Below are 144,179 nucleotides of genomic sequence, written 5' to 3' on the forward strand. Positions count from 1 at the left end.
TCTCATGGCTAAAAAAGTTATTCTACTTTTTAAAAAAAGATTTTATTTTTAAGTAACCTCTACCCCTAACCTGGGGCTCAAACTCACAGCCAACTCCAAGATCAAGAGTCCCACACTCTTCTGACTGACCATCCAGGCTAAAAAAATTGAAACAATAGCTTTAAGGTTACCATTTGTGTTTTATTGTTGTTGTTCATAGGTGTTATACACGTGTGGTATTTACTAACCTCTGGGTATGGCCAAATTTAATTTATAAAAGAGCTCTGTTTAATTGGCTTAAAGAAAATTAGTGCTTATATAAAGTAAGTTCTCAGAGATGTAATAGAAATGAACCCAAATATGTTTCCAATTCATGTGATCTAAGATTAATCCTTAATATATAAAAGCTAATTGAAATTGGTTGGTTTAATTAAAACAGGTATGTTTTTAGAGTTGCCAGCATTAAATATAAACCTTTTATTCTACCTAGGTTTGCCAAAAGTCAAATTAGCTCATATTATCTCTGTTACAGAATTTATGAGCAAGGAATATAACTTAAAAGGTGATGGCTAGCTGTTTGGTGCCTTGTGAAATTTTCATGACTAATCTAAACATAATTATTAAGAACAAGTGAATTAAATAGATGTATAGATATTATGCTTAACTATGAATCATTGAACACTACGTCAAGAACTAATTATGTACTATACAGTGGCTAGCTGAACATAATAAAAATATTGAAATAAATAGATGTAAGTAAGATAAAAGTTTGTAAATGAGCTTTTCAGCAATATTTATGTCTACTTAAATAGTTTTTCCAAATCCTTTTTGGTAACTTAAAACCTTAGAGTTTTGTTAAGTTAAATTACATGATAGATAGTCTATATCATTTCCAAATCAGATAAAATAGTGAAACATTAATTGCTAAAACATAAGCTTATTTATTTTGACTGAGAGAAACTAAAGATACTTAGGTCTATTGGTAAATATGTTTTGTGCTATACTGAGAAATTTACTCTAGGAAGGCATATGTTTTAAAAAATTATGAAATGTATTCATAAATTTGCCAGTCTAAAGAATGCTGGTATAGGGGCGCCTGGCTGGCCCAGTCAGTATGCAATTCTTGATCTCAGGGTTTTGAGTTCAAGCCTCATGCTGGGTGTAGAGATTGCTTAACAATAAAAATCCTAAAATAAAAGATGGGGACCTGGCTGGATCGATTGGTAGAGCATTTGACTCTTACTCTCAGGGTCATGGGTTCGAGCCCCACATTGGGAATAGAGGTTGTGTTTAAAAATAAAAAAAATAAATAAATAAAATCTTAAAAGAAAAAGTATGCTAGTATCACAGTTCACAATTGCTTACTTCTTAGTTTTCATTAGAAATTAAGGTTTCCAGGGTCACCTACGTGGCTCAGTTATCTGTCTGACTCTTGATTTCGGCTCAGGTCATTATCTCAGAGTTGAGAGATAGATCCGCATGTCCAGTTCTGCACTAGGTGTAGAAGCTACTCAAGATTCTCTCTGTCTGGGTGGCTCAGTTGTTAAGTGGCTGCTTTTGGCTCAGGTCATTATCCCAGGGTCCTGGGACTGAGACCAGCACTGGGCTCCCTGCTCCGTGGGGAGCCTGCCTCTCCCTCTCCCACGCCCTCTGCTTGTGTTCCCTCTTGCTGTGTCTCTATTAAATAAATAAATAAAATATTTTTAAAAAATCTTAAAAAAAAGGATTCTCTCTCCTCTCCCTCTTCCCTTCACCCCCTGCCCACCCCTCACTTGCACTCTCTCTAAAAAAAAGGAAGAAAAGAAATTAAAGTTTCCTGGAGTGCCTGGATGGCTCAGTTCATAGAGCATGTACCTCTTGATCTCAGGATCATTTGTTTGAGAACCATGTTGGGAGTAGAGATCACTTTAAAAAGAAAAACAAGGTTTCTAAAAGTTAAGAATTCTAATAAATATAATTTAGCCTAGTAGAAATAATAAGGAAATATTTTCATATGCCAAGAAAGTAGGATGTTATGTGTTACATAAGGGAAGATAAGAGAAAGGGAGTGTGTTTTTTGTTGAGGGAAAAGAAAGTTTTTTGCTAAAGCAAGAGTGATTATTTAAAGAGGGAACACAGAGACAAAATCTGAATGTAAGAATGAACATTGTAGAAAGTTTGTGAAAAGGGAATCTTTGAAAAAAAATTATGCATGATCAGGACAACAATTGAAATGAATGAGTTTTTTTCAAGACCCAAAGAAAGTCGCATGCTCTACAGTCAGGTACCCCTGGAATGAATGAGTTTTAATGTCAAAGGTACACTGGTACAAGATTAGAATTGATTTCCTCTCACTGTTAAAACAACAAAGTTTTCTTGGATTATTGGTCCACTCCCAATAAGAAAGTATAAACAAAGGTTTTTGTCTTTGACTTACTCCAGGTAAAAAAGTACTCTAGGTAAGAAAACTGAATTTTTGAGGTGCTTTGTCTTTATCTGGTCTTCGATTACTTAAGGAAACTGATCTTCTCAATATTAAAAGAGCTAAGTTTTGTTAACAACTATGTAACCTTCTCTATTTGCTTTTAGAATCTTTTATTGTCACCTTGGATAATAATTAAAAGAGTATTAAAAGAGTATTAAGTTTTATAATTAGCTGTGATCCTATTTAGGCAGATGTCTTAAAAACTTGTGTTATTTTTAACAAACTTCCCCCAATTAAAATTCTAAATGAAGTCTTTTTTGAATAAATTGTCAAATTGCCAAAGCACAGTCAGGTAAGTGATGATAAATCTTGGGTTATATTGTATGGGTGAATTGCTATTACTATAACTGCTCTAGAAATAATAGTAAATTCCTAAAGTTTTAATATGTCCTGGTACAATGTTTCACTTGTAATTCAAATGATTAAAGTGTTGTGTGTCGCAGAAATAACCACATTTCTTTGTCAGCTGCATTGTAATGAACTCTCATGGAACTCTCACTGGATCTTGAACCATGGCCATTCTGAATCTTTTGTCATTTACAGTTCTTGTTTTATACTTGATGCTCTTGCAAATGTGTTTCAGCTTCAAGGAGATTCATGGAAAGGACCTTTGATAAATACAGGTTTCCGATAGCAAGATGGAACAGGATACAAATTTCTGTAACTAGTGTGAAATGTGGATTCAAACAAGAAGAATTAATAACATGCGCCGGAATAAACTGAGGAAGATGATCACAGTTTTTATGAGTCTTGTTTGAAATGTTGCTGGTTTTCTAATGTTTGCTCTTCCAGCTTTAAGGAAACTTTCCCTCTTAAGCTATCTATGAACAGGAATTTGATTAAATATTCCTTTGTGAACAAATATGAAATATTTGTGTTTTTCTCCCTACCTGACCCCTCCAGAGTTTAAAAACTCAGTGAATATTTCTGTTTTCATGGCAATTATAGTTATTGGCAGAATTTACTAAGAATCTGCTCTCCATGTAACAGAACACCATTGTAAACAATGGTTATGTTACCAAGGCTTTGACTGGAATGTTGTATTTGAGAGAGAAGTGCATAGACTCAGATATGACCAAATAGCTTTAGGGAACTAAGGCTGACTTTATGGAGCCAATGAAGCCCCTTGGAACAATAAGCCTGATACCTTGCTTACAGGGTTCCCTGCAGCCTTACAAGATGAGTAAGGAAGGTCACTCCCTGGCAGGTGCAAGAACCTCAGGATATTTGGGGGACCTCAAAAAGGGAGGATTCACCCAAATCGATAGCTATTAATGATACAAAAGTCTAATGGCAAGTTATTGGCATTGGCTTCTTAGCTTGAGGAAGCTGCTGAAAAGTCAATCTAAAATTGCTTATGAAAAGTTTCAGCAAAGCAGATTTAAAACAAGCTATAGAATCCATCACTATTCTTGCTACACTTCAGAAAAGAATCAGGCCAAGGTGTTGAAATTGGACTTATTTTACAAATTAGTATTCATTTGGCTGTCTTTGGTGGAAATGAGGGTGATTTTAGAGACTGTTAAGAAACAAAACCCAACTGAATAAATCTAAAGATCTAATTGGTTTTATTAAATAATTCATGAATCTAGCAAATAGAGGGAAGCTTTGAGAAATTGTACAAAATGGAGGGAAAGAAGGTGGGGCCTGAACCTTATTAGTAAAAGAAAAGGATTGTTCTAAGGCAGGGTCACTTTCCCTTGGGGGAAGAAGCAGGAGGTCTTATCATGCAGATTACTTCTTCTTCCTTTGGGTGGGGGGAATGGAGAGGCCCCACAGGACAGACTCCTTGGCATTGAGGAAGAAAATTCCAGACTGACCCGAATGAACTAGAGGGTATTTTGCTAAGCAAAGTCAGTCAGTTAGAGAGAAAAAATTATCATATGATCTTACTCATATGTGGAATTTAAGAACAAAACAGAGGATCATAGGGAAAGAGAGGGAGACAAATGGTTAAGAGGCTCTTTAATCATAGGAAACAACCTGAGGGTTTTTGGAGGGAAGGGGGGAAGCAGGATGAGGGTAACTGGGTGATGGGGACTAAGAGAAGGTGATACAGTGAGCACTGGGCATCGTATAAGATGGATGAATCACTGACCCCTACCTCTGAAACTAATAATATATGTTAATTAATTGCATTTAAATTTTAAAAATTACATTTCTGGGGGAGATTGAAACTGAAATTACATTAGTTATCAGGTTCCAGTTTGGGAACTTGGCATAAGTCACACCATTTTGGGCCTGTGGTTTTCTTCTTAAAGAGGGAAAAAAAAAAAACTGCAGTAACAAACATATTCAGATACTAGATTCTCGTTCTGATTGAGAGTTGTTGTTTCCCCATAAAACTGTACTGGATCCTGAATTCTTGTGTCCTTAAATATCTGGCTGTGATTCTCCAACTAAGGTTTCTAGTTTTCCTTCCTTCTTTTGACTTGGAATCACTGAGAACTAAAATTGCTGTTTTGGTAATACCTGAGTGGCTCAGTAGCTTGAGAGCGACTGCCTTTGGCTTTGGGTCCTGGGATCCAGACCTGCATTGGGATCCCGCTCAGCAGGAAGTCTGCTTCTCCCTCTGCCCCTCCCCCTTTTGCTTTCTCTGTCTAATAAATATTTAAAATCTTAAAAAAAAAAGTTGCCGTTCCTGAAGCCCTGCAAACTGGAGCTAGACAACTTGAGATAAACTTCAGAGAAACTGTCACAACAGCCCATGTTTAGATGGTCTTCATGCCTTTTGCTGTATGGGCCATTCAGAAAGATCACCAGAGATACTCAGACTGCAAGCTAGGAAAATTTATCATTGTGCCACCGCCCGCTCTCTCTCCCTCTGAAGATGGTATGAACTTGACATCTAGAAATCTCACTGGCAGCACTCAGGACCACAATGGTTTCATAATTTGCTCCAACCAGTAACATTTTTTCCTTTGTTTTTCTTTTGTTTCCATAAAGAGGCTTTTAAAAAAATTACCTGATTGCTTGCACAGTATGGGCCTAACTTTGGGAACCCCCTTTCAAGACCACCTCCCTAAATGAGACACAACTGTTTAACTTAATATACCTATTTTCAAAAGACTAGTTCCTGAGATACAGAGCAGACCTCTTAAGGTCCAGAACAGAATATTTAAACTCCAGTTAATGGGGAATAATATTGATCTCTGATATTTTTCCAGAAAAAAAAAATCTTGATCAAAATGCTCCATTTTTCTTTCCACCTCGTGAACTCTTGAAGTAGGCCAGGAGCAGCAACTGTTTTACATACAGTTAGTTGGTCATAAAGTTTAAACACAGGAACTGGCATTCAGATCCTAGGAACCCAGTCAAGTGAATTAATACATACCAGAGACAGTTTTATTTGATGACACCAATAAAACAATACGATAGTAATCAGAAGTGCCTCCACTGGTTAGCACCAAAGTATTAGGTTTTTTTCACTTCCTTATCTAAATCATACAATCACCCCTTCCTTCTTGCTCATAAAAACCCCTTGCTTTCCTTTCATGACCAAGACCCTTTTTTGATTTCTCCAGAATCTGTGCACCTGAACTGCAATTCTGAGCCCCCAAATAAAGGCCTTTGTTGTTTTCAATTTTGCCTCCTTTACTCTGCTGATAAAATGATATGCAATAGAATAAGACAATGCAGAATGCATAACATGGAAAGATAAATTGTTTTAGAAACATTTCTCAATAACGTAAATATGCATAAAATATATTTATGTATAAATACATGTATTAAATATAAAATGTATGCGGACATGCGCGCGGACACACACACACACACACACACCTGGAGTTGTCAACTATTTCTCACAGCGGGTTTTGATTCAAAGTTTGAAAAGCCCCTGAAACAGAAGACTCAAAAGGATCCTGGCAAGGTAAATTCAAGGTCAAATGAGAGAGCCCCTTTCCTCGCCCTTTGCAATGTAGAGCAGTTAATGCAGGGAGAGGAAATTGCGTGGGAGGGAGGGGACACCCGAGCGAGGTCAAGTGAGGAGCAAGGGCGCATCAGGACAGGGAGGTACTGGATTCCCGACTGTCAGCTCAAGTAACCAGGAGGTTGATGCTACAGGCTTCCCTTAAATGCTAAACTGAAAGAACTTCCGCGTTCCTTGTCCCTGAAAAGCGTACAAAGAATGGGGATTCGCTGTGCTCCGGGAGGCCACACTACATGGGGCCAGTTCCCGCACAGGGAATTATTATCCAGGGCAAGGAGAGGGGAGGTGGGCGGGGCGTGGGAAGAGCGGGAAGGCCTGACCAGTTCAGTCGAGAAGAACGACTCACGTCGTGCTCTGCACAGCCCACCAGAGGGACCAGCAGTTCTGCACTCTGGGACCCATTCGCGGAAGGAAGCCCCAGGGGGCGGGTTGGGAGTTGTGCCCTTTTCCAAGAGCCAGCGGCGCTCCCAGCCAAAGGGCAGCACCCGCCTCCGCCCCCGGCCCTGCAACAGAATGGCTGGGCCGCTGGGTCGCAGGAACCCACGTGACCTGCTGCGCGGGCCACCGCCTCCGCCGCGCCCAGGCCCCGCCCCCGTGACGTCTCACCGCCCTCTGATTGTCGGAGCGTTCCGACTCTTTCCGCGTTCGCTAATTGGCTCGCCCGGCAGGCAGCGCTCCCCCCGCCCTGCCACGCCCCCGGAGTCGTGGAGAACGCGTTTGGGGGCGGGGTCTGGGTCGGAGGGGCGGGGTGATAGGGTTCCGCGCGGGTAAAGGGGCTGCCTGGAGCACTGTCCGAGCGTTCTGTCGTGCACGCCGCCTCGCTTTCCCGGCTCGCCGTCTGCCCCTCCCCCGCCCGCCGCCGTCACCGGGGAAACGGGCCGCGATAGCCCGCTGACCCGAAGCTGGTTTCATGGCAGCCGCGAAGAAAGCAGTTTTGGGGCCACTGGTGGGGGCAGTGGACCAGGGCACCAGCTCAACGCGCTTTTTGGTGAGCCTAGGGTGACATTTGAGGAGGCGCTGAGCCGAGGCGGGAGCCCAGGGACCTCGGGGCTGGTATTCTAGTCCCCATCCCGCGCCTTCCCCGACCCCGGGCCCGGTCGCTAGGCACAGGGTGGAGGCCAAGGCCCCCAGACCGGGACCTGCCACGCTGGAGCTACCCTGCGTGGGCCTGGGGGATCTCGGCCTCTCGCAACCCCCGCGGTCGAGTTGAGCAGCTCTGGCCTTGGTGGTGGAGCCGGGTCACCTACTAATAGGGGACTCCACCCCCAAAGGGAGCTATGACTCGCCGAGCATCCGTGCAGAGCGGCCCGCCTGCAGCCAGGGACAGGTGGCCACATTGACCGCTAGTGCGGGCTTCCCCAGGAGCATTTGGCCTGCGGGACGCAGGACGTCCTTGGATGGGGCGAAAGCTGTGTCACGGCTTTGGTAGACTAACACGGCGTCCTTTGGAGCAGTAGAACGAATATAGTATTGGCGTGGGGATGCGTTGTCATCCTCTCCCACAGAAATTGCAGAAGGTGGAATGACGACGTGGGGGGGTGGTGGGGGGCGCAGAACACCTTAGGAAAAAGTCACACTACACTGCTTTTACCGGCATCTTTACTTAATTTTGGAGACTGGAAAATTTCAATGTTTGATACTTTGCCAGTTACAGATGGTTTACTCCGTGCTTCACAGCGTAAAATGACGGGAGAATTCTGTTTCCCTTTTTATTTACCATGTATGACAGCAGTTTTATCACACGGAGTGCTAGTTAAGGGACTCTGCTTATTAATATGTTTTGTGCAATTAGGAAACTTGTTCTTAAAGTGATGTAAGACTGAGTTTAGTAAGATAAAAGTAATTGAAATAAGTGGTGGTTAAGAACTCAAGCTTTCAATGGACATTGGACTCATTTGACAGGTTGATGTAAATATTCAATGATTATTTAGCTCTGTCTTTACTTCAAATCATTTTTATGCGTTATTTTGTATGTGTGTATACTGTGTATATATGTAGACATTATATATGAAGTTTATATGTTTCTTCCAAGTTCTGTTGAGCTGACCACTTGACTAAAACCTGCATTTGTGCCTTCATTTTGATACTTGTCTCTCTTGTCTAAAGTGAAAAGCTTTCAGTACTATTTTAGTTTGAGTCTCCCTTATTGACTTACCCTGGTTTGAGTTACCAAGATGTAGTTCTGCTGTCTCTTATATTGCTTATCTTTTGATCACCCAGGGCAGGTTTCACTTTGTCTTATTTTCATATCTTATTTTCACTTTATCTTATTTTCATATAAATGTAAAGTAATCCTGAATCATAAGTAAAATAATCTGTCTAACTGGATTTGACTAATATATAAAATACACAATCATCATTACCATCTCCCCAATTTTAGAAAGATCATTAAGACATGTGTGTTGGGGTGCCTGGGTGGCTCAGTTGGTTAGGAGTCTGTCTTTGGCTCAGGTCATGATCCCAGAGTCCTGGGATTAAGCCCCACAGGGAGCCTGCTTCTCCCTCTCCCATTGCTTGTGTTCCTTCTCTTCCTGTGTCTCTCTCTGTCAAATAAAATCTTTTAAAAAAAAGACATGTTGTTAACTGTGGGTTAATTTTTGAAATTATATTTAAGAATTACCCACACAATGCCTGCAGGGGCCAGCCAGGTAGAAGAGAGCAGACTCAGGCCAAAGGGGATAGCCTACAGCTGCCAACCAGGAACACCAGGCAATGTTGCCAGAGCTTCAGATTTTTTAAGAAAAGCTGATAGTCTAGAATTCTCAGTGAAATCTTTCTCTTAAATGTTGGCAACTAGTTCATAAAGCCCAGTCGGGGCCAGACTCAACATGGTGATTATTCTCAAGTTTATACAGCTTTTTCCCTCTGTGAATATGGGTAAAGAATTTCATAACTTTGTAGGCTTCCTTTTTAGCAGCCAGCCTTACTGTGCTTGTCTTCCTTTTGACTCTTTTGACTCTTCACTGTTGACATCGATGTAGCTCAGCAGTCTTACCTATTGTAGGTCATTCCTCAGATTCTGCTGCCCAAGAGGCATTTTTCTGCATTGGTGGGGAAAGAATTCATCAACTTCAAGTTATCACAATAATTTGTTCAGTGTGTGATATGAACAACCTAAGCCCCTGGAAGCTGGGTTCTCTCTACGGGGCTCTGTATGGCATGATCTCATTGAGTAAGCTAAGGTGCAAATTCAGATTCCCATCCTGCTTCTAGAATGATACATAAAAGTTGATCAGTTAAGTTTTCTGCTTCTTGAGAAACAAATATGAAGGCATGCCTCACAGGTACATAAAAGATTTAGATATCATGTGTGAAGTCGAACAGAACTTAGGAACGGTTTAGCGAAGTGTTTTCTTCTTTGGTTATAAGGAAAGTGGTTGTTAAACCACTCCCTGCAAAATACAGATAATAGATTTGCTGAATAAGTGCTTCCATCCTAAGGTGATTCCCAGGAGTTGTTCCAGTCGTTTTGTTCCTTGTTGTAATTATGACTCAGAACTCATTGCTTAGCTTATCAGGAAAGAATCCAGTGGATGTGAACTGTCATAAGGAACCTTACAAAGTTAAAGGTGTTTGAACAACTTCCTGACCATTATTCATCAGATTTGCATACCTCATTCCACTTTTATAAGACCCAGAACCTCTGCAAGCTTTCTTCTTCCTTTTTCTGTAATAGGAATGTTAGCTTTCTCCAATGATGGACACAAGATTTCTTTATTCATGCTCTTTCATCCGAGCAAATTGCCTACTCCCCTGTTCCTCATATCTGCTGCCTGAAATTCCAGTCTGCTTCCAAATGGTGCCTTAACTGCCATCTCCTAGCAGGTCTTCCTCAAACCTTTGGAATTTCTATCCCTTCCTATACTACTTTTCTTAAACCTCTCTTCCTAGCTCCTATCACCTGCTCTGTATTAAAATCATATACCTGCTCTGCTTCGGAGCAGGGACCTCTTTTGAAGTCTTGTTGGTCTCTGTGTTCCTTAAAACATCTTGGTCAACACCGCAAGTGAACGTGTGTTTTGTCTACAGGGAGCACTTGCTACATATTTATTGAAGAGATGTTTATTTCTCTTTAATAGGTAAACTGAAATTTGATTCCAGTTTTGTTGTCTTTTTTTTTTTTTTACCTTGTCAAAAAAATCTTAAAACTTCTTGACTTGGGTATGTTTATTTAATTTCTTCTATTTTAATAGTAGACCTGCCTTTTTAGAACATGCTCACTTCTAGTTGTCAGAGTCCCCCCTGCGACCCTATGCATAGACCTTGTGCTAAAGGAAGAATTTCATACTTGTCTGATAGGAAAGTGAACTGAGGTTGGCACATAATTACTCAGATTACAGAATAGGAACTTCTTGGAAAGAGAATCAGTGTAACAGGTTTTAAGGAGGGGCCATTTCTTTAGAAGACTATAAAGTTTCAGCTGAAACAGTCAACTTCCTTCTTTAATTTGGTAACTTTGTTTTTCCCCCGATTAAGTTGGATGTTACAAAAAGCAAAGACTTGGAATGTGTTGTGACTTGAAATGGTGTTAGATGCAGCAATTGAGGATTTTTCCAGCATTATCTCATTTAATCCTCCTAACAACCATGGTGTAGGTAGTATTATTAGGCTCCTTTCCTGTGCCCAAGGTCACAGAGTAACCTGTGGAACTAGGTAGGATTCAAGGCCAGCTCTGTCGCACTCAGAAGCCTGTCCTCCTAATTCCTGCCTTAGGCTTCCCCGCTGCCTGGAGCGCTGTGAAGGGGACATGAGAGCCTGGGGAAGCCCACTTACCCAGCTTTCAGGTGTCCATTCAGAGTACAATCACAGATGAGTCTTCACCAAGAAAAATATATGTACACATTTGTTTCGCAGTATGTAAAAACAAGACAAAACAAAACAAAAAACAAAGTTGCCTTTGAATAAGTCTTTCTGGTTTTGATCATCCGGTGACTCAGATTCAGTGGGTCCTGGGCAGGGCTCAGGTGTAGTCACCCTGCATAAGGGTTGCACAACCATTTTGTTCCAGTAGCCCGTATGTCCGAAACATGGCTAGATCTATACTTCGTGCTTGTTTTGGCATGAACCATTGCCTTGGCCCCGGTTGTTCCATCAGACTTTGAGATCTCCTAAGGCTTAGGGACCTATTTCTACATTCCTTCTTTCATTCGACATATTTAATAAGCACCCATAAGGGGCTGGGAACTCATGAAATTTGGTAAAAACTAATCTGCTCCTAGGTAGGATGAGGCCACTGTTGTGGTAAGTTATGTTTCTTTTGTGTTTTCTTTTTTCCACCAGGTTGGCTTATTTTCTGGCCTATCACCTTACACAAATGGCAAAAACAGGGTCTCATCACAGAGCTGCCACCCTCTTGTTCTCTTATCTCCCATAAGCATTGCATGTTAAGAGCTTTCAATTTTGAGCTCCTTAAAGGGCAGGATAGTATCTGTTTTTTTCCTCCCCAAAGCCCGACACAGCACTTCACATGTATGTAGTGGGTGCTCCTTACATGATGACATCTGAGCCCTTCAGATGTGTTGACTAGATTTCTAGGATTGGAAGACTAGGAAGGATAAAATTTGTAGAGTCTTGGAAAAAGTCTAATTTGGCAGCTATAGCTATGTTAGATATAGTATATGATATTTAATATGGTTTCATTTTAAAGAAAAACATAATGTCATTTGCCGTCTTTTCCTTACTTCTGTGGCTTGTTGGAAGATGCCAGGATGCCTTTTGTGGTCAAGTTGGCTATGTGATAGGTTTGTAGCCAGTATTTTTATTTCAGGTCTTTCAAATTTATGTAGTATCACAGAGTTCTAGAGGGGGAGTTTACATTCCTGAAAAATGTTTTATCACATAGTGAAGCTGAGTGTGGTGTAAAAGTGTAGTCTAGTGGGGAAATCATGTGAGGAGGGAAATGAATGTGCATGTTTATGATGGCTTAGTTAGTCATAGGATGAGTGAGCAAGAGTAAGTGAATTCATCTTAGGACCTCAAGGGACAGTTGCTTTGTAAGGACAGCGTGTTGTCTCTTCACCGCTGTCCTTCTAGGATGAGGAATGCCTGCATTGTTTCAGAAAGTCCTTCCTAGATAGTTTTTCATAAAAGTAATTGTCCTTGTGTCTTTACTTTTTAAGCTCGCTCTCTCTCCTGCAAAGCTAGAATTGAGTCATGATTTATGCTTAGTGTTGACTAGAGCTGGTAACTTCTAATTCTACCAGTTGAAGGCAATAGTATCAGTAGCCCTAATAATAATAATAATAAGCATTAGTAGTAGCCGCAGCAGTAGTGGTGACATTCTGGGTGTGTATGCTATGTGCCTGCACTGCTAAATTTCTACATTCACTTCTTTCTTCAAATTTTTTTTTAATTTTTGAGATTTTTATGTCTTGAGAGAGAGAGCATACACACAGAGAGAGCATACACACAGACACACGCATGTGTGTGCACACAGGAATGGGGGAGGAGCAAGGGGGAGGGAGAAGGGGGTGGAAAAAATCTCAAGCAGGCTCCCAAGAGAAGCAGGGAGCTCCATCCCAGCACCCTGAGATCATGACTTGAGCTGAAGACTCCAGTGCTCAACTGACTGAGCCACCCAGGCATCCCTTAGTATCTTTCAGGACTTAAATGGTCAGTATTCCTTTTATTTTTTTTAAACCTCTCTTCAGTTTGTAATTGCGCTCCCCATAAAACAGAATCTGGAACTGGCAAGTGATTTGGGCTTAGAGATGCGTACGGTGGCTTTGAGTCCTCACCTCCACCGGTCAGTGCCGGCTGGTTGGCAGTAGTAGCTGCAGTAATAGTAATGAAAATAGTCATGGCAGTACCAGCGGAGGTCTCGCCATTTGGATGCGGAGGATGTGCCTGCCCTGTGTGAGATAATTTCCATAAATTCTTCCATTTAATCCTTTGATGGATGGAAAAGTCAAGGTTCAGAAAAAGTTAAAGTCAAACCACTGACGTGGGCAGAATTGGTGATTGACCCTGTACCCCCAGCTGTGTGTACTTCCCGGGCCAGTGCTCTTTGCCTCTGTGTTACACCAAGCATGAAGTTCTCATCCGCCTCTCTGACCAACCCAAAATTCTGAGAACAGATCCACCTCTTTCTCTCTCTCTCTTTCTAAATTAATATATAACCGACATGTAACCTAGTATCAGTGTAATGTGTACAGGTGTTGTTTGATCCATTTATGTATCATAATACAATGACCATGATAGCATTAGTACCTCTGTCATGCCACAGAATTATCATTTCTTTTTTTGTGGCGGGGACAATTAAGATCTAGTCTCCTGGCATCTTTGAAGCTTTTAATGCAACACTGTTGGCTCTAATCACTGTGGTGTGTGTTAGAGCTCCAGGACTTACCTATCTATTAGTTCCAGGTTTGTAACCAGGTTTGTAATTCTTCAAGTTTACCACCTAAAATAGAAGCAGCTGCCCACTGGGCATATCTCTGTCTATGCCCAAATAACACCCCAGACAGCACATGATCCAAAATGAACTCTGCAATCTCGTTAACCCCTTTGTGTGCCACAATGACCCTTCCTACCCTATCCTGTGTCTTGTAAACATTGCCAAGGCTAACCTGTCCCATCATCCATGAGTTTCCCCATTTCCTTTACTCCTCCCCCTGCAAACCCTTGATGCATCTAATTGCTTGTATCGTAAATTAAATCTCTCTCAGCAATGCCCTTCAGTTTCTTTCAATCCTCACTGCTGCTCCCCCTCTGACAGGAGCCCTCCGCTGTCTCACCTGGATCCCCACGGACACATGGTAGCTGCTTTCCCCCGCCAGGTCTAGCCTCCTATCCCTTCCTAGGCCTACACGTACTCCCTTCCAGTCCACCTTAAGTCCTAGCCTTGAAGTCACTTCTTTTAATAGCCCCTCTCTCTGACCCCTATGGGTCTGAGTGAGGTGTCCTTTCTCCTTTTATGTCCTAAAACTTGGTGTTTGCTGACACTTAATGGAGGACAAAAGGGTCGTAATTCATATTAGCATGATTTTGTACTGGAAAAGCACTGAATTGGCATTTAGAAAACTCAGAGTTTAGTCCTGTTGGTGATTATTATCCAATCTTCTGGAGCTTACTTTGTAAGTACATATTAGGGCCATGGGGTTCAGTTTGTGTCATACATTTGTTTTTTGCCTTAGAACTTCATTGTTAAGCTTTTTTCTTTTTCTTTTTTTTTTTTAAAGATTTTATTTATTTATTTGACAGACAGAGATCACAAGTAGGCAGAGAGGCAGGCAGAGAGACAGGGGAAAGCAGGCTCCCCACTGAGCAGAGATCCTAATGCGGGGCTCGATCCCAGGACCCTGGGATCATGACCTGAGCTGAAGGCAGAGGCTTTAACCCACTGAGCCACCCAGGTGCCCCTCTTTTTCTTTTTTTTTTTTAAGGTTTTTATTTATTTATGTGACAGAGATCACAAGTAGGCAGAGAGGCAGGCGGAGGCGTTGGGTGGGGGTGGTGGGGGTGGTGGGGGAAGCAGGCTCCCTGCTGAGCAGAGAGCCTGATATGGGGCTCAATTTCAGGACCCTGGGATCATGACCCGAATTGAAGGCAGAGGCCTTAACCCACTGAGCCACCCAGGCGCCCCGTTAAGCTTTTTTCTGAGAGGGCCTAAATCTGGAAGCTAATGTCGATAAAATGTGAAATCCGAGGTATGGCATGGCCCAGAGGCTCAGCTGGAGCTCCCTGTCCCTTCTTTTGAGCATCTGAAGGGTCCTAGAGATGTAAGCGGCATATTTTGAAAATATGGGCTCACAGGATCTCAGCGATGTGTTCCAGGAAGTACAGATTCCTTGTGCCTTCAAATGTTCCTTTTAATTAATTTTCTTTTTTTTTAAGATTTAATTTATTTATTGTTAGAGAGAGAGAGTTCAAGAGAGAGAGCACACACAAGCAGGCAGAGTGTCTGGCAGAGGCAGCGAGAGAAGTGGGCTCCCTGCCGAGCAAGGAGCCCGATGTGGGACTCGATCCCAGGACCCTGGGACCATGACCTGAGCCGAAGGCAGCAGCTCAAACAACTGAGCCACCCAGGCATCCCAATTTTCTTAAAGAAAGCCTACGACTCTGTGCTGTTGTGCATCTGAAGTTTTTTTTTTTTTTAAGATTTTATTTATTTATTTGGCAGAGACAGAGCACAAGTAGGCAGAGAGCTGGATGTGGAGCTTTAATCCCAGGATGCTGAGATATGACCTGAGCTGAAGGCAGAGGCTTAACCCACTGAGCCACCCAGGAGCCCCTGCATCTGAAGTTTTAACTGACTTTTAAATTCGGTGAATTTCAAATCTGAAAAGGGAGAAAAAAGTGAGGAATATCTGCAATTTTGAGGTTTTTCTCCTTTGCCACCTAATGAGTTTTAAACAATGACTATGCTAGAACTTTTATAAAACAAGCTATATAGCCACTGCCATCTTTGGTTGACAGTAGCTTTTGGAATCTGCTGGAAAACATCAGACTAGCATTCTTGATACTGGGCATTGTGTTCTCATAGAGTTCATAACCCTCCAGGCAGAAAGTATTGTGAAACATCATTAGCCTTCTTCGTACTTTTGTCTATCTGCAGACAAACGGACAGTCATTAAACGTCTTCACGTGAACCTAGATGTATGAGAAAAATAGTACTGCAGAATTTCACCATCCTGTATAATAGCCACTAGCCACATGTGGCTATTGCCCACATCCGATGTGGTGAGTCCAAATTGAGACGGACCATAAGCATAAAATATATACTAGATTTCAAAGACTTGGCTTCTAAAAAAGGTAGCAGGTCTCATTAATAGTTTTTGCTGTTGATCACTTGTCAGAATGATAATTTTTTAGCTCTAGTGACCTAAATAAAACATTAGTTAATTTTACCTGCCTCTTTTTACTGTTTTTTTTTTAATGAAAAAACTTAAAATTACGTAAGTGTTTGCATTGTATTTCTCTTGGACAATGCTGTAGTAAGCAAGTTGATGATTCTAAAAATAGGAAACCTAGAAAGTGTCCCACAAATATGGAAGTGTTGCACAGGGTCAGCTCCTAAACCTCTACAGATGGTACCTCTATATTCTGCACAGTTTCAGAACTCTGAAAGAGTAAGGCGGTCCAGGCTCCATCCTGTTACATCCAGATGGTTTGTGATTACCAGCATCGTGGTCTAATAAGCTGGATGGAATGTCCCCAAATCCTTCCTTTTTCTCTGCCTATTCCAAAGGCCTACAAATCCATTCGTGTGAGGGTCCTGAAGTTAGCCTAGTAAAAACTACTAGATGATGGAACAGGTATCCTACTCCATTCAGAGCCCCACAGGTCTGCTGTTGCGGTCTTTGTGAATCCAGCCAACCAGAAGGGACACCTTGTCTCCTAACCCAGAGTCCTTTGGGGATTTGTGAGTAGATCCTGGGAGTCATAGTAGTATGGATAAAAATAATACAGCTGTGGTTCCCTATTAGAGATTTCCTACCACATAACCATTTCTTATTTGATTTGGTAATTTTGTTCCAATAAGTACTGGGTAGACCATATTTTTTCAGGCATTCAACAAATGTTTATTGTAAGCCCTATGCCAGGTACTACTTAGGCCCTAGAGATAATTCCAAATAAAACAGAACAAATGGAGTGAACATCCTAGAGATACACGCTAATGCTAAGTTGTAAATTAGAAGGATATTATTTGGGATTCTGTCAAGTGCCTTTTATTTATGACATGTCAAGTTAACCTTTGACTTGTAGGATATTTTATCTCTTCCAAGGACTTGAGAATTTACCTTCTTGCTTTCGTTGCATTTATCATGCCCTCCCAAAAGGAAGATAGTGCGCTGGGGAGGGAGGGCCGCAGCTGCTCACGGTGTGTCTTCTCCTCTTACTTTCCCTTTCATAGACTGCATTGAGCAGGTAGTTTTCTCCCACAGGAAACCTAGGCATGGAAACGCTTTCTTAACTAATTGGATGTAACTTCTCCACTGTAATTACAGTGATTTCGGAAGTTGAGTTTAATTAAAATAGGAATCCCGACTCTGAAAGCCTAAGGACTCTGGTACTCAAGTATAGGTTCAGGCACGTGAAAAAGAGTGTATAAGAGAAAAGGTGGCGGAGTTTTTTTCTTTTAAAGATTTTATTTATTCATGAGAGACAGGGGTTAGGCTGAGGCAGAGGGAGAAGCAGGCTCCCTGCTAAGCAGAGAGTCCGACTTGGGGCTCGATCCCAGGACCCCGGGATCATGACCTGAGCCAAAGGCAGAGAAGTTTAACCGAGTGAGCCACGTAGGCACCCTAAGTTTTTTTTTTTTTCCCCTGAGTATTGTTTTAGCAGTAGTAAAATTGAGGAGGATTGTACAGCACTTCTTTGGTAGCTTTCATCCATTGGTTTAAATGATTTGTACCAAGGGGCGCCTGGGTGGCTCAGTGGGTTAAGCCTCTGCCTTTGGCTCAGTTTGTGATCTCAGGGTCCTGGGATCGAGTCCCACATCGTGCTCTCTGCTCGGCGGGGAGCCTGCTTCCCCCTCTCTCTCTGCCTGCTGCTCTGCCTACTTGGGATCTCTGTCAAATAAATAAAATCTTAAAAAGAAATTTAAATGTTTTTACCAAAGGTCAAAAACTCATGACAGGTATGTCACACGGAGCACTTTGCCAGATAGGCCAGGAAACACTTTTGCCCTGTTGATAGGGCTCTGCTTTTACCTTTATGAGGGCTAGATGCATTGCTGTGCTTCCCTTTGAAGGAATCTGCGCAGTGCCCTTCTCTGCGTGGGCATCAATGACTCTCTGTCTCTGTATCCAAGATGGAAGCAGGATAGAACCTTACAACGTCATCATCAGCATTTTATCGCCTCTCTCTTATTCTTGGTTTTCCTACTCTCTCTTGAGATCCATGCTCATTAATTGGTTGATGTATTCAGTTTCCTACATCTGGAGTGAATTTTGTTTTGTTTTAAGAGTAAGGAATTGTCCCTTTAGCTTCATGTCCAATCGATTTCTCTTTATCATGACTCTATCTGAAGAGAAGGTAGAACATCCTGTGTGGCCTTAAAACTGATGAGACTGAGGCACTGGGTGGCTCAGTGGGTTAAAGCTTCTGCCTTTGGCTCAGGTCATGATCCTGAGGTCCTGGGATTGAGCCCCGCATCAGGCTCTCTGCTAGGCAGGAAGCCTACTTCCTCCTGTCTCTCTGCCTACTTGTGATCTTTGTCTATCAAATAAATAAACAAAATCTTAAAAAAAAACTGAGCAGACTTTTTCTGTCAGTGACTGAGAACTTCTTGCTGAAAAGCTCTGAACACCTTTGCTCTCTACGTGCATTTTTACCCTAACATTGTAATATGTTTTTCAGGTTTTCAATTCAAAAACAGCTGAACTACTAAGTCATCATCAAGTGGAAATAAAACAAGAGTTTCCAAGAGAAGGGTATGTTTCCTGCTTTAATACGTAAAGATACCTCATGTCTATTAATCCATCTCGCCTTCTAAACCTTCTGGCCTTGTTAAAACAAACTTGACCAAACCCCTCCTGGGAAGACTTGAGAGAGAGGTTTTAGTCAAGGAAAGAAGTAATACCTTGGTGGCCCAGCAATGATAGTGATTGATGACTTGGGAATTCATTGACAGGAAAGGAAGGGATAATAAAGTAAAGGAGTATTAAATATCGGAAATTCCGCACTGACTTTGAAAGCATTTAGTTCTCCGTCCATCCTTGGCGAAACACTGCTTTGCTGATTGCAGTGTAAGCATTCGTATCTCTTACCATCTAATGGTAAAGTCCTCCTTCTTGGGAATAATGTGCGTATGCAGTAGTTGTGATTAAATAGAATGTTAAGTGTATTATTTAGAATTTAATGATGTTTATGATGTACCCACTTGGAAAAACTGTGGCAGTTTCTTATGAAATCAGCCATATATCTGCAGATTCTGCTCTTAGGAATTTATCCAAGAGAAATGAAAGCAGAAAGCATATGGCTATAGAAAGGCATACATGAATGTTTATAGCAGCTTTATTCATAATACCCCAAGCTGGAAACAACCCAAATGTCTGTCATCTGTGGAATGAATAACAGTGAAATACCGTGAGGCAAATTTTAAAACACGAACTGATGCATGCAACAACATGGTTGATTTGTATTAATATCATGAAACATGAAAAAGGCTGAAGGCAAAGGAGTATGTACTACATGCCTGTATCTGAGATACAAGAAGAGACTAATGTAAGATGATAGAAACCCAGAAACTGGTTGTCTATGGAGTATGTGATTGACTTGAAGGAGGCATGAAAGAACTTTCAGGAGTGACAGGAATAATTCTAGATCTTGACTGACCTGGGGTATTTGTTAGATGGATACATACATTTGTTAAAATTCAAGAAATTGTGAACTTTCTATCTATTTTACTTTAAAATTTAATGGATTTAAGTAAAAAAACTTGATGCCCTACCAAATTTTGGTATTTCCTTTCCATGAAAAATGTTCTTCCTTCATTTTAGAAAATTACTTTAATAGTAAAAGCTATTGATACGGTACCAACATTAGAATGGCTATCCACAAGCCTAATTCCAGTGCAGTTTGAAGAGAGAGCATCTGGGTCTTAAAGAAACAGAAGTTAGAAATATGTGGAAGGAAGTTAGGTTTTTAGAAAAAGAATTTAGAGAATTCAAAGCTCAGGAAAGCATGGCAAGCTCAAGGAAGACCAAGAAAAAAGGCACTTGAAATTCCCTTGTACTTGCAGATTGTAGGGTAGGATTTTTAAAATTTGGGGTCCTTTTTACTTGTGGTTTTCCTTGTCATTTGTTTTTTCCACATTTCTCTCCTGTGTCATTTATTATGAGACTTTTATCTTTCCCAAGTCCTCGTACCTTACCAAAATGGTACTGGCATTGGGCCTGAAAACTGAAAGCAATCCCTTGTCTACATGAGATAATTACTGGAAGAAATTGAAATTTTTTCCCTAAATTCTCACAAAATAACTTGGGAGAAAAATGGCAAAAGAGATTAGTATACTTTTCCTTTTGCTTCATGAATAAATAAATAAGTACATACCCAAATAAATAAGTAGATCAATCAATCCATCCATCCCAAGACGCATACATATATTTCACTCTACTTAGAAATAGCTAGTAACTAGTGAAAACATGTAGATGGTTTATTAAAATTCATCAGAGCCACAGGATATAAAGAATTGGGGAACTAATTTCTTACTGGATTTGAAAAAGTTATTTAAAGTAGGTAGAGTGTCTGCTATTTGTGGTCATTACTTGCCGTCTTTCAGATGATTAATTACTATTTGAAGAATAAGGAAAACACAAGGGAATAGACTGGTGTTTACAATCATTTGTTTAGAATATTGGTGATGCTTTCCTTTCCTAATGTAATTTTTGTTGATTTATGCACCAGTCACACCCTCATATGTGCACAATTCTAGAGAAATAAATGACACATGTATAGCTTTCTTGTGGACTAACCAAATACATTCTTTTGTTCAAAGATGGGTGGAGCAAGATCCTAAGGAAATTCTGCAATCTGTCTATGAGTGTATAGAGAAAACATGTGAGAAACTTGGACAGCTCAATATTGATATTTCCAACATAAAAGGTATTTGAATAGAATATTTTTCTCCATGTATTATTATCTCAATCAAATTTGTACATTGCTTTATTCAGCACATAACCGAGTGCCTGTGCAGTGGCAAGCATCTCTGTGTGAACCCAGCATGCGACAATAAATGAGAAGATGAGGTCCCTGTTCTCATGAAGCTTGTATTCCAGTGGGTGTGAGCCCAACAATAAGAGCAGACAACTACAAGCTGATCTCAGATACTAAGAAGTCCCATGCAGAAGCTCAAACTGGGTGATACAGTGGTGTGTGCCTGGAAAGGCTTACTTTAGTTTGGGTGGCTAGAGAAGACCTTTTTGAGGAGGGGACACATTTGCTAAGGTCTCAAAAGCCAAAACGGGCCAACCATGCAAATAGCTGGGAGAAAAAAGTTTGAGGAAAAGGAAGCAGCACGTGCTGCAGTGGTCCTGAGGTGGGAATAAGCTTAGTGTATTTCTGGGTCAGAAAAAGGCCAGTGTGTCAAAAGTGGAGTAAAAGAAGGATGAGGGCAGAGGTGCACCCAGGGTTTCAGTAGGAGCAGAAATTGGGGAAACAGATAGGGCCTTGTCAGTCATGGTTAGGAGTTTGGGTGTTACTCTTAGTATTATAGGGAGCTGGCCATGAGAAAGTTTTAAGCAAGGTGACAGAATGGCAGTTTGCAGACAGCTTCCTCACTACAATGTTGAGCTTTGTGGTTAAGTCGTGAAGGTCTGAGTATGGACACAGGGAGACCAGTGTAGGGGGTGCTGTGGAAGTGCTGAGAAAAGAGGATAGTGACTTGACTGACAGTGGTGGCAGGGGAGGCCGAGAGAGGGGGCAGAACTTGACAGTGTATTGGAAGTTAGGGTAATAGAGTAGTGCTGTGGAGGGAAATGATGGGTCAAAGATGATGCTTGGGGTTTTTGCTGGAGCCCCCAGATAGATTGGGGGACAGCTGGCGGTGGGGGATTGGAATCAAAACATTTTAAGAGACTCTCCCTGAAATAATTGAGAATATTAGATCACTACAGATCTCTATTAATTCCAAGTAGTTATATTGTTTTTAAAGATTTATTTATTTGAGAGAGAGAGCACACACAGCCAGGGGGAAGGGCAGAGGGAGAGGGAGAATCTCAAGCAGACTCCGCCCATTGAGCCGTCCATTCACCCCCTTAGCTAGTTGGACCTTATGTAAGTAAGGGCAGCCATCAGTTTGGAGTAATGGTGCCTTGATTCACATCACATTGGCTCTGAGATTTACTAACACTCCTGAGTCAAAACTTCAATTACTTACTTATTTTGGTAGAGATGCTGAGGAGAACCTTTGAATTTTTTTTTCATACTTTCATCTATTTGTATAAATAAAACTTACTTTAAAAAGACTGGACGGGACGCCTGGGTGGCACAGTCGTTTAAGCATCCAGCTCTTGGTTTCAGCTTGGGTCGTGGTCTCAGGGTGGTAGGATCAAGCTCTGCTTTGGGCTCTGTGCTCAGTGGGGAGTCTGCTTCAGATTCTCCCTCTGCCCCTCCTGCTGGTGCTCTCTCTCTAAAATAAATGGATGCGTCTTAAAAAAAAAAGACTAAATGTTATCAAAACCATTTATTGAGCAGACTCATGCACTGGGTATGCTAGGGAAACAGTGGAGCACAAATGTCTTGTAGCTAAGATCCAAGTGAGGGAGACACATATTAATGCAATCACAAATTAATGGAATATCCGACCCTTGGTTGTCCCTACATCTGTGTGGAAGTGCTTTAGAATTCCTTTAGAGTTACATTCACCAACCTGTAGATGAGCTGTGCATCAAAGCAGTAGCTGGTTGTATCCTTGTTCTCACAGCTTTTACAACCTAAATGACGTAAACATACAGGAGGCATTCAGTAGCACACTCTATTGTCAAAATATCCACACCAAAGACAGGAAGAATCTAGGTGACTTCTAAAGCCACGTTCAGGATGTGGATTCCAGGATGATCAGCCTTGGTTTTGATGTCATTCTACCTTTCTCATAGGTAGGATCGGCTGCAACAGGGTGGCCTTCTAGACCTCGAGGCTCGGGTACCATTCCTTTTCGTCCTCTTTTTTTTTTTTTTTTAAAGATTTTATTTATTTATTTATTTGACAGAGATCACAAGTAGGCAGAGAGGCATGCAGAGAGATAGAGGGGAAGCAGGCTCCCCGGTGAGCAGAGAGCCTGATGCGGGGCTCCATCCCAGGACCCTGAGATCATGACCCAAGCTGAAGGCAGAGGCTTAACCCACTGAGCCATCCAGGTGCCCCTTTCTCTTGTTTTTGTGATATTTTTGAAGGTGAGGCATACCTCCTATTAAGTGCCTTGCCTTCCCCTTGAGCTAATTACACTCTCTGTGTCTGGCCCTTGTGAAACCCATACCTGAGCCAAAGTGACCCAGCATTTCCTTCTCAACGAATACCAGAGGGTGGCCAAGATAGAGACTGTTCCACACCCCCCCATTCCAGGTCAGTTGTGCTAAATTTTATTTTAAGTTAGTTCATTGAATTGGCACTGCCAAGGGCCAGACTTTCTCTTGCCTACAAAGAAGTCTAGCTCGCGGAACACTGATGCTCTGAAAGATTTTCTGTCACCGAAACCTAGCTGCAAATGAGGGAAAAGAACTTTTTGGAGGTCATGTAGCTATTGATTAGTGTTAATATTAAAGCACAACTCCCCTGTCTTATGAGCCAGTGCTCATTTTCCTGAGCCATACTGCTAACTTCACAAACCACTTTTCTTTGTTTTTTAAACCACTTCACTTTTTAGTTCCCATGTAGCAAATAAATAGCTGAAGACCAATTTATTGATAGTCTTAGCTTTAATGTTAAGAGTTTAGGGGCGCTTGGGTGGTTCAGTCAGTTGAGTGTCTGCCTTTAGCTCAGGTCATGATCCCAGGGTCCTGGGGTTGAGCCCCCATATTGGGCTTCCTGCTGAGCATCTCCCTCTGCCTCTCTCCCTTGCTAGTGCTCTCTCTCTCTCTCTCCCACCCTCCCTCCAACAAATAAAAATCTTCTTAAAAAATCATTAAGCATTTATCATAGCTGGTTATATTTCTTTTTTTTAAAAGATTTTACTTATTTTTTAAAGATTTTATTTTTAAGCAATCTTTACATCCCTCTGCACCCAGCATGGGGCTCCAACTCACAACCCTGAGATCAAGAGTCGCATGCTCCCTGATCGAGCCAGCCAGGTGGCCCTAGCTGGTTGTATTTCTTTTGAAAATTCTCACTTGATTGGTGTCAGTTGTCCTCCACCAGAAACCTGGTGGATTTCAAGTCTGGATGAACAGTGTCTCCAAAATTAAAGTTCCCTCTCCAGCTCAACAGCACGCAGGAGTCCAAGACAAGTAAATAGGCTGCTTCTTGAGGAGTTGGGAAGCTCTGTTTGCCTGTAACTAGACTGAAGGAGCTACAGAGTATATAAAGAATTCAAATATCAGATACTCTTCATTCATCTTCCTGTGATAGAAGCAAAACATAACATATACCGCTTTAGCCCTGAGAACGTAGGGGTACCTGGCTGTTCTGGCTGGTAGAGCATACAGGTCTTGATCTTGGGGTCCTGAGTTTGAGCCTTAGCTTGAGTATGGAGATTACTTTAAAAAATAAATTTAGGGGCGCCTGGGTGGCTCGGTGGGTTAAAGCCTCTGCCTTCAGCTCAGGTCATGATCTCAGGGTTCTGGGATCAAGCCCCGCATCAGGCTCTCTGCTCAGCGGGGAGCCTGCTTCCCCCCTCCACCCCCCACCCCGCACCTGTCTCTCTGCCTCCTTGTAATCTCTGTCAAATAAATACATAAAAATCTTTTAAAAAATTTCAAAAAATAAAAAAATCCGAGAGCATACAATTTTCAGTGATTAAATTCTCTTCTATCGTATGTAGTTACCATATTGTTAGAGGAAAGAGAAACCCCCCACATCTGCTGCCCAGCCCTGCTGAACGTATCCACACTCACTTCTGTCTTCTCTCTACTCCGGGCGGGGACAGCGTCTTAGAACATCTAAGGTGTCTTAGAAAGGCACCTTGTTCTCCAAAATAGCTTCCCAGCTGTGGCTGCATCTCATTTCCAAATGTTAAAATGTGCGTTAAGCACACATTTTTCAGAGGCTGTTTTTCTTACAAAGCTTTAGACCTTTTCCCACACAGCACTTTTTAGTGGCCCCAAAGCCTTCCTCCAGGGCTCTTACTATTTCACTTCTGGTCGTTTTTGTTTTGTTTTTTTCTTTCTTTTCCTAAAAATGTGTTCCAATTATAAATTAGGATTTTATTTTTAATAATTTTTAAGTGGGCTCTAGGGCCAGCATGGGGCTTGAACTGATGACCCTGATATCAAAGAGTTGCATGCTCTACCAACTGAGCCAGGCAGGTGCTCCTGATTTTATTTTATTTTATTTTTTTATTTTTTATACATTTTTAAAAAGATTTTATTTATTTGACAGACAGAGATCACAAGTAGGCAGAAAGTCAGGCGGGGTTGGGGGGGGCAGGGTCCCTGCTGAGCAGAGAGCCGGATATGGGGCTCCATCCCAGGACCCTGAGATCATGACCTAAGCCAAAGGCGGAGGTTTTAACCCACTGAGCCACTCAGGTGCCCCTTTTTTATACATTTTTAAAAATATTTTTTATTATTCATTTGAGAGAGATAACAAGAGCACAAGCATGAACAGGGGGAGAGGCAGAGGGAGTGGCAGAGGAAGAGGGAGAAGGAAACTCCCTGCTGAGCAGGGAGCCTGATGTGGGACTCAATCCAAGGACCCCAGGATCATGACCTGAGCAAAAGGCCAACTGAGTGAGCCACCCAGGTGCCCCCTGGTTTTATTTTTTTTTTAATTTTTTTTTTAAAGATTTTATTTATTTGACAGAGAGAGATCACAAGTAGGCAGAGAGGCAGGCAGAGAGAGGGAAAGAGAGGAGGAGGAAGCAGGCTCCCTGCCTACAGAGAGCCTGATGCAGGACTCGATCCCAGGACCCTGAGATCATGACTTGAGCCGAAGGCAGAGGCTTAACCCACTGAGCCACCCAGGCAGCTCCCCCTGGTTTTATTTTTAAATAAGGGTGCCTATGGTCCATAATTCTCCCAACAGTTGTAACAACCAGCTGTATTTACAAAGGCTTTTTCTAAGTATATTTTCTTAACTGTCATAACTTTTCACAGACAATGTCAAGCAAAACTGAACCAGAGATTGTGAAGTTAGCATTTAACTAGTAATTTTACTTGCGGCACTCATTGTTGAGAAAAATATCTACCAGGAAAGAATATACAGGTGAAGCATGAACCTCCTAGATACAGTGTACTACATTGCGTTTTATATATGCCATTGATGATAGTACTTGTAATTAAAAGACTGTGGGGCCAGGAAATTACATATATCTTATACATGTAACTGTCATATGCCCCTAAATGGGAGATAAACCCTCTCTACCCTAGGCAGGGTAGAGAACTACAGAACCTGAATGTGTAATTCTGAGAAAAACAGAATTAAAATTAGGCACTTTTTAAAAAATTTTTAACAATTTTATTTATTGTCGGGGGGAGAGAGAGGGAAAGAGCATACAAGCGGGAGCGGCAGGCAGAGGGAGAAACAGGCTCCCTACTGAGCAAGGAGCTGGATTCTGACTGCTAGTTCTAGCACACACACTTCTTAATAGTGCCTAATTTTATGGGATGCCTGGGTGGCTCAGTTGGTTGGGCGTCTGCCTTCGGCTCAGGTCATATCTCAAGGTCCTGGGATTGAGCCCTACATTGGGTTCCCTGCCAAGTGGGGAGCCTGCTTCTCCCTCTGGCTCTGCCACACTGCCCCTGCCTATGCTTATGCTCTCTCTTCTCTGTCAAATAAATAAAAATTTAAAAACCTTTAAAGTTTATATTTATTTATTTTAGGGAGGGAGAGTGAGCATGCACAAGCACAGGTAGGGGAAGGGGCAGAGGGAGAGAAGCAGACTCCCCGCTGAGCAGGGAGCCCAACATGGGGCTTGATCTCAGAACCTTGAGATCATGAGCTCAGTGGAAATCATGAGTCTGGTGCCAAATCAACTGAGCCACCCAGGTGCCCCAGAAAATTTCCTTTAAAACAAAACAAAACAAAACAAAATAACAGGGGTGCCTGGCTGGCACAGTAGGTAGAGCATGTGACTCTTGATCTCAGAGTACAAAGACAAACACTGTAGGACTTAAAGTACAGAGGATTTTAGGGTAAAGTGACAGGAAGTTAGAACACTGAAAAAGTTCAGAGGTACTGCAGAAGGCCTGTGTGCCCTGAGTAGAAATCAGTAATGGAGATGTATTTATGGCTGTAGGAGAATTCCTGAGAAGCTTTTGCTGGACTTTGACTGTCTGCAAGAAAAGCAGTAGTTACTTGGCACAAAGGAATCAAGTTAAGATAGAAGGGAAAGAAGGAATGGTCAGGGAGGAACCTGTGACCAATGAGTCAGATAGAATATAGCCCTAGATTGCATTCTGAATGTAAGTTAAGAGTGGGCCAATAAAGAAGGGTAGTCTAAAGGGCAGAGAATAGTGACTCAGAGACTGTAGCTAAGTGAACAAGAATTAACCTAGTGGGGAGGAACAGGAGATTTTACTGGACCATGAATTCATTGTGACCCCACAGTGTAAAGTTGTCACTAAAACTATCATGTTCACAGTATTCCATTGCTGAGGTCCCACTGAGTTCTCTGGCCTCTGTTTTGTCCTCAGTACTCCTGGGCAATTCCTTTATGGGTCCTGCTCTACAACTATTAGTCCACTCTTTTCCTCAATAATATCGATGACAATGAGGGGCACTTGGGTGGTGCAGTCGATTAAGTGACCAAATCTTAGACGGCTCAGATGGGATCGACCCCTAAGTCAGGCTCCATGCTCAGTCTGGAGTCTGCCTGAGAGTCTCTCTCTCTCTCTGCCCCTCCTGCTTGTGCTTTCTCTATCTCTAAGATAAATTAATTACTTAAAAATAATAATATTGATGACAATGGAAGCAGTAAGGAGCATTTATTAAGCAGTTACTATGTGCTGGGCACTATTGTAATAAGCATTAACCTAGGGGTTCCTCACTGTAACCCTGTTAGGTGAGAACTATTACCTCCATTTTGCAGAAGATGAAACAGATTGAGATCCAGGGTCATGCTGCTAGGAAACAGGAATTCGAATTTGAACCCCAGCAGTCTGGTTTCAGAGTCTGAGCTCTAATTAAATAGTGCCAGAAACCCTATGATCTTATTTTGCTTGAGCTCATTTGAGCAGATAACCTTGTGTTCTACTTCACAGAGAACATTGAGGCTGTGGGGGCTTAATTCCTCATTTCCTATTCCTGTACAGAACCTAGAGCTCTTACCCACTTGCCCACATCCCAAGGAAAGCAACAGCCTTTTGTCTTCTTGAGGCTCCTCCCTCCACCTGTGCATTCATCTCATCCCCTCCTGTCACGACAAGAATCAAGACCATGTCCAAATGGTTTCTAGCTCCCCTTCTCCCCCACCACATTCTCCTTTGTCTTCCATCTTTATTCCTACAAACATTAGTGTCTTCTGATACTAAGGAAATGCCCCCCAGATCTCTTTCTTTTACCCTATGCCTTGAAGTTTCTTGAAGTAAAGACTGTCAGTCATCTGTGCCTTTAGAAAAGTTGTTCTGGTAAGTAAATTTGCTTTGGATATAGGTTATTTATATAAACTATTAGCTAGACTCTCTAAGAAAAAAAGGAAAGGGCTCAAATAAATAAGAAATAAAAGGGAGGAAGTTACAGCTGATACCAAAAAAACACAGCATCGTAAGAGAATGCTGTGAACAATTATAGGTCGGTAAGTTGGACAACCTAGAAGAAATTGATACATTCCTGGAAACCTACGGTCTTCCCAGACTGAATCATGAAGAAATAGAAAACCTGAATAGGCCAAACGAAAGCAAAGAACTTGAATCAGTAACCAAAAACTAAACAAAAAGGCTTCTGCCCAGCAAAGGAAACCATCAACAAAATAGGCACTCTACTAAATGGGAAAATGTATTCGCAAATCATATTATCTGATAAGGGGTTAATATCCAGAATTACAAAGAATTACAACTCAGTAATAGCAAACAAACAGTCTGATTAAAAAATGATCATGGGACCGAAATGTCATTTTTCCAGAGAAGTCCTACAGATGGCCCACAGCATCTGAAAAGATGCTCATCATCACTCATTATTGGAAAGTACAGATCAAAACCACAGTGAAATATCCCATCACACCTATCAGAATGGCTGTTGTCAAAAACACCATGACAGCCCTTAGGGAGCATGTGGAAGGGGAACCATCGTGCTCTGTTGATGAGACTGCAAACTGGTACAGCCACTGTGGAAAACAGTATTCAGGTTCCTCAAAAAAGTAAAAAACAGAGCTACCATATAATCCAGCAATTCCACTTCTGGGTATTTACCCAAAGGAAATGAAAACACTAATTCGAAAAGATAAACATACCCCTTTGGTCATTGCAGTTATTCACAATAGCCAAGACAGGAGCGCCCACAGTGTCCATTGATGGATGAATGGAATATCCAGTGGAATATTAATCATCTATGAAAAATGAACTCTTGTCATTTGTGACCACATGGATGGACCTTAAGCGTATGCTAAGTGAAATAATTCAGAGAAAGACAAACACTGTAGGACTTTACTTTTTTTTTTTTAAGATTTTATTTATTTACTTGAGAGAGAGACAGTGAGAGAGAGCATGAGCGAGGAGAAGGTCAGAGGGAGAAGCAGACTCCCCATGGAGCTGGGAGCCCGATGCGGGACTCGATCCCGGGACTCCAGGATCATGACCTGAGCCGAAGGCAGTTGTCCAACCAACTGAGCCACCCAGGCGTCCCTGTAGGACTTTACTTTTATGTGGAATTCAAAAAACAACACAAAACTCATAGAGGCAGAGAACAGATCGGTGGTTGCTGGTGAAGGGGGCAAAATGGGAGATGGGAGATGAAATACAAACTCTAGTCATAAAATTGGTAAGTCATGGGGATATATTGTACAGCATGGTGACTATAGTTAGTAGTATTGTATTGCATATTATGTAACTTTGTATGCTGACAGGATACTAGATTTATTGTGATCTCTTCGCAATACATACACCTACCCAATTCTGTTGTATACCTGAAACTGTGTTCTGTGTCAGTTACAGACCTCAGTAAAGTACATACATTTTCATTTTACATATGCCAGTTTTCATTGCTGTTACAAAATCTCCTTAAAGTAAAATCTAAGTAATTACTTTTTAATTTAGATTTTAGTGTATTGTTTTAAAGATAAATAGCTGTTTTGAGCTTTAAAAAGAAGATTATTTAACACAAGGGAACTATTGGTCCTCCTCAGGTCTCTGCTGGTCAGAACATTCCTATTGTGTTTTATTCTGGGTGTACAATTTAAACAGTACAGACAGCAAGTTGCATGTTCCTAGGGGTGGTGGCGAAGGGATTTTAAATGACGCCACATGGAAGGGTGCCCAGCTGGCTCTGTCAGGAGAGCATCTGACTCTTGATCTTGGGGTTGTGAGCTTGAGCCCCATGCTGGGCATAGGGATTACTTAAAATAAAAATAAATAAACCATGCCATATGGTGGGAGCAGTGGAAGGAAATTAGACTGTTTAGCTTACACAGGGAAAGGGAAGACCTGGGGTGGGGGGCAATATAGCTGCCTCAAGTTTGTGAAAAACTTGCACGTAGGAGAAGTATTAACCTTCTACCATATATCCCCAAAGCCTGTAGCAGAGATCTGTAGGTGAAAACTACAAGGAAGAGGATTTTTTTTAAATAACAAAGTTGAGAATAAAGACTGGTCTGCCTCGAGAGAGGTAGTATTTTATCACTAGAAGGGCTGTCGGAATGGTCACAGGATGAATGGTTTTCAGGGAAATTTAAAAGGAAGACCTGTTATTGATTATAGAGCCTTTAAAGTCAGTTCTCACCTTACACTCTAGAGAGTTCGATCCTTCAGCCTGATGTGTTCAACCCAGGCTGTGTGGTAGAATCGCTTGGAGAGTTGTAAAGGAGAAATACTGATGTTCAGATCCTATCTCAGTCTGTTAAATTGGAATGTTTGGGTCATGGCCTGGGCACTGATATTTTTTTTTTAAAAAGCTCTCTGGTTGGTTCTGATGTACAGCCGAGTCTGAGAACCTCTGCTACAGCTGAATCAAGCTGAATTGAATAAAATGGCATGGGTTAGTATTTTTACCTAGAATAACTACGACTACAGTGTTTGAGTTGTGCGAAGGTCAGTGTAATGTAAATGCCATCACATATTGTTGTATTTATGCCTTATTCAAATTCATATGTCTTAGAACATATTCCATTACAGAAACAAAACAATTTCTGAAGAACCACAGTAGGAGGTTGCCCAGTGTGAAGGATTTTAGCTGTAGCTGTTCTCTTAAATTGTAGGCGTGTGCGTGCCCCCAGAGAGAAATTGCCTATAGCAGTTCATCAATAAATGGATGAGGTGATTATTGGTCTCCATAGAATAACGAATTGGGTATTATAAATCTGAAATTAGTGCATTCCCTTTTTTATAAGTTCACCTGGGAGCCTTTCGTTTGGATACAGACCTGGGTCCGTGTTGTCGTGTGCTCGTGAAGTGGGGAGCAGTCTTGCAGAAATACAGAGAAGCACTTGACAGTGGGTGTTTACTTCTCCCAGAGCTGCTCACAGACAGTATGTTCATTGCCACTACAGAAGTGCCAAGTGTTTTTTCAAATCATTAAGTTTTGTTATGCTTGTTAAAAAAAAAACACACATGAGAACTATTCTCCTGAAGTAGTTTTCTGCTTGTTTAATTTATATTCCCTTCTGTTTAATCTTCTCTTTGAAGCTATTGGTGTCAGTAACCAGAGGGAAACCACTGTAGTCTGGGACAAGTTAACCGGAGAGCCTCTCTACAATGCTGTGGGTAAGCTGTTGTTCATGGATGTCAAATGCAAGGCCTTTCTCCACTTGTAAGCACTGTTCCCCTGAAATGTGTGGCTGAGAAAGCATGCAGCCGTGTTTCCTATAGTCGGATAGGATGACCAGAATAGTCCTCTAAGAAATGAGTTGTTCTCTTATTTGCCACTGTCAGGTATTTATTGACATCTTGAATCACATCTTTCTCCTTTTCCTGATTGTTCGTATTATACAAATGGTTCAGCATTGCCACAAATGTTTTATAGTCCCTGCTGTTTCTGACGCCTAAAAGAGATCATGCCTCCTCCCCTGAAAATCAAAATTACACATGTTCACAGTCATCTCTCTGTGAGGTACTTGTGTACCTGTTCTTCCCGTCTAGTAATTGGAATTGACTCATCTGAGGTTATGAAAATAAAATGTCTACATTTTAGCTCCTTCTGCTACACATCAGGCTATTTCAGCAGGGGTTCAAGAACTCAAAATTGCAAATAACACCAACATTAGGTATCATATCTTACTTAAATGTGAATGACCATGAGTATAATGTAGCATACTCTTGCATGTGACATTTGGGTGGTAAATGACACTGTCAGTTGCTAAAAGGAGAAGTTTGTTGTAAATATACTGTCACTGAAATGGATCATTCTGTTCACAAATAGCAAAACAAAAGTTTTTGTCAATAAAATACCAGGTTGTGAGGTAGGTAATGGAAGCAGAAGCAGAGATGGGATGATTTCTAGAGTGACCTGTTTTTACTTGATAGTTATCTGAGTAGTATAGTTACTTTAGTATTGATTGGGAGAAAGTGATATTCAAGCAGAAAATACACTAAAATGGTGCCTTGTAAGAACAGCATGAAACCTTTAGAAAAAACCTTTATAAAAAATTAAGGTATTTAATGTTACTGTGTTATCAGAGACCATTTAGTTTGTCTTCTCTACTTGGTATAAAAAAATTAGAGGCTCAGAAATGTCAAAGAATTGCAACCATAGGTCTGTTACACAAAAGTACATGTTTTAAATCTTTATTTTGTTTTCATTCTCATGAGCAAATCATGTTGAATACAAGCAAAGCAGGACATGACAATTTTCATGACTGATACCCAGGGGGTACCCTTTCACGGATCACTATTTGCCAACTTCTTGAACTAGTTAGGGTTTTACTCCCCCCCCCCCTTAGAGAAAAGGAAGGACCTTCTCAAAGGAACCAGAAAGTTCCTGTTAAACTCTAACTTTGAATTGTAAAAATGCAACTTTGGACTTTGAGTTGTCATTTTAAAATAATGCAACTAGGTTAGTTGAAGTTATACTTAAAAGATTTAAGTAAAACTTTTATCAGAAATACTTTCTTTTCTGATGTGCTTCTGTACTCGTTTCCTTTTCTTCTACCATTGTCCCTTTGTGCCCCATCCTATGTGCTTTTCAGTACTAATTCCTACTGCATCTGTAGAATGTGAAGAACCTTTTTTCAATTTTGAGCCAGGCTCTTGTCTGAGAACTTAGGTGTTTGGTGCTATACTGGGTGTGTTATAGAGGGTATGAGTTATTGGCCGGTTTTATAAACATTTTGTAACCTAGTTTTGGTAAGAGACTAACACAAAATTAGGGAATCATTGATAAACTATGCTGCTAAAATGAATAGGAATTAGAAGAAGTGCATGTTAGTATGGATTTTGAATTTGGACATACCGTTGGGGGAGCTTGAACTCCGTCCTAGACCTTGAAGAATGTGTTGGATTACATTAGGAAAAATGAAAAATGAAAGCTAGCATGAACAAGTTATGAAAGTGAAAACATCTAAACATACCTCACCAGAGTCAAGAGACTGATCTGATTTGCAGATAGGATGACTTATTTATTAGTTTTAATAGAACTAACGGTGATGATAATGCTCAGTAAGTCCTAACATTACTGTGTACTACACATTGTGCTAAACACTTTGCCCATATTATTTAATCTCAGTGATCCCAAAGCAGGTTTTACATGCCTTTTCTTACAAATGAATTATGGGGGAAACAGCTACATAACTTGTCCATTGCCATATAGCTGTAAGTAGAGGTAAAGCCACAGTTTGAACATAACTCTCCAACCCTCAAGCCTGTGTTCTCATTTGGTTAGAAAGGGGTTGGTGAGGATATGGAGGGCACTGAAAACCATACACTGGGTAACATGGGACAAAATGAGTAATAAAGGAAAGTTACCTTCTCATATGGTGGAATGGGCTATTTCAAATGCTCCTCTCGAGAACAGCTCGAGAAGTTGTACAAAACAAAATAAAACTGTCTGAGGGACTGGAAGGCTCCCAAGGCAGTGAGGAATTATGGGACCAAAGTCCAGGAGAGAGGGAAAGCCCAGAGAGATAAGCCTGGCATTTGTTGCTGCTTATTCCTTAGAAATACTTGTAGATTCTTAGAGCGGTATCTGAGGCTAAGTAGCGTTTTCATAGGTTCATGGAAATAGGGAGGCAAAAGGTAGGCTGGCAGGAATAGAGATAAATGTGGGCAAAATCTTGCAACTGTGAAGGGCCACCCCTTGAAGTAAGTAAAGTAGGAATATACTACCCATCACAGTACTTAGAGCCCAGATTCAAGTAAGTTAAAGCACTGAGTGGATTATGGTGATCTAAGATTGCTAATGGGCTTAGCCTAACTTCCTTTCAGAAACAAAAATGAACCCTTCCTGGAGGAAAATTATCTCTCCAATTTTTCATATATGATTTCTAGTTTTCTATAAAAAATAATTAAGCATACAAAACAAGACACGGCTAAAAACCAACAGAAACAAATAACCTTAGAAACCAACCCATAAGAAATCCTGATATTAGAGTTACCAGTCTTTAATCATAATCAACATGTTCAAGGAATCCCTTGACAGGATTGATGATCTTAGCCAAGAGATGGAAAATTAAAAACAAATTCTGGAACTGTATTAAAACTCAGTTGATGAGTTTTACATCAGATTAGACACAGTTGAAGATGAATTAATTGACTTGGAAGAGAGATCAGAAGTAAATATCCAGACTAGAGCACAGGGAGACAAAGGTTTAGAAAACCGAAAAGAATCTGGGAGAAAGATGGGGTAAGGTGAGGCGGTCTAACATACTTGTAATTGGAGTCCCAAGAGAAGAGGAGAGAGAAACGGTAAGGTTTTTCAAAACTGATGAAAGAAACAGATTCAGGAAGCACTGTGATTCCCAGGCAAGATAAATAACACAGAAAGTTATATGTAAACATATGCGGAGACCTGAAGATAAAAAGAAAAACTATGTAGCCAGAGGTTATGACCTTCAGGAGAACCCACTTTCAGGAGAATCGACTTTCAGTTGATTTTTCAATGGTAGCCAAGTAAGTCTGAATACCGTAGAATGAAATCTCTAAAGTGCTAAATGAACATAACTTCATCTAGGATTTTGTACCCATGAAAATTAAGGTGAAATACAAAAGCAAAGACAAAAACTGCTAATTTGGTGGCATAAAACAGTAACATCTTAGGAGGCTCAAAATTTATTAAGAATTAAAAGACATGGCAACAGTTGTACATGAAAGGAACTTGGGGTAGATGAGTCTATAAACTGTTTTTGAGGTCCTTGTATTGTCAAGGATGCATGTTGTAATCTCCAGGGTAAGCAATGAAGAGTAAAATAATGTATAATTAGCAAGTTGATAGCGGAGGAATATTGAATGATTTTTTTAAAAAAGGCAGGAAAGGAAAGAAAAAGGAATGTGAAACAGGAAGGAAGGAAGGAAAAATAGAAGGCATTTAAATCCAAATAAGTAAGTAAGTACATTAAAAAGGACTAGATTCGTTTCTCGTAAAAATCTGGCAAAAGCGTTGGGACTGGTAATCAGTGGATGGGATTAGTGCCAAGACAGTAGAGAGAAGGCAAACTGGAAATACCTTTCTGAGGGAAGTCACAACCTGTATGTTAGTAAATCAGACGGGGCATAAAGATAAGGGGTGGCGAGGGGTGGTGGGGGGCAGGGCTGCAAGATTTTTAGCCTCAGAGAGCAGACGGAAATTAAGATTTAATGGCTGTCAGCCTGGGAGAAAACTGGCTGGCTTCTTTGAACAAGGTGAATATTAGACTTGTAATCAAAGCTCATTACTGAGAAATTAGGTTGGTGGCTCTTGGATAAGAGATTGTTCAAATGTAGATGGAGACTTAAAGTCATTACCAGAGAGGTGAAAGTCTCATTTTATTACAGATGACATCACTGTAGGAATGAAGGTAAATGACTCAACAAAAGTTCAAGTGCCCTTCTGTGTACATAAAGGTTCTGTGATAAGCCCTACTAGGCAGCTGGTGATGAACTGGGCAGTCACCATGCTTGCCTTTGAGACTCATGGCTCAGGAGAGGAATCTAGAAGTGAGAAGGGAAAGCGAATAGAAAAGGAGCAGAAGGAAGGAGTAATGAGCTGAGAAGGGGAGCCACTAAATTATGACAAGGATAGATTCTGCCTCCCATTTCATGTCACCCAGGGAAACGCTCTGGTGTAATATCTCCATGCAAGTCTCAGTTGAGAATATCAACATTAAATCTACAGCAGCTTTCTCTTAACACAGGGTGGGATTGGTAGAAACAGAATCAGATTGTCACCTATCTTTGTCTTTGAGCTTCGTCTTTGTTTATACCACAGTCTGTGGGTTTGATTCTCTCTCTCTCTCTCTCTCTCTCTCTCTCCCCCCCCCTCCCCTATACCTTTCTCTTATAAATCTTTCACTCTAGGCCTGTCCTCTTCATCTCTCTTTACTTAATTATGTAACCTACGAGCAGTGTTTGTTATAGACAAGCCAACAAGAGAAGCAGTCTACACTTCTTTTTCTTAAAAATTGCATTTTTTATGTGGCCTGGTTTATGGTCCAGAGGTCCTTAATAAGCCATCGGCTTACTCACCCCCCAGTACCTGTCCTATCAGTGGACCTGAAATACATTTGATGAAGAAGCTGAAAGCTGAGAAAGGCTGTGTTTTTCTTGTTTGCAATAAAGGTGTATGTGTTTACTGATGTCTTTTGTAACAGATACAGTGACAGGCACAGAAAAAAAGCTTAAAAAATCAGTCCATGGAGGCACAGATGGCCTGTTTCATACAGTTTGAGAATGTATGTGTTAATTGTGAGGTAGACATTGGTGTCGTACCTGAAATGAGCAGTGTCACTGGGCATCACTGCTTTGCAGTTGCTGGGCCATGATGTAGCCATTGACTCCAATGGGCCGCCCGGCTGGATTGCAGGACCATTGTGGCCCTTGTGTCCTTCGGCTTCTCTCCTCTGTCTTCACTCATCCTTGCCCCTGTGGTGCTTTTCTCTCTCCCTCTTAGTGTTCCCTTCATCAGTATTCTTTTCCAAGGACTACCCTCTACCCCAACCCCTGCCATTTTTCCAAGCCTTTTTCTTCCAAAACCAACTTAAAAAAAAAAGATTTTATTTATTTATTTGACAGAGGGAGACACAGTGAGAGAGGGAACACAAAGAAGGGGAGTAGGGGAGAGAGAAGCAGGCTTCCCACTAGGCAGGGACCCCAATGTGGGGCTCAGTCCCAGGACCCAGGGATCATGACCTGAGCCCAGGGCAGACACTTAATGACTGGGCCAGCCAGACACCCCCAAAACCAGCTTTTATTAGTGGTCTGCATACCTTGCTGGGTTTACAAATACACTGCAAATGAAATTGAGCACAACTACAATGGCACAGCCAAGCCCAGAACCACTGAAGTGGGGGGAATGGCTTGAATCAGTGACGTTTAATATCTTCTTGTGCATATTTCACTGATGCTACCAGTGAAATATTCTGCCCTAATGAGAATGGCACAACTGTTTCCCTCCTCCTTGGACAGATGTTGTCATTCTCTGTTACAGTGGATAGGTGTGCATGGCACCATCCAGTAGCTTTCTATAGAGCACAGCTCATACTTTAATATCAAAGTATTATTCATATTAAAGACTTACATCCAGGGAGGCAAGAGCCACTGATTTAAGACCTTTAGTATATGAAAGAAAATCACTGACAAAAATCATTGGTCTCCGATCCATTTTTCTTTAGTTAAATGGTACGGCAAACATTTCTTTCCTAAGATGTTGGATTTAAAGTCTCCTGTGGCTCAGCCGGTGAACATGTGACTCTTTATCTTGGGATTGTAATTTTGAGCCCCACATTGGGTATAGAGATTACTTCAAATAAAATCTTCAAAAAAATAAAAATAGGGGTGGCTGCATGGGCCCATTTTGTTGAGCATCAGACTCTTGATTTCGACTCATTTCATGATCTCAGGATCATGGGATCAAGCCCCATGTTGGGCTCTGCACTCAGCACAGCCCCGCTTGTCCCCGCCCCTCCAATAAATAAATAAAATCTTTAAAAAAAAAATCAAGTTCCTTATGACATACAACTGTTCATGCAGTTATAAACATGGATCATCCTCTTTGCCTTTGTTACTTTTTATGTACTGGTTCACCCTGGGCCAGTGATTAAACCTGTGTAATCATTTGTCAAGCACTGAAGGACCTTGAGCTCAATTTTTTTAACCTTTTCTGGGATTGGTTTATATTTCAGAGGATCAGCATGAAAGAAAACCCTAAATGACAAGCTACCTAAAACTTGGAAGCACACTTGTTTTAAACAACAAAAGCGTAGTTTTGTTTTTATTATTTTGCTTTGGAAAGGAGCAGATGTTTTTATTTTTGTAAGATCTAGAATATTCAGCTTGGTCAAGATATACTTAATTTCTCCTTATTTCAAGTTGTTTATTACCAGTCTTTGAATGTCTTACATTTCCTTCAGTCTGCGGTTAAAAAGAAATCTGTGTATTTTGCAATTAATGAATTCTTCAACTCTGGCCAATTTAAAAAGAAACTGGATTTGGTTTCAACTCAGAGGTTTCCAATCTTTGCTATTTCTTTATATTCCATTTAAGACTTTGAATTCATTCTGGCTTACCTGCATGGTAGGGGTTTCATGCTGGATTCAGACTCTGGGTTCAAATCCTGGCTTTTCCACTTACTACCATTCTGTGCCTGTTCCCTCGACAGTTAAAATGGAGACAATTTAACAATTTAAGTGTGGACCTCTTAGACATGAATTAAAAATGAGTGAGTTACTACATGTAGAGTATTTACAGTGCCTAGCAGATGAGAAGGTTTCAGTAAGTGGTAGCCATGGCTACTGTTCTGAATTGGCTGCTGGTCTTTTTAATCCAGAAATGCCAAATGGAATCATTGACTTACCCATGACAGGTGTTCTTGGGAAAAATGCAGAGTTTACCTGGGTCGCACACACTTGAGTGAGTCATTGGTATGTTGCCATATATACACCTAAGAGCTGAAATAGTTTTTAGTCCCCCCCTTGTGGCGAATATATGTTTTAAATCACCTCCCTTCCTTACACTCCATTTTTCTTTTGGCCACTTGAGATTTCTGAAGATGTCATCAGGAGAGGGACAGTCATCAATTATAGTCTCTTGTCCTTTGCAAGTGATCTCTTACCCAGCTTAATTAATAGTTTAACTTTTGGCAAGTGATAACACAAAGCAGTTAAATCTGGTTGACTATTATGCTGTCTCTGAGGGGAAAGCGAGCTGATAACACGTGGTGGAACTGTCAGCAGTTCTTGCTTAGGGTGTGCCCCTTAACCTGGGGCCTCAGGGCAACTCCCTCCTCGTCCTCCCTGTAGCTCCTCCTCACAGGCAGTCCTCCAGAGGAGATTTCGCTATTTGCCCTCGCTTCCAGTCCATTGAAAATAATTCTGATTATTTCTGGTCGATTTTAAATTTTTTTCTTAGGTACTTTTCCCTTTAATTGTTCTGACTAATCAGAACTGATACAAATTTCTGAATATTCTCAAAGTCCATTCTTCCCACCAAATTGACCCTGGTCCGTGGATGTTGAGGTGACTGCATTTCTCTTCACTCTTAAAACTTTGTTTCTCAGACTAGACCAAATCTAATGGATCTGTATTGGATGGGACTTTAACACAATTGAGAGTTTATCACATCCTCCAAGTGGGTTTTTTGAACCATTTAAAATGGTTTTTTTTAAAGATTTTATTTATTTATTTGACAGAGAGATCACACGTAAGCAGAGAAGCAGGCAGGGGGCAGGGTATGTGTGTGGGGGGAAGCAGGCTCCCCGCTGAGCAGGGAGCCCCCCCATGTGGGACTCGATCCCAGGACCCTGAGATCATGACCTGAGCTGAAGGCAGAGGCTTAACCCACGGAGCCACCCAGGTGCCCTGGTTGGAACCATATAAATCTGATCGACTGGGTCTAAATAAGGGACATGCCTTATGAAAGTAGGCTGTCTAGTGTTCGGGACTCCCTAGCATTGGTTTTCCTTACTTTTTCCCCCAAATTACTCTGGAACTTACCAGTTCCCTGCTCCCTTGGGACATGCTTCTCCTGTTTGTGGCGGTGGGCTTCACCTCCTGCCACCCTTATCAGGAAAACACTTTCTTGGGGCCATGCCTTCCCAGAGCAGCCTTCTCCCATCTTCTGTAAATCGCCCCAACAGACCGTGGCGCGCCCCTGGGTGCCCCTAGCCCAGGCAGTCTGGCTTGCTGCAGCACACAGCCGTTCCCCATCTCGGGCTGGGCGAGCACTCAGTAACCCGCTGAGCCGCTTTGCTAGCCAGGGTGCAGCTCTGCGCCGAGGTAGGCCGAGGTAGGGATGAGTCATCCAGAAGTGGAAGCCCGTATTCTGTACCTGCTCTTTGTCCACGCGGACGAAGTCGACCGAACCAGAGACTGACGTCAGGCCTGCCTTCGTGTCCCATCCACTCCCTGCCTCTTCCTCTGCTTTTTCTATGCTCACACGCGTAGAAAATGCTCATTCTGAGGAACTTGCCCACGTGGTCTGCCATTTTCCCAGTGGTCGACGACAGAACACAGACCTTGAATCTGGCCACCTCTAGCATGAATTGCCATTATTTCTCCTAATGCTCCAGCCGCTCCAGTTTCTCCCGGCCCTTCCGACCCAGTTGCCGTTGTTCGCTCTGGCTCTTCGGTTCCGGCTGCTGGCACTTCCTCAGGTATTGGTGCTCCGGCTTCTGCTCACTCCCCGGCCTCCCGACTCAGACGTGCTGGGGGAGATTGACCACCACTGCTGGATGCGGATCTGGCGCTTCTTTTGATTGTTCTCAGAAATTATCTACACAAGGGGCTTGGTCGTCCAGCTTGGGGTCTTCTCTTTAGCTTTTGGTCTCTCTTCCTGCAAATCTAATTCTGCCATCTTAGCTTCTTTAATGAGTTTTCTAATTGTTTTGTTCTTAATTCAATTAATTTTGAGCATTCGTGAATTGTTTGGTAGTATATCCACCACTGACCATTTTTCTCCTTGGCAGTCGTACTAATTCGTTCCATGTATTCTAATTGCCTTAAACTCTTGGGCTGTAAAAACAAAGTGAATCTGCCAGCCTTCTGTGATCACGGAGTAATGGCAGGAGAGGGACAACGGAGACCATCTAGTTCAACTGCCTTATTTTATTATATTCAGGAAATCTAAGCCACAAGGGGTCAAATAGACTTGCTTGAGTCACGTAGCTTGTTGGTGGCAAAATCAGAAGACCTAGAACTTGGCTCTCCTGATCTGACGTCCAGTGTCTTGACTCATTTTGGTGAGGGGTTGATTCTATGGATTCTGCTGTGGATACTTGCAAGCTCTCAAGTGAGGAGTAAAGTGCCCAGTTACGTAAGTGGGCTTTGTCCAGGAGCAGTTAAGTCCCAGAGCCACTGAGACTTGAGAGCCATCTGGTCACCAGTTTGTCTGTCACTTGGTTTTTAAAGAAATGACTGGAACAAACTGCATATCCTAAAGTTCATGCCCTAGAAAAGAGCGTCTCAAGTTCTAGTATATAATACTGAATAACCTGGGATGCTTATAGCAGAAGTAGAAAGACTCAAGCCTTCCTTGCCTAGACCTGCAGCTGGAATTGTGCAAGGTAGGGCTTGGAATGTGTGATTTCAAATTTTTCCAGGGGTTTCTGGTGTGCTTTTTGGGTAAGGGTCGCTGCTGTGGAGTCTGAACAGTGCTGCTTAAAAGATGGGCACCTGTTTAAAAGGTGTGTTTCTGGGCTCCCTCCCTGGACCTGCTTTTCTAGAATTTCAGGGAATGGGTCCATCTTGAAGCTCCTTAGTGATTATTTACATTAAGATACAGAAAAGTCCTGATCTAGGAGGCTTTGAGTCATTAAACAGCCCAGAACAATGACTTTCAGGTCCTTTGTTCATGTTCCTTCATGAGGAACATATTTTACATCATGATTCATCAAATTCATATAACTAAAAAGTTTCACATACTTACAGAGTTCAGCAGACTCTGTTATTTTCCATTCTAATGCATCCTATTTTAAGAGTAGGTAGTCAAAACACACCCAGTTGATTTTTAACCCCCAGCTTGTTGTTGCTCGAAACATGGAGAATTGAGATGTGTTTGTTAATTCTGTCACAGACTCAAAACTTCTCTGTTGAATTCCTGTCCTCTTCCCGATTACTTCTGTTAACATCTGCTGGGGTTGCCTGTGAGGAAAGTCTACTTTTGTTGCAGTCACGCCATATGGCCCCTCTGTGAAAAGCAGACTGCCTTGGTGCCCTTGACAGGGGAGTTCTTGCCAACTCCATGCAGCTGCTGCTAATGGCTCACATCAGTCACAGCGCAAGTAATAGAAAACACAACCCTAATTAAGTAAAGTGAAAAATGTTTTAAAAAGTAATTCTTTTGTTCACGGAATCAGTAGTGAAACAGTAGCTTAGTTCAGATGCTGTTTGATTCTAGACTTGGACCATATGACCTGAATTCCCTGCAAGTCTTCTGGGATGGCTTCCGATGGAGCCCGTTCAGCTCTCTCGTCGTGGGGGCGGCAGGCCCAGCCACACACTGCCTAGTGGTGCTGAGGAGAGGGGCTCCCGAAGATGGAGCACAAATCTCTGTAGGGCTGCTTCGACCACACACTGTCCACCAAACCAGTTACTGGGATGGGGACATGTGTGGTCCTGGAGCTGGGGGTAGGGTCGAATCTGTGGCAAACCATGTGCCTGAGACTGAGGGAGGGACGATTTCCTGAAGAGAATTTGAGATACTGTTCCCAGGAGTAAGAGGAATACAGGCAGCAAATGCAGATGTGGGAGACAGACCACGGATTCCCCTGGCGTCCCTCTCTGCCGCCTCCTTCCTCAGCTGTGATGAGCCTTTTCTTGCCGCTTCTCACACCTGCAGAAACCACTCTTTTTTTTTTAAGATTTTATTTATTTGAGAGAGATAGAGCATGAATGGGTGGAGAAGGGGGAGGAAGCAGATGGAGAGGGAGAAGTGGACTCCCCACTGAGCAGGGAGCCTGATGTCAGGCCCGATTCCAGGATCCCGGGACCACAGCCCAAGCCAAAGGCAGACGCCCAACCGACTGAGCCACCCAGGTGCCCCAGAAACCCCAGTCTCGGGTCTTGAAGTAGCCACTGTCAAAATAAGCTCAGGCAGCTCTCAGGGGGAATGACAATTTAAGTAATTACAAAGAACTGATTAAAAATCACTACCGAAAAGAACTGTTTTTTACATGAGTAAAAAACATGTAATAGTTGAAACATGAAATAGTCGAAGAGTCAAAAGGGTGAACCAGACTATGTGATTAAGTGGCCAGCATTCACGTGTATAAGTGGGCAAGCCTGTTTTATCTTCCCTGGTGCCCTTTAAATAAACTATGGGCCTGAGACTTTTCAGGAGGCATCTGAGCACAGTCACTGCCTAAAAATACCAACTGACCGCTAATAGATTAAAAGTGATAGAACTTAAGTACAAAACTTAAGTCTGACAAACAGAACTCCGCTGACCTATCGGTTACCTTCCACAGTTGCTTTATGTACTGTGTGATACCTTCTCTTTCTCAGGCCTTCTGTCAGGAAGCAGAAGAGAAATATTTTCACTGGAGGATCAGAAAGTGGAAGCTACTTGCTAGTGTAAATAATGTTGATCTCCCAAAATAGATTTTTTATGACCCAGCATGGAGCAAGAATGGCGACCTTTAAATAATTCTTTGAACAATTCTGGCTTCTAGCCTGCTTTTGAAATGGAGGAGTGTGATGTACGGAAGCATTTCATACATGGGAGACTGAATCTTACTTTTTCCTTCAATAAATAGTACCAGGTTCTGTGCTTTGTCACACATTGCTCCCAAGTTCTATAAGGCACCTGCTTTTACCTAGTACAGTGATCCTGACCTGTGTGTGACGCCCCTGGCAACTGGCCTGTGGAGCATGGAGATTTTCTCTGTACTCATGTATTCTTAGAAACTTCTTATCCAAAACATTTTTTTCATGGTTTTTTTTTTTCCTATAAAAACAATACCAAATGAGTGCCCTCAGGTTTGTATTGTTCTCCTAACTTGGTCTGTAATTTGGCATAAAAGCTTTAAATTCTTCCTCATAAATTTATTCTTTTTTCTAACAATATGCCCATTCATTTCTAATTTTCTAATTTCAATCCTTTGAAAGCTCAGCATTTTAATTGCTTATGGAAACTAATCAGTCTCCTGTCCCTGACAGTGATTTCAGTAAGATATGATTTTTTAAATGAAGTTTTTCATATATGTTGTTATATTTTGGTCTTTAGTGTGGCTTGACCTAAGAACCCAGTCTACCGTTGAGAATCTTAGTAAAAGAATTCCAGGAAATAATAACTTTGTCAAGGTAAGAGATCTCTTCAGAAGTATACTATAAGAATGCTTGTTTTTAAAAAAGAGTTAGAAATTTCACCTGAAAGACTAATTGGGCCTTACATCCTGTTGCACAGTAGTTATTTGATATGTTACACTGCAGACAGTTAAGGACAACTCAAGTATTTACCTTTCTGTCTTCTTGCCCTGTGGTGGATTAGAGGATTTGTATTCTGAAGTCGATAGTCTGGAGGGGATTATAAAGTGTCTCAGTGGCTTAAACCATACTCCCACTTGTTTTCTAGAAAATTCTGGATGCTTTTGAGTTTTTAGGCATTGGGATTCAGGGAGAGAAAAGTCACTCCCAACTTCTCACGGAACTCCTTCCAGTTTTTTCATATGAAGAAGGCTGATAGAAAGTGCGTAAAATTCAGTCCATATGTAGAGCTCTTGAATTAAGGGAGAGAGAATTTTTGGAACAGGCAAGGCATTTTTCTTATGAAGGTCAAGGCCCACTTCTCCTACCATCCAAAAGAAGTTCTGTTTTTTTGGCATATCCCCTTCATATTTGTCAGTGGGACTCTTAAAACAGTGGCTCTTGGTTCTGAAACTAGGGTTCGAATCCCATTAATTGTAGCAATTTAACAAACCATTCCCTACCCTCACCCCCTGAATAACTTCAAGCTAGTCCTAAATATACCCCTACCCATTTCCTATTCTGTGCCGCATTGTCACCCTGCCCAACCCTCACCCCCACCTCCAGCTACACTTTGCTGCAAGTGATGCATGTTTTTCTCTTCTGTGCCATTTTTTTCAATTTTTAAATTATTTTTATTAACATATAATGTATTATTTGCCCAAGGGGTACAGGTCTGTGAATTGTCAGGTTTACACACTACACAACACTCACTGTATCACAAACCCTCCCCAAAGTCCATAACCCAACCACCCTCTCCACCCCACCCCCCACTTCAGTACCATTTTAGGCAACTTTTAAACTTGCTACCTAAATCATTAAAAAGAGATATTATCAACTACCTCACTGTTGACTTTGTGGGATGACCCTTGGTCCTTCAAATCAAAGAGGAATAATCTCATAACTTATTTCCTTTCCTTACTTTTGAGTACCGGTCTTACTTTTTTCTAGGAAAGCTAGAAAACCATGAGTTAAGAGTCATAACTTAGAGGGTGCATTGAAGTATTGGTCTGGTTTGTATATTCTTACCAAACATATCCATAGCAGATAAGAAGGAAGAAGGTATCACTTAACTGTAATTAGGGGATAAATCAGGAAACTAAGGATTGGGGGAGGGGAAAGATAGTTGCATTATTTTGATGTATGTATCCTCCTAACCTCTTTCATCAGCTCTTACAAATAAATATGTTTGGTATTTAATGTACTAACAAAAACAAGAGTTGGATCTGATCTGTTCTCAAGGAAGACTGATAAGCCCATATGTATTTTATATTTAGCATTTATCCTTTTTTCAGTACACCTTCCCTTTGTTTAATGTACTCACTGAGTTTTATAGGCAACTACTTTCTTAATACAGAGCGACTCAGTGTTGCTTTCTTCTAGCATGTCCTTGAGCTCTACTTTATTCTCCACTTACGCTATTTGAATATGTGTGTTTGTGTATATATTTATATTTTTTACACATACAAGTATATTGTTAATATGTGTTTTAAAACATAATATTTTCTGGTTACTGTTTAATATACTCTGATTTTTAATAGTTTAAATTTTCACTTTCATGAAATAAAAAATGAAAAGGCAGAATTTCAGACTAGGTTCTATATATAATAACACAAAAGCTAACATCTACTTGCTCACCATCTAGATTATAGGGTGTTGTGTCATTTAATTTTCTCTTTACCTTGCAGCATGGATACTCTTTGAACTGCAAACATACCATGCTGATCTTTGTTCATGAACATGCTTTTCCGTGCCATGAGATAGGAAAATCATTTTTATCCATATTACCATGGGACTGACTTTAGGGCCATTGAATATTTTGCGATTTGTTGGGGTTCTTGGTTTGGTGTTTTATTTCAACTTGCTGGCTGAATTTCATGACTGTGTTTAGTCCAAGACAGGCCTTCCACTTAGCACTTACTTCAGTGCGGTGAAACTTCGTTGGCTCCTTGACAATGTGAGAAAAGTTCAAAGGGCTGTTGAAGAAGATAGAGCTCTTTTTGGGACCATTGATTCGTGGCTTATTTGGGTACGTTTAAATATAATGTTAAGTATGGAGAAAGTTTTTTAGAATTCTTTTAGATGGTCTTGCCTTCTCTCTATTTTCTACTAAGAGTTCAAACTTTTTTAAAAAGGCTTTATTTATTTATTCATTTATTTGAGAGAGAGAGAGAGAGATCGCAAGCGCGCGTGTGTGTTTATGCATGAGCTGGGAGAGGGGCAGAGGGCAAGGGAAAGAGAATATTAAGCAGGCTCCATGCCCAGCTTGGAGCTGATGTGGGTTCCCATGACCCTGAGATCATGACCTGAGCCGAAATCAAAGTTCGTCACTCAACCAACTGAGCCATCCAGGCACCTCCAGTTGAAACTTGTTAGCTGGCAAAATTATTAAGAAAAGCCACTTGAGAGACAGCAGAACATTTCAGTCTCCATTTGGGAGGCATTTTTGCAAAAAGAAAGTAGAATAGAAGTTGTAGGGGTCTGAAGGAAGGGGGTAATGGTTACTAATAGATAGAGTATACCTTTGCGGTGCTGGAAATATCTTGGAACTAGATAGAGGTGTGGGTGCACAACATCAAGAAGGTGCTAAATGCCACTGAGTTGTCTTCTTTGAACTGATTAATGGTTAATCTAATATGAATTTTTCCTCAAAAATTTTTAAATAGATGCTTTGGGAAAAAAAAGGCGTTTTTGCCTCCGTCTTCCTTACTTTTCTTCCTTTATTGCCATAAAAATGGATGGTGATTACCAAAACCACATCTCATATTTATTATCCTTAGAAAAGGTAATTTAGGTAATTAATTAGTAATTCATAGTTTAGGTAGTCTTTTTCCTCTTGCCTATCATATGCTCTTTTCCCGTGGTCATTTCTTAAAGGAAAACTATTTAGCATAATAGAACACCTGTGTGACTATCAGCTGCTTTCAGCATTATGCAGCTGTCTCTTATTAAGCCATAATATGAAAGAATCATAATGGAATTTTGAAGTATAATCTTTTTGCCTAAGCTGAACACAGATGAGTAGAAACTAACATTTTAGACATTTCCCAGAGTTATCTCAAAAGTACATGTTCTCTCTCCCCCTTTCTCTTCGTTTGTTCTTTTGTTATTTTTATTACGGGCATTTTCAACTGTACCCAAGAGAGGGAATAGTGTAATGGACCTGTGCAACAGTGTACCAGCTATGGCAATCAACTATGGCCAGTCTTGTTTCAGCTACACTCACATACGCTTCTCCCCACGGATAATTGTAAAGCAAATCCCCACACATATCATTTCATTTGTAATTACTTTAGTAAGGATGTGACTAGCTTTTCAACATTCAGGAGAGCTTCAGAGGAATATTGTCCCCGTTTTCACTTGCCAGATCCACAGAGCAGATCTTCTAGAACCAGCACTAGGAAGAAGGGCATTCCCCAGCCCTCCCTGTGCTTGGCCAGGCCACACCAGGGTTGGTGCTCTCCTGGCCCGCAGTTTTCATACCTGTCACATTGAAATACTTCTGACAGTAGTTCTGACAGTCAGTTGTTTGAAACCAGAGTAAGGCAGGGTGGGGCCCCTGTGAGCTGAGGGGGAGAGCTCAGTTAGCTGCGGGGTGGGGGCATAGGTGCTGAGAAGCCTTATCTTTTTTTTTTCTTTTTTTTTCTGAGATGCCTTTTCTGCTCTGTTGTTCCTTTCTTACCTCTTACTGCTCCCACACAAAAGAAAGCAGCAGTGCTGGGGGGTATTAACACAGGAGATTTTAAAACTCTGCTTTCAGGATACATACTTGGGTAGGCACAACCCAGTGAGAATTGTTATTCCAAAAAACTTAATCACAAACAATCACAAACAGAGAACAGCGGCACAGAGTTCTGTGAGATCCTGAAGAGGCAGACATACTGATGTATTTCATTTTGCCAAATGTGGTAAGACTGCCTTTTCCAAAGATAACAGATGAAAGCAAAACTGATGTTTTTTCGGTTTAACTACCAGTTTACTAGATCGCTGTTGTCTAATATGGTAGCGACTTAAGCACGTGTGGCTACCAAACACTTCAAATATGGGAAAGCACTGCTTCCTAGCCATATCAGATATTAAATATCAAATAATTGATATGTTCAGTGAGTGTAAAATATATACTGTGCTTAAGTAGGTGAAATGTTGGGGCGCCTGGCTGGCTCAGTCAGTAGAACATGCACTCTTGATCTAGGGGTTGTGAGTTCAAGCCCTGTGTTGGATGTAGACATTAATTAAAATAATAAAATATAATAAAATAATATAAAATAGGGGTGCCTGGGTGGTTCAGATGGTTAAGCGTCTACCTTTAGCTCAGGTCCTGATCCTGGGGTTCTGGGATCGAGCCCCCACATCTGGCTTCCTGCTCAGTGGGAAGCCTGCTTTCCCACTCCCCCTGCCTGTGTTCCTGTCCCTGCTGTCTTGTCTCTCTCTGTCACATAAATAAATAAGATCTTTTAAAAAATAATAAATGAATACAGAGGTAAGTTGTCTCAGTAATAATTTTTCATATTAAAAGGATGTTTTGGGGGGTGCCTGGTCTCCTCAGCCACTGGAGCATACAACTATTGATTTCAGGGTTGTAATTTCATATTGGTTGTAAATTTTTATTTTCAAGTAATCTCTATCCAATATTGAGTAATTTGAAAAAACTTTTAAAAATAAAATCTTAAATAAATAAAAGGGTACTTCGGCTATATTGAACTAAATAAAATATATAGTATTATTAAAATTAATTTTACCTTCTTTATATTTTAATGTAGCTATTAGAAAATTTAAAATTACGTATGTAGCTAGCATTGTATTTCTATTGGACACTGCTGAAAACTAGAAAATTAAATGACATATTCCATTCTCCTGCTTCATGCACTCTGCTACTGATTATGCGTGTAAATTAAATTACAAATTAGGGGGTGCCTCCGTTGGTCGAGCATCTGACTTTTGATATTGGCTCAGGTCACAGTCCCAGGGTCCTGATTTGGAGCTCTGCATTGGACTCTGTGCTCAGTGGGATTCTGCTTGAGGATTCTCTCCCTCTCCCTCTGCCCCTCTTCCTGCTCACATGCTCTCTCTCTCTCTCTCTCTCAACTAAATCTAAATATTTTTAAATCTTTTTAAAAATAAAAATAAATAAATAGCAAATTAGTACAAATCTAACCTGTCCTTTTATTCTGTCTAGAGTTTGACGGGAGGGGCCAATGGAGGGGTCCACTGTACGGATGTAACAAATGCAAGTAGGACAATGCTTTTCAACATTCACTCTCTGGAATGGGATAAAGAGCTCTGCGAGTGAGTTGTGTTTTGCCCTAAAAAGCATTTCCCATTACTATTTATAACCTAAATCTTACTATTTTCTTATGTTGATGGAGCACCAAACTTGGTCGATATCTCAATATAATATACAAGTCTATAATGTGTATTCAAAAAAGAGACTCTTGTTGAATATATAGCAAACAGGCCAAATTGTCTTGATAGGAAGTTAGGTTTCTTTAGAAAAGTACTTTGTAAAAAAAAAAAAAAAGTACTTTGTTTTCTGTGTGCTTCTTATTTTTTGCTGGCTTTGTATAAAGATAGAATGATAAATACCCAAACATACAACTATGTTCTGCTGGCTTATTATTTAACTCCACGCTCAAATATGTCCATTTTTAATGCTATTTACATTTTTGTCTTTAAAAACATATAAATGTTTCTAGATATTTATTTAAAATAGTGTTATATAACCAGTCTTATCTTACTGTTTTTTAGATTTTTTGAAATTCCGATGAAGATTCTTCCAAATGTCCGGAGTTCTTCTGAGATCTATGGCCTAATGGTAAAAAAAAAAAAAAAAAAAAATTCATTCAAAAAAATCTTTACTATTCAGAATTCAAAAGTCAGTTGTGTGACATTTTCTAGTTTGAGAGTTGTGACTTTTCTGTTAAGTGTGATAGTATATAAAATAAGAATTTAGTGCTGCTTAAATAGTTCTATAACTTAAAAATTTTAGAATCCTTTTTACCAGTTGGTTTTATATTTCATAAACTTTAATTGGCCATTCTTTAAGTATTCTAATTTCAAAGTATTAATGGAATAATTAACTATAGAGGGTGGCATGGGAATGTTTGAGCCTGTTTATTCTTTTTTTTCTTTTTTTAAGATTTTTTTTTTAAGATTTTATTTATTTGTCAGAGAGGGGGAGAGAGAACGAGCACAGGCAGGCAGAGTTTCAGGCAGAGACAGAGGGAGAAGCAGGCTCCCTGCTGAACAAGGAGCCTGATGGGGGACTCGATCCCAGGACGCTGGGATCACTACCCAAGCCGAAGGCAGCTGCCCAACCAACTGAGCCACCCAGGCATCCCGAGCCTGTTTATTCTTTTAGTTGAAGTAACTTTAGTAGTTTGTGCTTACAATTTAGAGGAAGGACTCTTCACATTTTATTGTTCTTTCTCCTGTTGTATGTCTTTTCATGGCCAGACCACATTTTTATATTAGATTTTTTGTCAACCTGAGCAAAACTTTAGCAAAGAAACTGAAAACAAAGAGTCTGTTTCTGATTTGTGATTGCTAATGAAACTGGTTTCCATAAGGGACATTTTACTGTTGCTTTCACTAAAACTGGGAGAAAAAGTACTTTGAGCAAAAAGTGTGCTTAGCATCATTGAGTACCTCTGATTACACGTCAGGGATGAAAACCTCCAGGAGGATTTGAACTGGTATTTGAGCACAAAAATCTAGAATTTACGATAAAATTTAAAAATATGTCTTAGGCCAGTTACCAGAAAAATACATTGTTTAGACATTTCATGACAAATAATAGAAACTGTACTTATAGAGTTAATAATAATAGAGTTGATTACTAAGTGCTCTGGATAAAGCTTGAGCAGAGTTCGTAAATATTTCATTTCTAAAAAAGCCTTCTAAAGCATCATGGAAGTTTCTAAGAGAAGCACGGCGCAACTGCAGTAAAAGTGCTTGGATGACTTCATAGCTGTCTACAGACTGCGTTGGGTCAGAGAAAAAAACTTATCCTTGAGAAACAGTTTTAGAGAATGGTTGGAAAAGCATTTACTGGCCTAGTTTTTTTTCTTGCATTTAAAATATTGTGCTTCTGTCCTCCTTTCCCCCTTGCTGACTATAGAAAATCTCTCATAGCCTGGTGAGTAGGTTGCCCACCAATTATGCTACCCATTCATTTGGAAAAGATACAGTGCATTTCCGTTTAGTTTTAGACAAGAAGAAGTCCATTTACTAAGCAGATTTATCTAGAATCCAAATTGCTAGAAGCTCTAGACAAGCTCTAGGTGTTCTTTAAACTCAGTCATGTCTGTTTTTAAGTTTCCCATAAGACTGAAAGTGGTGTTTCAAAGTAAAAGACTAAGCTAGTTTCCTGGAATGAGAAATTCTGATACTCCCATGACAAAGTACAGTTGCGATGTGCTTTGGGCTTTGGCGTTAACAGGGAAATTAGATGTGGTTTTTAAATGTCCTAAATGCCTATTGTGAGTGATACTTGACCAGCCTTTCAGACTAGTTAGTTGGAAATGCACTGTCACTTTTTCTGCATGCTTCACCAGAGGATATTCCCAGGAATCCTCCAGAGACCCCCCCACCCCCCGTGAAGGAAAAGGAGCGCTTTATGTGCTGGAATGCACATGAGTAGATCCCGCTGGTAGTTTGATAATACCTCCATAGTGTCAGCAAAGCCTTCTCGTATTTATATGAAGATAGACAGCCTCTCGCTTTCCTACGGGTTCACTTTCAGTTCCTTATGAAGTGTACCCTTCACTTATTATCCAGGTTCAGGTTTCCTAAGAGTATATCCAGTAAATAAAAAAGAGAGGTCTTGAATAAAACAGAAGGCATGAAAGAAATAAAATAATATCCACCATCTAGAAGATGTTTTCTATTTTGTACAGAGTTTCCACATATATGCTATTGCTTCCTTATCGTAGCTATGTGAGGCAGCTTCTGTTCTTCTAGATAGGGAATCTGAAGCTCCTAGAGGCTCACCAGCGGGAGACCAAGGGGGCAGTCCATAGAAAGTTTTTTTTTGGCCCTGTTCCTAGTACATCACACTACTTCGTGGATCACGTTCCTTCCCCCTAATTCCTTAATACCAGTAGAAATTGCTTTGTATTAGAATTTTCAAAAAAAATGAAGTTTGGTAAAATACACAGCCACTTAAATCTCATTTTTTTCTCTGGAATGTTAGCCATATTTGATCTAAATAAAAACCACTATGTGTGACCTAAATTAACTCTTGTTTATCTAAATTTGAAAAATGATGTCGGCTATGAACAAATAATAGCCAATACCCAAATGCTCTTGGGTTTCTTACTTCTCTAAAAAGCAGTTTGGATAAGGAAGGATACTTGGTAAAATACAACCTTCCAAAATGAGGCTGTTCCATGCCAGTTTGATAGCTATTCATATGTTTGTTTTAAAGGATGTGTTAGTTTTCCTTATTAATGGCAACGATAACAAAGAGCTATCAGACCTAGGCATTCATGTTACCTAGACTCCATTTTATATATCAAGAAACTGAGACCTAGAGAGGTTTCAGCAGCCTGCTCAGGGACTTAACACTAACTAACCAAGAGTAGACCCCTTGTCTTCTGATTCCCAGCCCAGTGTTTGACGTCCATTCACCAATACCATGTGTTGTCTTGTCATTCTAGAAATATGTCTCATATCTGTCCTTGAACCACATATGTAGTTGAAACACTTGCTTTGTCTTGTCTGCCCACATGCTCTGGCATGTTGTTGTTTGTGTTCATTCCTGTTGCAGTTGTGTTAGTAGAGATAATAGTTTGTGATTACTCATAATCCTTTTTTAAAATTTTATTAGAAAGCTGGGGCCTTGGAAGGTGTGCCAATATCTGGGGTAAGTTTTCTCCCTGCTACTTCCCCAACCCTACCTGCTTCCATGTGAGGGGACTTCTTCCTCTATCTTAATCAGTCTGCCCCTTCTGAAACTATGGAAGAAAGGTGAAAGCGGCAGAATTGGCTGATTTTTGTTCTTAGGTGACACAGTGTGGGCCACTGGGAACATTTTGACCAAATTCTAACTCTTCCTTCCCATACCTAATATCTTGTAGGGGATATTAGGAAATGGGGAAATGGCCAAATGGAATCAATGCATAAATCAAGACAGTTCATTCCTTGATAAAGAAGAAAAGGAAAAATAAATCCTATGGCTGCTCTAAAGGGGAAAGTAATGGCACTGTCTTAGTGTTCTTTATTGTCATTTATGCTTTCAGTGTTTGGGGGACCAGTCTGCTGCATTGGTGGGACAAATGTGCTTCCAGGATGGTCAAGCCAAAAATACGTGAGTTGAAGAAGCAGACCCCAAAACTAGTAGTGATTTGTTTGTTTATCCCTTTGGTCCTTTGAATGAGGAAAACCTGTTGAAGTTCATCCAGGCTAAAAATCAATAGCTTAGGAGTTCCAATAAGTTTTTTTGCCATTTAGTTTTCCTTCTCTTCTTCAAATAAAATACATTATGCCATATGTAAACACACTGCTGAGGCTTGAAAAGATCTTGATTCAATACATTTTCATCTTTGGTTTAAAGGGTTAATGGTTTTGGTTGGGTGGGGGTGGGGAGTGGAGGTGGGCAGAGCAGAGGGGAGGAAGAGCCATGATTTAAACTACGTTTCAGGGGCGTCTGGCTGGCTGGCTCAGTCTGTACAACATGTGACTCATAATCTCAGGGTCGCGAGTTCAAGCCCCAGGTTGGGTGTAGAGAATACTTCAATAAATGTTTGGGGCACCTAGGTGGCTCAGGTGGTTAAGCATCTGTCTTCAGCTCAAGTCATGATCCCAGCGTCCTGCAGTCGAGCCCCACATCAGGTTCCCTGCTTGTTGGAGAGCCTGCTTCTCTCTCTCCCTCTGCCTGCCGTTCTGCTTACTTGTGCTCTCTATCTCTCTGTCAAATAAATAAATTCTTTTTTTAAAAAAAGTGTTCTGAAATAAGACATTGCAAAATATGAAGTTTCCAATATTCATTATGAGAGTAATTTGGGAAAAATAAATATGGAGATAAAATATTCATAGCTTTCTCCAAATATTACAGAATACTGCTTACTAAGACTCTCCCATGTGCTTTGAGGTTTGAGGCTCCTTCTTAATTGTTTAGAATAAAACAAAGTCATACAGTTTCCCTTTCATGAAAGGTGGAATGATCTTTCTGGGAGATGCTGTCATTATTGCTCAGGGTGGGGAGGCGGGAGATGGTCTTCTCTCCCCCTGCCTCTGGCCCTCAACCCCTACCACCCTTCCCCAGCTCATGCTCTCTCTTACTGGCTATCTCTCTCTCTCTCAAATAAATAAAATCTTTAATTTTTTTTTAACATAAAGAAAAAATTTCAAAATGAACTACATTTCTCCACATACACTGTTCCTGCCCTAGTCTTTCTCACTAAATTGTAAAGGTATATTTTTGTGGGATTTTCGATGCTGTTTTCTTTCTCCTCATTACCTAGAGTTTCTCCTTCTACAAGAAGTAGAAGGAGGGGTGCCTGGGTGGCTCAGTGGGTTAAGGCCTCTGCCTTTGGCTCAGGTCATGATATCAGGGTCCTGGGATCAAGCCCCGCATCGGGCTCTCTGCTCAGCGGGGAGCCTGCTTGCTCCTCTCTTTCTGCCTGCCTCTCTGCCTACTTGTGATCTCTGTCAAATAAATAAATAATATCTTTTAAAAAAAAAGAAGTAGAAGGAATGATGGAAGTAGAGGTTTGGTGAATTTTTTCCTAATCTTGTCTTCTTACTACTCTTCCTTGGGAATCTGTAACACGCCCCATATCTAAGAGATAAGATTTCTTGAATTTTTCAGATAAGAAAACAGATGTTCAGAATAGTTAAGCTAGTAAGTGAAATAAGTGGTCTTGGCCCCCAGATCCATCTGATTCCACTTAGCTGGGGCTCTGAACCTCTCTTGTGTTACTGTACTCTCTGTAGGAGAGAAGCACATTGACCGAGCAGGAGACTATCTACATTTATTTTTTTCTAGAGGATTTCCTAATTATGTCATCAATGTTAACAGCAGTGATTAAATTCTTCTTTTGTGGATAATGGAATGTCTAACCTTTTTGATGAATTGCTCTTGTGGTCTGGCGTGCTCAGCGGTCCTCATGTGACAGTGTGACATCATCTGCGTGAGGTTTGGTCGGGGAGGAGGGGAGATTGGTAAAGTCTTTGCAGATCAAGGTATCCTGAGGTTATGGCTGAGAGAGCTTGAACAAGCATGAGCATAGGTCTGGGAACATCTCTTTCTTCTGGCTTCTAGGCAGCTGCACCAGGAGTCAACAGACACATTGGAAAACTAGGCTCTTTCCCCTCCGCCCTTTTTCCTTTGCCAGGCATGCTAGTGCTAGTAAATCAGAGGGTCTCTCTCCTCTGTCAAGTACCTAGCATGGTGTAGGGCACATGGGACGTTCCCTATAAAATTGTTGGTTTTTCCTCCTCTTTGGACTCCCTTCCTGTGGAAGTGTTATCACACAAGTCCTGGAAGGTTGGTCTAAGCCAGGGAGGGCTTTTGAAGTACCCCTGCAGCCACTGTGCGTTGCATTTTTTGGAGTCTGAGTAGAGACCAGATGGGAGTTGTAAAATGAATGAGAGAGAAGCGATGGTCAAGATGAAGTCCAAATAGGTTGCAGAGGGTGGGGCTGAGAATTGACTCAGTCTCTTCAAACCTCAGCAGGGAGCACAAGACAGGTAGCTCAGAATTCACTGGAAAGCCCGTCTCCGTTTTGGTGCCGAGGAACGGATTATGGGTGATTCTCATTTTTCTTTCTGCTTTTCTGTATTTCCTGATTTTTCGTGAATGAATGTGGATTATTTGAACATTTAGTTTTGCTTTGAAGGACAAGAACCTAAGATAGATGACCTCTCTCCCCAGAGGCATTAAGTATTCTAAAGGAAGCCTCGACCCTCATGGCTTCGGCTGGGGCCATTCACCCTGTTCCTGTGGGCCAGCTTTGGCTGGTTCCTCCATGAGGGAGAGTGGGCAGCCTTTGCCGCCACAGAGGTTAGAAAAGTCAGACATCTCTCTGGGATGTTTAAACACAGTACCGTCTTGAGAAAGGATAGGCAGCCCATATAAATGCTGAAAGCTCCATGTATGTTTGATGTCTGGGAAGAAAAAAATCATAAAATTTCAGAGGAAAATAATTGCCTGTGTACTGCTTTGCAGATTGTGGCCTATAGGTAGCAATGCTCACTAATTAAGTATGAAGTATACTCACTTAAGAATTCACTTTTATTAAATGCCTTGAGCCTCTGTGTCAGTTTGGTACTTTCAGACTTATATACTATTGTTCGGTGTGCAGGGTGTTAATATGGGGGCTAAATTGGTACAGACTTCTCCTTTAAAAATGTGAAATAGGTAATTAACTTTTTAAGGCTTGCAACAGATAATCATTTTTAAGGATATTTATTAAAGGAGAGATTAACTTAAATTCATAGCTTTTCCAGCATTGTGGAAATAAAAGGGTATTGTGATTTGTGTGTTTTCCTTCATAAATGTATTATTACCCATACATAATCTTAGTTGACTGGTGTCTTGAAAAATGTAGATACTCGTTAATCTCATGCTCCCTGAATGTGTTGGCTGTTTGTCTAGAGGCAAAGAATATATTTGAGTGAAAAGAGATAGACCGACTTGGGTTACTTCTTGTTCACAACAGTGGTACCGGGAAAAATGTTTGCTAGAAAAAAACATTGCCCTTTGTTTCTATTTGCTTTACACCCACATGATGGGGCCTGCTGACTTAGTGCTTACTAGTGGTGGTTTCTGCTGTGATCCTTCTGCCTGGCACTGAACTGAGTGCTCCCTGTTTTCCCACCTGCTGGAATATCAAATTGCACAGCAGCAAGGCTCATGAGGAGGGATCCCAAGCCTTGGCAGAATGGTTTGTAGAGCGCCAAGGGTGACAGTCACAGCCAGCTCCATGGAAGTGACCCTTACTGGTATCACTTTGGATTACTTCTCTGCCTGGCACAGGTCAAAACTACTCACTCACGTCCAAATGCCAGACTTGTTGCAGAGTCCAAAGCTTATACTTTCTATGGCTGCCGTAAAATAAATTCACTTCTTCCAGGGCGGCCACGTTCCATTCTCGCTCTGACCCTCCCACCTGTTAGAATGGCCTACCCTGCAGAGAGAATGGGAAAGTGAGGCCTTTGGTAGCTTTCTTCTCTTTGCCACTCTGGTCACTGAGCTCCATCTCCACTTTGCCGCATTCTGGTCCTAGCCTCCCCACTCCAGGGCAGAAGATAGCAGAAGATAGCAATTCAGGATTGTACTAAGGACAGAGCTAAGCAGCCAGCCCCATGGGTGAAATGCGTCATTCCACGTGGGTTAGAAGCAATGTCACTGGGACTGGGATGTAGAATTTGTTGTCATTTGGTGATATTTTATACACAGCTCTGGATTGTGACTAGGCACTAAATGCTGTGCTTGTATTTTTCCATTAGGATTGCACGAAGTACATTTTCTTCTAGACTTAGTCTTCAGAACGTTATTCCAGAAGGAATATGTAATGCTTGTAAACTTGGAGATGGCCCAAAACTTTAAGATAATGACTTCCTGTATGTCAGTTTAAATGATTTGTATTATTGATGTTTCACGGTTTACTTTTAATAACCTTGTCACACTGTTCTTCTTCCCGCAACTATAGATATGGAACGGGCTGTTTCTTACTATGTAATACAGGCCGCAAGGTTGGTTTTGAAAGTCTTTTCTAACTTCATATAAATAATGCTCGAGTATAATTTGCTATTAAGTTACTTATTCTGCAGATTTTATTTAATCTTCATTAGGGTTTAATTTAAAGCTCAGTAAAAATTACGAAAATCACGAAATTTAAGTGGCTCTAGTAAGAACTATTTTAGGTTCTTTGAAATTTGTATGTGTGTTTTTGATTGTTGGTGGGATATCTATACTAAGGCTATGTCAGATTCTTAATGCAAATCTAATTTGGATCAAGGAATAAACATTTTGTACTGTTTAAGTATGTTCTTAAGACTGGTAATTTTGACTCTTTTAAATTGTTACATATTTATTGAATTATTTTTGTACTTAGGTCATCTTCGCTTTAAAAAATACTATTCTGCTGTCTTTTTATTTTCCTGGCTACTGAAATATTTTTGTCTTTCCTACAGTGTGTGTTTTCTGAGCATGGCCTTCTGACCACAGTGGCTTATAAGCTTGGCAGAGACAAACCAGTGTATTATGCCTTGGAAGTAAGTAGTTTTCAATCAATATGGGTAGGTATGGCAAACAGTCAAAGCCAGTGAAAATCATGATGCTTTCTAACACCTTTTCTGGTTAATCTTAATGTGTAGGACTAAAAAAAATTCAGCTTTTTTTTTCCTTGGCATTTGGTTGAGGGGAAGGAACTTGGAATTGAGCTGGGGACAGGACTCCAAGGAGATCTTGAGTATATGGGCTCCTTGGTTCTTTTTCCAGTCCTTGTGGCACCTTGTAGCTGCTTGACTTGCTCTCCAAGTATTTCCGTTAGCTGGAAAATTCTGTGTTTTATAACTACAGTGTCCCAGTGTTCCAAAGAGAACCACTGGGTGCAAAACCAGAGGAACTCGATTCACGTGTCTCCCCATAAAAATAGGTTTTGTGTCCAATTTTGATTTGGAAAAGAAAGTGAGGAGATTTTATGCCATGTTTCATGAAGTAGAAGTGTTTGTTTTAAACACGTTTGTAAATTCTAGTAGGAATAGATCAGTCTAAGTCTGTAGGAAATGTTGAATTTATATTAGAGCCATTACTTTTATTGGTAAGGTGAAAGAAGCAGTATTCTTTTTATCAAATCACATACATATTCTTTTTCTTAAGATTTTATTGTTAAGTAATCTCTATACCCAGTGTGGGGCTCAAACTCACCCCCAAGTCACATGCTCTACTGACCGAGCCAGCCAGGCACACCCCCTAGTCTTTTGTTGTTATTGCTGAATATAGTGGACACACGATGTTACATTAGATTCAGGAGTACAGCTTAGTGATTTAGCAAGCTTACGCATTTGTGCTCACCACAGCTATAGCTCCCATGTGTCCCATATGGCGCTATTACAGTATCATTACCTGCATTCCTTATGCTGTGCCTCTTATTCCTGTGACTTACTGATTCCGTAACTGGAAGCCTCTGTCTCCTCCCCCTTCACCCATTTAGCCCATTCCCCCCTCCTCCCCTTAGATACATCTCTCAAAGCCATCTCTTTACAAGTCATTTTAAATCATTCCCTTGAAATGTACAAATATACAGTTGATCTGAAGGCTTACTGAGGCTTGTTTCTTAAAGTGTCCAATGATAATTTGGCCACAAGTGTTAAGACTTCTGTTTATAGTTCATAACTGGAATTGAAACCTCTTGACTCCCTTCATTCATTTCACTTGACCGCCCCCCCTCCTCTCCTCTGGCAACCACCCTTCTGGTTCTCTGTATCCATGAGTTTTGTTTGATTTTGTTCATTTGTTTTGTTTTTTAGGTTCCACATAAAAGTAATATCTAAATTTCTCTTTCTCTTTCTGACTTATTTCACATGGCCTAATACCCTCAAGCTTCATCCGTGTTGTTGCAGATAGTAAGATTCCATTCTTTTTATGTCTGAGTAGGATTCCTAAACACCTCCGGATCTATCCATAGATCTATAGTATGTATAAGCATATTCTTAATATTCCTTATATATATATCCCTATATATATATAAAACACAGTATTCATTTATATATAATGTATATGTATATATGTATTATAGATGTATATATGTGTATACACACACACACACACACACACGCCCTTTACATAATCCCTATGCATTCATCCATTGATGAATATTCAGGTTGTTTCATATCTTGGTTACTACAAATAATGCTGCAGTAAACATAGGGGTACATACGTCTTTTTGAAATTAGTGTTTTTTTTTTTATTAGTTGCTCTGCCTAGAGCATGAAGAATTTATTTCCATTTTTTTCTTGCCCCCCTCCTGACATTAAGCACTGTGCTCTCTCCCCCACCCCCTTCTCTATGGATAATAGAAGCACTTCAGAAACATTTGGTCATGTAATAATGGTATCATATCATTTCTCAAAAGTTGAATTCCTATAAGCCCTGTCCTGCTCTGTTTCCCCATGTGGAAAGTGCTTGGTACAGAGCTGGGCACATCAAGTATGTACTATCTGTTAAAAGTTACCTATGGCAATTGAGTAAGCTGCTCTTTTTTCTCCTTATACTGGACATAGTCTTTTAGAATTACAGAGGCCTTAGACTTGAACAGGGCCCCTGGATGGGGCTTACCTGATCTTTACTTCCCTCTCAACATGAAGAGCCTTCTCTTCTTTTCTCCACCAGTAGCCCTCCATCTTCTGTTTGAAGATAGCACCAAAGACTGCTTCTTACCAACACCTGTACCACTGGACCTGGATCAATTGCCAAGATCATTCAAATACTAGGGGATGGCTTTTGGTTTTTTGGGTCTTTCTACTCCTAGGTAAACTTCTCCAGTGCCCTGATGTCGTACGGTTTCTGGATGCTTTCTAGTTCTGGACTGCATTACATGTATTCCAATTTGTCAGAATCTTCCAGAATGGAATAGTATACTCTACATGTAATCTGACTTGTACTCAGTAGTGTGATTTATTTCTCTCTGACCATTAACACTGCTTCTGCTACTCTAGCCTGAGAGTTCACTAATTTAGTCTAAAAACCCCATCATATCATTGGCTCCAGGAGCAGATGTTAAAATATCTGGCTCTTTTTCAAATGACTCATTGTCATGTCACGTCCTCTCCATTCTGTATTGGTGTGGACCTTTTTTTTTCCCCCTCTTAAGTAATCTCTACACTCAAGCTGAAGCTTGAACTCATGACCCCGAGATCAAGAGTCACATGCTCTACCAACCAAGCAAGCCAGGTGCCCCTGCAGATCTTTTGTTAATCTATATTCAAGTCTTTGCTTCTTCCTGTCAAATTTAACGATATTGATTTCAGCCTACAGTCTACAGTGACACAGTCTAGATTCTTTGACACTCTTTAATCTGTTACCTGTCCAGTTTTGCCTCATCTGGAAACTTAACAAGTATATGCTTTAAGGTTTTGTTTCGGTTCACGTAATTTTTTAAAACATTCATAGAATCTTTTCACACCACTGGGTGTGATATAAAAACAATGAATCTTGGAACACTGAAAAAATAAAATAAACAAAGAAATAAATGAATAAAAGATTCATAGAATTTTAAAGCTGAAGGGGGATGGTAGATTAGACTGAAAACAGGCTTTGTTATGTCCTCACAAGGCATTTGAGAGTAGGAAGTGAAATTGGAGTCACTTGGCCATGGTAACTTTCGACAGCTAGTTAGCCGCAGATCCAGGATGCAAATTCAGGTTATTGGACATCAAAATCTAGACACCTGGCTACTCCTCTGCCATCTCCAGTCTCCTGAGTCCATTTCTTTTCAGTGCATCTCGGGTATGTCCCTCACTTTGTCTGCTAACCCCGCAGCCTGCCTAAGCCGCAACATACGCACTTACACACACACACACACACAAACACACACACACGTTCGCAGTAGGAAATAGGATTTTTTCTTTTTTTTCCCCTGTATCTTCTTTTTGTTTCAAGTAACAGACATGTAAAAAAATTGTACCAAACCAAAAAAGAGGGCAAAGCATAAAGCTACACTGGTAAAACTGTTCCTCAGTCAATTCCTGCTAATCCCACTTGGTCACACCACTTCCATTTTTGGTAAGTGCTTACAAAGTGTGTATTTAATAATCATTTATTTAATTTGACAGATTGGTAGGGTTGGCAGTCTGAGGTATTAAAAACTTCCCGTCCGTTCTTTAAAAACTGAAAACCATAGCTGCCCATCTTAAGTCTTTTAATCTTGCATTCTCCCTCTGCTGATTTGAAAGCAGCAGCATGCATTTCCTGTCGTCATTGTTTTGGGTTTCTTTTCTGGGTACCTTTACATTTTGTAGATACTATTTTAACCTTAGTCCCTAGTCCGTAGAGTATCCGACTCAATCTCAGGATTGTGAGTTCAAGCCCCACACTGGGTGTGGAGCCAACTTTAAAAAAGTGTATTGCTTAACTGTATATTTTCTTAGCAGTGTTGATAGTTGTTTAGTAATTTGAATGTCCCACCCATGATAATGACTTAGAATGCTTTTCCTGTCACCTCTACCAGCAATCCTGTCACTGAGTTTAAAGTTTTCTTTTCCACCCCGCCCCTGCCTTTTTTTTTTTTTTTTTTTTTTAAGCAGGCTCCTTGCCCAGCCCAGAGCCCACAGGGCTCCAAATCTGAGATCAAGATTTGCCCTGAGATCAGGAGGAATGTCAGCACCAGATGCTTGAACCATCTGAGCGCCCAGGGGCGCCCCTCTGTTTTTCTTAAGCAGGCAGTATTTCTCTTTTCTTATCAGTAGATAGCAAATCATACCTAAGGGCTTATTTTATCATTTTTTGTGTCCAGTATCATTTTTGGGGGGTCAGACCTTTTATGGCACTCCCCCTATTTTTTCTTGCAGAAGGGCCTCCTTTTGTGGTTCTAAGAGCCTCAGGCAGTAAGCCTGTTCATTTTAGGTTTGTTGTTATTTTGCCCTCTCTCTGGGGTGGGTATAAAATCTTAGGTGATACGGTGTGTTCTTCTACATCCCTTCTGGCCATTTTTGATGCTAATGAGACCTCTGATCTACATTTGATTTCTCTTACAGATAAACCTGGCTTATCTTCTGGGGATGGGGGTTTGGTTAACATGTTCTTATCGCTGATGTTCTACACTTTTACTATGATGTGCCTGGGTTTAGGTTTGATTTTACTTTTCCTATTGGATATATTAGATAGAAGTCTGTTTTCAGTTCTAGAAAATCCTCAGCACTTACCTCTTTGAGTACTGTTACTCTACTGTTACCTCCGGCCTCTTGTGCAGTTGCTATTTTACGGATTTTGAAACCTTTCAGTGCATCCTCCCTGACTCTTACATATTTTCCATCCCCTTGCTTCTCTGTGCTGCATCCCTGGCTAGTCCTCCCTCCCTACCTTACATTCCAAATTCTTTCTTTTTATTTTTTAAAGATTTTATTTATTTATTTGACAGACAGAGATCACAAGCAGGCAGAGAGGCAGGCAGAGAGAGAGGAAGGGAAGCAGGCTCCCCGCTGAGCAGAGAGCCCGCGAGGGGCTGGATCCTGGGACCCTGAGACCATGACCCGAGCCGAAGGCGGAGGCTTAACCCACTGAGCCACCCAGGCGCCCCCCAAATTCTTTCTTTAAAACAAACAAAGCAGGGATGCCTGGGTGGCTCAGTTGTTTAAGTGCCTGTCTTTGGCTCAGGTCACGATCCAAAGATTTTGGGATCGAGTCCCGCATGGAGCTCCCTGCTTGTGCTTGCTTGCTCTCTCTCTCTGACAAATAAATCAACAAAACCTTTAAAAAATAAAGCAAATCAAAACTTTTTTATTGTGAAATATAAAACACATACAGAAAGATGCATAAAATACCGCTTGTACAGCTTGACGATTGATGATAAAGGGAAGACCCATATGTATCCTCTACCCAGGGCAGGACACAGAACACTGCCAACAGCCAGGAACCTGTGCGCTCCTCCGGCTCCCAGCCTCTCCCTCTCCCCTAAGGTCACCAGTGCTCTGGCTTTTATTACAGTCACTTCCTTACTTTTCTTTATAGTTCCAGCACTTAACAAGAGTACAACCCTCAGGGCGCCTGGGTGCCCTCAGTCAGTCAAGGATCTGCCTTCTGCTCAGGTCATGATCTCGGGCCCTGGGATTGAGCCCTGAGTTGGGCTCCCTGCTCAGGGGGGAGTCGCTTTTCCCTCTCCCTCTTCCCACTTGCCTGTGTGTGCTCTCTCTCAAATAAATAAATAAAATCTTTATTTAAAAATACATGTAACCCTTAAAACCAGAGTTGAGTTTTCATGTTTTTACTACTTTGTACATTAAAAAGAGAAAAGAGAAAGTGAGAGAGACTGAGTTATACAGTATATATTCTTTCATGGGGCTTCTCTCACTCAGCATCACATCTGTGAGATTCTCTGTGGTATTACCTAGAGCTTTGACATCATTCCTTTTCATCCCCATATGAAAATGCCATGGTGTAGTGTTTATCCAACTGTTGATGACCTTTTAGTTGTTTTCTCTTTTCGTCTCTGGTGAGAAGTACTGCTATGAACATTTCTGTATACCTCTGCTATGTCCATCTTGCTGTGGGAATAGAATATGTGTATCTTCCCTTTGGGTAGAGGACTGCAGACTGTTTTTCTCAGTGGAGGCAGCAAGTTAACTACCACCTGCAGTGTATTGGAATGCCATCTCCTCATCTTGTTTCTTCTAGAGTTGACCCCACCTATTATACTCTTAAATTTGACTCAGTAACTTCATTTCCACCATTTTTAACTGGTATTTGTTCATACCCACCTTATCTTGTTTTATTTCTCTCTTCTTTTGCTTCATAATTTCATGGCCGTTTTTCAAAAATGGAAATCATGCCTCAATTTACCTCTTTGAATTCTTCCAGCACGGACTTATTTAAAGTCCTTGTCAGATTAAAGTGACTTCTCTTCCAGCTATTAAGGCTTGTCGACTGATTTCGTGATAATTTCTTCGTGTGTTTTGGACTTTTTACTTCCCGTCTCATCTTCTATTAAGCCATAGCCTTTGTCAGCAAATAGTTCTCCGTAGGCAAGCAGGAGAGCGCCACCTAGCAACTGGCTTCGAGCACTGAAGCTGATACTATTCCTTGTCTTTCGCAAGCAAGCCACACTCCTTGGAGGAGCTGGCTCCTGGCCCCCGCTCCTGCTTCCTGATGCATACAGAAAACCGAAGCAGAACCTCCTATGCTTGTGGTCTCAAGCCCTGCTCAGTTGTGCATTTCTGTTTCTGTACCCCTCGACCGCTGCTCTGCGTTTGAGTCAGCATGTGTTGTTTTAGTGTTCCCTTTTTACATTTTGCCCTGTTATCCTCTGTGTCTAGAACAGAGAGAGGGGATTTTTAAAGTGCAAACTCACCGTTTCTGATGTGGACATCACCAAGAGAATTCTTTTTTTTTCCTCCCTCCTCCCTGGCATGTGATTCATCTGGTCCTGATACGTTAACCTCTGTAGGTTCCTATTTTCATTATCAGTAAAAAGGAATTGGGACACATGATCCTTGAGTTGTTCTAAGTCTTTAAAACTCCTCTTAAACTGCTTCTGTTTGTCCCACTCATTCACTAGAAAATTTTCCTTTTTATTCTTTTTTCCCCCTTTTTATTCTTTAAAGACTTTTTAAAGTAGTCTCTGCACCCAACATGGGGCTCGAACTCAAAATCCTGAGATCAAGAGTCACACGCTCCACCAACTGAGCCAGCTGGATGCCCCTGCCGGAAAATCTTTCTTAGTGGTGGAAGAGGTTGACACAAAATAGAGCAGTTGAGTAGGTCTGCCTTTTCTCTGCCATCTGTTAATAGGATGCCATCTTCCTTAAGCTGTGCTTCTCCCTTCTGTTGTTTATCTTTTTCTAAATATTATTTCACAAAACAGAAATCCTTTAGGGGCCTTTAATATTTATGACGTTGAGGTTACTTAGGATTTGAGACTTGCATATTCTGTATTGTGTCACTGAGATGCAAGTTCCTGAGGCCACGGTACTTGTCTGTCTGCTTCACCACTGTTGGAACAGGCTGGCATGGAATAGGTACTCAGTAAATGCTGTTTACATGCCAAATCCTAATGCCATTTTTGTCTTTATTAGACTTGCAAAGAGGACTTCTGTATAGTCTCCCTTGGTTTCTTACGTCCTTTCTCCCATCTCTTCTTTGATATGATTGATGATGATAGTGTGCTGAGATTTCCTTTTTAGAGTTTTTCATCCTTTTTTTAAAAAAAGATTTTATTTATTTATTTGAGAGAGAGAGAGAGAGAAAACACAGGCGGGGGATGGGAGGGAGTAGAGGGAAAAGCAGACTCCCCAGTGAGTGGAGAGCCTGACACAGCTCCTGATCCCAGGACCCGGGGATCATGAACTGAGCACCACCCAGGTGCCCTGAGTTTTTCATCCTTCTTAAGCCAGATACTCCATTTTTGGTATAAGCCTGTATGTTAGTTACCTGTTGCTTTGTAACAGTCTTACCACAAAGGTAAGTGGCTTACAACCACTTGACTCAACAAAGCTGCAGTCAAGGTGTTGGCTAAGGCTGTGGTCTCATCTAATGTTCCGTCTCCTCCTAGGCCCTCTCACTCAGATATTGACTGAGTTCAGTTCCTTGTGGTTGTAGCACTGAGGGCTTCAGTTTCTTGGTTGTCTGCCAAAGGCTGCCCTCATCTCCTAGAGGCCACCCAGTTTCATCTCACATGAAGACCCCAACAGAGGACCCTTGTACTTTTTCTCAAAGCCAACAGGGAAGGGAGAGAGTCCGTATAACAGCCGTGGTAATCTTTGTAGCTTAATCGTGTATCCTGCATCATGGGTCCCCCATCGCCATTGATGTGCTGTTGATTGGAAGCAAGTCCTAAGTCCCACTGCGCTCAAGGAGAGAGGATCCCCCATGGGCAGGAGGTGGGGACCGTGGAGGCCACCTTAATTAAGGACCTGTCTGCCATAGCCTGTAAACGTTGTTCATGGACTTCTGTAATGTAATATCCTGGAAAGTATACTTTCTGAGCGGTAAATCCTTTTTATCTTAATTTCCTAACTTGTTACTGAAGTATTAATAATACAGATTACATTTTAAAAATAATGGTCCCCCGGTTTAACTCTAGGTTTCAGTTCTCTCTTCTGTGTAATTAAAAATGCTATGGAGTTAGATTTTGCATTTGTAATCTTAAACACAAATTAAGTACAGTATAAATTATATACACAGATGCATATTACTGTCGCATGCACAAAGCTATGTTTACTGTGCCTAATGGATGATTTTAAGCAATTTGAGGATAATCTTAATTTTACGTAATTTTTTCTCCATACCCACTGATTTTAACCGTAACTGCCTTGTATCATACAACTAAGCCGTATCCTGAGACGTTTCCTTTATGTGGATACTGTTCATGGCAAAGAGGTCTTGAGGAAAAGTATATTTGTCTGCTATGACATTACGTCAGATGTACTTCATTACCTTTTGTTGTTGTTGTTAGAGAACACGCACAAGCATAAGCAAGGGTTTGGGGGAGGAGCAGAGGGAGAGGGAGAAAGAGAGTCTTTTTGTTATTTTATAAAGATTTTTATTTATTTGTGTGTGAAAGAGAGAGGGTGCACAAGTAGGAGGAGCAGGCAGGAGAGATGCAGGCTCCCCACCGATGCGGGACTGGATCCCAGGACCCCTGAGATCATGACCTGAGCTGAAGGCAGAGGCTTAACCCACTGAGCCACCCAGGTGCCCTACTTCATTATTTTTAATCTGCTTTTCTGATAGCCTGTTTCTTAGCCTTCCAATTAACAGGCTATGTATTTAGTTGTTTTTTAAAAGATTTTATTTACTTATTTAAGAGAGAGAGAGAGAGCGAGCGCCCGAGTAGGGTGGGGAAGGGCAAAGGGAGAGGGACAAGCAGACTCCTCACGAGCGCGGAGCCCTATGTGTCCCTCACCCCAGGACCCTGAGATCACAACCTGAGCTGAAGACAGATGCATAACCAACTGAGCCACCCAGGCACCCCTAGCTTTTAAATTATTTATTCCTCTTGTCCTATTCATCATTTCATTTATTTTTCTTTACACCTTCTCATTTCTATTATGTCTTTCTTTGAGTACAGCTATTCATTTTTTATGCACCTTTCCCTGGGTCAAGACTTCAAATGAGAGTTCATTCATGTTTTAGACAAGACACTGAAGTATTGGGTCTTAATATTTAGGATGTAGTCGATGGTAACTTATTTGATAGCAAGTAGACTGTCACCATCTGTCATTTTAGGCTTCTGTTCCTGTACTCTTTTTTCCTTCTTGAAAACATTATACCGTCTTCCACTTTATCCCCTGCCTCTGAATTCAGAAGACCACATCTTTTGTGAATTTGGAGGTTTCTTTCAGTTTTATTAATTGTTTAGAAGGCTAGCTAATACCATGTATTATGTCCAGGTACCCAAATTACATTCTTACTTCAGATGACTCTTCTTAATCTACCTTTTATTTTCTTATATTGAGTTTATTTTTTTGCTTACAGGCAAACACTCCTATCTATATACTCCTGATAACCAAATTTAAAATAATTTTCTTCTGGAGCCTTGAGAGTGGCTTTAATTTTTTTCTTTTGTTTCAATCAAAGTGATGCCCTCTGGCTCATGACCAGTTACTTTTCATGAAAACCTTGATACTCCTTTTGCCAAAACAAATTACTTCCTCTCCAAAAAAAAAAAAAAAAAAGTATCTAAGCATATAGCGTACTGCCTTTTCAGTGGAAATGAGGTTTATCAGTATTTGGTTTCCCAAAGTATAAAGTTCCACTAGCTGATAACCACAAAACCATTACACTAGACTTGTAGCCCAGCAGCTGTTTGAAGTTCATTAGTTTACTCGCCTAAAAATATTGAAAATATTTGCATTTCTTGGTTAGATACAGTTTAGGCCCAGTGTCTTTTGAGAGTATAAGGAGAAAGGGACACCTGTTTTTAGAATTACATCTAGAATCGTGCTGTCCAATACAGTAAGCCACTAGGATTATGTGTCTAGTCCAAACTGAGATGTGGTGTTAAGTGTAAATGTATTCCTGATTTCAAAGACTTAGTATCAAAAAATCAAATACCTCAATAATTTTTATATTGATTACATGTTGCAGTGATGGTATTGTTACTATATTGGAGTAAACACAATATATTACTATTTAACTTGTCTCATTTTACTTTATTAACATGGTAGGTACAAAATTTAAATAACATATGTAGTTGATATTTCTATTGAACAATGCTGGTCTAGAAAATCTTACACATTTATTTGTTTTTAACAGCTACTATCATTGAATTGTTTGCTTCCAAAAGAAATTTGAGAGGAAAATTCTAAAGTCTTTAGTTTTCCTTGATGGTTCCACTAAGTACACACATATATGACATATCAAAGTTAGGAAGTGTATTGAAAACTTCTCCACAGAGACAGTGGGTTAGAGTCTTTTCAAGGTATTTGTTGAATTGGGCTCTTTTCCCCATTTTTAAAGCCTCGTTAAATTTGCCCAGTGATGTCAGATCTCTTCCTCAGTAATTTTTTTTACAGCTAAAACGAAACGCTGCTGTATAAAGAGAAAGACTGTGGCAGTCTGCCGCTTTGCAGTAACATACAGCTTCTCACAGAAACTATGAATGCCGGAACCAGTCATCGTGTTCCACGTCTAGTTTGTTTATAGTCTGCAAGTTGACAGCAAGGAGGGGTGGCCATCTGTAATTTAGTTAATTGAATTGGAGGCAGGGAGGTAGGCAACAGATTAGAAACATTCTGCTTTCTGTACTTAACCTCACCTGATGTTTGGTTTGGGATGACTCTGGAAGTAATTTACATTAATAATCTGTATGAATGAAACATCAGAAACAAAAAACCTTTTTTGAAATTCCTAATGGTTTGTTCTGGTACTTTTTTTTAAGCTATTTTTTTTTAGAGATTTTATTTATTTATTTGACAGAAATCACAAGTAGGCAGAGAGACAGGCAGAGAGAGAGGAGGAAGCAGGCTCCCTGCCGAGCAGAGAGCCCAATGCAGGGCTCGATCCCAGGACTCTGGGATCACGACCCAAGCCAAAGGCAGAGGCTTTAACCCACTGAGCCACCTGGGTGCCCTTGGTACTTTTTTTTTTTTTTTGGCCCCACCCAGGATCTTTTTATAATAGCTTTATTGAGATACGGTTCACATATCACATGATTCACCCTTTTAAAGCCTACAGTTCAGTGGTTTTCAGTATACAGAGTCATGCAACCATCACCACAGTCTAACATTAGAACATTTTTATCACCCCAAAGAATAACTGCACCACCCCAACTCTAAGCACCCACTAATCTATTCTTTGTCTCTGTGGTATCTTATTACAGACATTTTCATATAAATGGAATTGTGTACCTTACGGATCTTTTGTGACTAGCTCCTTTCACTTGGTGTAATATTTTCAAGGTTCATGTTACAGCAGAGCTGCTTTCCTTCTCATGACCAAATGATATTCCATTGGGTGAATATACTAGATTTATTTGTCAATTCTTCAGTCAGTGGAATTTGGATTATACTTTTTTAACATAGAAAACTAATGAAGCTAATACTTACCTTCACTTATAACCCTTCCCCTGTCTGCTCATATTGAGTGTCATAGTAGTTTAAGTACGTGTTCTGATAGTCACCACCATTTTAGAGGTTATAAAATGGAGGCTCACTAAGCCTAACTAATTGGCCTAAGATCACATAGCAGTTAAAAACTAGCGTTTGGACTCAAAACCTGTTCATCTGACACCAAATCGTATGTTTTCTTCCTTATTGCCACAGCCTCCTCCCCCACCTTCCCATCCCTTAGTGATTTTGTTGAATAATTACTTTGTAGTTAGCTTTTTTGCTCACTTTTTTTGTTGCTGTTGCTTGATTTAGGAACACTGGGTGTTACACGCAAACAATGAATCATGGAAAACTACATCAAAGTTTAGTGATGTAGTGTATGATGAATAATATAATATCATCATCATCATTATATACTGTTAGAGGAAATGTTTTTGAAAAAAACTTTTAATATGGCCTCTCCTGATAACTCAGGAGATAAGGCAGAAGTGTTTTTTGGGTGATAATCTACTTCATAGTTCGGCAGCAGTCCATAGAACAGCAGATTGGATAGGTTCAAGGGTGTGCTGGAGGGCTCACTTCTTTGCCCTCTCTCATGAAAAAACTTCTTTATTGATCTTGGTAAAACTATGTTTGCAGTAGTAGACTTCATTTATGATACTTGTCAAGGCACCAGAGTTCACATTTTTAAATGGTATCCATCTTGGAGTGTAACATACATGTAATGTTACAGTGGTAACATACATTCTCTCTGGGCTTCCTTTTCTTTTGTAGGGTTCTGTAGCTATAGCTGGTGCTGTTATTCGCTGGCTAAGAGACAATCTTGGAATTATAAAGACCTCAGAGGAAATTGGTGAGTATGTTCTGACAAAATGTTAGAATCTGAAGAATGAAAATTTTTAGTATTTTACTTTTGCACTCTGTTAGTACTTGTACTTTGAGCCGTGTGTGACATTAAATGATACGGATTCCTATTATGAGTTGGATTTATACATAAAAGACTATTTTGTGAAGATTTAGGAAACAACAGATTGATACAATTAGTGGTGACTCTTAATAAACTGGCAAGGTAGGGCATAAAAATTACTCACGTAATTTGAACAGCGAAGATGGCCAGAGTTTGCAGGTAAAGTAGTACAGTTACATTTACCTGATGAGAAAGAACTTTAAGTTTCAGACTGAGCAGTAAAACCCTGGTGCCTATTGTTTAACTATTAATATGACTATTTTGGGTATGGATAATTATTTTTGAACTCCTCCCCCCACTCTTTCATCTAGTTCTTTACGACGGTTTGAAGGTGAAACAGTCAGAAACACACTTCTCACTGGGGCTGCACTGGAGGCTACTTCACGTTATAGTCAGCCAGTTAGAAATACTGGAAATGAGTTAAAATACCTGAATGAAATGAGTCCAGTTCCTTTATTTCTTGGCCTGGGTTACACTGTAGTGGGAGGTGTTCAACGTGGGGAAGTTTGTTTCTGTTGCTCCTAGCTTACGTCTTCCTTTCTTTCTTGTTTTTTTATAAGATATTATTTATTTATTTATTTGACAGAGAGAGAGAGAGAGAGAGAGAGCACAAGTAGGCAGAGAGACAGGCAGAGGGGGAGGGGGAAGCAGGCTTCCTGCCAAGCAGAGAGTCCAATGTGGGGCTCGATCCCAGGACCCTGGGATCATGACCTGAGCCAAAGGCAGAGACTTAACCCACTGAGCCACCCAGGTGCCCCTAGCTTATGTCTTTCATTCGGAACATTTTGCTGTACTAGTGAATAAGAAATCAAAAGCCCGATCCTAATTTTTTATGCAGATGTGTTTATTGACTAAAGTAATAGAATATTTTAGAGTGACTTTTATTTCTCTCTCTCTTTTTTAATACTAGAAAAACTTGCTAAAGAAGTAGGTACCTCTTACGGCTGCTACTTCGTCCCCGCGTTTTCGGGGTTGTACGCGCCTTACTGGGAGCCGAGTGCAAGAGGGTAAGAATTGAATATGAGGTGTCCTTTTACAGGTCTTGATTTATTTACTAAATGAGCTAATTGGCTACTAGTTTCCTGTCTATTTTCAAAAGATTCTGAAATGTTGAGGGAACCTTTTCTGTTTGGAGAGCATTAATTTCAGAACCTTTAAATTGCGAGAAGCTAGAAATCCTCTGACAATAAGCCCCTGCCACAGCCATGTTAGTGTTAACGATCTTTTTTCTTCAAGGCCTCTGCCAGTCATGTGTCCAGAAGACATCATCTAGATGAATTTTAATTTGGTGTTACATTATTGTCTTGTGTTCATTTGGATCCTGGACTTTTTCCTGTGTGGATGCAAGATCGTGGACCAGAAGAACTTTCTAAGCTGCTCAGTGTTTATGTCCAGTTTTTTTTTTTTAATGTGCATTTTCCCCCTGACCTTGTCTGTCTACCAATGTCAACCTTTCCATATTCAGGACATTTCAGATTGATGACTCGTGTGCTCCACTCTAATCTTAAAAATCTTTGTGTGTATTTTTAGGATCATCTGTGGGCTTACTCAGTTCACCAATAAATGCCATATTGCTTTTGCTGCATTGGAAGCTGTTTGTTTCCAAACCCGGGAGGTAATAAAGGCTTTTTTTCTTGTACTTCGTCCACTTTTATCACTTTCAAACGAATTCTATATTAATGCTGGAAATTTATTACATGCTTCATTATTAAATACCTAATCAAAAATTAAGCCTTCCTAAGGTCTCTTCTAATAAATACAAGTTTCTCACGTTTTTCATAGCTGTCACGACCTTCTGAGTTCCTGTCGTCCGCCAGGCGCTGAGTGTTCTACAGTTGGGGGGATATTGAGTAGAAAATGTTAGGTAAAGGAAATAGTAGCACAAACATAGGTATCAAGGCAAGAAACCAGGGTGCAAAGTTGGGGTTTTGGGCATGGCTGGTTCTTCGGGTGGGTGTAGAGATGTAGTGAGGAAGAAAGGTGGTATAATGTATGAAGGAAGGCTTGGAAGACCAGAATAAGACACCGAAATTTGAGGAGTGCCTGGGTGGCTCAGTTGCTTAAGCGGCTGCCTTTGGCTCAGGTTGTGATCCCAGGGTCCCAGTATTGAGCTGTGTGTTGGGTTCCTTGCTCAGTGGAGAGCCTGCTTCTTCCTCTCCCTTTGCCCACCGCCCTATTGTATTCTCTCTTTCTTTCTCTCTGTGTCAAATAAATAAATACATAATGTTTATTAAAATTTTTTTTAAAAAATCTAAATTTGATTCTATAGGCTTTGGGAAGCTCTTCAGGGTTTTGGGGTAGAAGACTGCCATTTTCGGAGATGTCACCATGGAGGAGTAGTTTAATTACATTTATTGCATCGTTTTATTTAAGATTTTGGATGCCATGAACCGCGACTGTGGAATTCCACTCAGTCATTTGCAGGTAGACGGAGGAATGACCAACAACAAAATTCTTATGCAGCTGCAGGCAGACATTCTGTATATCCCAGTAGGTTAGTAAGCCTTCATTCCTTTACATTCTGAGAGTAATGTTTCTTTCAGAAGAACTGGTATTTTTAGGCATATGTAACTGCAAAGATGTTGATGTCGCTGTCTTCCCTCAGTGAAGCCTTCAATGCCGGAAACAACTGCCCTGGGAGCGGCCATGGCGGCAGGGGCCGCGGAAGGAGTTGGCGTTTGGAGTCTCGAACCCGAGGATCTGTCAGCAGTCACAATGGAGCGGTTTGAACCACAGATCAATGCTGAAGGTATGTTTAAAAAATGAAAACGTAGGAGTGCCCGGCTGGCTCAGCCAGTAGAGAAACACGCACCTCTTGATCTGGCGGTCATTGGTTTGAATTCCATGTTGGGTGGAGAGATGACTTAAAATTTCTTCTAAATTTAAATGTAATGGTATACCATGGAAAGGAGAGAGAGTTTGCCTTTCTGTTTATACATGAGTTCAGAAACTAAGTAAAATAGCAAATGCTACTGTTCTAGATAGGTTACTAAGAATATTGGGGTACACTGCATATGAATAGTTCCTTATTAAAAAAACATCCAAAATCCCATTTTTTGCCATTCACTTCTATTTACAGTCATTTCATGCAGGAAGATAACACTGTTTCTAGCTTGCAAACACAGCCTTTTTTGAAAGTAAGAAGGGAGATAGATGAGCCACGGAGCTGAATGTCTTTGGTGTCTGCCAGGGTTTTTTTTTGTTTGGTTTTGTTTGTTTTGTTTTTGAGGAGCCCTGGGTTTTTGCATTTTCTTTAATTCTTACTTTTTAAAATTATTTTTATTAACATATAATGTATTATTTGTTTCAGGGGTACAGGTCTATGATTCATCAGTCTAAGACAATTCACAGCACTCATCATAGCACATACCCTTGCCAATGTCCATTTCCCAGCCACCCCATTCCCTCCTCCACTGCCCCAGCAACCCTCACTTTGTTTTGTGAGATTAAGAGTCTCTTACGGTCTGTCTCCCTCCCGATCCCACCGTTTCATTTTCCCCTCCCTTCCCCTATGATTCTCTGTCTTATTTCTCAACTTCCTCATATCAGAGAGATCATATGTTAATTGTCTTTCTCTGATTGACTTATTTTGCTCAACATAATATCCTCCAGTTCCATCCTCGTCATTGCAAATGGCAAGATTTCATGGAGTTTTGTTGACGGCTGCATAGTATTCCATTGTAGCTATATACCACTTCTTTTTTTTTTTTTTTTTTTTTTAAATACCACATCTTCTTTATCCATTCATCTGGTGATGGAGATCTAGGTTATTTCCATAGTTTGGCTATTGTGGACATTGCTGTTATAAACATTCGGTGCACGTGCCCCTTCGGATCACTACATTTGTATCTTTAGGGTAAATACCCAGTAGTGCAATTCCTGGGTCATAGGGTAGCTCTATTTTCAACTTTTTGAGGAACCTCCATGCTGTTTTCCACAGTGGCTGCGCCAGCTTGCATTCCCACCAACAGTGTAGGAGGGCTCCCCTAGATATCACCTCACACCAGTCAGAATGGCTAAAATTAACAAATCAGGAAATGACAGATGTTGGGGAGGCTACCAGCTAGTTTTGACACATGATTAGCCGGGCCTAAGTGGCAACAGTGTAAATAAATGAGCCTCAAATACCTGATTCACTGCCCTAACCAGCTAAGCTAAGCCACAGGCTCTGACCAATACCTTATTAAAATATGGTGGTGCATGTTTTCCCCCCAGTGGTGCGTTTCTTAAATGGAAATAAACATGAATACAAAAATAAGGCTTTATATATATTGAATTTGATTTTATAACTTTTTAAAAACCTATGTATAAAATTGCATCAAAGTAGATTTTGCACTACTGGGAAATAAGATTTCAAATGCATTTCTCTTTAATTTTCTGGAAGACTAAGCCAGCACTGCTTAATTTTAGTCCTTCCCACATGCAAGAAAGTAGATTGTAACACTAGTAATTTTACAGTCAGAGAGTATACCATGTAACTTGATGTAGAAATGTATTTCAAAATCTGATACTCTATCTGTAAGTAATTTTTACTTTTTAATATTGGATTAAATGGGGCTCCAAAAATTTTCTACCACTGGAAAAAAATGAATTTTTTTAAAAATAAACAACATTTAGAGTGAGTATATGGTCTTGCGATGCTAATCCTATTCTTAAAGCAAGGAAATTTTGTGCAGAAGCGTTTCCTGATTTCTGAGGATAGCCTTCTTTGCCTTTTTTTAAAGGCCTTAGCCCAGAGTTGGTCAGTCACGTCATCTGTCCTTCCCTCCAACAGCCCCACTCCTCTCCGCACAACACACACACACACACACACACACACACACACACACACACGTGTGAGAGGGGTACCTAGGTATAAATAATTCATTCTCTAGCAAACTTCTTTTAGAGCCCCATACAGGCCAGAAATTGACCTGATGTGGGAATATAGAGATGCCCTTCAGGAGACTCGAGTATGTTGGGAGAGGCAGATAAAGACATGACCGTTCCCTGCAGTGGCTCATAGCCTCAGATGTGTGGGAGTGCCGTGGGAAGACCAAGGAGGGACATAAGTGGGGCCCTGGAAAGCTTTCTGAAGTGAGTAATGCTGGAGCAGTATTGCCCAGGTGTCACAGACTTCAGGTGCTCTGGAAAGACCAGGAAGCCTCACGGGGATACCTTTCTGCATGCCTCGCTGTGACTAGGAGGAGTACATGTGGATGGACACACCAGTGGTGCCCATTTTTATTTAGTCCTCTTACTATGGATTTCCATGCTAAAAAAAAAATACTGTCTCACAGGAATGCAGTTTGAATCCTGTGAGCAATCAATACTTGCTAAGTCCTTTGACTAGACCGACTAATAATTCTTCTTCTAGTCTTTCCACATTATAGTATACCCCTTCCCTGTACCCCAGGCTTCCCCTGCTTCCTCCCCACAAGAAAGAGCAAACAGATCCAATGGGAATCCCTTTCTAATCCATCACCCCTTGTTTGTGAATGGCCTGCCTGGTCTTCATAGGTAGCCCGGCTCCTAGTCTTCCTTTACCCTGCGCGCGACGTTGAATTTCCCCTCCATTTTCCAGTAGGTATCTCTCCCAAACCCGAGTTCTGGTAAAGCCCCGTGCCAGTTGAATGCATCACAATTTGTTGAAGATGCTGAGTGAACATAAGTACGGTGCTTAGACTATCTCTGTAAACTACTTTTCAGATGTGTGTTTTTCCTACCTTCTGTTTCTAGAAAGTGAAATTCGTTACTCTACATGGAAGAAAGCTGTGATGAAGTCAGTGGGCTGGGTTACAACTCAGTCTTCAGAAAGTGGTAAAAATGTTTTTATTATTCTTGCACTTTGCCCTAGTATGTTAATTAACTTCTTTAAGTATCTAACCATTTACACTTAGTAAGGCTGCTCTGAAGAAAAGCATTATCATATGTCCAGAGTTTCTAACATTTTGAAAACATTTTAAAGTTCTAAACATAAAATGTAAATTATGAGATAGATACATACTTAATTCTATCCTGCCCTCTCTTTTCCTTATTAGTTTCCTGGTACTTCAGTGGGTAACTGAGCTTTCTAAAAGTAAAATTATTTCTTTCTTCTCAATGAAAAAGAAAATCAATTAGAGTTTTCCTTTTTTTATTTTTTTTTTCACTTAAGCGTCTCCTTTTACCTTTTTGGGGGGCTGTCTTCATAGCCTGAACCAACCAAAACTTAGGTTAATTTCAGAATATATTTCTCTACCTCCTAGGCTGATTCCAAGTTCTTAGTGAATGTACATTATGAGAACTCATTGGAGTCAAGAGGAAGAAATGTACCGAATAGTAAATTAGAAGTATCATAATAGATTGGGAAATACTCTTGGCAGAAAATAGAAAACTATTTTTTTCAGTCACTTAAGTAGGAAGGTATTGGGCTTAAGTAAACCATTCAGTCATAGACAGCCTTAAGCTGCCTTTACTATGTACTTGATAATTAAACAGATTTAAACGTTCCTTTAATATGCCATAATATTTAAATTTTTCACTAAGTGAAGTTTTAGAATGTAATAAATAGAACAATGTCCAATAATGTACTGAAACATAGACTTTAATGGAGAAGAGTTTATAAAGGAAATATTACCTGCCTTCCAACCCAGAATTGCATATAGAATTACTTTTAATGTATTTGGCTTTTGGGAGATACTTCTGGAACCATCCATTACCACAGATCACTGATCTGTATTTTTAGTCCTGGATGTTCCTACCTGAAGCTTTTTTCCCTCTGAAATAAGCTTAATACCTTTTTTCTTTAAATCTTTTGTTCTGTGTAGTTTTCTTTCCAAGTTGGCGGCAAAGCTTTTCTTACTAAGCTCTTTTGTGATTTTGAGACCCTTTATAACAAAACTGCTTGATCATAAGTTCTCCTAGCTTGGTGCTAGAGTTGGCCTGCAAGATACAACATGGACCCTGATTTATTTTCTAGTTGCCCTTAATCAATGGCTAATGAGCAGTGGAGTCCTGTTTTCGTTGACTTGGTGGATTTTTTAAATGGCACAGTCATCCCTTTGTCCCTCCCTGCACCCAGTGTGACACACACACACACACACACACACACTTCTTACTAGCTAGCAGTTGAAGATCAAATTTTAATTGCAAAATTCCCATAAAACCAATTGGTCATTTTCAATTTGTCTGCCTTACTCGCAATGAATTTAAAACATAAGAAAAAATTAATGAAAGGAAATTGCACGATTTCTTTAGTTTCTGCTGTTGAGTTGTAGATTTTTCACATTTGTTTTTGTTTCAGACTGCAGTGCATTTAAGAGTTTGAAGACATTTTTAGTAGATTTTTGAAACACACTGTATAATATTGAGTCTCTAGGCTCTATAATAAACTCAGAATTATATTCAATTAGTGACATGCTTATTGTATTTCTTCAAGCAGTGTAAACTATATATAACAGTAGCAGTACAGATAGAATCCTATTTTAATAATCTTGAAAGGATATTAGAATTGCTACCTGGTCTTTCCATGCTCCTTAAATTGCTTTAATTTTTAAGGAAAATACTATGTTAGCTTAATTTCCAAAACAGTTTGCCACTTTTAAATTAGTCATATTTATTTTCTTATTTCTAATTATATTTGAATATTTTGTAAACAATTTTTAATACACATTTTGACACGTGTTTAAAATGTTGTAGAAGTGATTGAGAGTCTGATACGTTTTAGAGAGAGCTCATCATAAATGATAAGCTTGGCTTTGCACTCCAGACACACTAAAACAACATTTTGGAAACAGATCAAATTGGTTTAAAATGCACAGCTATCAAATAACGTGTGTGTGTATGTGTGTGTGACCAAAAGGGGTATATTTTCATTAAATAAATGCCACCTGTTGCCTAACTGAAAAAAAAAAAATATATATATATATAGTACAACACCAATTTAAAATTAATAATTAATTAATACCACCTTATTTGGTAAGGACTTGTGAATGCAGGGTCTTCTTTGCAAACTAAAACTCGCTGTAGCCATATCAGGAAATTAGTGATTAGAACTTAGCCTAACTGTAAAAAAACAAAAACAAAGAACTTAGCGTAACAGATACCTTGCTCTGAAGGAGCAAGAATATATGTTCCTTTCTGAAAATCAAATCGAAATGTGGTCTCTACAAATACGGAAACAAAAAGAAACTTTGGTTTTATCTGAAAAATAATAAAAGCAGTGATAAAATGGAGGAAGATGGTTTATATGCCTCTTTTAATCTGCCTTCTAAGGCAAAGAAATATGTGGTGAAGGGAAAAAAAAAGCCTCTCCTGAAAAGGCAGATAAATGACTATCATCAGTTTATATAAAAAACTATGCCCATAGCAAATAACTAGCTGCATTTCAGTGAAGCCTTTTCATCAGTGGTTGTATATTCTTAAAACTTGGAGGTTAATTTTGAATATGCTTCTTTTTTAAAGAACATTAAATAATATAAATATATAATTTTTAAATTCAAGAATACCATATGTGTATAAAGAATATTCTTTAAAGGAAGAGATTTTGACAGAAGTTAGGTTAGAAAATATCAGCACAACCATATTCTCAGGCAATTTTTTTTTTAATTTGGATTCATGGGCTCCTGGCTAGCTTAGTCCGTAGAGCTTGCAACTCTTGACCTTGGGGTCATGAGTTTGAGCCCCATGTTGGGTGTAGAGTTTACATACATACATTTATGGATTTAAAAAAATTCGGGTCTGCCTAGGTGGCTCAGTCAGTTCAGTGCTTACCTTCAGTTCAGGTCATGATCTCAGGGTTCTGGGATCAGAGCCCTTCATGGGGCTCCACACTCAGCGAGGAGTCTGCTTCTTCCTCTCCCTCTGCCCCTCCCCCTGCTTGTGCTCTGTCTGTCTCTCAAATACATATATAAAATCTTTTTAAAAATACATGGATTCATACAGTTTAGTTTTTAAGATTTTATTTTTAAGTAATCCCTGCACTCAGCATGGGACTCAAACCCACAACCCTGAGATCAAGAATTGGACACTCCACAGACTGAGCCAGTCAGGCACCCCTGTAATTGGGGGGGGCAGTAATAGTAATTGTGAGGTGCCTTTCCTTACATAGCACATTCTGGTTAAAAAAGAAAAAAAAACAATATTTTAGCAAAAATAGCCTTTGAAGTTCATTTTCACTAGACCAGTATAACTCTAATATGATAGCTAAAGGATCTCTACTTTGAATTGGGTTGCTCATTTAGTATCTTTGGGGTAAGAATTAAAAAAAGCGAAAATCAACAGCCTCCCAAAAAGTTCTCCATCAGCTCTCTTCAGCTTTGCCAGTGGAAGGCTTATGTGGGTTTATATATGTATTATGTTCTTGGCTACCTGTGGCATGCTATCCGTATTGTTTGTTAACTGTCATAAGCCTTCAAGATTGATTATATTTTTGATTTGAAGTAATAACTCTGCTAGCTTTTATGAATATACTATTTTTATAACTTATTTTGTTTTGCTGTCATGTGATTCTTAACACAAATATTGTAATTATGTGTCTCTCTTTTGGTTTGCTTGACTGGAATTCCCTTCTACTTGGATGACCACAGGTGACCCTAGTATCTTCTGTAGTCTACCCTTGGGCTTTTTTATAGTGAGTAGCATGGTAATGTTAATCGGAGCAAGGTACATCTCAGGTCAGTTACTCTTTAAATTAGACAATTTTATTAGTTAGCACTAATGTATTTGTGTATAACTTGGCAGAAAATGTTTAGTGTTTTTCATTCTCCCTGTGCTTAGGAACCTGGAAAGTCCATGAAAGGTCTAATTTGTTAGACCAATTAATCTTTCAGGGCAATCAGAATTGAGGACTGTGGCTCTGCTTAATTCTTTTATTGTTAGTAAATGACAGTTTCTTTGAGGGGCTACCTTCTGCTGTCAGCTGTGGCAGGAAGCAGAAGTGAAAGTAGTGCTGTGAAAGCTTACATGAAAGAATTTCAGAATGACAGATGAATGTTCAAATATAATTTTCTGACAGTTTAATTGGCTCTCGAACGTACGTATTTTCTCTAAACTCAAGAAAACTTGCTATGCGAGTCTAAGTATTTCAGTTCTGGTTAAGAGTTTGCACCAGAGTATGTTAGCAGAGTCTCTGGAAAACTCTAAAATCGTGGAACATATATAGTCTCTTTTATTTTAGTTAAAAGAGTATATTTTGTGAGATGAAGTTTTAAAAATGATAGCTAAAATAATAAGAGTTAGACTTAAAACTGAAGTATTTTTTGCACATTAATTTCTGCTCATTAGAAAAATAAAACTACTTAGCATGTTATGAAATACATTGCATAACCTGTGATAATTTAAATGTAATAATTGTTCTGGGGAGCTTTTCCTGATGATAGCTCAATTTTTCTTCCAATTGAGGCTTAAGAGCTTATGTGGCAATGACTTGTCCCATATGTTACCAAGAAAGTGAAATGTTTTTTTCATAATTAGAGAAAGAGCTCAATTATTTCTCATAATTAATTAGATGTTGACCTGGGTTTAACATGTAAAATGTAAACTTTATTGATAACGGAAGGAACATCTGATTGTAGAAATCTGGCAAGCCTTAACTTGACGTCATTACTTTAGAGCTATATGTAAATTTGGAATGAAAAGTACTTACAGTAGCAGAACATTAGATTATCTTTTAATGATAAAATATGAGTTACTTGCCTGAGAACTTAAAACTAGACTACCATTTTCCATATCCTTCATATTTGGGATCAGTTTATTCAAATCTGCTTTCGTAAAAACAGTACCTTATGTTGGTATTAGTGCTTTCACCTTATGAAGGACTTCTGGATGCATAAGTCTATACAGAATTTATAGATGTCTTTTTTCTTTCTGCTTCTTGGGAATGTTTGGTGGAAAAGTACAAATATTGTAATTTTCCAAAATCTCCAAAATGAATATCCAAAAATATTTTCCAAATACTGTGATAATCCAAAAATAAGTAATTTAGGTTTACAAAGAAACTTATGACTTGTTGCAGGAAATGCTATATCATTTTTTCATAATCCCGAGTTGTTTTTTTGTTTTTGTTTTTTTTGCTACATAATGATGGTTTGGAAAGGGGGGAATATATTGCAACTGAATGTTTTCAGTGATTTTTTTCCTCCTGTTTCCTCCTTGGTACCATGAGGATGAAAAGTCCTACTCTCTATCAGAATTGAGCCATATAGCTTATCTCTAAGCTAAGGGATACATTATGTGTCTAAATTCCTAGGCTCCCAAATGGATATGATTACCATCTTTAGGTTCTCTCTCTTGGTAACATATGCTTAGATTTGAGAACAGTGGCAATCGCTTGCCTTGATAAACAATTAACAATAGTGTTAATATTTGCTAATTTTGGAATTGGCCTAGTTACATTTGTTTGCATTTTAACTGAAGCCAGTATTTAGAAATAATGTGGAATGTGTAGCTCAAATGATTGAATAGTCTTCATTGCCTCAACTCCTAAATTGCGTGTATGTTGTTACTGATACATGTGGTTTTTGTCCCTCGTTTTAGGTATCCCATAAATGATACCAACTCAGCGGATTCCAAAGATGCGAGCTCTTTGCCTAATGAGAGAATCCAGCGATTGTCTCTTAATGTGGTGACACTATTCATAGACTCTGATTTTATTTATAAGCCACTTGCTGCATGACCCTCCAAGTAGTCCTGTGGCTTGAAATAAAGAAAATGCAGCAGAAAGAATGCTATAGAAACATTTGGTGTGTTTTTTAACATCAAGAGTTAAGATTGGACCAACCACCTTGGGGGCTGACCCCTCCTTTGCCATCGTGTCCTGCCCCATTCCCTCTGAGATCTAGGAAGAATTCAGGTCCTTCATTTCATTGGAATCTTTCATCAGACACACTCAAACGCTGATGATGGTCTTAGGATTTGGTTCTCTGCACTACACACACTTGACTAAGGGGTGATGACTAACCAGCTAAAAATGAGTGGCTTTTTGTTCCGTTTCTTTTTAACAGACCCTAAAAGTTCTCTTTTCTGCATATTAAGGAGGACACAACATCTTCCCCAAATGTTTAAATGGACACCTCTATGGAATTCTTAAAATGCAAATTGAGTACTCTCATAGCTTAGACATTTTCCAGAAAGGTATTTGCCAAAACTGAAATTCTTCAGATACTTGACGTGGTCTCACTCATTCACTGAATTGCCGTCTGAATCTTCTAGGGAAAGACACTTTTTCCTTTCTTTTTTCATCTCTCCTTTTTGTATTTCTTACTTTGTATGGTAACATACATGCCTATATATATTTTATATAGTGAGGGCAGCCCATTTATAAATCAAGAGTACATTTTACATGATCTCACTAATACAGTGAATATCTGTCTGGATCTTACAGGGAAGAACACTTTTTCTTTTCATCTCTCCTTTTTATATTTCTTGTGTGTCTAACATACATGCCTATATATTTTATATACAGAGGGTAGCCCATTTATAAATTCAGAGCACATTGTATTCAGTAGGTTATAATGGGGCTGGTCTTAAGTGGACCACTGTGTGTATAAATATTTTGGGGAAATCACTGTATACTTTTTGGGCAATGGTTATGCATATTTACCAGGAGAAACTTTTTCTTAAGAGAGCCAGCATTTAAAGTTTAAGTATATGTTCTTAGTCAATAAAAGAAAATGTACTTTATTGTGACTTCAGCTATATTTCTTATACCTTACCTTTTTATTTAATTGTTTGAGCTGGATATATGTCTTTTTTAAAAAAAGGAAAAAGACAAAACTGTGGAATACTATGGTAAATATTGTTTTCAGACAAGCACTAGTCCATATACGGTTATCTTCCTTTGACATAATTTTAGAAATATTTGGGATTGTTTAGAGGGGATAGCAAAAAACACTGAAGTAGAAGAAAACCTTAGGAATAAAGCCAAGAATCTTTTTGTATTCAAATGTGTTATTAGTTGCTTGTAAGCAAGTATAATTTCTATTTGGGATCACAGAGACGTATCTCCAGTTACTGTCCTAATACAACTGAAGAAAGGTTTGCAATTAGAAATGGCTTCCAGTGAAACCAAGAATTTCTCAAAATAGTATTACATGTTATAAAAACCTACCTAATCCAGCATCTTACTGTCAATTTTATAAAATCGTAAAATTAATTTCTGTTTACTACAAATAAAATAGTATCTCCTAATATTTTTTTCAGCCAGTGCTGAAAATGGGGAAATATTTATATATTAGTATAAAAGGTCTTGTTTTGTTTGGCATTAATGGTGGCTTGCATTTGCAGTTCTGATAATGCTGTTTCTAAATTATTCAATCTACTTGGGTTTTATTGCTACAGCTGCCACTTGAGTGACAAAAATATTATAGAAAGGTACTGTGAAATTATTACTTTGTGATGAGGGTACTTTTAAACATAATTATGTTTCTACAAAATCAGTTAATTGTAAATAATTGTTAAATCACTGTGCAGATAATTTTAAGATTCCATTAATTTTCTATAAATTGAAATATTTATAAATGTTTGAAACTGTGCATATTGGTATTTAATGATAAAATGACTTAAAATAAATTGACCCCTCATTCTTACTTGCATTTCTCATTTATAGACTAGAACTTAAAATTAAGGTTAAACCCAGAAGGATGTTTCAGGAAACATAAAGCTCAGCTGTTAGCACTTGATCAGGCACACTCTGAAGAACTAACCAAGAGCCTAAGAAGTAGTTTCTGAAATGGTGAGCACCTTAATCATTCTATTGGAAAAGACTACACTGTCATCTCAGCATCCAGAAAAGAACCGGTGAGGTCAGAAATCATGATTACTTAGGGCCTCTTGTGCTAGCCATGCCTTTCTACTGGTTTCTTTCTGTTCTATCTGGGTTTGCTGATGGAGTCAAGTGTGCCATGATTCTCTCAACCCGATGGCCAAAACTTCAATCTTTTGTTCTTTAGTTAATCTGTAAAACAAGTAAATGCATCTTTGCTTCTGTAACAATATCTTCGAATTTTTAGTGTTTCTTTTGAAACGCCCAAAATTCTTTGCTTTCTGAGTGTTTTGTATCATGTTGGGAATGAAGAATGCTAGGTATTTATGAGAAACCAGCAGAAAAAGATGTTAACTAACAGCACTGATGGTAGAGTAGGTAGCATTTATTAACTCATAGTGTCTACCTAATGGTAAATAGAAGTACAAACATTATTTTTACAGCTTCAATGAGCTATAAAATTGATACACAGAGAACTGCACATATATAATGTATACACTTTGAGGAGTTGGGACATATGCCAACACCCATTATACCATCACCACAATCATGGTAATAAACACATCCATGCCCTCCACACGTTTCCTTGTGTCCCTTTGTTTTGTGTGTGTGTGGTAAGAATGCTTAACATGAGATCTACCCTCCTAATGCATTTTTAAGTGCACAGTACCATGTTGTTAACTGTAGACGGCACATTAGACAGCACATCTCTTGAATTATCTCTTCTATCATAACTAACTAAAGCTATTGAACAACAACTCTGCTTTCCCCCAATCCCTGGTAACCACCAACCTATCCGCTGTTAACTGTGAGTTTGACATTTTTGTTTCCTTTTTTGATTCCACACATAAGTGAGATTATGTGTGTCTGGCTTATTTCACTTAGCATAATGTCTTACAGGTCTAGTGATGTTGTTGCAAATGGTAGGGTTTCCTCCTCTTTTGAGGCTAACTAATATTTCTGTGTGTGTGTGTGTGTGTGTGTGTGTACATTTTTTTGTACATTTTTTTATCCATTCATCTGTTGATGGACCTTTGTGCTATTTCCATATCTTAAATGTTGTGAATACTGCTGTAGTGAACATGGGAGTGTAGATCTTTGAGATCCCGATTTCCATTCTTCTGTGTAAATACCCTGAAGTGAGATTATTGAATCCTATAGTAATTCTTTTAGTTTTTTAAGGAATGTCCATACTGTTTTCCATAGTGACTGTACCATTTTACGTTCCTACCGACAGTGTAGATGGATTCCAGAAATTATTTTTGACTAACTTTAATGGCGTATTTTAACTAAAAACACTAAAATAATGAATTCTGGTTGATCTTTATTTTTGCAACCTAATAACTTTTTTTTTTCCTGACAACTTTCATGAGGTCACGTAATAGTTGGAAAACTGAGTGACTCTGAGGGCACCTGGCTGGCTCACTTGGCAGAGCCTGCAGCTCTTGATCTCAGGCTTGTGAGTTTGAGCCACATGTTGGACATAGAGCTTACTATAATAAGGAATAATAATAATAACTGTTAAAAGCCTCTTTTTTTAAAGATTTCATTTTTTTAAGGAATCTATAAACTCAGTGTGGGGCCCATACTCACAACCCTGACATCAAGAGTCACATACTTCGACTGAGCTGTCCAGGTACCCTGAAAACTGACTTTTAAATCAACTCGATTACTACTTGGCCTGTACTTTATATAGGCACTTAACTTAATTCCTGTTTTATGATAAAATACTAGCTATGCTAAACACCAAAGAGGAAAAAACTCTCAAAGTATTTCCTGAGGTTTTCTTTTAAATCCCATTTAGTGAAAATGACCCATTAAATTACGGGTGGGGACTGCAAAAATACTCGGAGAAGCAAAAGGTAGGTTCAAAACAGGTTGCTCAAGGGGTGCCTGGCTGACTCACTTGGTGGAGTGTGCTGCTCTTACAATGTTAGGGTTGTGAGTTCAAGCCCCATGTTGGGTATAAAAATTACATAAAAATAAAATGTTAAAAAATAAATAAATTGGTACAATCACAGAACAGAATATGTGTAGCTTTAGAAAAGAATGATACTGTAGAAACATGGAAACTATCCAGGAAAAAATGAAAGAGTAAGGTGCAGAGGAGTGCATAAGTGTGCTCTTTCTATTAAAAGAAAAGCTAGGATGTTTGCCTATGCTGTGAGGACATCTTAAGGAGCTGTTAATAGTGTTTACTTAGTAGGACAGAAAGTAGTGATAATTGGACATGTGGGAGACAAGGGTGAGAAAAACCTTTTCACTTTATATCTATTTGAACTGCATTAGTTGTTAGCATATGTAATCTTGAACCATGTTAATGTATTAGTTGTTTATAAACCTAATTTGATCTCAGCCCAGGTCTTGATCTCAGGATGGTGAGGTTAAGCCCTGCGTTGGGCTCCATGCTGGGCATGAAGCCTACCTAAAAAAAAAAAAAATCTAACTTAAATTTCTGAATTTAAATTCAGAAGTCATTGTACATGAGTGTTCATGGCATCATTATTCATAATAGCCAAAAAAGAGGAAATAAGCTGTTGATGAATGGACAAATCAAAGGTGGTATAGCCATACAGTGGAATATTATTCAGCCAAAAGAATGAATAAAGCACTGATACATCCATGTTGTAATATGATTGAGCCTTAGAAACTATACAAAGTGAAAAAAGGACACAAAAGCCACATATCGTGTGATCCCACTTACAGGAAATGCCCAAAATAAGGAAATTTATAGAGGGACAAATGGTTATTAGTTGCCTGAGTCTGGGCTGGCGGGGAAGGGAACAGAGAAGAAATTGCTAATGGGTATGAGGTTTTGGCGGGGGGCGGGTGTGTGATGAAAACGTTCTAGAATTAGTGGTAAAGGTTGTACAACTCGGTGAATATACTAAAACCCACTGAATTACACATTTTTAAAGGGGTGCATTTATGGCATATGTATTATATCAATGAAATATATAATGTTACGAATTCAGATGTTGTAAGTTAGTTACCCACAGGCAAATTCAGCCCACAGGCTTGTTTAAAATAACAAAATTGTTTTTAATTTGCATTAATGTAAAGTCAGCCTATGACCAGTCCCTGATGGGATGTGAGTTTGTAATCTCTGAAATGAGCCCTCAGAAGGAAGGCTCCTTGGAAAAATGGAGGTTAGTAAATTTAACTTTTTTTCTTCCGTTTCCATTAACTTTTTCAAGTACCTAATATTGGAAATACAGGAAATGATTTAGTCACTAATACATAAAAGATTGTGATGAAACGGAAGATCTGGCCAATAGAATGTCTGTCCAATAGAATGTATTCTATACTAATATCATAGGATGCATTTAACCTGCTTCCCCCAAAGCCTTGATAAATAAAGAGGCAGTCTTCCAAAAGTGTTACCTAAAATACATTGCCATAATTACCAGTAACTTGATTTTTCTCTAACTGGAGTCCTTCAACGGTGTCATGTCTTAAGATTCTAAAGTTTTTTTTTTTAAAGATTTATTTGAGAGAGTGCAGAGGGAAGTGGAAGAGGAAAGGGAAAGAATCTTTTTTTTTTTTTTTTAATTTATTTGCCAGAGAAAGAGAGCGCGAGAGGGCAAGAAGAGGCAGGCAGACGGGCAGCAGAGGCAGAGGAAGAAACAGGCTCCCCGCCAAGCAAGGAGCCCGATGTGGGACTCGATCCCAGGATGCTGGGATCATGACCTGAGCCGAAGGCAGCCGCCTAACCAACTGAGCCACCCAGGCGTCCCAGGGAAAGAATCTTAAGCAGACTCCTCACTGAGCGCAGAGCCCGACATCACGGCCCTGAGATCATGTCCTAAGCAGAAACTAAGTGGGACACTCAACCGATTGGCACCACCCACGAGACCCTGGTTCTAAACAGTTTAATATCATATGTTCATTATCTCCCCAAACTGTTTAAACCTTCAGCCCTTTGCTGATTTACCACCACAGCTTCTTAAAGGAAGAAACAATAGGTCCGTTTGTAATATACCTGTTCAGCTCATTGTAAATTGAATTCAAAGAACAATGAATATTTGCGGGTTCACAGTCTACATCACTGGTTTCTCAGCTCAGGAAGCTTTTTTCTTTTTTTCTTTATTTTTAAACTAAACTGCCCAGTGTGAGGCTTGAACTCATGACCCCTGAGATCAAGAGTCCTGTGCGCTATTGATGGAGCTGGTCAGGTACCTCCCAGGGAGCTCTCTTTAAAATGACCATTTCTAGGGCTCTGTGGTGGCTCAGTGGGTTAAGCCTCTGCCTTTGGCTCCGGTAATGATCTCAGGGTCCTGGGATCGAGCCCCACATTGGGATCGAGCCCCACATTGGGATCTCTGCTCAGCGGGGAGCCTGCTTCCCCCTCTCTCTGCCTGCTGCTCTGCCAACTTAGGATCTCTGTCAAATAAGTAAAATGACCATTTCTTTGGGTTCCTGGCTGACTCAGTTGGTAGAGCATGTGATTCTTGATCTCAGGGTCCCAAGTTCAAGCCCAAAGTTAAGCCTTGTACTTGCTTTAAAAAAAAAAAAAGAAAGAAAAATGGGTGCCTGGATAGCTCAGAAAAAAAAAAAATGACTTCTTTTCCTATTGTTCCTATAGTAAGCATCTGCCTTTGGCTAAGGTGGTGATCCCGAACTCCTGGGATGGAGCCCTGCGTCAGGCTGTCCAGCTCCCTGCTCAGTGGAGAGTCTGCTTCTCCATTCACCCCCTTCCTCTGCCGCTCACCCTGCTTGTGCTCGCTCATGCGTGCTCTCAACCCCTCTCCTCAAATAGATAAATGAAATCTTAAAATCTGAGCATTCCTATGCTGGGTTTTTTTTTTTTTTGATCAAATAGTTATTTTGGAAATAGGTAAGAATAATACTGCTCTTAGGAAAATTGGAAAATGGGTTAGAAGAGTAGAAAATAATCCACAATCCTAAAATGATGTCTGTGGTTATTTTTTTCCCCAAAGTTTAAGGCAGTGTTTTCAGAGATCTTGAATGTTCATAAACTTTATGTACAAGTGTTAATACAAAACAACACGAGGTGTCATGTGTACGGACACATGCAGGTGAGCCAGAAGAATAACAACTTGCATAGGGATGCTGAATACCGAGTTTAGGAGGGTGGTTACCTCTGCAAGGGAGAAGGTGGAATCAGAGAATCTGAAAAGTTGTGATTCTTCAAAAAATTAAAAGAGCTAAAGCCATTATAGCAAAATCTTAAGCTCTGATGCTTCCGAGCAGTGAGTACACATGTATTTACTATCTTCTCTGTACTTAAAATACTTCATAATAAAGATAAGGCACATCGCTCTCCTAATCGTACATGCTCATCCCATTCCTTGGTGTGCATTAGTGCAGTTTTGCTTATCCTGAAAGCCTTCCCATTAAAAGGGCTGAAGTCTCACTGATCTTCTGGCACAAATACCCAAAGCCCTTTTCTTCCCTCAGAGAGAGGCACAAATACATGCCAGGCCTGGACAGGGCCGTGGGTATGGTACACAGGGCTTTGCATGCTCTGAAGCTCGTTACTGCTTGTTACTGCTTCCTGGTTAGCTTCAGTGACTCTGGCTAATTGAATTGCACTCCCTGGTAACTGCACGGGCGTCCCAGAAGGTTGCCTTTCAAAACTGAGGAAAGAAAATCCTGTCTTCATAGGCATCCCCACGTTCTTTGGTTGAGCCAAGCAGCTGTTTGTTCAAGCCAAAGATTTGTTTCCCACAACTGGAAGAATTGCTGAGGCTACAAGTGTTAACAGAGACTTCTTTCACCTGATCATAGTAGGCGGGCTTTCAAATATAGAATTATTTTAGACATGCATAATGCAAACATTAAGTGATTCTGACATGGACAGAGGCTCAACCATTTCTGCTGAGTTGTTTCAAACATCCAGTCACAATTTACAAAGTCATGTGCACCATACAAGATTCCTTTAACTCCTCCAAGTTCATCCCCTGTAGCCAGATCTTTTATCGCCTTGCTAAAAGCCCTGTAGATAGAACAGGATCCAGTGACTGGGCTATTAAAAGCAGGTTTCTTGTTAGAAACAAATTTAACCCCTAGGTGGCGCTGCTCTCCACAGTTAGGCTTTCCTGTCTTCTCAGCTTCGTCCGCTGTAATGTACTGACCAAGTTCGGGTACTCATTGTTCGTAATCCTAGTTAAATAAAAGCAGTGTGGTGGCCACGGGAGATATCCATGATGCCTTCATGTGAGGATCATAAAAATCAAAGGCTTAAGCAAAGCCATAAATCCATTTACACGTCCCTGCAGCCTTGATTTTCCTTAGTTTTTTCAGGTCATCATAAAAATGAGATTTATAATTCCCTTCACAATCTATACTTTAACATTTATCCATTATTTAAAAAGTGGAATATCTCTGGTAATTACACATTATATGCTTTCCTAAATGTATTCACAAAGGTCTTAGTTATAGCCTGTTTTCTTTAAAGGTATTTTTGTATTTTTTTAGATTTATTTTAGAGCCCAAGCTCAAGGCAGGGGGTCTGGTGGGGGGGTTGTGGATAGGGAGAGAGAGCTGAGCTGCAGCCAACACGGGGCTCAATCTCAGGACCCTAAGATCATGACCTGAGCAGAAATCAAGAATTGGTGGCCTAACTGACTGAGCCACACAGGTACCCCTGAAAGCTATTTTTAAACACATGGGTTCATAATTGACATTTGGGATGACATGTTAGAATCAATCAATTCCCAGAGCACCTGGTGTTTCAGTCAGTTAAGCGTCTGTCTTCAGCTGGGGTCATGATCTCAGGGTTCTGGTATTGAGCCCCACATCTGGCTCCCTGCTTGGCAGGGAGTCTGCTGCTCCCTCTCCTGCCGTTACCCCTGCTTGTGCGTTCTCTCTCTCCCAAATAAATAAAAATTAAAAAAAAATAACCAATTCCTAAACAAAATTGTGCCCCCTTTCCCGGTACCAGTCAAATTACTTTTTTTCCTATTGTTTTTCTTTTACACCTGTTTGGTTCTAGAAAATTATAAAGAAATAATCTTACAACAATCCACAAACATGGTAAAATCAAGACAAAATTAGTTAAACTAATCTTGTTTAACTCTTAATGGTTGTCATTAGCTTTTTACATATTGAGCTTTACAAAGTTAAGAAGAAAATATTCTTACAATCCATCAGCTTTTAGATCATATGTTCTAAGCACCATAAGCACTTTAGCATCCAAATAAAATAAAATTTAATTTAGAAAATGACGAGAAATCTAATTTATGGAATATTTTGTAGCAAAAACAAAAACATTCCCCAGTTGTACGGGACAAAGGGTTTACTTTGAAAAAAATCACAGTAATCATATTAATGTTATTCAGGATTTAATTTAAATTTAAATTTAAGGAATTTAAATTAAATTCCTTTAATCACAAAACAATTTTGAGCCAACGATTATAACACCCTAATTCCTTGGTGTCTTTTGAGTAGACTATTTTGTTTGTTTTTGTTTTAAATTTTGTTCATTTATTTAAGTAACTTCTGCACCCAGTGTGAGCCTTGAACTCATGTCCCTGAGATTAAGAGTCACATGTTCCACTGACTGAGCCAGTTAGGTGCCTTAAGTAATGTATATTTGAAATTGAATTCTTTTTATATAAAATAAAGCATTTTAAATTTTATTTTAAATAGGCTCCACACCCAGCATGGGGCTTGAACTCACAACTATGAGATTAAAAGTCTAATTCTTTAAAAAAAAAAAAAGTCACATGCTATAGTGACTGAGCCAGCCAGGTGCCCCTAAAATAAGACATTTTTAAAAGAAATTTCTGTGCATATACTACTCTAAGAAGAAACATAAACAACTTTGGAATCACACAATCTGAATGAATTTTTAGCTTTGAGAAGTAATGGTATTTTGCTTTGTATTGTCCTGTTAGAAACTTAGCTGGGTGTGTATAGATGATACAAATGTATAAGCAGGAAAACATAGTGAAAGACTGTCTTACACCAGCACTCTTTTTGGAGCTCTGCTGTAGAAAGATATTAACAATGTTTTTATCCAAACCAGGTAAGTAGATGTTAACTTGAAATAGAGTGAATGGCCTTAGAGCTATATTATTCTTGTCTCTGCATGCAGGTTTCTAGGTTAAGGAATGATGAGTTTTGTTCCTAAAATTGTTTTTAGTGGAGCTCACTTTAGTCCCCTTGGAAAAAGGTGTGGAGAAAGGCAGGTATGTTTTTTCCTACCAGCTTGAGTTATTTATTGACTTTAGAATATGCAGATGAACTTGGCCATTCTAACCACATGGGCTTAAAGATATTTCTTAAATCAAAGGGAAAAAAAATTCAAATCTAATTCTGCCATTAAATATTTGATGTAATTTGATGTATCTAATGTAAAATATACTTAGATTATTACCAAAATGTACATGAATATCTTCTCAAAATCATGAATAACAGACGATTCAGTTAGTGATGTCTTCAGTGTGAGCATTTCACTTAGGGTAGTTGCAGGTCTGATAGCTGGGTCTATCAGTTACCCATTGCTGCATGAAAGACTACCGAAGAGGAAATCCAAAAAGCTATACTCTTTTTTAGGGAAGCATACATAGGTACTAAAACTGTTAAAAATGCTAAGGAATTATAACCAAGGAAGTCAAAATAGTGGTTACTTCTGGAATTGTGTGGAGAGGGTATGGTTGAGTAATGTCTATCGTTCATTCGGCCGCCACAACAAAAAATACCATAGACTGGGGACTTCAACAACAAACATCTATTTCTCACAGTTCTGGAGGCCGGGAAGTCCAAGATGAAGGCACCCATGACAGAATCGATGTCTGGAGAAGGCCTGGTTTCTAGACACTTCTTGCTGTGTCTTCATAAGGCAGAAGGAGCAAGGAAGCTCCCAGATCTCTTTTCTTAGGGCACTAACCCTATTCATGATGGCTCCACCCTCATGACCTAATCACTTTTCCCAAAGCCCCTCCTCCAAACACCATCATACTGGGGATTAGGCTTCAACTTAGGAATTTGGGAGGGATACAAGCATTCAGTGTACGGCAGATGGTATAATATGGGAAGCTTACAGGATGATGGCCATTCTAGCTCGTGATGTGTACATGGAAGTTCACTTTATAACAATACATAGCCTCTTCAACTACATACTATATACTCTATTATATACTCTATTGTATACTATATACTATTATATACTATATAGACAGAGTATACGTTCTATTATATATACTCCTTCTGCATCTATATCATATCTCACAATAAAAAGGGCTAAACATACAAAATATTTAACAGAGACCATGGATGAAAATATCTTAAATGAGGAAAAAAAGCACGAGAGCAAAATCGCAAGCCTATCCAAAACTCTTACTCTCTTCCCTGCTATGTTTTGTCCATAGCACTTACCACCATCTGACACATGGATTTTCTGAAATGACTTTGTCATCCACTTCCCTTACCTACATTTTTCATGAACAGGGGATTTGTTGTTGTTGTTTTTAATCCTCCATGCCTAGGAGTAGCACATGTAGCACATGGTGGGTGCTGACTCTGCATGTGTTGGATCAAGGAATGAGTGAATAGCATTTTAAAAATTAACCTTTTGCTGCAAGAGAGACTGTTCTGGTGGTTTGCTGCTTTATGAATGATGGGCCTCCTGGTGGCTTAGATAATGATTTTCCATCATGTATCTGGTGATCGGTCACTGGAGTGTTGAGCTTCCCATAGAGTTTGGTGGGAAGGAAGGCCCACTGGCCATTTTATCTTCTAGGAGTTGCCTTTTCTGTCACTTTTAAGCTTATGCATTTTCCTTAAAGTTGAGGTAAAGTGAGAAAGGTTAACAGAAATTACCACAACTCAGAGCAATTCTAGGACATAGCTCCTGCATATTACAGTCATCCTGTTATAAACTCCATGATACTGAATTTCTCCTGCTGTGACCATGTTAGGTCAGAGAATACTATTGAGGTTCCTAAGAAAGGTCTACACTAAACTATTTTTTAAAATAAATTTTTGAGGAGTTTGTTTATTTTTGAGGAAGGGGGCATGAGCAGAGGTGGAGCCAGAAGAAGAAGCAGACTTCCTGCTGATAAGGGAGCCTGATGTGGGACTTGATGCCAGGACCCCGGGATCATGACCTAATCTGAAGGCAGATGCTTAAGGACTGAGCCATCCAGGTCCCCTACACTACACTATTAACAGTGCTTTCCTACTGGACTGTGGGGACGGGGACTTTTAACTTCTCCTGGATATATATATATATATATATATATATATATATATATATATATAGTTTGACTTTTTAAAAAAGTTTAGTAATGAATTGAAACTACAGAGAACAAATTGAAAGCAAATTCAAAATGAAAATACATTTGAAAACATTGAAGGAAAGCAATGGGGGAAAGAACATAGCACCTAAAGTCTCGGGCTCTTTGCCTGGATTTGACTCACAGTAATGAGTCGTGCGGCCTCCGTCTGATTGTTTAACTTGTTTGCCTCAGTCCCTCATCTAGAACATAAAGATAACAATCCCCCCTTCTTAGAGTTATGAGGAGTAAATTAAATAATGCATACATATTGCTCAGAACAAGGGTGTCAGAACAACTGCACAATAAACGTCTGTAGGGTAAATAGTAATGATACAATGTTATAAAAGCAAAAGGATCTACAAAAGAAGAGGGTCCCTTCATGCCCTATGCCCATCTCAAAATGCCAAATGTCCTCAGAGGCCAGGCAAGAAATGTAAAGAGGGAAGAAAGAAAGCAATCTGGGAGACACACAGGTCTGTGGAAAGACTGCGTACGTTGCCTGAATGGCGGAGTATGTTTTCTCCCTGCTGTATACTTTTTTCCTTTTAACGATTGGAGGGCTTTAGGCTTGGGAGGAGGAGAAAGATATAAGTGCTTCTGAGGCCAGTGAGGAAATAAAGGGAACATAGGAAGTGGGTCCCAAGTTTCCACAAGAGGAGAGTCTCAGGCTCTTCTCCCTACCAAGAATTAGGGAGTGGGGAGAAAACTTGAGAAGCCTTGTAGGAGAACAGGTGTGGCAAGGAACAGGTAGTGAGATGGAGCTCAGGGACGCTGAGCCTGTGACTAGAATCTTCCTCCGGAAGAGACAAACATCTCAAATCCCTAGGGGTAGCCAGAGATGTTGAATGCTTTGCCCAAGGTCAAAGAGCAAGTGTGTAACAGAACTGAGATTCAGGGGACGCTAGGCGTTTGCCTTCTGCTCAGGTCGTGATCCCAGAGTTCTGGGATCGAGTCCTGCATCGGACTGCTTCCTCAGCGCGGACACTGCTTTTCCCTCTGCCCCTCCCCCTCCCCCTGCTCGTGCTCTTTCTCTCTCTGTCTTTGATAAATAAATAAATAAAATTTAAAAGAAATGCATTCACTTCTAAAAAAAGAAAAAAAAAAAGAGAACTGAGATTCAAGGCCAAATGTGTCAGACTGCCAAGGCGAAGCTCTTCACCACTGTACCAGACTTCTTAGCATCATTGACTCTCTTCCGGTCATGATGAACTGTTGTCCTGCCATATGCGTTTCTGGACCCCAAAACTGGTTAATGTATACATTCAGAAATGGTACCAAGAAATGGTAGTGCGACAGGAGACAGTCATTTAACTGCCCTGAAATCCTACTGGGTTAGCTTTGATTCCACATTCTAGTCTATGACACAGGCTTACTTCCACTTTCACTCTATGAAGTCGCCATGATGACTATTTGCAAGTGTATTTACTTGCAAGCCCTTATTTTCTACTTCAGTAACCTCTGCCATTAATATTTATTATTAATCCATAAAGCACACATAATTGGATCTAAGTAGGTGACCCTAATTTAGCAAAGTCCTAGCCCATCAACTGCAGAAGATTTATTGGTTCCAGGAGTAATTCATTTTTTTAAATCACTGATTCTCTGGGGGGATTTCAGAGCCTCTTTTCATGGCCACTGCTTCTCAGATAACTGACAAAATAGCCTGAGCAGACTTTGAAAGTGCTGGATATTTGATAAATGTCCAGAACTTTCATTTAAGGTTACGGACAGAAGGTGATCATTCCTCTGTGAATAATATCAGAAAAGGAAAGACTGTCTTGATATACCCAGGATAAAAAGGGCACAGTGAGTGATACACTCGATAACTTAATTTGGTGTACAAATTTCTTTTTTGTTGTTGGTTATTTTGGACTTTGAAGATTTTATTTATTTATTTGATGCAGAGAGAGAGAGAAAGAGAGCGCGAGCGCGCGGAAGCAGGGGGAGAAGCAAGCAAAGGGAGAGGGAGAAGCAGGCTCCTCGCTGAACAAGGATCCCGATCTGGGCTTCCATCCTAGGACCCTGGGATCATGACCTGAGTCGAAGGCAGACACTTAACTGAACCACCCAGGTACCCCTAGGCATACAAATTCTTTCCCCACCTCTCTGGCAGTGATGAGTGTGGAAATAATAAGCTAAAATATCTCTATTAATTTCACAAACAAAAGAATGGATCAAAAAAGGCTCAGATAAACAAAAATCATTCAGGGAAAAAATTGAAAATAAAAAGCCAAAGAAATAATTTACTGTGTCTTAAGATTTTAAAGACCACATTTTCAACACAGAAGGGGAGAGAGGGAAGCAGGGGAAGGAGAGACCGAGATTGAGAAAGAAAGTGGGGGATAGAGAAGCAAATGAAAAAAAATCCAGGGGCGCCTGGGTAGCTCAGTGGGTTAAAGCCTCTGCCTTCGGCTCAGGTCATGATCCCAGGGTCCTGGGATCGAGCCCCGCACCGGGCTGTCTGCTCCGCGGAGAGCCTGCTTCCTCCTCTCTCTCTGCCTGCCTCTCTGCCTACTTGTGATCTCTGTCTGTCAAATAAATAAATAAAATCTTTAAAAAAAAAAAAAGAAAAGAAAAAAAATCCAAAGGGCACCTGAGAGGCTCAGTCAGCTGAGCACCTGACTCTTTTTTTTTTTTAAAGATTTTATTTTATTTCAGAGAGAGAGAGAGAGAGAGACAGCAGGTGAAGAGGCAGAGGGAGAGGGAGAAGCAGTCTTCCCATTGAGCAGGGAGACCGACATGGACTTGACCTCAGGATCCTGGACCATAACCCAAGCCAGAGGCAGGCGCTTAACTGACCAAGTCACCCAGGCACCCCTTGATTATTTTTAGTAAAACTTACTGAAGAGACAGCCTATACAGAAAGGACGCTCAGAGCCTCCCCTATCCCAGGAAAGCAGGAAATAAGTCTCCCATGTGGAAGGAGCTGCCCCTGTCCCAGGAAGTAAAGAGACATCCTTATCGCCAGGTGTGGGGAATTTAGAGGCCAGAGGCTTTCTAAACAACCCTGGTTACTTTTTACTAATTTACTACCGCAATCCAAATTCTGTCTAGAATTCCTGGCTAATTGACACTCCCAAAGTTAAGTCTTCTTTGTTCTGTCAATTTCTCACAGATTTATTATGTCTTTCTCTACAAAGGATAAAAACTGTGTGCCTTGGTCATTTATTCAGGTCTCAATTTCATTATTGGACCTCCATGCACACTTAATAAACCTTTGGGTTTCTTCCCTTGTGAATGAGTCGTATAAATTTAATTCCTCCTGCAGCTGGAAGGCCTTGAAAAGAATTTCTCATTCCCCTCAAAACCATGTGTGGCTGGCTGTTTGATTAATTGCTGCTGGCTTGATTCCAGCTCCCTATATCCAGCCCCTGAGTGATCCTCTTGGACGATGACTCTGGGCTTGATTATGTGACTTCTTTTACCAATAGGACAACAGTAAATGGGAAGCAAGCAAAAGCTTCCAAAGTCGTAGCACGTTGGGATATCATTTTTCATTTTTGCTTGATGCCCTGAGACTACCATGTCAACAAGGCCGGCTCGCCTGCAGAAGAGGAGAGCCCGTGGAACAGTTAGGAAGTCACCTCAGCTGAGGGCTCATAGTTCGCTGACCAGAGCACTAAAGCCCAGATGCCAGCAGCAGAAGAAGCACCCATCTAAGCATAGCCCAGACTGCCAAAGTTCAGAACTGTGAGTCCATGAATGATTGTTGTTTTAAGCCATTATGATTGGGGGGATGGTTATGACCCACTAAAAAGTGATACACCATGTCAGCCGCCTCCCGGATTGTCTTATATAAAAGAATCTTGTTCCCCTCTCTCACAAGTCAGTAGTGTGGTGTTGTGATTTATAGTAAGACAAATATATTTGGTCCTTGGCACAGAGCTTCTAAAACCCTTGGAGTTTCCTGTGAGGAGAGTGGTAAAGGGGTCTTTTGTTTATGTTAATGAGGTGAGTTTGGGGAAAACACTTGAAGATGGAGTTGCCGGTGGAACCAATCATGTTCCTAAAGGGCTGCGGACTGGAGATCACGCTCAATCACCAAGGGTCAATGATTTAATCAGTCACACCTGGGTCCTGAAGCCTCCACAAAAACCCAAAAGGAAGGCGTTCAGAGAGCTTCTGAGATAGTGGAGCGCTGGAGGTGCAGGGAGACGGGAGGGCTCCAAGAGCTTGGCGGCCCTGTGCCCCTTCCCACATAGCCAGTCCTGTCTGTCTCCTACATATGGCTCTTCCTGAGTTCCATCCTCTTCTGATTCACCAGGGACCTGGTAAGTAAATGGTTTCTGTGTGTTTTGTGAGCTGCTCCAGCAAATGAATTGAACCTGAGGAGGGGATTCTAGAAACTTCTGATCTATAGCTGATCCGTGAGAAGCTCGGTGATGACTTGGATTTGTGACTGGCATGTGAAGGGGGTGTTGGGGGTGGGGGGGGTGGCAGTCCAGTGGGATTGAGCCCTTTACCTGGGGTATGTCACGCTATCTGCAGGTAAATGGTGTCGGAATCCAGTTGAATTGTAGGACGCCCGGCTGGTTTTGCCGAGCTGCTTGGTGGTGTGTTGGGGCGGGAGATAACTCGCGCATGGCAACTGGGTGCAGGATCACAGAATCCTTATTACAGGTATCATGGAGCCATTTGGGGAGCTATGCATCAGCTTTGATGCCTTCCTCTCTATCAGCCTGCACATATCCATCACCAAACTCTCTTGTTTTTACTTCCTAGAAATCCGAAATGCCTCCCTTGTTATTCACTTATAGAGGCAGCATCCTAGTCCAGGCTTGCTCTGAGAGTGAACGGGGATTGCTCTTTCTCCTCTTCCGGCATCACCCCTGGCCCCATTCGGATCTGCTGACGGGTGTAACAGAATGAGCATTCTCAGGCAAATGTGACCATGCACAGCTCCCCCTTCTGTGTCCACTCCTTCTGTCGCTCTCATTGACCCAAACAGAAAAGTCCCTGTTTTTCCCTTTCCCGGCCTTTGCTGCCCCATCCCCCACTTCTGGCCTCACCTCCACAGGCCTCTCTCTCTGCCCGAGCTCTTCCTTCAGGTCGGCTAATGGGCTGTGCCACAGCCACAGAGCCTTTTGTGGCATGCTGTCGCTTTGACCACGAATTTTTCTCTGTTTTTTTTTTTTAAAGATTTTATTTTAATTTATTTGTCAAAGAGAGAGCACAGAGGCAGGCAGAGAGGCAGAGGGAGAAGCAGGCTCCCTGCCATGCAGGGAGCCCGATGTGAGACTTGATCCCAGGACATGGGGATCATGACCGGAGCCAGGCAGCCACTTAACCGACTGAGCCACCCAGGCGTCCCGAATTTTTCTCTGTTTTGCCCCCACAGACTGTTTTTTTCCAACCTTCTTCTGTCCCCCCTGGCATCACCTGCTGAGGAAAGCCTTTCCTGATGACCTAGGGCAGGTTCTAGCCTCCTGGACTGTACTGACATCCTGTCTCATTCGACGGTTGAGTGTGCTCATGTTCGTGTGGTGCCTAGGATGAATGTCTGTATTCCCAGCTATACTATACACTCTGGAGGGTAAGAAGTATGGAACTTTGCTCCCCCTTGGCACCCTAATCCCTTAGCATAGTACCTGACACATAACTGATACCCAGAATATGACTGGATAACTTTGATGGGCAGAATTATGATTGCACTTGGCATGCGAAATAAATTCAACAGATAGTTCCTGAGTTAAGAACTGCTGAATGCATAAGCCTGGGATAGGAAGGGGATAGTGAATGAAAAATTCATATCCGAATTGCACTGCATTTTTTGCACATCATATACTAAGTATTTCTGGAATGAATGAGTAATTTAATTAGAGGATTTTGAAGGGATAAATAAGACTGTGTACAAAAAACCAACAACATTTCCTTTATTCTTGCAATAATCAATTACGTGGTTTCCTTTGTGTAGCTATGGCACCAATTTGTAAACAAAATTTAGATGAGTACTTCCATGGCTATCCATCTGTGAACAGTGGTGAAGTTCTGTGGGATAATACCTTGTGATCATAATTACTGAATATCTCTACAGTCCACAAAAAGATCTCTCTCGGTTTGTGCAACACTAAACTCTTACCAGTAGAGAAATGAGCATAAATTCAAGTCCCCTTTTCTTCAGCATAAGTAGCAATCAGAACAGAAGATAAATATTATTTTGACCCCTGATCATCCTCATTATTAACCTTCTCGAAAGCCTCTTCATCTCTCAAATGTATACAAGTATAAAAAAAAAAAAAAGTGGTGTCCTAGAAAAGCCACACGTTCGGAAGTACCTCACAGACCTCCCGCAGTGCATTGCTGCATGAGTGGTCCCCGAGCTACTCACACCTTTCTGTATCCACACCTGTGATTCCTGGGTGCCACTTTGGGAGGGGTGCACTGAGTGAGTGCTTGGCTATGTAACTTGCCTTGCCTACAGAATGATGAGTATAAAATGATGGCTTATTTAGGCCTGTGTTAGGAGGTTATTTTATTTTATTTTTTAATGTTCTTTATTTTTTAATAATTTTTTATTTTTTATAAACATATATTTTTATCCCCAGGGGTACAGGTCTGTGAATCGCCAGGTTTACACACTTCACAGCACTCACCAAAGCACATACCCTCCCCAGTTATTTTATTTTATTTTATTTTATTTTATTTTTTTACCCAGCTAAAGCTAGTGCCCCAGTCTTGCTACTCTACCAGTTTTCTAAACACAAACCTGATCTCTGAGTCCATTACTTACAGGCCTTCAAGATTCAGAAGTGGCCTTAGGGCACCTGGCTGGCTCAGTTGGATGAGCAGGCTGCTCTTGATCTCAGGGTCATGAGTTGGAGCCCCATGCTGGGTACAGAGAGAACTTAAATAAAACTTAAAAAAAAAAAATCAGGGACACCTGGGTGGCTCAGTTGGTTAAGTGTCTGCCTTCGGCTCAGGTCATGATCCCAGGGTCCTGGGGTGTATTTCTACATCAGGCTCCCTGCTCATTAGGAAATCTGTTTCTCCCTTTCCCTCTGCCCCTCCCCTCAACTCATGTGCATGCTTGATCGCTTGCTATCAAATAAAAAAATAAAATCTTTAAAACAAAAATTCAGGAGTGGGTGTGTGTGTTTAACTTTCAATGGGTCTGAAAAAGGCCCAGTGTCCATGGAATTACATATGCTTCTGTAGAGTCTAATCTAGGAGCCACTTCTCAGTGTATTTTGAAATTGCAGCCTCTAAAATTAGGGATCCTGCATAGGGGATCTTTGGCCACACATGACACTGACTTAGGGCTCTAAGTCTTAGGGAAGGAGAGATGGCAGCAGTGATTTCCCGTTGAATTTCTAGTGCATACTCATCGTCTTCATGCAGTACTCTGGCTGGGATGCAACCCTCTTGACATTGTTAAACAGTGATAAATAGGTCCAGATGCTTTACTTTAAAAGGACGTTTTAGTTAATGTTCCTTGAGGAGAAGAAATAGTAACCAGTGTTGCCATTTGTCTGGTCATTCTGGGCTCCAGATGGCCTTATCCGTGCTTGAGGAAATACGAATGTTTTATTGAGCTGGAAGATTAAATAATACGAGCTGAGCCACTTCTACCACTATGGGAGGGGTTTTAAATTGAAGCCGCAGGCATTTCTGGTGAAACACACACATGTAGTGTAACCAAGTAATCAAAACTGCTCTCTTTTGCAACAGGAGGAATGAGCTGTGTCTGTTACACAAACAATTTTAACTCCCTCCCTGCCTCCTAGTAGAAAAGCACTTGGGAATATTATTGACTAAATTTACAAAAGAAGTAAGTTCAGGACTATGTATCTCTAAGTCTCTAAGATAATTAAATAGCTTCATGAAAGATTTTGAAAGTGTGATTACCTGGATAAAATGCTAGTAGGTGATTGCTTAGAAGTCATTGTTGGTTCTTTAACTTCAAATACACTTCCTCCAAAGGTTGTCAGATTAGTTATGTGATGGTTGCGTCAAGGTGATAAGATTGTAACCCTTATTCCACATTAACACTTAATAAAAATGAGCTGCTATTAGTACTTGATCACTAGTGATCGCTGGGAACCCAGTTTAGATGCTGGAAACAATGGGAACTAGCCTTGAGAGATGGCAAACATGGCCAAAATCTTTGCCTTCGTTCCCAGTGTGGTTGATTTATCCGCCTCGACTGGCAATTGGCCATGTGACTTGCCTTGGCCAATGGGACACCAAAAATGTGATGCAACCACAGGTTTGAGAAGTGTTTGTACAGTTTGGGTTTGCCCTCTCTTGCGCCTCTCCAGTGAACACCTTGTGAAGAACCCCCGGCTGTCCTGCAGAGGACAAGGAGCCACGTGGCCCTGTCACTAACAGCACTCCAGCCAACAGCCACCAACCTGCCAAGCATAAGGGAGTCATCGTCTACATCATCCAGCTGGCAGCTGAGTTGGCCATGAGCGAAAGCAAGTGAAATCAACACAAGTAGCCTTGCCCAGAATCTGCCCACTGACCCGCAGTCCTGGGAGCTAAATAAATGCTGGGTTTTAGCTGCTGACTTTTATAGAAGTTAAGCAGTAAAAGCTAACTGCTACATAGCTTCAGCCAAAACAGAAGATTGATTGGAAGACCCTTGTGTGTTTTGAGGCTGAAGGAAGTGGAGGAAAGGACAAGATAAACGAACCTCAGGAGCAACCCATACCAAGGACTTGAACATGAGCACTAAATAAAACTGATCGCCATCTGGGATGAAGAGAACTTTTAAAGGTGCATGTAGCTAGTGAGCAATATTAATTTTTTAAAAGCCTGTCCAGTGTTCACCTAAATAGAATTCCAAATCCACCTTTAAAAACATTTCCTGCCTGGGGTGTCTGGGTGATTCAGTCCATTAAGCTCAGAGGCTTGGCTCCTGATCTCAGCATCCTGGGATCCAGCCCTGAGTCCAGCCCCTCGCCAGGTTCCCTGCTCAGCAGGGACTTTGCTTCTCCCTCTCCCCACCTGGCTCATGCTTGCTCTCAAATAAATAAATAAATAAATAAATAAATAAATAAATAAAATCTTTAAAAACATGTACTGCTTCGGTACAGCGAAAGAAACACTTTGCTTTAATGCAGGGACTGCCTGAGAATAGCAAGCAAGCATTTGCAACTTTAACCACCCTGGAGTCCTGATGCTAGTTTGGGCTTTCATCAAAGGCGAATGGGTAGTAGCTGCAGAAGCTGTTGGTCCATCAGAACGTTTCCTCTGGATCTTCTTTACTAGATATCAATCACTACACGTGCCATATAGGCTAAAAAAAAAAAAAAGTATTACCCTTTCCAGCACTGTGTCAGAATGGAAAAATAAAGCCTGCTAATAAGAAACGAATAAATATGAAGAGTGAGGGCTTCTGTATTTTTAAAATATATTTTTATTGAGATATATACAGCAGTGTGTGTTTAAGGTATACAACATATTGATTTCATATGTTTATATATTGCAGTATGAAAAACACCATAATATTAGCTAACCTCTTGATCATGTCACATAACTGTTCTTGATGGTGGGAACAACGGAGAGCTAGTCTAGAAGTTTAGAAAATGACATGGGTAACTTGTAATCACTATGCTGTGCATAGGACCCACTTACCTATCAGTTGCCTTGGACCCTTAAATACCATCTCCCAGATTCCACTCCCCCACCCCTAACCCTGATAAATACTATTCTACTCTGGTTTTACAAGGTAGGCTTTTTTAGATTTCTTACACAAGTGATAGTATACATCATTTGTTTTTATCTGACTTACTCTGTATAACGTCCTCAAAGTCTGTCTGTGTTGTCATAAGTGGTAGGATTTCTTCATTTGTCATGGCTGAATAAGCTGTTGTGTATGTATACATCACATCATCTTTATGCGTTCATCCCATTATAGAAAGATAAGGTGTAGCTAAGTTTTGGTTATCTTGAATAGTGCTGCAATGAACGAGAATACAGATAATTCTTAGATGCTATCTTCATGTCTTTTATTTTTTCTTAAGAAAAAGTGTATTTACTTTGCCTCCATTTTGAACAATGGGGGCTGGTAAACTCTGTGAGAAACATGGGACTTGAACTCTGGACCCTGAGATCAAGAATTATATGCTCTACTGACTAAGCTAGCTGGGCATCCCTTCAATGTTCTTCATTTCTACTGAATATATTTGACCTACATCAATGTGTATATTTAACGTGTAAACATGGCAATTTGATAAATTTATATATTGAAATTAGACTCTAATTGTAGCAATAATGAACACTTCTGCCACATTACATGCTTTTTCATTTTAGTGGTCAGAACAGTTCTAGTCTCTTAGCAAGACATTTTCATTTTCCTTGGATTTTTACTCAGGAGTGGGATGGCTAGATGGTGTGTTAGTTGTATTTTTAACTTTCTGAGGAATTACCATATGGTTTTCTGCAGCGGTAGCACCAGTTTATGCTTCCAGCAATTGTGTGCAAGGCTTCCCTTTTCTGCAAATATTTGCCAACATCTGTTTCTTTTCGATGATCACCATTCCAGCAGGTGTGAGGTGAAAGCTCACTGTGGTTTGGTTTGCATTTCCCTGATGATGGGTGATATTCTTTCATGTATCTGTTGGCCACCTGTACATCTTTGGAAAAATGTCTCTTTAGGTCCTCTACCCATTTTTAAAATTTTGTATTTTAATTATTTTTTAAGTAGGCTGCACAACCAGCAGGGTGTGAACTCAAGACCCCGACCTCAGGACCTGAGCTAATAACAAGAGTCAGACCCTTACCTGATTGAGCCACCCAGGCACCCCTCCATTTTTGAAATCAAATTTTTTGGGGGGTGGGGTGTTCAGTTATATGAGTTCTGGATGCATTTTGGATATCCAATCCTAATCTGATAAATGGTTTGCAAATATTTTCTACCATTCAGTAAGTTGCCTTGTTTTGTTGTTCAAGTGTAATTAACATAAAGTATTGTTAGTTGCAGGTATACAGTATAAGAATTCAGCAATTCCATGCGTTTCTCATCAAAATAAATGTGCTCTTTATCCCCTTTACTGATCTCACCCACCCCTCTATCCATCTCCCCTCTGGCAACCACCAGTTTATTTTCTGTATTTAAAAATCTCTTGTGGCACCTGGGTGGCTCAGTCAGTTAAGTGTCTGCCTTTGGCTCAGGTCATGATCCCAGGGTCCTGGGATGGAGCCTAAGGTTGGGGGCGTCCCTGCTCAGCGGGAAGTCTGCTTCTCCCTCTCCGTTTGCTGCTCTCCCTGCTCGTCCTCTCTCATTCTGTCTCTCAAATAGATAAATAAATCTTTTAAAAAATCTCTTGGGACACCCAGGTGGCTCACTCGGTTAAGCAGCTGCCTTTGGCTCAGGTCATGTTCCCAGGGTTCTGGGATCAAGTCCCACGTCAGGCTCCTTGCTCAGTGGGAGAAGCCTGCTTCTCCCTCTATCTCTGCCTGCCACTTTGCCTGCTTGTGCTCTCTCTCTTTCTGACAAGCAAATAATCTTTAAAAAATCTCTTAATGGGTTTGTCTTTCTTTGCTCAATTTCACAATGAGTGAAATCACATGGTATTTATCTTTCTCTGACTGATTTATTTCACTCAGCCTAATAATCTCTAGCTCAGTAGCCAAGATACAAAGCCACTTAAGTGTCTATCAAGATGAATGGATTACGGAGAGAAACCATAAGAGACTCTTAATCTCACAAAACAAACTGAAGGTTGCCAGTGGGAGGGGGGTAGGGAGAGGGTGGTTGGTTATGGACATTGGGGAGGGTATGTGCTTTGGTGAGTGCTGTGAAGTGTGTAAACCTGGTGATTCACAGACCTGTACCCCTGGGGCAAATAATACGTTATATGTTTATAAAAAAATAAAAAATTGTTAAAAATAAATAAAATGTTTAAAAAAGATGAATGGATTAAGATTTATTGTGTATGTGTGTGTATATATAACATACATACTGTGTGTGCATATATATATATAACATATACTGTGTGTATATATATAACATGCTGTGTGTATATTTTGTGTGTGTATATAATAATGGACATATATATACACACAATGAAATATTACTAAGCCATAAAACATTAAATCTTGCCATTTGCCACAAAGTGGATGGACATAGAGGATATAATGCTAAGCATAGTTTGCCTTTCCATTTTTTTGTTACTTTTGCTATGCTGAAATGTTTTAATTTGCTAAAGTCCCACTTGGTGGTAGTAGTGCTTATGCCTTTTGGCGCCTTACCTGAAAATAACACTGCCAAAACCAGTGTTGAGAAGCATCTTCCTTGTTTTCTTATAGTAGTTTTACATATCTAGTCTTAGTTTTGAGTTCTTAATCCATTTTGAGTTAATTTTCATGACTAGTGTAAGACAGGCGTCCAACTTAAACTTCCGACATGTGGATATCTGGTTTTCCTAATACTGTTTGTTGAAGAAACCACTGAGTGTTCTTGGCTTCCTTGTGAAGTATTAGTAGGCTGGTAAATAGAACCCAGAAGTATTAGTAGGCTGATAAATAGAACCTTGTTTATCATGTATCTTTTTTTTAATGCTGATAAAACAACTCTAGCTTTATAGTATAGTAAGAAATGAGGACATGTGAAGTCTGCAGCTGGGTTCTTCGGCATGATTGCTTTACTACCCAGGGTCTTTTGTGGCTCTATGCAAATTTTAGCTAAGTTAACTCTGTTTTTTGAAAAATGCTACTGCAATTTTAATAGGGATTATACTGATTTTATAGGTGGCTTGTGGTAGTGACACTGTGGTCATATATTTCCAATCCACGAACTTCTGGTATCTTTCTTGGCATTCACTTATCTTCAGTTTCTTTGTTCAAAGTCTTAACGTTGCACAGATCTTTAACTTCCTTTGTGGGGTGTATTCCTAAGTATTGTTTTTGATGCTATTGTAAATAGATTAGTTTTATTTTCAGAGGTTTCATTGTTAGTCTATGAAAACATGACTGATTTTTAAAATGATATAGATAAATAATATATATCACATAATATTATATAGATGTGTTGTGTAGTTCTGCTGAAATCATGGATTAGTTCCAACCATTTTCTGTTGCATCTTGAAAGTTTTCTGGTATCCCATCTGCAATAATGACCATTTTACTTACTTTGCTATTTAAACAATTTTTTTTAAATTTCCTTTTATAATTGAAGTATAGTTCAATTAGTTTTGGCTGTATGTCATAGTGATTGAACATTGCTATACATTACAAAGTAGTCATCATGGTAAGGACTGCTATCCTGTGCAGTTGGAACAACATTATCAGCTGTATTCTCTGTGCTGTATTTTTCATCCCTGTGACTGACTTTATAACTGGAAGCTTGTACCTCTTATTCTCCTTCACCTATCTGACCTATTCCCCCACCCTCCACCCCTCTGAAAAACCACCAGTTTGTCCTCTGTGTTGGACTCTGTTTCTGTGTGGGTGTGTGTGTATGTATGTGTGTGTTTTAGATCTCACAGAGAAGTTAAATCATACAGTATTTGTCTTTCTCTGGCTTACTTTGTTCAGTATAATACTCTCCAAGTCCACCTATGTTGTAGCAAATGACAAGATTCCATTCTTATTTTTTATGTTTGAGTAATCCCACATTCTGTATAAATACTACATCTTTACTCGTCTGTTGATAAACACTTGGGTTGCTTCCATAATCTTGGCTATTGTCAATAGTTCTGCTACTAAAATAAGGGTCCATAATTCTTTTCAAATTGCTAGGTTTATTTTAGGTAAATACCTAGAAGTGGAATTGCTGAGTTATGTTGTATTTATATCTTTAACTTTTGAGATGGTCCGTACTGTTTTCCACAGTGGCCATACCAGTTTACATTCCCACCAACAGGGCATGAGCGCTCCCTTTTGTCTATATCCTTGTTGCCCTTGTTATTTCTTGTCTCTTTGATAGTAGCCATTTTGATGGATATATGGTGATCCCTTATCATGATATTTTATTTTTTAAAATTTTAATTTATTTTTTATATTTCTTTTCAGTGTTTCAGAATTCATTGTTTATGCACCACACCCAGTGCTCCACGCAATATGTGCCCTCCATAATACCCATCACCAGGCTCACCCATCGCCCCACCCCCTTCCCCTCCAAAACCCTCTGTTTTTCAGAGTCCACAGTTTCTCATGGTTCATCTCCCCCTCCGATTTCCCCCAACTCCCTTCTCCTCATCATGAGTTTTTAAAAGATTTATTTATTTGAGAGAGAGTGCACATGCATGCATCTAGGGGGCAGAGGGGAAGAGAGAATCCCAAGCAGTATCGCTTGGGAATCGCTAAGGAAATGTTGAAAAACAAAAATAAAACTGGCGGCATCACGTTACCTGATTTCAAGCTTTACTACAAAGCTGTGATCACCAAGACAGCATGGTACTGGCATAAAAACAGACACATAGACCAGTGGAACAGAGTAGAGAGCCCAGATATGGACCCTCAACTCTATGGTCAAATAATCTTCAACAAAACAGAAAAAATACCCAGTGGAAAAAAGACAGTCTCTTCAATAAATGGTGCTGGGAAAACTGGGCAGCTATATGTAGAAGAATGAAACTTGACCATTCTCTTACACCGTACACAAAGATAAACTCAAAATGGATAAAAGACCTCAACGTGAGGCAGGAATCCATCAGAATCCTAGAGGAGAACATAGGCAGTAACCTCTTCGACATTGGCCACAGCAACTTCTTTCAAGATATGTCTCCAAAGGCAAAGGAAACAAAAGCGAAAATGAACTTTTGGGACTTCATCAAGATCAAAAGCTTCTGCTTAGCAAAGGAAACAGTCTTTTCCTTTTCTTTAAGTCTCTTGTATTTCCCCTCTGATCTTTGTTATTTCCTTCCTTCTGCTAACTTTGGTCTTTGTTCTTTATCTAGTTCCTTGAGGTATAAAGTTAGGTTTTTCAAGGTCTTCCTATTTTCTTAATATGAACATTTAGCCCTATTAACTTCGCTCTGAAGACAGTTTTTGCAACATCTCATTTTTGTTATGCTTTGCTTCTGTTTGGATTTGTTTTGTTTAAATGTATAAGTTTTTAAAAGTATTCTTTGCTCTCCATGGCTTTGCTGTTAAGTGTGATTAATTTGCTCATACTGGTTGATTTTTTTTTCTAGCTTTCCTTTTATGATTTCTAGTATCATACCATTGTGGTTGGAAGAGACAGCCTGTATGACTTGACTTTACTTAAATTTGGTACACTTGTTTTTCACATTCTACAGTTTATCGTGGAGAAGGTTATGTATGTACTTGGGAAGAATGTATTCTGCTGTTGGATGTAATGTTCTGTAAATGTCACATTAATTTGGCCTAATGGATCATTCGGGTCTAGTATTCATTTTGTTTTCTGTCTAGATGATCTATCCATTGCTGAAAATAGCCTATTGAAATCCCCTACTATTACTGTACATTTATTTCTCCCTTCAGATGTGTTAGTATTTGTGTAATAGACTTCTGTGGTCTGATGTTGGATGTCTATATACTTCAGATCTCTCTCTCTCTCTCTTTTTTTGGGGGGGGTGTGATTGACCCTTTCTTTGTCTCTTTTTAGCATTTCTGGCTGATAAAAGTATAGTCATTTGTACTCTGATTTTTCGTTTCTACTTGAATGGAATATCCTTTTTATCTCTTCCTTTGGGCCTTTGTATGTCCTTAAAGCTGAAGGGATTTTCTAGTAGGCAGCATATAGTTGGGTCTTTGTTTTTTTAATTATATACCTAACCACTCTGCCTTTTGATTGGTGAATTCCATAATTAGTGATTCATAAAAATTTTAATAGTGCTCTACGTGTTTTCTGGTTATGTCATATTTCCATTGTTTTTTGTTTTTTCACTTCTGTCTACATTTGTAAATAAGTGATGTTTTTCCCCTTCGGTGGTAAGGTTGTTTGCTCTTTATCTTGTATGAATCCACTCTAAGTCTTTGTGCTTACCTTGAGGCTTACAGAACATATAAATAAAACAGTTCATCTCAAGCTAACAGCAACTTTCTACAAAAGTTTCACTCTTTTGCTCCCCTTCTTTATATTCTTGATGTCCTTGTTCATCTCTTCTATAGTGTTTATTCATTAACAATTTTTAAAAGATTTTATTTATTTGACAGCATGAGCAGGGGCATGGGGCAGAGAGAGAGGGAGAAGCAGGCTCCCCGCTGAGTAGAGAGCCCTATGTGGGGCTCGATTCCAGGACCCTGGGATCATGTTCCAAACCAAAGGTAGATGCTTCATCGACTGAGCCACCCAGGTACCCCCATTAACAAATTTTAATCCTTATAAATTTTAATACTTAGACCTTTTAATACCATTAAGTACACCGTCCTTTTACGTAGAGGTTTTTAAGTCTTACCAGTGTGTTAGATACTTCCATATGTTCTAATGTCACTGATGAGTGTCTTCATTGCACCTCGAAGAACTCCTTTCAACATTTCTTGCAAGGCATGGTTAGTGGTGATGAACTCCCTTGGCTTTTGTTTGTCTAGGAGACTGGTTATTTCTCTTATATATCTGAAGAATAACTTTGCAAGGTAGAGTATTCTCAACTGATTATTTTTCCTTTGAACACTTTCAATATATCGTTATATTTTCTTCTGTTTTGGAGGGTTTTCTTCCGAGACATTCACTGGTAGCCTAGTGGGAGTTCCTCTGGAGATGACAATCTGCTTTTCCCTGGCTGCTTTTAGGATTCCCTATCTTTGATTTTTAACAATTTCATTACAATCAGGAGAAGTCTCCTAATTACAATTAGGAGAAGTCTTTTGCATTGAGATAAAGGGGTCATCTATTAGCTTCATAAACTTGAATGTCTGTTCTCACCGTAGCTTTGGAAAGTTCTCAGCTACCATTTCTTAAACTTTGTGCCTTCTTCTCTCCCTCTCTACTCCTTCTCAAACTCTGATTACTCTCATGTTTTTTTGATGGAATTCCACAGATTACATAGGCTTTCCCCCCATTTCAAGATTTTTCTGAGTGGCTCAGTGGGTTAAATGTCTGCCTTTGGCTCAGGTCGTGATCCCAGAGACCTGGGATAGAGCCCTGTGTCAGGCTCCCTGCTCAGTGGGGAACTTGCTTCTCCCTCTGCCTGCTGCTCCCCCTGCTTGTGTGCTCTGTCTGTCTCTCTCTCTCACTCTAGCTCTATCTCAAATAAATAAATATCTTTTAAAAATGATAAAATTGTTTTTGTTACTTCAAAAATCCCATTTTCTCCACTATTCTGTCTTGAATTTGCTGTACTCTACTGCAGATGTTTTACATTGTGTCTTTTACTTAATTCATTAAGGTCTTCAGCTCCAGAATTTTTGATTGTTCTTTCCTTATGATTTCTATCTGGTAAATACTTCATTTTGAACATGTTTATTTTTGTGATTTCATTGTCTGAGTTTTCTTGTAGCACGAGTTTCTTCACAAGCAGCCATTGTGCATTCCTGATCATCTAGATGATAAAATCCCTTGCGCTAAAACTTTACTATTGAACAATTACCTTGTGGCAAGGACCTGTTTTCTTAATTTCTTGATGCTTCCTGTAGTTTTATATCCCTGCTTTCACATTTGAAGTAGCAGATACCTTAAATCCTTGCTAGTTGCCTTTGGATGGGTTATTCTGTCTGCTGGTGCTGTTACCTGGCCTTTTCTCTGCTTTGATAGGAATCTACCTGATCTATCCTTGCTCCTTTTTACAGCAGAATTGTTAAGTTTTTCTCTGTTCAGTTCTGAGAACTCCCTGGGCTGGCTGTTAGTAATCTCTCTCGTTTCCCAGAAGGTGGCATTATAGTTCAGGTTCGTGGTTTCTCCCTTACCCATTGATGCGGGCCTGTTTTTCCGAGCACACTCCGTATCTACCACAGCTCTCTTGCACTACTGCACTCAGGACTGTACACAAAGCCAGTTGCAGAGTGGGTGCAAGTGTGTGTTTGGTTCTCAGGACATTGGGGGTATTCTGACCTGGTAGGGACACCCCCAGGTGTGATAACCCCAGAGGCTTAATAGTGGACTTCTGATGAATGTAGTCTGTAAACACAGTATCACTTTCATACTTTTGGGTATTCTTATCTGCTTTTTAAAAAAGATTTTATTTATTTGACACAGAGAGAGCACAAGCAGGGGAGCAATAGGCAGAGGGAGAGGGAGAAGCAGACTCCCCACTGAGCAGGGAGCTCAATGTGGGGCTTGATCCCAGGACTCTAGGATCATGACCTGAGCCAAAGGCAGACACTTAACCCACTGAGCCACTGCTTTTCTCTATTTACCTTGCTGTCAATCAGGGGGGTTCCACTTGTGTACCCTCAGTACTGCTGGAGAGCAACTGGTTTCTCCATTTACCACCCACCTTGGTCCTCTGGAATAGCAGGGTATTCCATCACCATTCTCCTCCACCATGAGAGAGGTTAGGGGAGGAAGGCTTTGCCTCCTAGTTCAGCCTGTGGAGTGTTGCCTTGGGGCAGCAGGAGGTCTATGGTGAGGGATGGGCCTGGTAAAGCTCTTACTGTTTCCCTGCATCTAGACTGGTATTGTGTGTGTTTTCCTTCCCAGTGGCTGGAATCTCCCTCTGGGAAGACTAGACTTAAACAAGTCCTCTCTTGCCTGTAGGAATCTGCCTAGGTCAGCATTCTCCGTGTTTTTTTCTGAGCTGCAATGACAGGAATTGTGGCAACTTGGCTGCTCCCCTTGTTCTTCAGCCAGTACTGAGGTGTGTCTCCCACTCCCGGATGTTCAGGTGGGGGAGACTTGGCCTCAGCCCTGTGGTGTGTGGTGCCAGATCGCGCAGCTTGCACAATGGCACAGTGTGTCTGTGGATACACATTGACTTCTTGGAAAGGGGGAACATCTTAGCTAGTTGTCATGCTTTGAAATCTTTTAGTAAAATTAGTCTTCCCAGGGAGAAAAGAGAATTGCATCTGTCAGGCACCTGCCTGGCTCAGTCCGTAGAGCATGCAACTCTTGATCTGGGGGTTGTACGTTTGAGCCCCACTTTGGGAGCGCTGAATCCTAACCACTAGACCACCAGGGAGGTTTGAGCCCCACTTTGGGTACAGAGAGGACTTAAAAGTAAAATCTGAAGAAAAGGCATTTGTCTTTAGTTTTGAGATAGACAAGTCTAGGTTAGGTTGAGATTTAGAAAACCATAATTCAAGTTTAGGTTCTAAAGTCTGGTAAGGCTGAAGATGACCTATGCCGCTGTCAAATTCTGTGACACTGGGCCTTGTACTTAACTAGCTATAGGCTCACTTGGCAGAAGGCCTGAAATAGTAGATACTCAGAACATTGAGCTACTATTGTAACTAGGGCATTAATAAAGGAAGTTTTAGTCTTCAAAATTAAGTGGCAAAAAAACCTCCTAGTCTACAAGAATATACATTAAAGTGTTTTGGAGAAAAAGGTATCTACATCTCTATGTGATTTATTTCCTTTGGAGTGAAATGGCCGTGTATACCTTAGTAACTGACCCCCCTGGACCTGGGGTAGCAGATTAGGAGACCCTTGGACTCGGTGTGAAAGCTTTTGGTTTTAAGCAGTAGAAACAGGCTGTTGGCAAAGGGAAAAATGTATTTATTGAACAAACCTTAAGTTTTATCTTTGACCCCAAGGACTGGAAGTGACTTCAGCCTTAGGATTATATCATCGCCAAATCTGGATCACCCTAAGCAGATGGTTGCTCTTTCATACCACTGTAGTCAAAGGATATATTCTGTGTCATCGTTTCTAATTCATGGGGTATAAATAAGAACAACCAACACTGCCCAGGTTTTATGTTACGGTGTCTACCACCGGCCATTAAATGAATCACTCTTTCCCCCTGCTCTAGTGATCGTAGAACCAAGTGTCCTGAAGAAACGTACCTCAGTCTCAGCCCCAGAGGTGGCCACTGGGAGTAGAGGCCGGAAGTAAATTTGGATTGTGTTGACCTGCTACAGCATAGGTGTTGTCAGCACCTCATAACCTAAGCCATAATTGCTCGTAATACCTTTGAGATTCGCAGCCTTTGTAGATCCTCTCCTTAGCCTTTTTTTTTTAAAATATTTTATTTATTTATTTGACAGAGAAAGAGATCACAAGCAGGCAGAAAGAGAGAAGGGGAAGCAGGCTCCCCGCCAAGCAGAGAGCCCAATGTGGGACTTGATCCCAGGACCCTGAGATCATGACCTGAGCCAAAGGCAGCGACTTAACCCACTGAGCCACCCAGGCGCCCTCTCCTTAGCCTTTGATGATAGAAGTGCATGAGCAGGTTTGGAAAGAGAACTTAGGCCAAAAAAAATTAGTGTCCTTTATTTCAAAGCTTGCTTTCTTACTGATCTCAATGCCGTCAATAGCAAACACACAAGTAGAATTAGCTAAAACCTGCTAAAAGGAAATATGACCTCTTGTGGAAAGTGAGTTTTCTTGTTGGTTGTAGGATACTATTTCTAGACCATTTTCTCACCTATTAAAAAACACAGTACAGGCATACCTTAGGTACTGTGGGTTTATTTATAGACCTCTGCAATAAAGCAAATACTAGAATAGATCTAGGTGAATTTTTTTTGGTTTCTCAGTGCATATGAAAGTTACATTTATACTACGTGGTCACCTGTTACGTGTGTAATAGCATTAGGCCTAAAAAAAACTATGTGCATACTTAATTATTTCTAAAAAATGCTGGACATTATCTGAAATTTGTAATTACTCATGACAGACTACCATAACAAAAAACTAATTGTGGAAGTTAAAAATACTGATACAATACCAAAATGTAACCAACACAAACAGAAAAATACTGTTGGAAAAATGGTACTGATAAGCTTGATTCATGGAGGGTTGCCACAAAATTGCAGGTTGTAGGGGAAAAAAAGCAGTTTCTGCAAAAGGAAATAAAGTGAAACACAATAAAACAAGGTGTAGCTAGGGTGCCTGGTTGGCTCAGTTGGTCTAGCATGTGACTCTTGATCTTGGGGTTATGAGTTCAAGCCCCTTGCTGGGCATAGAGCTTACTTAAAAAAAAAAAAAAAAAAAAAAAAAAGTGTGCCTGTATCTGAAAGCTCACAAAAAGAGAAAGAAAATGAAGTTTGATTTCATTATGTTCGAGATTGGAATAACTTAATGCAGGTGGGCTATAAATAACAAATTACATGTATTTCAGTGGCTTGAGTTTACTTCAAAGGACTCATGATGCGCAAACTAAACAGATGGAAATGACCAGGTAGAAGCCATTCCCGGTCACATATTTGATTAAGTCCAAAGCAGTACTCCACTACAGCTCTAGTCCGGCAACTTGCTTCTCTTGATCCCCTTTCTCTTGCATCGAGATAAAATAGAAGGCTCCTCGGGGCACCTGGGTGGCTCAGTGGGTTAAGCCGCTGCCTTCAGCTCAGGTCATGATCTCAGGGTCCTGGGATCGAGTCCCGCATCGGGCTCTCTGCTCAGCAGGGAGCCTGCTTCCTCCTCTCTCTCTCTCTGCCTGCCTCTCTGCCTACTTGTGATCTCTGTCTGTCGAATAAATAAATAAAATCTTTAAAAAAAAATAGAAGGCTCCTCAAAAAAGGATAGAGAGAATGGGATTATAAGCAAGAATCATTAGAATATTAAAACCAAGCTCACAAATCTGTGATCATGTACCATGACGGTAGATAAGAAGGAAATGTCTTTACCACATATTTCCAAGGAGTCTTCTTTACTCCCTTTAGGAACTTACTCTTGATTTCGTTATTGTGTGTTTAAAAGAAAAATCTTTTTTAAAAATATGTTATTTATTGATCTAGAGGGAGTGTGTTTGTGCTTTAGCTTGGGGTGGGGGTAGTACAGACAGAGAGGAAGGAAAAGAATCCCAAGCTGACTGTGCACTGAGCGTGGAGCCCCACAAACTACCTTATTGTTGGGGGGTGGGGTCAAATGGGGACGGGGAGCAAAAATGTATCTCCTGTAACCAATAAACAGTGGAGCTAGATTCATGGACATGTAGACACAATGGAGGTGGGCCTTCCCACTGCCGCGCACATCCGCACATGCACGCCATAACATTCCTGCTCTCTGCTGGCTTGTCTTGTTCTCTGCTCTAAGAAAGAAGTCTCCACAGAAGGAACGACCCCACCTGGTAGCCCTAGGCACCCATCTGTCCAGTGTTCTGACTAGCAGGGAAGGAAACTTCCTCTTCCAAGAAGTGTGGAGAGGACCTTTACCCTTTACCCCAAGTGCGGACAAGCGGAAGGAGATGCTACAGTTGGCAGTTTGAGAAACACCTGAATTTACTGAAGGAGGAGCAGCTCCTCAAAAAGATCCTTATTTTAGCAATATAGATTTGATTTGGAGACTATTTATTTACTATGGTCTAGTTGTGAGCCAACAGATCTAAACACACAGAACAGAGTACAATCCAAAAAAACAATTTCCAAAGATCTGTTTTTATTTTTTCTTAAGTGGGCTCCATACCCAAGGTGGAGCTTGAACTCTTGACCTTGAGATCAAGAGTCACACGGTCAACCAACTAAGCTAGCCCTCTACCCTGCAAATTTTTTTTTCCTAATGATCTTTATAAGTTTTAGTATGGTAAGAAATCATTGCTATAATTTATACACATTTATTAATAGAATCCAAATGCATAAAGCAAAAATTCACAGAAATGAAAGACTCATAGCCAAATCCACGTGCATAGTGGAAGATACTAACTTATTCTAGTTTAATGTATGAAGAAGATAAAAATCATTAAGGATACAGACAATTTGAACCATGCCATCACATCTGATCTAATAGAAATACCACACTCAGTAGGGGTAAGGCACATATTTTTTTAAAACACAAAATTTATAAAAATTGGTCTGAAGAAAATTGGTCCATAAAACAAATATCAACATACCCACAAAATCAGTATCATGCAAGTCCTGGTTTTTGAGCAAGTGTAGTTGAGCAGGAGTTCACGTCTCCTGTCACTAAGGAGGCCCCTCAGAAAGTGACCCTTCAAAAGAGCACTAAAAGCTCAGGGCAAAATTGTGTGGGGGGGAAAGCCTACCAAAAAGCTCCAAAGAGTGAACCAAACCAGCTATATTTTGTATGAGATTAAAACTTGGAAGAAGGAAATAGCTTTAGGTTTTTCACTTCAAACTGGTTTTTAAAAACAGCAATGCACAAAAACTTGTTTTGGGCAATGGTCCTCACTTATTCACAGATACTTTGGGGGAAATCGATTAACTTAAAGCCAAGATTTGGTGACTATATGGCAAATGTCTTTGTGTTATGGAAGTTTATGCCTAACTTTGCCCCATCCAAATAATACATATGGTAGCCACCCCCTTTACCCCCAATTTCTTCTCCATGCCTTCTAAAATCAATCTTGACCTATGATCCTTCACCTTAGCCTGTCTGAACTCCTTGGACTCATTCTATCATGATTATTACACTGGAATTAAGTATTCTTCGCTTACTGGCTTACCTTTGAGAACTGAAAGCAAAAAGGTGCTTATTGACACAGACAATGTAGACAGATGACCTGAACTTTCATGATACAAAGGTTAGAATTCACTTACTAGTCCTTCCTCCTCTTTTCCTCCCTTCATTAAATCTTCCCTTCTTCCAGGATGCCTGGGTGGCTCAGTTGGTTAAGTATCTGCCTGCTGCTCAGGTCATCCCAGAGGCCTGGGGCTCGGTCCCACATCGGGCTCCTTGCTCAGCTGGGAGCCTGCTTCTCCCTCTGCCTGTTGCTGTCTTTCTCTCTGACAAATAAATAGTGTTTTTTTTTAAATCTTCTCTTCCCATAAGTTAGTAACAAATGTATTCCTCTGCTATCATCTTGCTAGATAAGTAGTGGGTGACTACCTCAGTGATAGATTTGTAATTGAAGTTCTTTTTGCCCATAACACTTTTTTTTTAACCATGCATAAAGTCTCTGTAATGAAGTAGAAATCTGGTAAACTGAGACCATTTGAATTGGATTTGTGTGGCTCGTGTGTATTTGTAGCAATTTTAAATGCGAAAGACCCCAAGGACAGAGTGATACACTTGGTAATAATTCAACAAGAAAAGTGCACTGGAAATTGATCAGGGCAATCAAAAGGTGAACTAAGGTACAATTGAAAAAACTAAAATTGCTGAAAAACTATAATATAGCCTGTTTTGTGTTTTTTTTTCCCATCTCATAAAAAGTGAAGCTGCTTTTCACTCTTTGAATGCAAGAGGTGCTCTTGGCTAAATGCCCTTGTAATGAGTCAAGTAAAGGAAATGTTTTTGATTATATGAGGAATTTTTTAAAGGAAGAAAATGGGGCATACTTACATATAACTTGTAACTATGCATTTTATGGCTGTGACTTCTTGTTTGTTGCCAACCAAGTATGTTTTTTCTGTCTCCTGATTATCTCTGTCACCATACCTGGAGCCCTATTAACAAAAATTAAATGGTATGTCGGTAAGTTTGTTTTTATTTCAACACACAAATGTTAATAATATTAAATATATTAAAGTGGGGAATAGTTAAATTCATTTGCTCTTGTTCAAAGACATTTTAACTTAAAAGTTGTAAAGAAGATTGAAACCTATAGTAAAATATTCACAGAAAACAAGGGTGAACCAGAGTCTGAGATGTTGAGTGCTTCTCTCACACATGGGATTTCAGCTAATTTTACTTTGCTCTTTTGATAAATTTCAGAAGTAGAAGAAAAAGAAAGTAAAATGGAACATAGCTTTGATAAAAGCCATATTTAAAATAGTTCATATCTTAGGGCAATCATTTCATTTATAAAAAGAGATATTTAGGGATGCCTGGGTGGCCTGGTAGGTTAAGTGTCTGCCTTTGGCTCAGGTCATGATCCCAGAGTCCTGGGATCAAGTCCTGCATCAGGCTCCTTGTTCCCTCTGCCTGCAGCTCCCTCTGCTTGTGCTTTCTCTATGTCTCTCTCTCTCTCTCTCTCTGACAAATAAATAAAATATTAAAAAGAAAAACCAACCCAGATATTTATTGACACCATAGGTACTAATAAAGTAACATAAGAAAGGTTTAAGTGTAAGGCACAGGAATCTGGCACTTCTAGAGAAAGAATTGACCTGTAAATACCGAAAAAGAATTGAACTATTCATATTACAAGGACTTGGATATAGTTACTTTTTAAAATTTTATTGGAGGTGCCTGTCTGGCTCAGTCAGAAGAGTGTGTGACTCTTGATCTCATTGTTGTGAGTTCAAGCCCTACATTGGGTGTAGAGATTACTTAGAATTTTTAAAAGTTTATTTATTTTTAACTTTTTAAAAGTAAGCTCTACACCCAGCGTGGGGCTGGACCTTACAATCCCAAGATCAAAAGTCACATGCTCCACTGACTGCTCCAGCCAGGCATCCCCTGATGTAAATAGCATGTCTGTGATTAAAGAAATGGAAGCACAGGCGGCTAAATGACTTGACTAATGTCACATAACCAGTAAGTGGCTGGGCCAGATTGTTGCAGTATGGGCACCAAAAGAATATGATCTCCTTTGGTCCACATTAACTCTAGGCCTTGTGAGATGCTGGGCCCTACGGGACATGAGCTGAGAGACCATCAGAGGCTTAAAAGGCAGTTGTACAATGCGGCTTGTCCTCTGCTGTTCTTAGGAAGCGTGAGGCTATCATGTGAAGAAGCTTGGGCTAGCTCACTGGCAGAGAAGACAGCATGGAGAGCAGGGCTGGAATAGGCCAGCTGATGCCTGTTACATAAGCTACTCTGACAGCAGCCAGGCATGTCCTGCCATCCTAGACCTTCCCGTTGAATAAAACCTCTGGCCAATGGCTATGATCCAGTGAGCCAGCCCCACCACAGCGATCCAGCCACTCCACAGAATTGTGAGCAACAACAGAAGCTCGTTTCTTTAAAAAGGATGAAGATTTGAGGATTGTTGGTTACACAGTGAAAATGGATAGAATGACTTGGGCCTGGCTCAGTCAGTAGAGCATGGGACTCTTGATCTCAGGGTTGTGAGTTCAAGACCCACACTGGATGTTGAACCTACTTAAAACAAACAAACAAACACGTACAGTGACCAAACACAGATTTGATACTTCTCCCTATGAAATAGTGATCTTTCCTATTATGTATTACTGCCTACTAGGATTCCTGCCACTTTTCACACAGAGGAAAGGAATATATAGGATTCAAGTAACTAAGTACAATGGAGCCATAGGTAATTACACATAAGTAATTAATATTTGACTAAATCCACATGGCAAAAGGGTGGGAAAATCACTAATGTGGGCAATTGCTATATACAGCTCAATGAGTTCCCTCTGAAAAGAAAGACTGCTTTTGGTCATAGTTCACAGGAAGCTTGGCCCTGGGTTGGGGTTCAGAAGAGAAAGGTTGATCAGGGTGCTTTGGAGCTAGCCTTTAGGTATGAGTAGAATGTTGACAGAGGAAGGTGGAGTAAACAGATGAGGTCATGACATGTGTTCAGCACGGGGAAGTGGTAGACAACGGTTGAGTTTAAGTCTGTCCATCTGAGGCTAAATCCTGTATTACGTGAATTACCCTTGGCAACACCATAGGTCCAGGTAGTGGGAACAGCAAGTGCGGAGACCTTGTGGGCCCCCTCGGCAGTGGATGGGCCACAGTCTTGCATATCATGATTGAATAGCTTTGATCAACAAATGTAACAAAATAAGAATGGGATTTTATGGGAAAAAATTCTAAGCAAAAGTACAGTGGGATGGCTCAAAAAGCAATCAGAGGAAGGATGAAAAGATAAGGGGTAATTGCAGCCATTTAGAGAAGAAGCAAGGTGGTGGCCACATTAATGGAAAAGATGCACCCGATTCAGAGCCTGCGACAGAATCGGGATTGTCAGGACTTAATGACTAAGTAGATGTGGAGGGTGAAATCCAGGGAAGAAACAGATGACTAATGCTTTGAAAGTGTATGGAAGGAGAAAGAATTTTTTTTCAAGTCAACTCTTTTTGCAAGGTGGGGCTCAAACTCACGACCCTGAGATCAAGAGTTGCATGCTCTACAGACTGGGCCAGCCAGGCAGCCAGGAGAAGTAATCTTTGATATCTGCTGTGTGCCAGGGATTTTATACTCCATGTCTCCTTTAATTTTTTGCGAATCCTAAATGGCATAAATACATTCTTCCCGTGGTGCAAAAGAGGAAACTGAAGATACAGATGGATCAAAAATGGGCCCGGTTTCAAGGGGCAGTAGAGTCAGAATGTGAACTGAAGCTTGTGTAACCTCTGGTTGGCCCGGGGGGGCGGGTAACAATGTCATAAACACGGTGCAGAGTGCAGGGACAGATGGAGTGGAGGTTGAAACCTGAATCTGAGGCACTGGCAAGCCTTTGTGGATGGATGGTCAACCATCAGGAGGAATGAGGACTCCCAAGGGTCTTGGGAGAGATCAGGAAGCAAATTAGGGGTCAGCTGCATTTGACTTCCCTCAGCTTACTTGCTTTACACAATTGTACATAAATGAGTAAATTCTTTATATATATATATATATATATATGTATATATATGTATGTATACATATATATGAATATATATGTATATATATGAATATACATATAAAAACATATATATATATGTTTTGCATTTGCTTTTATTTTTTGAAGATTTCATTTATTTGAGAAAGAGAGAGCGAGAGTACCAGCGCATGAGTGGGGGGAGGGGCAGAGGGAGAGGCAAACTCCCCACCAGGCAGGGAGCTCCATGTGGGGCTCGATTCCAGGACCCTGAGATCATGACCTGAGCCCAAGGCTGATGCCTAACTGACTAAGCCACTCAGGCACCCCCTAAACCTTTTTTTTTTTAAGCTTTATTTATTTTAGAGGGGGAGAGAGCTAGTGAGGGAGCATGAACCAGTGTAGGGGGCCAGAGGGAGATGCAGAGAGAATTGCAAGCTGACCCCGTGCTGAGCTCCATCTCAGACCCACCGAAATCACAACCCCAGCTGAGCAGAGTTGGATACCCAACTGACTGAGCCACCCCGGTATCCCATACATGAGGAAATTCTATTGAAACAAATTATAATTTAATTCTAAATAAAAACTTGTGTATCAGTTTGGATTCTCATCTGTGTATGGGAGATCATCCCATAAATTTCATCTAAGCCAAGTAAGTCCAACCTTGATCCCCTTGAACAGAAGGAGTTAATTATCTCTGAACCAGAAATAAATCATCTGTTAGTTGAAGTGTTCTTTTAATATTGTCAAGGCAACAGTAACATAAGGGATCAAGGTCTTGGATTTCTGGTGTTGATTTACTGTCCACTGAATTTGTAGGAAGCCAACAACCAGAGAGTCAAATGCAGGTAAAACATTTGGAGAACTTGATGGTATAAATACCTGTTATTTAGTATTTTATGTCAATATTTTTTGTCCTGTGTATATGTGCTGCCGAAGAGAGCACAACATCCCTTCTCCTTAAATAACGGGTTGGCAGACTTATTCTATAAAAGGTCCAGTAGTGAATATGCTAGATTTTGCAGGCTTACACAGTATCCATTACAACTATTTAATTCTGTTACAACTACTCTGTCACTAAGGGAAAGCAGTCCTAGAAGATATGTAAACAAAAGGGTATGGGTGTGTTCCAATAAAACTTCATTTGTATCCAAACAGTGGGCTGTTTGGCCCACAGACTCCTGCTTGCTAATCTCTGCCTTAGATAGTTCTATAAGCCAGTAGTGCTTTTTTCTGATTTCCATGTATTTTGCAAACTTTTGCTTGGAATGGGGGTACTGTGGTACTTTTGTTTAGAAAACTATTTTGTAATTATGCTGAGAATCTGGGATATTTGATATCATTCAGATTTTGAAGGAAGTAACCACTTCTTGTTTATCTTTGTATCTTCCGCATGCTGCTCAGTTTCAACCTGTACATTGCTGAATTAATTACATCTTATTAACTGCCTATCTAAGAGGCAAGGAGATGGTACCTTTGAAGAAGCACTGTGGCTAGTGGGGGATGCTCAGAACTGCACAATAAGAAGGTACAACTTCCAGGTTCTGGCCATAACAAGGAACGGGGTACAAGTCAACATCCCTTCTCTAGACCCATTTTCATCATCTGCAGAACTAGGGAGTTGGATTGCGGCAGACTTCTGGGTGCCTAGCTGAATGCCTTTCCCAACCTCCTCCTTCCTTGTGTCTCTCCCTAGAGAGGCTGAAAGTGCCAAATCCTCACTTAATCGAGTCTCCTTTGCAGTCAGAATTGACCTATGACCCAATCTGGCCAATCAGGTAGAAAGGAAAATTACAGTAGCCTTCTGAGAAAGATTGGCTTCCTCCCCACCCCCAACAACCCATGAAAGAAGCAGGCCACGTAAGGAGAGTTCCTTTTCTGTGCTCACTGCGGACACCCTGTCACCTGAGTACTTTATGCCAGAGCTGTGGCAGCCGTATCTTATAAGGTGATAGGCCTTTAGGAGGCTTTAGTACAATAATTTTTGCAGCCAAATGCATTTTAACCAATACGATGAACCCTAGGGTACATTTTCTCCCCGCTCAGTGTTCCAAGATTCATTGTTTATGCACCACACCCAGTGCTCTATGCAATCCATGCCCTTCTTAATACTCACTACTAGGCTCACCCAACCTCCCACCCCCCTCCCCTCCAAAACCCTCAGTTTGTTTCTCAGAGTCCACAGTCTCTCATGCTTCGTCTTCCCTCCAATTTTCCCCGATTCACTTTTTCTTTCCTTCTAATGTCCTCTATGTTATTCTTTATGTTCCAAAAGTAAGTGAAATCATAGGATAATTGACTCTCTCTGCTTGACTTATTCACTCAGCATAATCTCCTCCAGTCCCAACCGTGTTGATACAAAAGTTGGGTATTCATCCTTTCTGATGACCGAGTCATTTTTTTTTCTTTCTAGGCACTGTCACCCAGCCAAGGTTGTCTGATCACCAGCTTCAAATTTACATACCCCAAATAAGCATTCCATATTTATATTCTCCTTTTAAAGCTGAATGTATTTTTCTATTTAGATAAATTTGAAAACCTTTCATATTAGACATTTAAGGGTCCAGATTAAAACCATGGTTTAAGAAGTTGCTTTGGGAGGGAAGGCTCAAAGGAAATGAAAGTCTCGAAAAAAATGGAAATGTTTAACCACAGTTCCCCATTCTTGTTCCTCTGTTCACCTACTAATTAATGCTGGGGAACAATAACAATCAGGAAGGAAGACAAGGACTTTGTGTAGAGAGGGACAGGGGAGACAGGAGAACTATATGGGTATGGATTTGGGCTTCTTTTTGATAACCTACAGAAACAGGACTAAGGAGCATAATAAAATTGGACCTGGTGGTCTCAAGGCTAATAATCATGTCCAAGACACAAGGAAGCCCTTTGATGAACAGTTTCTTGTCTTTTTAGCCTCTCATCTTTTCCAGGAACTTATGAGAGCTCATTTGTTTCTTTTGTTCAGCCCTGCTTTAGTAGAATTTCCATGTCTATTCTTGGCCAATACTGGCCCCATCGCCCTACTTATTGGGAGCAATACTTTCTGTTCCTGAACTTTTCTGTGTAATGCACTGCTGTAAAGATTGTAGAAAGGTAGGGATTTTACACTAGAGGCTAACAATTTAGCCTGCTATAGTTTTATAGATGGTGGCAGAAAACACAAGACTCCTGAGCCAGAAAGAAAGAACTGTATTATTCCTGGCCTAGCAGGAAACACAGTGTAGTTAGGATGCGAGAGCTGGCAAACCTGCTTTACCTTTTCCCCAAAAGGAGGCATTATCTTGAGTAACCTAGCAGAGAAATGTATCTGCCTCTACCCTGGAAAGAGACACTGACTCTTTCTTCTAAGGCTGTTTTCTGTATGAAACTTGGAAGTGACAGTTGAGAACAAAAGCTGTCAACAGCTCTTCATGAGATGTGTAGAGTCACGGAAGACCTGTAGAGGATTGTTTCCTCACCAGCTTCTTAGCTGATTGGCAACATTACAGGTGCCAAGACTTGCGTGTTACCATTGAGATTTGTAATCCTGACTACTTTTCTCTTAGCCATCATGTCTTAATTTCTGACCGCTTCCCTGATTCTATGGAGCTTCTAAATCCAGGATTCTGTATGTTATTTTATAATAAAATTTAATTAAAATTATATTAAAATACCACTGACCTGCATCTTACAGAAATTTGATGAAGTGTAAGTTCGACTCAGTCAAAGCTGCTTCTGTAATATTTTGGAGTAGAATATGTTTTATCTATTTTCTTGCCTTAAGGAAGGATTGTGAAAAGTAATTTATTTTAGTGTGTTAATAGTTGATAATGGATTGAATTAATTACCCCTGCAAGGACATTTGTGTTTTAACAAGTGTATAGTCATAACAAAAGGAACTGTCATTATTTATACTAGGCATAAAGGTTAATGGAAAAGCTATCTTTTCAGAAAGATAAAATGGATCTATGCATCTTATGGATAAGAGGGATAGATAGATCAGAGCCTTTTGTGACCTATCTATGGGACTCCATCTAAGTAAGAAAAAGACTTCATCATGTAAGTATAGTGTGTGACCTTAACAGGCTAAAGCAGGCCCCAGTGACCCAGACCTGCTTTATCCAGAGCTGTTCTGCTTTCTTTGTCATGTGGTGGATCCCCACAAAAGATTTCTTTGAATTAAGAGCTTTCCAGATCACAAAAGGACAACAGCAGCAGCAACAAAAAAAAAAAAAAAAAAAAAAAAAAAAAAACATTTGAAGGTCACTGGCCTATTTTATTGATGATTTTGAGCTGTCTATAGCTGAGCTCTTGCCTTTTCTCTTTTAAACATCCATGAGGTGAGGAGGCAGTATTTGGAACAGATTATTTCTACCTTTGTTTCCTATTAACCACAGGACCAAGTTTTTAAATCCAAACCTATCACATTAACATCTGGAAAAAATACATTAGTTCATGGTGATGCAGTAACTCTATATTCTAAAGAACAGATGTTTGATAGAATGTGTAAAAACATTTAAAAATAATCAGATCACCTGGGGAAAACATGTCTTTCGATTTACTTAAGGGGCATTTACTGCTAATTTCTACTACACATATTCAAAGAAGACATATTTTCTTTCTGTTATATTTGGTGTGACAGAATGCAGTGTCCATGAGTACTGGAAACTTTGCAACAATCTAAGAATGTGACTTTTAGGTTGTAGAGTCGAGCCAAGTAGAATGTGCATAATTGGTGGATATTTGCCTTATGAATTTCTAGAAAAATTGGTTCTTCCTTCTATGACTATATTCCCAGAATACCCAATTATTTCAACTCAGTGAGGTATATACCAAAGGCTCTGTTCTAGTGACTCAATTGTTAAAACTGCATGACAGAAAGAAACTTGATTATAATATCCAGTAGAGTTAAAATTAAAATTAAAATTTAACAGATGTTGTGCTTTCTTCGGCAGCACATATACACAGGACAAAAAATACTGTCATAAAATATTAAATAACAGGTATTTATACCATCAAGTTCTCCAAATGTTTTACCTGCATTTGACTCTCTGGTTCTTAGCTTCCCACAAATTCAGTGGACAGTAAATCAACACCAGAAATCCAAGACCTTGATCCCTTATGTTACTGTTGCCTTGACAATATTAAAAGAACACTTCAACTAACAGATGATTTATTTTAATTTTATTTTTATTTATTTATTTATTTTATTTTTAATTTTGATTTTAAAATTAAAATTTAATTTTAATTCTCAGAATTAAAAAATGTTGTTTTTTTCCTTGAGCTATTACTTTTCTTATGGGAAAAAAAAGCATTAAAAATAGAACAGGCTTTCCTTTTTCTTTTTTTCTTTTTTTTGTGTATTTTTTAAATACAAAATGTTACTACAAATTAAATGGGGATGTTTAAAAAAAAACAAAACTACATACTCACAGGAATTCTTATAGATGGGCTCTATTCTCTAAAAAGTAAATAGCATTTTGTCTTTTGTCTCATTGAGTTTTCTGATAATTTAGTCTGCAAATCTCTATGATCGCTCTTCAAACACTTGTAGTGAATTTATTTCAATTTTTTATTTCCTTTTATTGCCTGTATTTCAGCCTTATAGAGTATTGAAGTTATTAACTTTGCAACTCTTCACTCAGTTTTGGCATTTATATCTATCTAAAATTGTCTTTTATATCTATATTTTCAAATTTACTAGTTTAAAATTTATATATAAACATGTTAATTAAAAAAATAACTTCTCAATTTAGAATGTTGTTCAGCTGGGTTTCCTGTTTTTTTATCAGCACTTTGCCAAAGAGGTAATGTTTTTCTTTTTTTAAATAGATGCCATGGTTGATTACTTTTTCCTAGTTGATTAACATATTTCTGGTTTTGTTTTTTTTTTTAATTTTGCACTAAATAATTAATTTTATTTTATTTTTTTAAAGATTTTATTTATTTGACAGAGAGAGAGAAATCACAAGTAGGCAGAAAGGCAGGCAGAGAGAGAGAAAGGAGGAAGCAGACTCCCTGCAGAACAGAGAGCCCGACATGGGGCTAGATCCCAGGACCCTGGGATCATGACCCGAGATGAAGGCAGAGGCTTTAACCCACTGAGCCACCCAGGTGCCTCAATAGTTAATGTTAAAACTGTGAAATAATCCAGACTTGGAGGAAAAATTGTTGCTTTAAATTCCTATGTTAAAAAAAATAAATACTGGAACTAAGATATGTATTTTATAATAAAAGAAAGCAAACTAAAAAATTAAAGAAAATCAAGATATAAATGGTGGTTAATGATACTGAAAACAAACAAAAAAGAATGGACAAGTCAATTAAAAGACTGATTTTTCAAAATGACTAATTGAGAAAAATAAAACTAAAATCAAAATATTTAAAAGATATTTTACTACCTATCATACATACTTAAAGAATGAGAAAATATTATGAATAACTTCCTGCCAATAATTTTAAAAAGCCAGGCCATGTACCAAAAACTCCTAGGAAAATAAAGCTCATCAAAACTACATCAATAAAATTTGAAATCTAGGGGGGAGACAAGATGGTGGGGAAGTAGGAGGAGGCGCCATTTCAACCTGTACCCTAAAGTGAGCTGATTACCTACCAAAGAACTCCAATCACCCATGAAATCAGCCTGAGATCAGAATTATACACGTCTGGATCTCTATTGGGCAGAAGACGCCAGTGGGCAGGTAGAGCGGAGTGGGAATGCGGGACTGATATTGGAAGATAAACAAAAGGGGGAGGGAGCCACCAGAGGCCACCCATCGGAAAGTAATACCCCAGTATGAGAGTGTCCTGCGACTGGGGACCAGCATTAACTTGGAGTCTGGTTGAAAGCACTCAAAAAGAGCAAAGGATTATGGGGTGGAAATTGTGGGAATTGGGGCGGTTAGGGACAGGGGCTTAAGTCCCTGGACCCAGGACAGCCACCCCTGGTGCTGAGCCAGAGAGAGTGCAGTGGAGAAACCAGGTCTTGGTCCCTGAGCCACCAGCGCACCTGAGAGCGCGTGGGGTCCCGTGAGGGGCTGGGAGCCTCACCAGCTGGCAGAAGCACAGCCTTTTTGCAGTCTCCCCGCGTGTGCTGCACCATGCTATCAGAGCCTGAGATGCGCACACCCCACACCCTCCCCTGAGAGAGGTGCGTGCAAGCCTAGCGCTCTCCGTCCCAGAAAGACCAGGCACTCCCAGCCTGGGCCAGAGGGAAAACCTCAATGTGTGATCGCTACTTGGGACCTCTCTGTTGTCTGGAGCTGCCCAGACAGCCGCTGCTCTTGTGGTTTGGGGTACAAGCAGGAGTTCCTGCGTCCCTAGGGACCGTGACAGTGACAGTGGCAGAGGGGGAACTTATGTGCTCTGCAGCACGCAGAGAGGAACAGACTGAGGCTTCTCTCTGAGAGGGAGGTCTGGGTGCAGATTGCTTTCCTCTAAACCTCCAAAAACCATCAAAAGCTGTCAAGGCGAGAGAAAACGAACAAACATAAAAACCTCCAGAGAACAAAAGCCTGAAAAACTGGTTTCCTCAGAGCCCATCCCCTTGAGTGGGATGGAAGGACTTACCTCAGGGAACACTGACTGACAACCCATGTGGCAGGCCTCTCCCTCAGAAAACCAACCAGGAAAAAAAAATTAAAAAAAAAAAGACAACAAGGGAACAACCACCACTACTTCATAGATACAACTTTTATTTTTAATTTGTTCCCACTATTCTGGTTCATTTTTTTTATATACATAATTTTTGTAACCTATTTACCATCACAGTGAGATGTCCAGTACATCAAATTCCATAATAACCTTTTAAACTGAAATTTTTGATACATATACCCATGTTTTTCTTTTGCTTTTCTATTTTTTAATTTTTTAAAATTTTAGTTTAGTTTTTTTATTTTTATTTTCTAATATTCATATAGAGTTAAACTTCAAGGTAATCCCCTTTCCCCAATCAGTGCTACCCCTATAGGTAAACCAATTTTTAATCCGCCTTTATCTTAGGAAAGTTGAGTCCTTTAACAAAGAGATCAAGATACATCCAGGAAGAATCAAAATAACCTTCCTCGCACACACTGAGAATGTATAACGACTCTCCATCTTTTTCTTCCACCAGTGCTTCTGTGTATTTGTGTTTGTCCTGATAGTATATAAATCTTATACTTGGGGTTCTTTTTGATGAGGTTCTTCTTTTTTTGCTTATATATATATATTTTTCTCTCATCATATACTTTTATCAGTCTTTTTGTTTGTCTGTTTTTGCTTGTATACTTCATAAATCTTAACTTGGGGCCCATTTGGGCTGAGCCTTCTCTTTTATCTTCCCTTTTTTTCCTGTCTCTCTCTCTCTCTCTTTCTTTTTTTCTTTTTCTTTTCTTTTTTCTTTCGTTTGGGTGGGGACTCTTGATTGCTCAGAAGCATTCCAGGGTACACCTTGTCTGCACCACAGTTGATACATCCAGCTACATCCATTCAGCCATCTCTCACCAAAATGGCTAGGAGGAGGAATGCCCAACGGAAGAAAAATACAGAGGATGGACCTTCTGCAACAGAGCTAATGGCTACCGACATAGATAGTATGTCAGAAAGGGAATTCAGGCTAACAATTATCCAGGCAATAGCTAGGTTGGAGAAAGCCACGGATGACCAAATGGAATTGATTAGGGAAGAACTGAAAGCCACCAGGATTGATGTTCAAAATGCTCTCAATGAGTTCCAATCTAATCTAAACTCTCTCAAAGCTAGGGTAACTGAGACAGAAGATAGAATTAGTGATCTGGAGGACAAACAGATAGAGAGAAAAGATCAGGAGGAAGCCTGGAACAAACAGCTTAGAAGCCATGAAAACAGAATCAGGGAAATAAATGATGCCATGAAACATTCCAACATCAGAATTATTGGAATCCCTGAAGGGGAGGAGAAAGAAAGAAGTCTAGAAGATATAGTGGAACAAGTTCGCCATGAAAATTTTCCCAATCTTGCGAATGGAACCAGCTTTCATGTACTAGAGGCAGAACGGTTTCCCCCCAAAATTATAGATTCTCGAAAGTCCTCGAGACACCTAATAGCAAGAATGAATAATTATAATTGTAGGCAGACCCTCTTGAAGGCAGCTAGGACAAAGAAGCTCCTTACATACAGAGGAATGCCCATCAGAATAACATCAGACCAGTCCACAGAAACCTGGCAAGCCAGAAAGGGCTGGCAAGATATATTCAGGGCACTAAATGAGAAGAACATGCAGCCAATAATACTATATCCAGCAAGACTGACACATAAAATGGTTGGAGAGATAAAGAGTTTCCAAGACCAGCAAGGCTTAAAAGAGTATGCGACCACCAATCCGACATTGCAGGAAATATTAAGGGGGGGTTCTATAAAAGAGGAACAATCCTAAGAATATCATTGAACAGAAATATAGAGACAATCTACAGAAAGAAAGACTCAAAAGGTAACACGATGTCAATAAAAACGTATCTATCAATAATCACTCCCAATGTGAATGGCCTAAATGCACCCATAAAATGACACAGGGTTGTAGATTGGATAAAACGACAGGACCCATCCATAGGTTGTCTACAAGAGTCCCATTTTGAACCTAAGGATACACCCAGACTGAAAGTGAAGGGATGGAGAAGCATCTTTCATATCAATGGGCCTTAAAAGAAGGCCGGTGTAGCGATTCTCATATCAGATAAATTAGGTTTTAAACTAAAGACTGTAGTCAGAGATACAGAAGGACACTATGTAATTCCTAAAGGGACTATCCACCAAGATGATCTAACAATTGTAAATATCTATGCCCCCAATATGGGAGCAGCCAATTACATAAGAAAACTATTAATCAAGATAAAGAGTCATATTGATACAAATACATTAATAGTAGGAGATCTTAACATGCCTCTCTCAGGAATAGCTCATCCAAGCAGAAAATCAATAAAGAAACAAGAGCATTGAATGACACATTGGACCAGATGGACCTCATAGATATATACAGAACATTCCACCCTAAAACAACAGAATTCTCATTCTTCTCAAGTGCACACAGAACCTTCTCCAGAATAGACCACATACTGGGTCACAAATCAGGACTCAACCAATACCAAAAGACTGAGATTATTCCCTGCATATTCTCAGATCACAATGCTTTGAAACTGGAGCTCAATCACAAGGAAAAGTTCCAAAGGAACTCAAACCCCTGGAAGCTAAAGGCCACCTTGCTTAAAAATGCTTGGATCAACCAGGAGATCAAAGAAGAACTGAAACAATTCATGGAAACCAATGAGAATGAAGACACTTCAGTCCAAAACCTATGGGATACAGCAAAGGCGGTCCTAAGGGGGAAATACATAGCCATCCAAGCCTCCCTCAAAAAAATGGAAAAATCCAGAATACACCAGGTATCTCTATACCTTAAAGAACTGGAGAATCAACAACAAATCAAACCAACTCCACATGTAAGAATAATCAAGATTAGAGCAGAGATCAATGAGGTAGAAACCAGAGATACAGTAGAACGTATCAATGAAACTAGAAGTTGGTTTTTTGAAAGAATCAATAAGATCGATAAACCATTGGCCACACTAATCCAAAAGAAAAGAGAGAAAGCTCAAATTAATAAAATTATGAATGAAAAGGGAGAGATCACAACTAACACCAAGGAAGTAGAAACAATCATCAGAAGTTATTATCAACAGTTATATGCCAATAAGCTTAGCAACCTAGATGAAATGGATGCATTCCTGGAAAATTATAAACTCCAAAAATTGAACCAGGAAGAAATTGATAACCTGAATAGACCGATATCTAGTAACGAGACTGAAGCCATGATCAAAAACCTCCCCAAAAACAAGAGCCTAGGACCTGACGGGTTCCCTGGGGAATTCTACCAAACTTTCAAAGAAGAAATAACACCTATTCTCCTGAAGCTGTTTCAAAAAATTGAAGCAGAAGGAAAACTTCCAGACTCTTTATGAAGCCAGCATTACCCTGATCCCCAAACCAGGCAAAGACCCCACCAAAAAGGAGAATTTCAGACCAATATCACTGATGAATATAGATGCTAAGAATCTTAACAAGATCCTAGCAAATAGGAGCCAACAGCACATTAAAATGATTATCCACCATGACCAGGTGGGATTCATCCATGGGATGCAAGGGTGGGTCAACATTCACAAATCAATCAATGTGATAGAACAAATCAATAAGAGAAGAGAGAAGAACCACATGGTCCTCTCAATTGATTCAGAAAAAACATTTGACAAGATATACCATCCGTTCCTGATTAAAACGCTTCTAAGTATACGGATCGAGGGAATATTCCTCAACTTCATAAAATCTATCAAAAAACCCCAAAGCGAATATCATCCTCAAAGGGGAAAAGCTGACAGCCTTTCCTTTGAGATCAGGCACACTCTTGCCACTCTTGTTCAACATAGTATTAGAAGTCCTAGCAACAGCAATCAGACTTTTTACCGTCTTCATAGTTGATAAAAAAAAGTTCTTACTTCTACTATGATCCCTTAATGGTTAACACTTTTTGCATCCAGTACAGAAATTTTGATCTTCTCTAGTGTCATCAAAGTGCAACTTTTGTCTCTGAAATTTGCATTTCATGCATGCGTGATATATATATATATATATTTATTTATTTTATTTTTATTTATTTTTTTAAAAGATTTTATTTATTTATCTGACAGAGATCACAGTAGACAGAGAGGCAGGCAGAGAGAGAGAGAGGGAAGCAGGCTCCCTGCTGAGCAGGGAGCCCCATGTGGGACTCGATCCCAGGACCCCAAGATCATGACCCGAGCCGAAGGCAGCAGCTTAACCCACTGAGCCACCCAGGTGCCCCGCGTGATATATATTTAAAATACATGGTTTTGACCTCGGAGTTCACTATGTTGTCTTAATGTGCCTTGGTGCACAGTTTAGGAACTACAGAGTTAGTGCAAATTCATGTTTCTTCTGTCTCCTTTAGCCAGTGTTACTTTGAAGGAGTTTGCTAATAAATCAATTAGCAAGTAAAGATATTAATAATTACTTCATATGATCTCCTCTTCAGACCTGTCATCATATTCCCTATTTAATCTTGATATTCCCCATTTAATCTTTGTTATTTTTCCTTTGCATCTTTTATTTTTCTTGAACAAATGATTAAGGGGTTTATTTAGTTATTACATTGTACTATTTAAAAAGTAAGGTTTGTTTTGTTTAAATTTCATATTATACCTTTGTTTTTTTAGTTTAATTTCCTAAAAATACTCAGCCTTTTATTTTTACTATGTTCAATTATCCAACATATAGGACATCATTAGTTTTTGATACAGTGTTCAATGATTGATTAGTTACGTATAACACCCAGTCCTCAACACCACATGTGACTTTTAAAATTAGGACAAAAATTTTTAAACTTCTTACTTTTAGGAATCGTAAGTGGATTTAGTCACTCTAGTATTTCTTACAACTTATTTTTCATTTCTGCGGTATGTTTTTCATTTATTAACTCTTTCCTACTTATTCTCACCTCATTTCTGAGATTTTCATTTTAAAATAGTAAATAATTGGGGCACCTGGGTGGCTCAGTGGGTTAAGCCGCTGCCTTCGGCTCAGGTCATGATCTCAGGGTCCTGGGATCGAGCCCTGCGTCGGGCTCTCTGCTCAGCAGGGAGCCTGCTTCCCTTTCTCTCTCTCTTTCTCTCTGCCTGCCTCTCTGCCTACTTGTGATCTCTGTCTGTCAAATAAATAAATAAAATCTTTAGAAAAAAAATAAAATAAAATAGTAAATAATTGCTTTTATGTGCTTTGTGACCATGAACCTAAGTCAGATTTTAATTGTGTGTAAGGTGTTACTTTGCTCTTTTCTCAGTGATAGCTTCACGTGGTGTTTGACCTCTATGTTGAGTTGTTCATTTTGATATGATATTAGTTGTCTGAAAGCCTTAAAAATGACACAGAAATTGGGATAATTTTTGTGAGTCAACAAAGTAGTTACTCATTTTTTATATTCTTGGAATTTTAGTGGTAAGATCTTTTTACATTCTCACTATAGCAGTTTGCCTTCTCTTTTCTTTGTATCCGTGTTCCCCTCTCTGTTCTGCTGTTACAAGTTGTTACAATTTTCTTGATTGTTTCAAAGGACAAACTTCTGAACTTTTGGCTTTGTTAATTTACTATTTATTTGCTACATCATTGATTCCTTACTGAATGATTTCCCTTCTTCTTCATCCTTGTCATTTAATTTGTTCTTCTCTAGCTTTATAAGATGAACATTTAGATAATTGATCTTAGGCCTTTCCTATTTTCTATAATAAGAATGTAAAGCTATGTTTTTTTCTCTAAGCATAATAAATGCCTTCTGCAAATATTGGTATGTTATATGTTCATCATGATTTATTTAAAATCACTTGGAATTTTCTTTTTTTTTTTAAATCACTTGCAATTTTCTTAATTGGCCTGTAAATTCTTTTTTGACCTACGTGTTATTAAAAAGCAAGTTGTTGTTGTTATTTTTAAGTACTTAGAACTCTCTTAGGTATCTAATTCTACTGATTCTAATTTGCTTCTGTTTGTGTCAGAGGACATATTCTTTTAAAAGAGTGTTCTCCTTTGAAATTTAGGGACATTTGTTTTCTGGCCCAGCTCAGTGTCTACACTGGTAAACGCTTCATGTGTTCCGGAGAAGAACTTGTATTGTCTAGCTATTGGATGTAGTTTTCTAGGAATACCATTTGGGATACAGTAATCAATAGTGATAGTCAGATCTTCCATATCTCTATTGATATTTCACCTAGGTGGTCTGTCAATTACTGAGTGGTGTTAAAGATTGCAAAAATGATAATGGATTTGCCTGGTACTTTTGCCAAATCATACTTCAGCTATTTCACAGTTCCATTATTTCCATTATTTGGGGGAATACTGTCGCGGCCGGCATGACCAATCGACCAGAAAATGTGAGGATAAGAGGATGGTGAAAAGAAATTAAGAGACAGAGAGATGGGGGCAGGAGGACACTGAGGAGGATGTCCAACAGTGCCAATTTTATTCCACATCTTACAATCATTTATAAGGCAGACCACAATAGGGGGAGTAATACATCAGTATCTAGTCAAATGACCACAAGCTCCTATAACAAGTTTACATTAACTGCAAGCAAACCCCGTGATGCCAGGTAGTCTCGGCTAAAGCCATTAGCAAGACAATCAACCAGGGAGTGGTTATGGGAGGTACAGGAACAACGAGGACCAACTAAGAATTTATGACCCTGACCACATTGTTCCCTTCTGTAGGGAGAGGGTGTGGGAGGTCACGTAGGCCAGCACACGACACATAGCCAGATCCTTTCTCAGTGTCACTCAACTTTCCCGTCCTTAACCCCTTGTCAAGGTGTCCAGACTTTAAAGGAAACACAAGTCAGGGCCTGGTTTGGTCCTCGACTCCAACCGTGCTGTGGCCTCCAACAGAATACATAGTTATAAATGTTAAGATTTTCTGATATATTGAGCCTGTAATCATTATGAGTTGTCACTTCTGCCCTCTGGTAATATTCCTTGTCTCAGTATCTATTTGTTCTTGTATTTAGACAATTATTCTAGTCACTCTAGCTTTATTACGATTCAAGATGCATAGTATATAATTTTGCTTCTTTTTAGTTTCAGTGTCTTTGTGCTTTTCAATTTAACATGTATCTTTACTAAAAGCATATACTTGCGTATAGATTTTTCACCTAGCCTAAAAATCTCAGTCTTCTGAGAACTTAGTCTACTTGTACTGCAGTGATTTGAATGGTTGAATTTTTATTTATTACTATTTTTATGAATAGACCGTATTTTTAGAGCAGGTTTTTTTTTAAAACATTTTACTTACTTATTTATTTTTTTATTTATTTGAAGAGAGCTGGGGAGGGACAGAGGAAGGAGAAGAAGAGAGAGAGAGAATCACCAGCAGGCTCCACGCCCTGTGCACAGCCAGATGTGGGGCTCAATCTCACAACTCAGAGACCATGACCTGAGTCGTGGTCAAGAATGTCGATATCAAGAATCTGATACTTAACAGACTGAGACACCCAGGCACCCCTAGACCAGTTTTAATTTCACCAAAAAAGGAGCTGGAAGTACAGAGAGTTCCAATGCATGTTTCTCATTGAAAACCTATTTTTTAATATATATTGTGAATTCATTACTATAAAACACATGATAACCTTGTATGTCAAACCTGAACAAAGCTTATCTAAAACATGTGTGTTTTTTTTTCCATAAGGCACATCACAGTTACTTTGTGCTTAGGAAAACTAGATGGAAAACCTGGGGGCCTCATTTGGTTAAATGACCAACTCTTGATTTCAGCTCAAGTCATGGCATTTACCTAGTTAAGTTGAAAACTTGCATACAGAACAAATTTGGAAGACAAATATCCACATAAAATCTTGCATAGGAATGTTTATAGCAGCTTCATTTATAATTGCCAAAAGGTGGAAGCAACCAAGATGCCCTTCAAAAGGTAAATAAACAAACCGACACGACCTATTTGATGGTTCTCTCACTGAGTATTATCTAGGACAGTTGGGCATCAGAATAATTAAAACCATCCGAATAGAGTGCCTGGGTGGCTCATTGGGTTAAAGCCTCGGCCTTCGGCTCAGGTCATGATCCCAGGGTCCTGGGATTGAGCCCCGCATCAGACTCTCTGCTCAGCAGGGAGCCTGCTTCCTCTTCTCTCTCTCTCTCTCTCTCTCTCTCTCTCGCTCGCTCGCTCTCTGCCTGCTTCTCTGCTTACTTGTGATCTCTGTCTGTCAAATAAATAAAATCTTTTAAAAAACTAAAAAGAAATCAGATTATACCCTTTCATAAAAAAGGAACTCATGAGTCCACACTGATACAAATACATAAGGGAGAAAAGAAAGCTCTTCTTTAATAAAATAACAAAATAAGGAAGTAATGCTAGGCATTAATAACTGGGAAAATAATGCTGGTGGCTGAAGCTTTGTTAAGGAACAACATGCTGGTGTAATACTGAAAAAGCACTCTTCACAATGATGATTTTACCACGGAGAAATCTGAGTCTGTATGAGGAAACATCCTCCAGACCCAGGTGAAGGATCATTTTATAATGTGAAAACTTGCAAAAGTTCAAGACTGTTAAGAATATGATTAAGCAACTCTTTCAGACTGAAGATTTATGAAACATGAACATCACAAGCAACTGTTTCCTGGGCAAGTAGCTGGACTAGAAATGGAGAAGGTACATTCATGTGATGGCTGCCAAATTACAGTGAGGTCTCTGAATGGGAACATACATTGTAGGAATGTTGGTTTCCTTGTGGAAGGGTGGCTAGTGTGATGGAAGGCTTGTTTGATGGTGATGTAGAAGACTGTCCTGATTTTTAGAAGGTGTACACTAGAGTATGTGAACAGTAGTAGGGCATTATAATAGAAAAAGATGCTTTTTCTTTTCTTTTCTTCCTTCCTTTCTTTCTTCCTTCTACCTGTATATTTGTATCTATGTAATATATCTATATAATTTATAATAAAGAACAATATTTCTTAATCATTTCATTCAGGGGAAATTTTTGGAGTAATTTTAGGTTTAGCCACACAGGCAGTTATTATATTCACAGCTTTTAGTAACTTAATGAGGTCACTAATTTGTAGATATATTATTATTATAATAATTTTCACTGTTATTTTAAGTAGAGAATGGCATTTTCCTGTGGATGTGCTTATTTTAGCCAATTCATTAGCTCACTCTCTGTGTAGTTTACTATCCCCATTGTAATTATCCCTCAGAATAATATACTACTTAAAATATAACTAATGAGATGTTGTACTGGTCACACAAGCATGCTTCAAGATGACCTTGAGAAAGACTTGTAGTAGTAGCAGCAGGCCTCTGGTGGAGACGGTGATATACGTCCTTGAAGCGAGCTCACCATGGAACACCACCTGCTTCCCTTTTTCATTGTCTCCCCTGCCTCAGAGAAAGCCTCCTGCTAGAATAATCCCTTTAAGTGTACTTGCTCAACTACAAATTCCATGCTGCTTGACCAGGCACATCCTACTCTTTTTACCTGTAAGACTTATGATCAATGTATGACTCACATTCCTTCTTGTTTACCTACAAGGCCTATGACTAATGTATATCCTTCTTTTCCTCCTTTGTTGGTTGTTATCTTGTATCTAATAAACACAGGACTGAGGAGTCATTCTATAAGCCACAGTCCTTTCAGCTGTTCCTCTGCTTACTCTCTCTTACAGCTGACGTGTTTGTGCCTCATTCTTCTCCTGTGCGCCATTAGGAAGTGGCACCCATAAACTATATCCACTTTATGTCATGAAGGCAGGGAATTGAAATTACAGTTTTTCCATGCAAAAATAAATGTATTCAATTAGATCTTAAATTCTTGTCACAAATTTCTCCTATACAAGTTGCTGATAATGTAGATAAATAGTACATGATTTATTTAGCATCAGTTTCGAGGCTCCCCATTCTTAAAACTAAAGGCAAACTTCTTAGGAGGAACAAAAAAGGCTCTTAGGAAGAACTGACTTGAATTTAATTTTGTTTCTTTGTATACATTTTTTAAGTTCATAAGGTAAATATAAGTTTTTGTTAAATTACTGAAGTAAAATTGAAGTTGATTTTCATTAATGTTACTGACAGTGTTCAATAGCAAATTTTAACTCAGCCATAATCCAAAACAGTATGAAAACAAATTAGTTTAAGATACAAATTCATATGACTTTGAAAAAACATTCCTTATAGAGTGATATCATGGAAGTGAACAGTTAGGTATAGTAACGACAGAATTAACTTATAAGGGCTTTATTTCCTCGAACTCCGTTTACAAGCTTGTGCTTGTAAAGAATGGCTACAAGTAAAGAATTGAAATTTTTTTAAGAATTGAAATTTCTTTAATGTGAGACCTGTGCCTAGTTTTTGCTGCACAAAATACTTAATTCTCAGGCAAAGTTGAGTTGAATGCAAAGCGATCTATTTTCAATTGAAATGAAATAAATTCTACTCTTGCTCAGGATGCTTGTTAAACACAGCAGTTTGTTCACATGTAAAAGAATGGAAAACAATAGCAAAATATTCACTGCTTTCTTATGAATGACAAGATAGTCTTAACAGGAACTGTGAGAGAAATACACTGCTGGCTTAGGACAGAGCAGTCATCTCAATTTGAGTGCCACCAGACTACATACTACAGCTCACTGACATTTTCTTCTCACAAAGTCCACTACTCTGGTTGAGCCAAAGATTCAGAAAAAGGGTTACACTTGCTCAGTCTAGAAAGGAAGATAAATGTTCATTTTGTCCTGTAGTGCTTCCCTTCCTTCAATAAGACTTGAGATTTGATTCCTTCCACACTCTCAAGCCTAAGCACAAAAAACAACTTTCAAATTTTTTTTCGTCAACATGATTTTCCATAACATTTCATTTCCATTTAAATCAGAGGGTTTTGCCATCTGACGCCAAAGCATTTTCTCCAAGGTCTTGCAGAGACTTGTTTAATGGCTTCTGTATTAAAAACTGTCTCTTAAGACTAATACAGAACTGAGCTCCCTTCTTGGTGGTATAGTCACAGTGACTATACCAGGTAGAGTTGTCATATAAAGGATGTTTTTTTGAAGCAAAGAAGATGTTGGGGAACAAGTTACAAAGCTGTGACTCCCCAGTTAGGGGTGAGTGGGTTTCCTTTATTTAGTGTTAAGATGAATGTTCACAAAGGGGAGTTTTGTCATCACATGTACAGGTGGGTATGATGTCATGCATGATTACTTAGAAAACATGCCTATACATGCATTGTGTGTTATTTCATGAGGTTTCTTTTACTCCTTGAGTGGAGATTTCAACATTATAAACAAGCAGAGGTGACTGTTGGACGAAGGGAAGGGGACTGTGGGCATGTTCCGAGAGACTGTATAAACTAGATGGGGCATTGGTTGTAATGAGCACTGGGTGTCGTATATAAATGATGACTAACTAAATTTTACACCAGAAACTAATATTACAGTGTATGTTCACAAACTGGAATTTAAATGAAAGGTTGACACTAAAAAAATAAGCAAAGTAAAAAGTAAATAATTAACTAGATGGGGGGTGGGGCTCCTTAACTCAGGTAGGGAATGCAGGGCCTTGCTTACTTCTGACCCAGCACTAGGGGGGTTTTCTACTCATTTAGGGTCTCTGATATGGCTTGGCTCTTTCCTTGTCTGATAGACTGTTCATATTTTGCAGTCACTTTTTTCACTTAAAGTCCTTAACTACCAAGATTTTTTTTTTTTTTTTTTGGTAATTCTGACACTTTCTAGGAGTTCCACAAGACCTGTGCTTGGGCAAATAGAGTATAGATGGCAGAAAATAGCTGGGAGCCTAAAATGACTTTGTGTCATAGAAGCTATGTCTCCGTTTTCTTTTTCTGGGGACCCTTAACTCTTTCTACTTAGTTTTTGAACTTCTTCTTCTTTTTTATTTAAAATTTCTTTATTTTTTATTAACATATAATGTATTATTATCCCCAGGGGTACAGGTCAGTGAATCACCAGGTTTACACACTTCACAGCACTCACCATAGCACATACCTTCCCCAATGTCCAAACCCCACCCCCCTCTCCCTACCTCCCTCCTCCCAGCAACCCTCAGTTTGTTTTGTGAGATTAAGTCACTTATGGTTTCTCTCCCTTCCGATCCCATCTTGTTTCATTTATTCCTTGCCTACCTGTCAACCCCCCCACATTGCCTCTCAACATCCTCATATCAGGGAGATCATATGATAATTGTCTTTCTCTGATTGACTTATTTCACTCAGCATAATACCCTTTAGTTCCATCCACGTCATTGCAAATGGCAAGATTTAATTTCTTCTGATGGCTGCATAGTATTCCACTGTATATATATATACCACATCTTCTTTATCCATTCATCTGTTGATGGACATCTAGGTTCTTTCCATAGTTTGTCTATTGTGTACATTGCTGCTATAAACATTTGGGTGCACGTGCCCCTTTGGATCACTACATTTGTATCTTTAGGGTAAATACCCAGTAGTGTGATTGCTGGGTCTTAGGGTAGCTCTATTTTCCACATTTTGAGGAACCTCCATGCTGTTTTCCAGAGTGATTGCACCAGCTTGCATTCCCACCAACAGTGTAGGAGGGTTCCCCTCCTCGCCAGCATCTGTCATTTCCTGACTTGTTATTTTTAGCCATTCTGACTGGTGTGAGGTGATACCTCACTGTGGTTTTGATTTGTATTTCCCTGATGCCAACTGATATGGAGCAATTTTTCATGTGTCTGTTGGCCAGCCGGATGTCTTCTTTGCAGAAATGTCTGTTTATGTCTTCTGCCCATTTCTTGATTGAATTATTGTTATTTGGGCGTTGAGTTTGACAAGTTCTTTATAGATTTTGGATACTAGCCCTTTATCTGATATGTTGTTTGCAGATACCTTCCCTCCTCTGTCAGTTGTCTTTTGATTTTGTTGACTGTTTCCTTTGCTGTGCAAAAGCTTTTGATCTTGATGAAGTCCCAATAGTTCATTTTTGCCCTTGCTTCCCTTGCCTGTGGTGATGTTTCTAGGAAGAAGTTGCTGTAACTGAGGTTGAAGAGGTTGCTGCCTATATTCTCCTCAAGGATTTGTATGGATTCCTTTCTCACATTGAGGTCCTTCATCCATTTTGAGCCTGTTTTCATGTGTGGTATAAGGAAATGGTCTAGTTTCATTTTTCTGCTTGTGACTGTCCAATTTTCCCAATTCTATTTGCTGAAGAGACTGTCATTTTTCCATTGGACATTCTTACCCACTTTTTCGAAGATTTTTTGACCATAGAGTTAAGGGTCTATTTCTGAGCTTTCTATTCAGTTCCATTGATCTAGGTGTCTGTTTTTGTGCCAGTACCATACTGTCTTGATGATGACAGCTTTGTAATAGAGCTTGAAGTCTGGAATTATGACGCCACCAACTTTGGCTTTCTTTTTCAACATTCCTCTGGCTGTTTGAGGTCTTTTCTGGTTCCATATAAATTTTAGGATTATTTGTTCCATTTCTGAGAAAAAACATTGAT

The 144,179-nt window shown here is 39.9% G+C and overlaps 1 protein-coding gene and 1 long non-coding RNA gene across 6 annotated transcripts; one reads left to right on the plus strand and one right to left on the minus strand.

Annotated features, from left to right (window-relative positions):
* Positions 1 to 7,104: 7,104 nt before the first annotated feature.
* GK (glycerol kinase) lies at positions 7,105 to 84,535 on the plus strand. 5 transcript variants are annotated; one of them, XM_032330315.1, is made up of 22 exons: positions 7,105 to 7,362; positions 18,678 to 18,751; positions 20,818 to 20,924; positions 31,748 to 31,825; positions 40,755 to 40,838; positions 44,408 to 44,484; positions 46,538 to 46,675; positions 49,823 to 49,932; positions 50,392 to 50,458; positions 51,764 to 51,781; positions 53,474 to 53,509; positions 53,886 to 53,953; positions 58,302 to 58,344; positions 58,786 to 58,866; positions 71,632 to 71,710; positions 72,735 to 72,831; positions 73,355 to 73,439; positions 74,198 to 74,318; positions 74,430 to 74,573; positions 77,543 to 77,623; positions 81,373 to 81,459; positions 83,321 to 84,535. In XM_032330315.1, the coding sequence occupies exons 1-22, from the start codon at positions 7,285 to 7,287 to the stop codon at positions 83,329 to 83,331; spliced, it is 1,764 nt and encodes a 587-aa protein (XP_032186206.1). In that variant the 5' UTR covers positions 7,105 to 7,284; the 3' UTR covers positions 83,332 to 84,535. The 5 variants fall into 5 exon arrangements, with proteins under 5 accessions (XP_032186206.1, XP_032186209.1, XP_032186207.1 ...); XM_032330318.1 differs by lacking the exon at positions 81,373 to 81,459; XM_032330316.1 differs by lacking the exon at positions 51,764 to 51,781.
* LOC116582668 lies at positions 60,154 to 75,563 on the minus strand. Its single transcript, XR_004282490.1, has 3 exons — positions 75,551 to 75,563; positions 74,948 to 74,950; positions 60,154 to 60,255 (listed from the first exon to the last, which is right to left on the minus strand). It is a non-coding gene; the product is annotated as an uncharacterized LOC116582668 (long non-coding RNA).
* Positions 84,536 to 144,179: the final 59,644 nt, after the last annotated feature.

The sequence above is a fragment of the Mustela erminea genome, chromosome X (genome assembly GCF_009829155.1).
Source record: "Mustela erminea isolate mMusErm1 chromosome X, mMusErm1.Pri, whole genome shotgun sequence".
In the NCBI taxonomy this organism is placed as follows: domain Eukaryota; kingdom Metazoa; phylum Chordata; class Mammalia; order Carnivora; family Mustelidae; genus Mustela; species Mustela erminea.

Excerpts from the sequence above, each read along its gene's own strand:
- GK (XM_032330315.1), top strand. The coding sequence starts at position 7,285 with ATGGCAGCCGCGAAGAAAGCAGTTTTGGGGCCACTGGTGGGGGCAGTG. Across the intron at positions 58,345-58,785 it reads TATGTAATACAGGCCGCAAG|TGTGTGTTTTCTGAGCATGG; the intron begins GTTGGTTTTGAA and ends TCTTTCCTACAG. Across the intron at positions 74,574-77,542 it reads ACCACAGATCAATGCTGAAG|AAAGTGAAATTCGTTACTCT; the intron begins GTATGTTTAAAA and ends TTCTGTTTCTAG.